Source organism: Moschus berezovskii, chromosome Y (genome assembly GCF_049115385.1).
Source record: "Moschus berezovskii isolate FMDL1 chromosome Y, NW_MosBer_1.0, whole genome shotgun sequence".
Classification (NCBI taxonomy): domain Eukaryota; kingdom Metazoa; phylum Chordata; class Mammalia; order Artiodactyla; family Moschidae; genus Moschus; species Moschus berezovskii.
Window position 1 is genome coordinate 47071493 of NC_142489.1, and position 144179 is coordinate 47215671.

Here is a 144179-nt window from a genome sequence, read left to right on the forward strand (position 1 = left end):
GGAGAGTTTGTGGGGTTTTCTTCCACTCTAGAATTTTAGAAGTGTTTCAGAAGTCCATGTGTTAGCAGTTTTCTGACTGGTTTGTAAAATTTCCATGTTAAGCCATCTGCCTTAATTTTATCAATTGGAAAATTTTTATCACAGTTTCAATATTAGTGCTTACCATTATTGGGTTAATATTCTCTGTTTCTTCTTCATTGAATTTCTGAGCATTTATCTATGGATTGAAGACCCTGAATTTTGCTGTAGTCTCTTACGATTCTTTGTTATTTCTGTGGTATCCGTTATAATGTCATCCTTTGTCATGTCAAATTTGATTGATTTAAGTGTTTGTCTCTTTTTTCTTGATAAGTCTGGACAATGATTTATCTATTTTGTCTATCCTCTCCAAGAGACCCCTTTTAAAGATATTGATTTTGGCTTTTTTTTTTTTTTTTCATCATGTATTTTCTTTAATTTCAGCTCTGATTTTTTTTATCGTTTTTGTCCCTTGTATTCACTTTGGGGAATTTTGTCTGCTTTTTCTTCTTTCTCTAAATGCTTTAGATTTAATATTATGCTAATTACTTGAGATGTGTAGTATTTACCAACTTCACTCTCTTACTGCTTTATCATGCTCCACAACGTTCAGATAATCATGCTTTTAATATTATTTTCTTCTAAATTTTTTTTTAATTTTCTCTCTGATTTCATCAGTGATCTCTTGGCCATGTAGAGGTGTATTTGTTAGCCTACATGGATTCGTGATTTTTACAGTCTCTGTCCCCATATCTGGTATGTAAAACATAGCATTGTAGGTTTTAAAAAAAAATGATACAATTACCATTACCTTAAAATTACTGAGGCTTGTTTTGAGAGTCAGTTTGTAATATATCCTGGAGATATTTCATTTTCGCTTTAGAAAAATACATATTTTTCTCTGTTTAGTTGAAATGTCCTATACGTATCATTTAACTTTGTCAGGTCTCTTTTGCCATTGAACGGTTGTGTTTCTTTTTAAACTTCAGTTTTTTAATTGGAGGATAATTGCTTCCTAAAGTTGTGTTGGCTTCAACAGTACAACAGTGTGTATTAGCCTATAGGAGACCAATGTCCATTTTTATTAATGTCCGTTGTTAATTATTTTTTGTTACTTATTCGTTTTTCTAGGCCCTTCAAAAATGTTTCTCATCTTTTCTCCATTCTATCTCAGGAATACTTTTCTCACCTTTACTATCGTTACTTCCAAGTATTTTGTAGGGAGCCTACCCGTTTTTTCTTTCATTGTGTTTTGAGCTTTTACCACATTCCTTTGCCCACAACATATTTATCTGTCTTCATATTTCCCTACTTTCTGTGTTAATGGTCATTCCTTCTCAGACTGCTGGGTTATAGTTATTGCTCCTCGTCTCCACTCCAAGTCGATAAAGTTGGCTGAGTGACTAGTTTGGACTTTGGAGTGGGAGAAACTGGAAACTATGTTCTTGAGTCTGCAGCTGAGATTTCTTTCACTAATGGTGGGACCATGTCTCTTCATGTCATTTGCATGTGTCTATGGGATTAGTGTTCATTGGAAGGACTGATGCTACAGCTGAAACTCCAATACTTTGGCTACCTCATGCGATGAGTTGACTCACTGGAAAAGACTCTGATGCTGGGAAAGGTTGGGGGCGGGAGGAGAAGGGGATGACCGAGAATGAGATGGCTGGATGGCATCACCGACTCTGTGGACATGAGTTTGTGTGAACTCCGAGAGTTGGTGATGGACAGGGAGGCCTGGCGTGCTGTGATTCATGGGGTCGCGGAGAGTCGGACACGACTGAGCGACTGAACGGAACTGTACTGATGGGATTAGTCTGACATTAGCCAGTTTTTCTGCTGATGATTTGGTTTGTGTTTCTGTCTTGCTTGTTGTGTGGTGTGAGGCATCAGCCCTGGGTTGCACAGGTCGTTGGTTGAAGTGCATCTTAGATCAAGAAGGAGGCCTTAATGGAAACTGTCACCAGTTAATATTCACTGTAGACAGGAATTCCCTGGTGTCCCATGATCTTGTTTTCCATGCTGACATCTGAGAAGATCAGGCCCATCTTATGCTCAGAGAAACACGATACCATAGGAAGAGATTGAGGAGATTTTAAAAAGTAACACAGGTAAATGGCAAAAAGAAAAAAATAAATAAATAAAAGGAGCACAAGCAATAAACACAACAGAGAAAACAATAGATTCATAAAGGGAACCAATCGAAAAAATCTCAAGCCAAAAAACAACACCAGAGCAGAATGTCAACTGAAGAATAAAGAAAGCAAATCTGACAAGATCAGATACAGCCCCCACAGAATAACAGAAAATCACAATTAATGTAGAAATGCATACCTTTTAAAAAGGAAGCGATGCAACAGCAACTAAAGGCATGGAAAATAGGTAGCCAAAGTAAAAGTTGAAACAGCTATACAAGAAATAAAAAATATGGTTGAAATAATCTTAAAAGGCCAAAGCAATGTGTAATAACAAAGAAGGCTACAACTGGGCAAAATAGTGCACCAACAACACAACAATGCAATGCATCAAAAGAATAATGCATATTTCCTCGTGTCTCATCTGTCAGTGTCCTAGTCCCCAAGATGAGTCAGAGGACAACTATACCTCTTTAGGAAGCTGTCCAATGATGGAGGAAACTGGACTCTGGATCTCTCTAACGACAGCTCATACTTAAAACTGCTATAATTCCTGTGCGTTCTTACAGCTGCCTGAGCCTGGTCATTTTCTTTTGCTTGAGCTCTTATCATCTTTTGATCTATTCTGTAGATACAGGGTCTATGTGATTAATAGTGTGTATTTAATCTGTGGCATGCTCAACCGGTTGGAAGATTTTCAGTCCTGTTCCTTAATGTCTCTGTCCCTGGGTCTAAGATGTAATTTTCATCTTTCCTTCACCTGTGGTCACCAAAGAAGTCTTCCCTGAGACACTTGTGGAGCGCTGGGGTCTGCCTTGTTGAGCACAGGAGTGGTACAGCTGCTTGGAATGCTGGAACCCTGGTGGTGCCAATTATGAATCGGAGTCAGCAGCCATGGGCATAAGAGATTTGGAATGAGTGGTACTTCTGGCTGGTCTTTCTCTATTGCCTTGCAGTCGGTGTTAACAGGTAGGAAGAGGAGGGGCTACAAAAGTGTCTCTACCTCCTGAGTGTGATCAGCAGTAAGGTCCTGCCTCTTTGGCAGTTTGGGAATACTCAAAATGCATTCCCTGCTACATATCTACTCGTACCTACTCCATTAGGCCATCTCCACATAGTCAAGAGAAGTCCTCTCCCAGGATGGCTCTCTAAATCCAGTGTTCCAGCTGCCAGACCCCATGCACACTGGTTGAGCTGCATTGTAGTTTGGGCTTATAGGGCCACGACACACATTGTCTGTGTGACTCTTGCTCTATACAATTTATATTTCATTAGCTGTTCCTCCTTGCTTCCTTTCAGCCCAAGTAATGTACACTTTAGTGAAACATCTTGCCTCGTTCTGGAAATCTCTTCCCTGCTTCTCCTTCTCCCACCCCAAGGCGCAGGTTTTGTCTTGCTTCCTCTTACCTTCCTTCTTCCATCTTATTTCCTTTCCACCCTGGTATGTCTGAAACCCACAAGGGACACTCTGGTGACTCGGGTCTTCTGCTAGTATTTATCGGATGCTCTGGGAGAACTGTTGTCAGTGTAGAAGTAGTATTTGTGATCCATTCTTTGAGAGAGTTGCATTTCACGTCCACCTAAATTTTTGTCTTCTTCGAACTTCAGTTTTTCCTGGCAAGCTCTATTTTTTTTTTTATCCTTGAAAGCAAAACATGAAACATTAGTTAACATGAATTACTCTGTTTGGTGGGAGTTTGCATACATACACACATAACTGGTACTACTTTGACTTCCAAATGCAATCAAGTGCATTTTATTGTTGTTACTGCTTTTCTTTCCCCCTTAGAAATTTCTCTTAATGAAGAATTTTCATCAGCATGAAGAAATTCAGAACTTTCCACTTAAAATATAATAGCATAATTGAGCTCAAAAAGTCAGCACTTGAATATAACTAGCTTTTTTTTTTTTTTTTTTAACATTCCTGACATTTTCCCACAGCACAGATGTCTAATTTTGGATCTCAAAGCTTAACTCCATTCAGTGGGTGTCAAAGGTCAGAGACTGCCCTGACCATAACTTAAATCTTGTAAAATAAGAAGGCAAACACAAGAAATTACCAGTTCCTACTTGAATACTTGCAAAAGAGAGAAAACCACAATAGCAACAATGACCAAAATATAAAATTAAAATACAAAACAAACAAAACAAAATGTGTAGTTAGTGATTTAATTATAAGAGGTACACATTAATTGATGTTTGGATCATAGAAAAAGAAAGGGGATACCATGCAATCATCTATATCTGCTTAATTGTCTCTGTTCATGACTAGGACACTGTGAATCACACACAAACCAAAACAAAGGAAAAATAATTGTGGAAAATTCCTAGCGATAAGAATACCAGTACTTCTTACCTGTCTGCTGGGAAATGTGCGTGCTAGTAAAAGTGCAACAGTTAGAACTGGACAGGGGACAATAAACTGGCTCAAAATCGGGAAAGGACTATGTCAAAGCTATGTATTGTTACCCTACTTATTTAACTTCTGTTTCTGAGAACATCATGAAAAATAAAATCCTAGATGAAGCTCAAGCTGGAAACAAAATTTATGTGGGAGATACGAATCACCTTAGTTATCCCAGTGACAACACACAAATGACAGAAGAACAATAGGAACCAAGGAGCCTCTTGATGAAGGTATTTTCTGTTTCAAGCATAGACATCTGAAAAGAGATAGTCCTACATAAAAGATGAAATTCTAAGTTTCACATATGAAAATCTAGATGCAGGTTTCAGTAGGTGAAATACAGAATTCTCTATTATTCACATATACAAATCGGGAGACAGTTTTTCCAATTTGAATCATGGAATTCTCTATATGTCACACATGAAAGTATGGACACAGAATTTTCTGCATAAAATCTGGAATTTTTCACGTTAGAGCTAGGAAAATGGATGCAGATTCTTTTAAAGGAGATATGAAAATGTCCATTTCACATATCAAAACATGGTCACAGGTTTTCTAACATGAAATATGAGATTATTTTCATATTTCTCATTTGAAAATCTTTGTGTTGTCTTTCCTTCATAAAATACTGAATACTGTCTATTTAATATGTGAAAAACTTGCACTAATTTTCCTACTGACATATAGAATTTGTCTACAGATTTTCATGCTTGAGCTATGAAATTGTCTGTATTTTCATCAAGAAATTTTGAATGAAGGTCTTCTGATAGGAGATTTGGAATTCTGTATATTTCATATTTGAAAATCTGGGGAGAAAGGTTCTCATATGAAATCTCAGTTATTCACGTATGAAAACATTTCCCAGATTTGTAAACTTAAAATAGAGGATTTTCAATGATTCAGAAATTAAGACCTGTGCTAAACAGTCAAACATTGAACAGCTATATTTCATGTATTTCCCTAATACCATAAAGAGTTCTCTGTATTTCTTAGATGAAAGCCTGGGTGAATATTTCCCTACATGAAACAGGGAATTAAAATATTTTACACATGTAAAATCAAAGCCCTTATGATTATACAGTGGAAGTTGTAAACAGAATCCGGGGATTATGTATGATCGAGTGCCTGAAGACTTATGGGTGGAGATTTGTGGCATTGTACAGGAAGCAGTGATCAAGACCATCCCCATGAAAAAGAAATGCAAAAAGCAAAGTGACGAGGCCTTACAAAGAGCTGAGAAGAGGAGGCAAGCTAAACGAAAAGGAGAAAAGGAAAACTATATACATTTGAATGCCGAGTCCCAAAGAATAGCAAAGAGAGATAAACCTTTCCTCGGTTATCAATGCCAATAGAGGAAATAAAGAGAATGGGAAAGACTTCAGATACCTCCTATAAATCAGAGATACCAAGGGAAAATTGCATTCAAAGAGGAGCACATTAAAGGACAGAAATGGTACAGATGTAACAGAAGCAGAAGCTATTTAGAAGAGGTGGCAAGAATACACAGATGAATGATACACAAAAGTTCTTCATGACCCAGTTAAGCACAATGCTGTGATCACTCACCTAGAGTCAGACATCATGGAATGTGAAGTCAAGTGGGATTTAGGAAGCATAACTATAAGCAAAGCTCGTGGAAATGATGGAATTCAGTTGAGCTATTGCAAATTCTAAAAGATAATACTAGGAATGTGCTGCCATCCATATGCTAGCAAATTTGGAAGACTCAATTGTGGCCAGAGTACTGGAAAAGGTCAGTTGTCATTCCAACTGCAAAAAAGGCAATCTAAAGAATGTTCATGCTACGGCTTAGTTGCACATATTTCACACGCTCGCAAAGTACTGCTCAAAATTCCCCAACCAGGCTTCAACAGAATGTGAACCATGAGCTTCCACATGTTCAAGCTGGATTTAAAAAGGACAGACGAGCCCGAAATCAAACTGCAAACACCTGTTGGGGAATGGAAAAAGCAAGAAAACACCAGGAAAGCATCTACTCCTATTTGACGATGCCAAAGACTTTGATTGGGTAGATCATAGCAAAATGGGAAATTCGACAAAAGATGGCACTACTAGACCATGTTATATGCCTCCTGAGTAAACTGTATGGAGGTCTAGAAGCAACAGTTAGAACAGGACATGGAAGAACAGAATGGTTAGGAGTTGGGAAAGGAGCACGTCAAAGCTGTATATTGTCACCCTCTTTATTGAACTTACATGTAGAGTTAATCATACAAAAGGCCACGCTGGATGCAACAGTGTTTGAAATCAAGGTTTCTGGAGAAATATCAATAACCTCAGATAAGCAGAAGACACGATTCACATGGCAGAACTTCAAAAGAACTAAAGAGTCTCTTGAGGAAAGTGAAAGAGAATGAAAAAGATGACTTAAAACACCACATCCAAAATGAGAATCATGGTATCTGGTCTCATTACTTCATGTCATAAAGATGGGGAAAGAATGGAAACAGTGAGAAACTTAATTGGGGGAGGGGGCTCCAAAATCACTGCAGATGGTGACTCTGGTCATGAAATCAAAATACATTCTCCTTAGAAGAAAAGTTATGACCAGGCTAGACAGCATATTATAAAGCAGACAAAGTTCGGTCTAGTCAAATCTACGTACAGAGTCAAGTAGAAGTGAGAATTCGACTAGAAAGAAAGTTGACGTCCAAAGAATCAATGCTATTGAAATGTGGTGTTGGAGAAAACTCTTGAGAGTACCTTTGACTGCAAGGAGATCAAAGCAGTCAATTCTAAGGGAAATCAGTCCTGAATATTGATTGGAATGACTGATTCTGAAACTGGAACTTGAATATATTGGCCACCTGATGTGAAGGACTGACTCACTGGAAAAGATCCTGATGTTGAGAAAGATTGAAAGCTGGAGGAGAGAGCGAAGACAGAAGATGAAATGCTCGGATGGAATCACTGACTCGATGGGCATGGGTTTGAGCAGGCTCTATGAGTTGCTGATGAACGGGGAAGCTTGGCAGGCTACAATCCATGGGGTCAGAAAAAGTTGGACAGGACTGAGTGACTTAACAGAATTTACCTTACTTACTTAGGTTCTCAGGGAAAGGAAAGTGGTAAAGAACACTCTTACCCATCAACTGATAATCCTCAAAGATTCCTAATGCTCCCTAAGTATTTTCACTGTTTCCTCAGAGATTCAGCTGGGATGAACATTCTATTAAATGGGTAAGATCTCCTAGGAAACAATGGAAGGGGCATAATTTAGAGAAAGTGATAGAAGAAAGTAAGAACATCAGGAAGGCAGCATGACCTGGTCAACAACATACAGAACTCTCCTTTAATCCTTCCCACTGATTTTCTTCTAAATCCCAAGGATAAGACCTGACCAATCCTGAGGACTGGTCGTTGCAAAGGGCAGTGACCAAGGCATTGCTGCCTATTGCTTTAGTGATGACACAAAGCAATCATATCATGGTAATCACACCTCCGTTAACCACGACAATAGGCGGCAGGAGCCTTTGGGGAGATTAGAGGATCACAAGGTCTCCCACGATGTGTTGGAACCACCTGGGCCTTTCCCACAGAGAGTTTTCCAGGTGTGTTGAAGTCCCTTTTTAAAAGTTCTCATCTATGGCCCCCAGTCTTACTGCCAGTCCTCTGGATTTGTGAGAACCCCAAAAGACCACGATTCTAGTTTGCAAAGTGCACAACTGATAAAAATAAATAAATAATACCAGTCCAAACTGAAGGGCCTACGGATAATCACATGTTCCTCTGCTCTAAAAAGGGCCATTAGAGCAGCAAAACCACAGCTCCAGGCAAGTACTTTGTTAACACCTGCAGCCCTTAAAGGCACATACCCCAGTTATTGACAAAGAGTATAGATTGTAAGTCCTCTACCAACTTGAGAAATTGGGCTAACAAGACCTCTGAACCTCCCGTCTTAGCCAAGCCTAAAGGAGAGATTGTGTGCACATCAGGCCAAGGTATGTTCAACTGGGAATATTTGGAGGGAACAGTACCAGGTATAGGAGACTATAGAGAAGGCTTGCACCCAAATGAAGTCATATAGAAATCCTTTTGTACAGTTTCACAGAGAAAATGTTCATCTCCCAGATGACCCAGTTGATAGGATTCAAGTCACTAATAACATTCAACGTAGCCACATGTCAGTGCAGATTCCCACTATGTAACTTCAGAAGCTTCTGTACTGGCCTGTCTGCAGCCTCTGGTTTCCATTCCTAAATTATGTTCATTCAATCAGCAGAGAGTTTGAAATACAGACAATGGGTAGTCACCCCTGGACGATGAAGAAGACTGTAAGAACAAAGAATCTTTCCTGGGCAAGGGACAAAAGACACTACTGGTTGGTGATAAGATGGGGAAAGTTGGAGAGGAGATTTAAGGGCAGATTTCAGAGTTAGCATCTGGCCTTTTGGGTGGTGGCAGCTGCACCAGACTTGGCTTCAGGCCTTGGGGAGATATTTCCAACGGTAATAAATTAATGTGGTCTCTGTCCTCAACGAGCTTTTATAATCTTAAAGCCTCAGCCTATGATACTATAGAAAGTACAATGCCATAGCTTAGAAATGCAGGAGATAGTAATTTAGGGGAGGTCCTGGGAGACTTGCAGGGGATGTGGTCTATCAGACATGTTCTAACACTTAGCATAATTAATAAGGCTCGAGCCAGGACTCAATTTTATGCATATAGACTGTTCTCTTATGCATATTTCAATTTTGAGATCATATACCCTCATATTAGGGATTTCACTTTCTTGGTGAGTACTTCTCGACTCATAAAAATGGAAGATAGCAATAGCTTGGAAGTCACATCTTTGTATTAGGACTTTTCTATCAATTTTCCAACTCTACCAATTGTGCTGGGTAACTTTCTGCCACTTCTAAACATGGCCAACTTTAGAGTACCTCCTCCTTCCGTACCTGAGGCACTGCAATAAGTGTAAAAACAGACAACCTACAAAAGAACATTTACAGCTCATGAGTATTTGCTAATTTTCTTTTCAGTTGAAGTGTCCATAGGTTTGAGTGGGATATAAAAGCCCCCATTATAATTGTGTTACTGTTAATTTCTCCTTTTCTACTTGATTTCATTTACCTTACATATTGAGGGTCTGCTAAATAGCACAATGGTCTAGTTATACCTAATTGCTATATATAGGCATTACACTCATTAGTAATGGATACACCTTTCCTCAAGTGCACATGGAACAGCCTCCTGGAAAGATCAAATACCAGTCCATAAACCAACCATTGCTAAATTCAAACAAAAAAAAAAAAAAAGAAAGAAAAGAAAAGTGAAAGAATTTCGAGCATCTATTCCAATCACAATGAAGTAACAATAGGTGTCAAACACAGAAGAAAAATTAAATAAATCTCCAAGCATATGGAGGTTAAATAACAGACATCTGAATAAGCAACAGATCACAGAAAAAATCAAAAAGGAAATCAAATTTAAATTCAATCAAAGGAAAATAAAAATATATGTACACCTGGGGGCAGATTCATGTTAAGGTATGGCAAAACCAATACAATAATGTAAACTAATTATCCTCCGTAAAATAAATAAAATTACAAAAAGAAAATTAAAACACGACAACCCAAAACTTTGGGTTTCAGTAACAAGCAATGTTAAGAAGGAGTTTCACAGCATACAAATCTGCCTCAAGGAAGAAGATGAACATCAAAGAAAGAGGCTACCTTTACATCTAAAGCAAACACAAAATGAAGAAAAGAACCCCCAAGTTAGTAGAATGAATAGAATCATAAAAATCAGAGCAGAAATAAGTGAAAAAGAAACAATAGTGACTATGGCAAAGATCAATAAAATGAAAATCTGGTTCTTTTAGAATATAAATCAAAGACAAAGCATTAGCCAGAGTGATCAAGGAAAAAATTAAAAAAAAAGAGGGGGTGCTGGGGTGGTGGAGAAAAATCCAAATAATAAAATTACAGATGAAAATAGAATAATCACAACAGAAAACACAGATATATCAAAGGTCATAAGAGATTATTGTGAGAAATTATATGTCACATAAATGGACAACGTTAAAGAAATGGAAAAAAAAAAATCTTAGAAAAGAATAACTGTCCATAAATGGACGAGCAAGTAGAAAATCTTATAGATGAAACAAAATCACGGAAATAAAACCTGTAATCAAGAATCTTTCAATGATCAAAAGACCAGGACCAGACGGTTTCACAGATGAATCCTACATTTTTTTTTTTTTTTTTGGAATTTACCAAAAAATGGTTTATGGAAGAACAAAGCCTTAACCAACTCAAACTCTTCCAGAAAATTGCAGAGGCTGATAAACTCCCCAACTCATTCTCCGAGGCCACCATCACCCTAATACCGAAACCAGACAAAGATGCAAAAAAGAAAGAAAACTACAGGCTAATGTTACTAAACATATTGGTAAACATAGGTGCAGAAATTTTCCTGCAACTTCTAGCAAACAGAATCCAAAAATATATCAAAAAGGTCATACATCATTACCTTCGAAGCACGTGGACATCATCCCAGGGATGCAAGGATTCCTTCATATTTGCAAATCAATCTGATACACCATATTAAACGGAAAGATTAAAAACAATATGATTATCTCAATAGATGCAGAGAAATTCTTTCACAAAAGTCAACACCTCCTTATGATAACTCTCCAGAAAGCAAGTGTTAAGAGGAACATATCTCAACACAATAAAAGCCATATATGAGAAACCCACGACAAACAGTATCTCCAATGGTGAAAAATTGAAAGGATTTCCTATAAAATCAGGAGCAAGCCAAGGGTGCTCACTCTCACCACAACAATTCAACATTGATTTGGAAGTCCTAGACACAACAGTCAGAGAAGAAAATGAAATAAAAAGTAATCCAGGTTGGTTAAAAAAAAAGTAACTCTCACTATTTGCAGACGACATGATCCTCTACATATAAAGCCCTAAAGACACCACAAGAATATTACTAGAGCTAATTAATGAATATCAAAATGTTGCAGGTTATAAATTATTACCCAGAAGCCCCTTGCATTGCTATACATGAACAATGAGAAAATAGAGAATAAATCCTGTTCAGCGTTGCAATGAAAAGAATAGCATACTTAGCGGTAAATTTACATAAAGAAACAAAAAGACTTATATGCATATATAGAAAACTATAAAACAATGATAAAAGAAAGATGAGACAGATAGAGAATTATACCAGGTTGATGGACTTGAAGAAATAATATAGTGAAAATGAGTACACAAACCGAAGCAATCTATAGGTTCAATGCAACTCTTATCAAGTAAGCAATAGTATTCTTCACAAAACTAGAACAAATATTTTCACAGTATTTACACTTTCAAAGTAAATATAGAAACACAGGGAAACCTCTAAAAGCAGAAGCAATCCTGAGAAAGAAGAATTAAATGGAGTAATCAACCTGCCTGACTTCAGACTATACTACAAAATTACAGTTATCAAGACAGTAGCACAAAGACAGAGATCTAGACCAATGGAACAAAATAGAAAGCCTAGACATAAGTCCACACATCCATGGGCATCTTAATTTTGACAAAGGAGGAAATAATATACAATGGAAAAATGATAATCTCTTTAACAAGTGGTGTTGAGGGAAAAATCATCAACAAATTCTAAAAGAATGAAACCATAACCCTTCCTAACAACATACGCAAAACTAAACTCAAAATGGATTAAAGATCTAAATATAAGACTAGAAACTATAAAACTCTTAGAGGAAAATGTAGGCAGGACACACTTTGACGTAAATCACAGCAAGATGCTCTCTGACCCACCTCCCAGAGAAACGGAAATAAAACTCAAGCAAACATATGTGACCTAATTGAAGTTAAAATCTTTTGTACAATGAAGGAACCTAAAAGAAATGTGAAAAGGCATCCTTTGAAAGGGAGAAAATAACAGTAAATGAAGCCAAGCTCCGGAGAAGTGTTGGAGATAAAGAAAGACCATGGAAAAGTACACCATTAGACGTCTGATTGACATAATAGTGTGGAAGAAGTTCTGATGAGAAATTGGCAATCCTTGTACATATCTTATTTGTTGTAGATATCAAGAAATCCATTTTTCTCCCACTGAGGTTTCATCAAGTCTCTCCCCTCATCACATACACTGCTTACAGGTGATGAACCAGCTTCCTCTGATATTTAAACCGCAAATTTCAACTTCTTCCTTACTTGACTGACAGGATTACTTATGATTTCGTTTGATATCCGCTTTTACTATCGTGATCAGTAGGAGACTATAAGCAATGTGGAAAGGCACCCTATGAAACAGAGGAAATAACAGGCAACGAAGTCACTGACAAATAATTAATCCTTACACTACAAAAGCAGCTCGTGAAGCTCAATGCCTAAATAACAAATGACTGAAAAAAGAAATGGGTCAATAAAGCAGAAATATATGGTTTTTTGGAACTATCTTGTTTTTTCCATGAAACAGGGGACATTGACAATTTGATCTCTGGTCCCTCTGCCTTTTCTAAAACCAGCTTGAACATCTGGGACTTCACTGTTCACGTATTGCTGAAGAGTGGCTTGGAGTATTTTGAGCATGATTTTACTAGAGTGTGAGATGAGTGCAACTGAGCGGTTGTTTGAGCATTCTTTGCCATTGCCTTTCTTTGGGACTGGAATGAAAACGGACCTTTGCCAGTCCTGTGGCCACTGCTGAGTTTTCCAAATTTGCTGGCATATTGAGGGCAGCACTGTCACAGCATCATTTTTCAGGATTTGCAACAGTTCAACTGGAATTTCATCACCTCCACTAGCTTTGTTCCTAGTGATGATTTCTAAGGCCCATTTGACTTCACAGTCCAAGACGTCTGGCTCTAGATGAGTGATCACACCATCATGATTATCTTGGTTGGGAAGATCTTTTTTTTGGACAGTTCTGTGTTCTTGCCACTTCTCCATTTCTCCTGCTTCTATTAAGCCCATAGCATTTCTGTCCTTTATCGAGACCATCTTTGCATGAAATGTTGCTTTGGTTTCTCTAATTTTCTTGAAGATATCTCTAGTCTTTTCTATTCTGTTGTTTTTCTCTATTTCTTTGCATTGGTCGCTGAGCAAGGCTTTCTTATCTCTCCTTGCTATTCTTTGGAACTCTGCATTCAGATGCTTATATGTTTCCTTTTCTCCTTTGCTCTTCACTTCTCCTCTTTTCACAGCTATTTGTAAGGCCTCACCAGACAGTGATTTAGCTTTTCTGCATTTCTTTTCAGTGGGGATGATCTTGATCCCTCTCTCCTGTACAATGTCACGAACTTCCGTCTATAGTTCGTCAGGCTCTCTATCAATCATATCTAGTCCCTAAAATCTATTTCTCACTTCTTCTGTATAATCATAAGGGATTTGACTTAGGTCATATCTGAATGGTCTAGTGGTTTTCCCTATTTTCTTCAATTTAAGTCTGAATTTGGCAATAAGGCATTCATGATGTGAGCCACAGTCAGCTCCTGGTCTTGTTTTTGCTAACTGTATAGAGCTTCTCCATCTTTTGCTGCAAAGAATATAATCAATCTGATTTCAGTGTTCACCATCTGGTGATGTCCACGTGTAGAGTCTTCTCTTATGTTGTTGAAAGAGGGTTTTTGCTATGACCAGTGAGTTCTCTTGGCAAAACTGCACAACAGACCATGCAGGAGTGATGCCGGCTGTGTGATGGACCACGCAGAAGCATGACCAAGAGGAACTACCCCTCGCCCGAGCTCTGGGTTGTGGCTGAGAGGAGCAACCCCATGTCCAAATGGTGGCGACTATGCAGGCGCAGGAGGGCCGAGATGAGCTATTCCATATTCAAGGTCAGGACGTGTGGTAGTTAAGAGATACACCTTGTCCAAGGTAAGGAGCAGTGGCTGTGCTTTGCTGGAGCAACCGTAAAGAGATACCCCACAACCAAGGTAAGAGAAACCCAAGTAAGATGGTAGGTATTGCGAGAGGGCATCAGCAGGCAGACACACTGAAAATATAATCACAGAAAACCTGTCGATCTGATCTCACAGATCACAGCCTTGTCTAACTCAGTGTGGTTCACTGCAGAAGGGAATGGCAAACCACTTCAGTATACTTGCCTTGAGAACCCCATGAACAGTATGAAAAGGCACAATGATAGGATACTGAATGAGGAATTCCCCAGGTTGGTAGGTGCCCAATATGCTACTGGAGATCAGTGGAGAAATAAATCCAGGAAGACTGAAGGGATGAAGCCAAAGCAAAAACAAAACCGTCTTGTGGATGTGACTAGTGATAGAAGCAAGATCCAGTGCTGTAAAGAGCAATATTGCTTAGATACCTGGAATGTTAGGTCCATGAATCATGACAAATTGGAAGTGGTCAAACAGGAGATGGCAAGTGTGAGCATCGACATTCTGGGAATCAGTGAACTCAAATGGACTGGAATGGTTAAATTTAACTCAAATGACCATTATATCTACTACTGTGGGTTAGGAATCCCTTAAAAGAAATGAAGTAGCTATCATGGTCAACAAAAGAGTCTGAAATGGAATACTTGGATGCAATCTCATAAACGACAGAATGATCTCTGTTTGTTTCCAAGGCAAACCATTCAATATTAAAGTAATCCAAGCCTATGCCCCAACAAGTAACACTGAAGAAGCCAAAGTTGAACGGTTCTATGAAGACCTATAAGACCTTTTACAACACCCAAAAAAAGATGTCCTTTTCATTAGAGGGGGCTGGAATGCAAAAGTAGGAAGTCAAGAAACACCTGGAGTAACAGGCAAATCTGTCATTCAGGTACACTTAAACTCCTTGCTTTATTATTTTCCTATTCAGAGTCTTGTTAATGTTCCTTTTGCCAGAGGTGTCCTTCCCTTCTTTCTGAATGTCTCCTACTGAAACCTCGTCATTATTTGAAGGCCTAGATCAGACTCATTTTAATCTTCAAAAGCTCCCAGAAACACCAAGAAGCTTCCACAAATATATCAGTATCTGTAGTCTGTACAAAGTCTATGCATTAATATGAATTCTTCATATTCAATATCATAATTTTTGACTCTATCTTCTCTTTAGACTAAGGTTTAAATAGTATAAATTGTGCTTTAGCACATCTATACATATAGCGTATAGATTCCTAACATAGTTAAACACAGACACTTTCTGATGAATAGCCATAGATAGGGCCTTGCCATTGGCTTCTCCACAAGCATGACAGATAACTTTAATGTGACCCCATAGATGGCAAACTACCAGGTAACTCCATCCCAGGGATTTTCCAGGCAAGAACACTGGAGTGGGTTACCACTTCCTTTTCCAATGTATGAAAGTGAAGAGCGAAATGAAACTCGCTCAGTCATGTCTACTCTTCGCGACCGCATGGCTTACAGACTACCAGGCACCTCTGTCGATGGGATTTTCCAGGCAAGAGTACTGCAGTGGGTTGTCATTGCCTTCTCCTACTGCTGATGAGAACAATACAATGGGAATATGGAAAATGATGATACTGATAATAGTAGCTTGCACAGAGTATCAGGTTGCTTGGTGTAGTACCTTGTCCAACCTTAGGGAAATGTGAGAATAAGAGTAACTTGAGAATGTACTACAATTTCATCAAGTGGAGAGTTCCTGAGGAAACCTCGTACTAATAACTTTCTGGACTTGAACAAACAACTTCCCTTATATGTGTATGTCTTCTAAATACTTAAGATATTTTCAGATTCAGTTCAGTTCAGTTCAGTTCAGTCGCTCAGTCGTGTCCGACGCTCCGCGACCCCATGAATCACAGCACGCCAGGCCTCCCTGTCCATCACCAACTCCCGGAGTACACTCAAACTCATGTCCACAGAGTCGGTGATGCCATCCAGCCATCTCATTCTCCGTCGTCCCCTTCTCCTCCCGCCCCCAACCTTTCCCAGCATCAGAGTCTTTTCCAGTGAGTCAACTCGTCTCATGAGGTGGCCAAAGTATTGGAGTTTTAGCAGCCGCCAAACTCTAAATTGTAACAATTTCTTCCTCAGATTATGTTGCGTAGAGTAGATAAAATGTAAACTGTTTGAGGTGGAACTATGGAATGAACGTCGGCCTGCAAAGCTCTGTCTTCTAATTTTTATTTTTCTCATAATCTTCATAATTAAACCATTTCCTTGGAACTGTTAACCTCTTTCATATTTAGGTATTTTCAATACCAACCACTTGGTTATTTTGCTTCTTAGCAGACTTTCTTCCCATATGTAGTGGTCCAAAGATCAGAGGTAGCCTCTATTTTGGGGGTACGGTAAGTAAAAAGACCAATTTTTAAAGAGAGATGAAGCGTGGCAAGCTGGGGAGACTGTGTCGAGACTATCTGTCTTTTACAGTGCCCCACTCAGGTGTCTTTCATTAGGTACCCTTCAAGTTCTACAAGCCCTGACCGCTAATCTCTTTAAAAAGTTCCCTAGTCTGAAAATAATTTCCTTTGGTCACATGAAAGCCTCCTCGTGTGAGAGGAGAAGATCCCATTTCCATGGGTAAAACTTAAACAGTGAGTGACTTGGGAAAAAATCGCTTAATTCAAAGTGAGAATAAATTTTGAAAAATTTATATACAAAGTGGTGCAATTTGTTCTACACTTAATATTAGATTCTGTATTCCTTCTGATATATCTTTGTTCCCTCTTTCCATTTCTCCTTGAAATCCTCAGTAATAAGTCACTTGAAGAGCAATTATGGACTCTGATTTAAGGGATACTGATGAAAACATTCCCACTACAGAAGAGCAAATACCATTCACCAAGAAAAGGAAAGTGAAAGATATTTTTACTCTAACCACAATTTCTCTAAAGTAGAAATGCCCCTGTCTGTTGTTATTTAGTACTCCTGATGTAGAATTCTGAATTTCGTTTTGTTTATTTGCTTTTATATGTTCTAATCCTTTTTTATTTGCAGTTTTCTTTTTTCTTTTTTTTACTTTAAAGTAGTGTATTGGTTTTGCCAGGTATTGACATGAATCTCCTATGGGTGTACATGTGTTCCCCATCCTTAAACTCCCTCCTACCTCCCTTCCCATCCCATTCCTCTGGGTTATCCCTGAGGGTTATACCAGCCCTGAGCATCCAGTATCATGCATCGAACATGGACTGGAAATTTCTTTCACATGTGATAATTTACATGTTTCAATGTCATTCTCCCATATCATCTCTCCCTCGTCCTCTCCCACAGTGTCCTAAGACTGTTCTTTACATCTCTGTGTCTTTTGCTGTCTCGCATACAGGGTTACCATTACCATTTTTCTAAAGTCCACAAATATGCATTAGTATATGATATTGGTGTTTTTCTTTCTGGCTTACTTCACTCTCTAAGTAAGGCTCTGGTTTCACCCACTCTTTAGAACTGATTTTAATGGCTGAGTAATATTCTACTACTGGAACAATAGACTGGTTCCAAATACGAAAAAGTACATCAAGGCTATATATTGTCAGCCTGCTTTTTTAAGTTCTTCAGAGTACTTCATGAGAAACACTGGTCGGAAAGCACAATCTTGGATCACGATTCCCGGTAGAAATATCAATAACCTCAGATATGCAGATGACATCACGCTTATGGCAGAAAGTGAAGAGGAACTAAAAAGCCTCTTGATGCAAGTGAAAGAGGAGAGTAAAAGCTGGCTTAAAGCTCAACATTCAAATAACTAAGATTATGGCATCTGGTCCCATCACTTCATGGGAAATAGATGGGGAAACAGTGGAAACACTGTCAGGCTTTATTTTTTTGGTTTCCAAAATCACTGTAGATGGTGATTGTAGCATGAAATTAAGACTTTTACTCCTTTAAAGGAAAGTGATGATCATCCTAGACAGCATATAAAAAAACAGAGACATTAATTTGACAAAAAAGGTCCGTCCATTCAAAGCTCTGGTTTTATCAATGGTCAGGTATAGATGTGAGAGTTGAACTTGAAGAAAGCTGAACACCAAAGAATTGATGCTTTTGAACTGTGTTGTTGGAGAAGATTTTTGAGAGTCTCTTGGATTGCAAGGAGATGCAACCAGTCCATCCTAAAGGAGATCAGTTCTGGGTGTTTATTGAAAGGACTGATGCTGAATCTGGGTCAATATTTTGGGTACGTCCTGTGAAGAATTGGCTCATTGCAAAACACCCTGATGCTAGGAGAGATTGTGGGTAGGAGGAGAAGGGGATGACAGAGGATGAGATGGATGGATGGCATCACCGACTCGATGGACATGAGTTTGTGTAAACTCTGGGAGTTGGTGATGGACAGGGATGCCTGGCGTGCTGAGACTCATGGGGTGCTAGAGTCGGACACTACTGAGTGACTGAACTGAACTGAAGTGAATATTCCAGTGTGTATATTCATCACAGCTTTCTTATCCATTCGTCTTCAACGAATGGACATCTAGGTTGCTTTCATATCCTGTCTATGATAAACAGTGATGCAATGGAGATTGGCGTACACCTGTCTCTTTCAATTCTGGTTTCCTCCGTGTGTATGCCAGGCAGTGCAATCTGGGTCACATGGCAGTCCAATTGCAGTTTTATTTTTTAAGGAATCTCCACACTGTTCTCCATAGTTGCTGTGCTAGCTTGCATTCCACCAACAGTGTAAGAGGCTTCCCTTTTCTCTGCAACCTCTCCAGAATTTATTGCTTGTAGACTTTTGGATAGAACTCAATTTGACTGGTATGGAATGGTACCTTATTGTGGTTTTGATTTGCATCTCTGATAATGAGCATCATCATATGTTTGTTAGCCATCTGTATGTCTTCTTTGGAGAAAAGTCATCTCAGTTCTTTGGCCCAATTTCTGATTGGGTCATTTATTTTTTTGGAATTGAGCTGCAGGAGTTGCTTGTATATGTTTCAGATTAATTTGTTTTCCATTGTTTCGTCTGCCATTTGCCTTGATCATCATTTAAAAATATGCTTTTCAAAGAAGCTGATGATATTTTTTGCTGATCTAGGGATGAATAGACAAAGTTGGCAGTTTTAACTTGCAAACAATATACTCCTTTCTTGGAGATAATTTTCTTTTCAAATCTAGAATTTATTAAGATTTATATGTTTAAGTTTTGTTTCTTATTTGTTTCATTATTTAGGCTGTATTTTTGAAACAGAGGCCTCTAATCCTGAACAGCGGTGAGTAAATCATAAACAGAAATAGTCATATGATTTGATTGTTTATTTCAACTGGAGAACATATCATATCAAAGAACATCAAACAGGTCAATATGGAATAGTCATCACATAAGAATGTACAAGACAAAGAAAAAAAAATCTTCATTAGTAATTTAAAAGAATGTCTCATATACATTAACAGCAAAGAAAAATCAAGGAAAATAGAAAATTGGCATATGCATACAGTGTGAGACCGAGATGAACAGAACAGAATGAAACATCAGTGTGTCAGGAAAATATCAGGATGCTGGTGGTTAGGAAAACACTGAAACATGTGGAGTTTAAAATCACACAAATGTTGGGCCATGTGGGTAGCAATAAAAACAGCAAAATGTGGCTGAATCTCAACATGATAAGGAGCCGATGTAACATAAGTAGTATCTAGATAGTGTGAGGTGGGATAGAAAATGAAGTAGTGAAAAAAAAAAAAAAAGCTACTCCTGTCAAGAACAGAAGGTGAACATTTGTTGTTATTCAGTCATTAAGTCAGCTCTGGCTCTTTGCCAACCCATGGACTTTAGCCTGCCAGGCTTCCCTTCACTATCTACCACAATTTGTTCAGATTTACGTCCATAGAATCAGTGATGCTATCTAACCATCCCATCACTGGCTACCCACTTCTCCTTTACCTTCAATCATTCCCAGCGTCAGGACACTATCTAATGGGTCAGCTCTTTGTATCATGTGGCCAAAGGAAGAAAAACAAAGAAAGAAACAAACCGAAAGATACCTAAGTATTCCAAGGAGAGGTGTTGAATCTGTTTAGGATATAGATTCAGAAAAAGCTTTTGACAAAATTTAACACCTAGTTATGATTAAACCTGTAGAGGAGGAGGGAATAAAGGGAATCTTCTTTAACATAATAAAGGCCATTTATGGATAAACTCACCACAAACAGTGTTCTCTATAGTAAAATTCTGAAACCATGACCCCTAATTCATGAATAAGAAAAAGATGCTTCCTATTCACCATGGTTACTCAACAAAGTCTTGGGACACCTAACTACTGCAATCAGAGAATAGGAAGAAGAATGAAAAAAAGTTTCAAATGAAAAGGAAAATAAGAGGTAAAACTGTCACTGTTTGCAGATGATATGATATTATGCACAGAGAATACTACCATACAACCAGATAATTACTAGCAGTACTCCATGAATTCAGGGAAGTGTCTGGCTATAAAATTAACACACAGCAATCTCTGGCATTCCTATAAACTGACATCAAAAACAAATTAAGAAAGGAATCCCAGTCACCACTGCAAGAAGAATAAAATTCCCCAAAGTAAACCTGGGAAAAGATTTGTGTGCTGAATTGAATAAGACATGGAGGAAATAAATCAAGGGTGACAAAATAAATGGATAAATATAACATTCTCTTTGACTTGGAGAATCAATACTGTGAAAATGGCTGTGCGACAAAAAGCAGTTTACATATTCAAAGCAATTGCTTTGAAATTGCCAATGACATTTTTCACAGAACTAGATAATTTTTTTACAACTTGTTGGGAAATGTAAAAGACCTTGAATAGCCATGCTATCATGAGAAAAATAAACAGAACTGGAGGAATCAGGTTTCCTGCTTTCAGTCTGTTATTCAAAGTTGTAGTCATCCACACAACATGAAACTTGCAAAAAAAAAAAAAGGAATACAGCCCAATGGAACAGATAGAAGACCCTGAAATAATCCCTTGTCCAAATGCTTACCTAATCTATGACAAAGCAGGCAACAATATACAATGGAGAGAATATATTATCCTTTATAGGTGCTGCTGGAAAATCTTGAGAGATAAAGATGAAAGTGCAATTAGGACGCTCCCTTTTGTTGTTTAGTGGGAAGTCATATCTAACTCCTTGTGATGTCATCGACTGCATCAAGCAAGCCTCAATATGCACCACAATCTCCCGGAGCTTGCCCAAGTTCATATCTATTGCATTGGCAGTGATGCCATCCAACACACTCATTCTTGTCACACCCTTCTCCTTCTACCTTCAGTACTTCTCATTATCAGGGTCTTTTCCAATGAGTTGGCTCTTTGCATTAGATAGACAAAGTATTAGAGCTTCAGCTTCACTAGCAGTTCATCCAATGGTTATTTTGGGCTGATTTCCTTGACGATTGACTAATTTGATCTCCTTGCTGTCCAAGGAACTCGCAAGAATCTTCTCCAATACCACAATTCAAAGGCATCAATTCTTCAGGATTCTACCACTTTTGTGGTCCTGCTCAATCAACTCTATGTGAATACCCCCAAAGACCATAGACTTGACTATACCAAAGTTTGTGAGTGAACTGGAATCTTTTCTTTTTCACACATGTCTCGATTTCTCACAGCTTTTCTGACAAGAAATATTTGTTTTCTAATTTGATGGCCAAAGTTACCATCTAGGGTGATTTTAGAGCCCAAAAAGATAAAATACGTCAATGACTTCCATTTTTCCCTTTCTATTTGCCATGGAGTGATAGGACCGGGTGCCATGATCTTAGTTTTCAGAATGTTTAACTTTAAGCCAACTTTTTCACTCTCCTCTTTCACTTTCATCAAGAGACTCTTTTATTTCTTCTTCACTTTCTGTCAAAAGGGTGGTGTCATGTACATATCTGAGGTTAGTGTAATATGTCCCAGCAATCTTGCTTCCATTTTGTGCTTCCTCTAGCCAAGCATTTCACATGATGTACTCTTCATATAAGTTAAATACGTAGGGTGACAACATACAGCCTTGATGTACCCCGTTTCCTATTTGGAAGCAGACTGTTGTTCATGTCCGTTCTAATATGTTGCTTCCTGACCCTCATACAGATTTCTCAAGGGGCAGATCAGGTGGCCTCGTATTCCCATTCCCTTTGGAATTTTCCATAGTTTATTGTGATCCACGCAGTCAGAAGCTTTGGTATAGTCAATAAAGAAGAAATAGATGTTTCTATGGAAGTCTCTTTCTTTTTTGATGAACAAGCAGATATTAGCAATTTGATCTCTGATTCCTGTACCTCTTCTAAAACCAGCTTGAACATCTAGAAGTTCATGGTTTACATATTGCTGAAGCTTGGCTAAGAGAATTTTAAACATTGCTTTACAAGCGTGTGAGATGGGTGCATTTGTGTGGTAGTTTCTGCATTCTTTGGCACTGCCTTTCTTTGGAATTGAAATGAATGTTGACCATTTGCATTCCTGTCGCCACTGCTGAGTTTCCAAATTTGCTGAGAGTGATCAACGAAATTTAGTACTTCTATGACTTCTAAAATTCAACAAATGGTGACCATTTCTACTCTTATTCTTCTGATGTGTCTGCCCCAGCTTGAACATCTGGAGTTCCTCAGTTCATGGAATGATGAAGAGAAGCTTAGTGGATTTTGAGCATAACTTTACCTGCTTGGAAGACAAGTGAAGTTGTGCAGTGTTTTTTTTTTTTTTTTTTATCATCCGTTAGTACTGTCTTTCTTGTGGACTGGGGTAAGAATTTCCTTTTTCTAGTTCTGTGACCACTACTAAGTTATCCACATTTGCTGACATATTAAATGTCACACTTTCATAGCATCAATATTTGGAATTTTATGCAGAACTGACAGAATTCCATCACCTACATTAGCTTTGTTGACAGCAGTGCTTTGTAAGGCCCACTTGACTTCACATTCAAGAATGGCTGGCTCTGTGGGATTCATCACAGTGTCCGGTTATCTGGGGCAGTAAGATCTTTTTGTCCTAAAATTCTTTGCATGCTTTCCATCTTGTCTTGATCTCTTTTCCTTCTTTTAGTCCTTTCAACTTTCTGTCCTTTACTGAGCCCACCGGTGGATGAAATGTTGCATTTATATATTCAGATTTTTTAAGAGATTTTTTAGTCTTTCCGCTTCTTTTGATTTCTTATATATCTTTGCATTGTGTACTTCAGGAGTGCTTTACATCTCCTTTCTCTTTTCTGGAAATCTAAACTTTGTTTGGGCACCTTTACCTTTTCCACTTGCTTTCTGCTGCTCTTCTTTCCTCCGCTATTTGTACATCCTCCTCCATGCTTTTCTTTTTCTTTGGCATTGTTTTGGCACTGTTTGCTGTACAATATTTTGGACCTCCTTCCCTAGTTTTTGAGGTGCTCTGTTTACTAGATATAAACCCTGGAATTTCTTTGCCACCTGAACATCATTTGATTTTCTAGTCCCTGGCTGGCCTAGTAGTTGTGCACCTGACCTTCTGAATTTGGCAGACTGTTACTGATGATCTGATCCATAGTGGGCTCCAGATTTTTTTTTCCCCTGACCTTATACACTTCTCCCTCTAATTATATAGTCAGGCTGATACCATTAGGAACCATTTGGTGATGTCCATGTGTAAGGCCATCTCTTGTGTGGTTGTCAAAGGATCTTTGCTTTGACCACTACATTCTCTTGACAGAGTTTGATTAGTCTTTGTTCTGCTTCATCTTTTATTCCAAGGCCAAACTTGCCTGCTATTCCAGGTATCTCTTGACTTTGCCCTTTTGCATTCCAATCCCTTATGATGATAAGGACATCTTTCACTTGCTATTAACTCAAAGAGGTGTTCTTGGTCTTCACAGAACTGATGAATCTGAACTTCTTCAGGATCAGTATTCAGGGCAGAGACTAGCATTACTGTTATTTTGAATGGTTTGCCTTGGAAATGAACTAAGGTCATTCCGTCATTTTTGAGGTTGCACCCAAGTAGTGCGTAGTGAAGTGACTCTAAAATTATAGCAGACTGGGGAAGTAGAATCATAGGACAAATTAGAACATTGTCTTAGAGTATAAAAACTTGATAATTGCTTAAAAAATACCCAACGTGGAATCTGGGGAGAATAGAAGAATTTCTATGTGAGGAAGAAGACTCAGGGTGTGAGAGTTTAGCAAGATGAAGACAAAGAGCTTATTTTTTATCCATTTCTGGAATTACTTTAAGAGTATCTCTTTAAGAAGCTTGTTATGGCATACAATAAACAAAGTCATTTGCATTGAAAATATGAAAGAATTTTTTGTTGAAGCGTCCGCTGTTGAGTTTTCTGAGAGTTGGAGTGGTTTCACTGACCAGAGTCAGTGGTATCTATTGACTCCAAGGAACCAAGAATAAATTACTTAAGGGAAGCAATTATCTGTCTTGAGTAGGTATCTTGTGTGAGTATTAGTGATTGTGGCAGCAGTGTGTGTGAGTCCCCAGGAGAAAGGAACAGTGAGCAGGTGAAATCAATTTACCACGGTGGGGGGGGGGGCAGGGGGCGGGCATTAGCCACAGCATAGGAATCTGTGAATGTGCATATATTTTTGAGAACCCATTTTGTTGTGGCATCCCTGAGGACTAGGTGAACAGATGCAATTTTAGCCAATTGGGTGAGACTGGGGTACTATTCTTAACGAGAGAAGCCTGAGGGCAGGAAGAATGGAGCAAACCTCCAGCGACATTGCATTGTTTCTAATGAGGGTGTTGCTACTCTTAAATGACACTAATACTTTTCATTCTAAAGTTGTTGGCCACAGATGGCTCCACAAAATGCAAGAAGAGTGGGTAGTGTGGATACTGGCATCACTGACTGAAAGGTCTCATTTAAGGGTCTGTGCATGGACGAAAATACATCCTGTGGAAATTTGGAAAGGCTTTTAAAATCAGATGAGTTTTGTGGTTCAGTCACCAAATAATGTCCTTGGGGTGATTCTTTGATACACCCATCGCCATAGATAGCAACATTATTTGGCATTGACTCTCTTTGGGATTGGAATGAAAACTAACTTTTTACAGTCCTGTGGATATGGCTGGGTTTTCCATATGTGCTGGCATACTGAATGTAGAACTTTCACAGCATCATCTTTCAGGATTTGAAATAGCTCAACTGGAATTCCATCGCATCCACTAGCTTTGATCATAGTGATGCTTACTGACACCCACTTGACTTCAATTTCCAAAATCTTTTTTGTACAGTTCTTCTGTGTATTCTTGCCACCTCTTCTTATTATCTTTTACTTCTGATGGGTCTCTACCATTTCTGTCTTTTATTTAGCCCATCTTTGCATGAAATATTTCCTTGGATTCTCTAATTTGCTTGAAGAGATCTCTAGTCTTTCCCATTCTAATATTTACCTCTCCTTTGCACTGATCGCTGAGGAAGGTTTTTTTATATCTCCCAGCAATTCTTTGCAACTCTGCATTCAAATGGGTATACATTTCCTTTTCACCTTTGCTTTTTACTTCCTGTCTTTTCACAACTATTTGTAAACGCTCCTCACATGCATTTAAATTTTTGAAATTTCTTTATCTTGGGGATGGTGTTGATCTCTGTCCTGTAAATGTCACGAACCTACATTCATAGTTCATCAGGCTCTCTGCCTTCCAGAACTAGTTTGTTAAATCTTGCCTTGGGTATCAGGATTCTACAAAGGATGGATTTGGTTTATTCTCCCACTGCACCTGGCCCCACAAGGTTAGGGTGACAAAATAAACTGGGATGTTTCCTCACCTGGAGGAGGAAATTAAAAATGCCATGGCTAGTAGAAGGAAAGAAATTATGAAAAATAGGAGAGAAGCAAATTCAAAAGAAACAAACGAGAACATAGCAGAAATCAACAAATATAAAAGCTGGTTTAATGAGACGAAAAATAAAATTGAAAAAAAAATATTATCCACAGTCATCAAGAAACAAAGGAGAAAAATCAATCAACAAAATTAGAAATGAAACTGGAGAAACTACAGCAAACAATACAGAAATACAAAGGATCATAAGAGACTACTATCAGTATCTATATGCCAATAAAATGTAAAACTGTGAAGAAATGAACAAACTCTTAGTGCAGTAAAACTTTCCAAACCTGAAGCAGGGGGAAATAGAAACACTTAACAGACATGTCACAAGCACGGAAATAGAAACTGTAGTCATAATTCTTCCAGCAAACAAAAGCCCAGAACCAGGTGGCTTCACAGCTGAATTCTTTAAAAAAAAAAAAAAATGACAAGAGCTAGCACTTATTTTTCATTGACTATGCCAAAGCCTTTGACTCTGTGGATCACAACAAACTGTGGAAAATTCTGAAAGAGATGGGAATACCAGACCACCTGACCTGCCTCTTGAGAAATCGGTATGCAGGTTAGGAAGCAACAGTTAGAACTGGACATGGAAAAACAGACTGGTTCCAAAGAGGAAAAGGAGTACGTCAAGGTTGTATATTGTCACCTTGCTTATTGACGTTATATGCAGAGTACATTCTGAGGAACTCTAACCTGGAAGAAGCACAAACTGGAATCAAGATTGCCGGGAGAAATATCAACAACCTCAGATATGCAGATGACACCACACTTATGGCAGAAAGTGAAGAGGAACACAAAAGCCTCTTGATGAAAGTGAAAGAGAAGAGTGAAAAAGTTGACTTGAACCTCAACATTCAGAAAACGAAGATCATGGCATCTGGTTCCATCACCTCATGGGAAACAGATGGGGAAACAGTGTCGGACTTCATTTTTTGGGCTCCAAAATCACTGCGGATGCTGATTGCGGCCTTAAAATTAAAAAAAATGTTTACTCCTTGGGAGCAAAGTTATGACGTACCTAGATAGCATATTAAAAAGCAGGGAGAGTACTTTGCCACCCAAGGTCTGTCTAGTCAAGGCTATGTTTTTTCCAGTGGTCATGTATGGATGTGAGAATTAGACTGTCAAGAAAGCTGATCGCTGAAGAACTGATGCTTTTGAACTGTGGTGTTGGAGAAGACTCTTGAGAGTCCCTTGGACTGTAAGGAGATCCAACTAGTCCATTCTAAAGGAGATCAGTCCTGGGTGTGCTTTGGAAGGACTGATGCTGAAGCTGAAACTCCACTACTTTGGCCACCTCATGCGAAGAGTTGACTCACTGGAAAATACTCTGATGCTGGGAGGGATTGGGGGCCAAGGAAATGGGGATGACAAAATATGAGATTGCTGAATGGCATCACCCACTTAATGGAGGTGAGTTTGAGTGAACTCAGAGAGTTGGTGATGGACAGGGAGGCCTGGCGTGCTCTGATTCATTGGATCACAGAGTCGAACACGACTGAGCGAATGAACTGAACTGAACTAAACACTTATTCTACTCAAATTCTTCAGGAAATTTGCAGAGTTAGTGAAATTTCCAAACTCATTCTATGAGGCCACTGTCACCCTGACCCCAAAACCAGACAAATATGCCACAAGAAAAGAAAACTACACTCCAATAACACTGATGGACATAGATGCAAAAATCCTTAACAAAATCCTAACAAACAGAATCCAACAGCACTTTAAAAAGATCATACATCATGACCAAGTGGGCTTTGTCTCAGGGGTCCAAGGATTCTTTAATATCTGCAAGTCAAACAACATAATACACCACGTTAACAAATTGAATGATAAAACGCATATGATTATCTCAATAGATATAGAGAAGGTCTTCGACAAAATTCAACATTCATTTATGACAAAAAAAAAAAAAAACTCCAGAAAGAAGGAATAGAAGGAACATACCTCAACATAATAAAAGTTATATATGACAAACAAACAGCAAAGATGATCCTCAATGGTGAAAAATTGAAAGCAGTCCCCCTAAAGTCAGGAAGAAGACAAGAATGTCCACTCTCACCGCTACTATTAAACACAGATTTAGAAGTTTTAACCAGGCAAGCAGAGAGGAAAAGGAAATAAATGGAATCTCTATTGGAAAAGAAGAATTAAAACTGTGAGTCTTGGTCGATATCATGATCCTCTACATAGAAAACACTAAAGACACCACCAGAATATGACTAGCGATGATAGTCCCCTGGACAGCAAGGAGATCCAACCATCCATTCTAAAGGAGATCAATCTTGGGTGTTCATTGGAAGGACTGATGCTAAAGCTGAAATTCCAATACTTTGGCCAACGCATGCGACAAGTTGACTCAAGGGAAAAGACTCTGATGCTGGGAAGAATTGGGAGCGGGAGGAGAAGGGAAGGACAGAGAATGAGATGGATGGATGGCATCACCGACTCGATGGATATAAGTGTGAGTGAACTCCGGGAGTTGGTGTTGGACAGGGAGGCCTGGAGTACTGTGATTCACGGGGACACAAAGAGTCAGACACGAGTGAGCGACTGAACTGAACTGAACTAAACTGAAGCAATAAATATAGTAAAGTTGCAGGAAGTAAAACTAACACACAGAAATTCCCTGCATACCTATTTACTAACATTAGAAAACAGAAAGACAAATTTAGGAAACATTCTCATTCACCATTGAAATAAAAAGAATAAAATACTTAGAAATAAATCTACCTAAAGAAACAAAAGACATATATATATATATATATATATATATATATATATATATATATATATATATATATATATATATATATATATATATATATATATAACTAAAACAAAACAAAACAAAAAAACACTGATGAAAGAAATCAAAAAGGACATAAATAGATGGAGAAATATACCATGTTTATGGATTGGAAGTACCAAAATAGTGAAAATGAGTATACTACCTAAAGCAATCTATAGTTTCAATGCAATCCCTATCAAGCTACCAAAGGTAATTTTCATAGAACTATAAACAAATAATGTCACAATTTGTATGGAAATACCAAAAACCTCGAATAACCAAGGCAATCTTGAGAAGGAAGAATGGACCTGGAGAAATGAACCTGCTTGACTTCAGGCTATACTACAAAGCTGTAATCATCAAGACATTATGGTACTGGCATAAAGATAAAATATAGATCATTGGAACAAATAGAAAGCCCAGGAATGAAGCCACACACCTATGGACAACTTCTCTTTGAAAAGGGAGGCAAGTATCTACAATGGAAAAAAAAAAAAAGTCTCTTAAACAAGTGGCGCTAGGAAATCGGGTCATCCAATTGTAAAATAATGACACCAGCAAAGAGGTAACACCTCATACTGGTCAGAATGGATGCTACCTTAAAGTCTACACAGAAGAAATTCTGGAGTGGTGTGGAGAAAGGAGAACCCTCTTACACTGTTGGTGGATCAGCAAACTAGTATAGGCACTATGGAGAACATTGTGGAGATTAGGTAAAAAATTGGGAACAGTACTGCCATATGACCTAGAGATCCCACTGCCTGACATACACACCAAGGAAACCAGAACTGAAAGAGACACGTGTACCCCAATGGTCATCACAGCACTGATTATAATTGCCAGGATATGGAAGCAACCTAGATGTCCACTGGCAGAAGAATGGATGAGAAATCTTTGGTACATATAGACAAAAGAATATTATTCAGTCATTAAAAAGATTTAATTTGAATCAGTTCTAATGAGGTAGATGAAACTGAAGCCTATTACAGAAACAGAAGTAAATCAGAACAAAAAACACCACTACGCTACACTAATGCATATAACGAAATTTCAAAATATGATATCAATGACACTATAGATGAGATGGCAATAGAGACACAAATGTATAGAACAGTCTTTAGGACTCTGTGGGAGAAGGTGAGAGTGGGTTTATTTGAGAGAATATCATTGAAACATGTATATGATCATATGTGAAACAGATCACCAGTCCGGGTTCGATACATAAGACAAGGTGCTCAGGGCTGGTGCACTGGGATGACCTGGAGGTTTGGGATGGGAGTGGGGTGGAAGGAATGTTCACATGAAGAACAATTGTAAACACATGGCTGATTCATGTCAATGTATGGAAAACCCACTCAATATTACAATTAGCCCCCAATTAAATAAATAAGTTTTTTAAAATGTACCAAAAAAAAAAAAAAAAAAAGCCTGTTGGTCTTCACCAGTGACCCAGTGGCTTAAGAACTTGCCTGTCAATGCAGGGGACATGGGTTTTATCCTTGGTCTGAGGAGACCACACATACTAGCAAAGTAGATAAAACTGTGTGCCCCCAAGTGCTGAACCTGAGAGCCCTAGAGCTTGTGCGTGGGAAGAGAAGACACTGTCATGAGAAGCAAGCTAATTGCAAAGAAGAGTAGTCCCCAATTGCTGCAAGTAGAGAAACTTTCTGCACAGCAATGAAGACTCAGTGCAGCCTTAAATAAATAAATAAATACTAAAAATTATGAATAAATGAAATCTAGATACAAAAATGTCTTCCATGTAATACGAAATTTTTGTATTTATTGATTGTCCAGGTGTTGATTTACCACTTGAAATATGGAATTCCTGTATTTCAAATATGAAAATCAAGGGAAATATTTTCAAACAAAATATAAATTGTCTATATTTCATATATAGGTATCTTGGTGTAGATTTTCCTATATGATTCTCTAAATTTCACATATGAAAATCTAGGTGTCAGTTCTATTTGAAAGTTGGAATTCTCTATAATTCACATTTGAAATGCAGAATGATTATATTTCCTACTGCTAATGTGGAATTCCCTAATTTTGTATGAAAATCTTGGTGTAGATTTTTGTAAATGAAGAATGCAAGTTTCTTTATTTCAATTCTGTATCATCAAAGCTACCAGGGAACTTTAATAGATTTAGGAAAACCTCCAAGATTTTATAAAATTAACACCAAAAAGGGACGTCCATTTCATCATAGCTAACTGTGACGTAAAAACAGGAAGTCAAGCGATACGTGGAGTAACAGGCAAGTTTGGACTTGGGGTACAAAGTGATGCAGAACAAAGGCTAAAGGCAGAATTTTGCAAATAGAAAGGTTAAAAATGAAAGCAGCGACAGACAGTGAATAGGCTCCAAAATGACTGGGGACAGATTACAGCCATGAAAATATAAGACTCTTGCTCCCAAGAAGAAAAGCTATGACAAACCTAAACACAATGTACTGAGAAGCAGAGACATCACTTTGTCAACAAAGGTTCATATAGGCAAAGCGAGGTTGTTTCCCAGTGGATATGTATGTTTGCCTCTCATGTGTGGCCCTACGCAGCATGTCTTAGTTTCACTGAGTTAGACAAGGTGGTGGTCCATGTGATGGATTTGTCAGCTTCCTATGATGGTGGTTTCAGTCTTTCTGCCCTCAAATGCCCTCTCTCTGCACATACCATCTTACTGGGGTTTCTTTTCCTTTGGACGGGGAGTATCTCTTCCCTGCTCCTACATAAAACACAACCTCTGCTCCTTACATTGGGTGTGGGATATCTCCTCTTGACTGCTGGCTGCTCCGGTGCCACACAGCCACAACTCGCTGCTCCAAATTTGGAAAACTTCGCAATGGCCAAGGAATGGAAAAGGTCAGTTTTCATTCCAATCGCAAAGAAAAGCAATGCCAAAGAATACTCAAATTACTAAACAAAAAGCTTCATCTCACGTGCTGATAAAATAATGCTCAAAATTCTCCAAGGCAGGCTTCAACAACATGTGAACCGTGAACTTCCAGATATTCAAGCTGGTTTTGGAAAAGGGCAAAGGAATCAGAGATCAAAGTGTAAACATCCGCTGGATCTCTGAAAATACAAGAGAGTTCCAGAAAACATCTATTTCTGCTTTATTGACTATGCCAAAGCCTTTGACTCTCTGGATCACAGTAAATTGTGGAAAATTCTTCAAGAGACGGTAATATCTCGATTCACCAAACATGAGTCTGTGCAAAGTGTTGGAGACATGGAAGGTCAGGGAACCCTGGAGTACTGCTGTCCACGGTGTTGCAGAGTTGGATATGACAGATCAACTGAAAAATAGCAACAACTCGGTTTCACATTTGTCAATAAGGAGGAGATTTTCGAACCTGAAATATGGAATTCTGTATATGCCTTTAGAAAAATTACATGCTTCTTTATGAATGATGGACGTCTCTCTATTTCTTTTATGAAAGTGTGGTTGGATATTTTACTTCTTAAACTATGAGGGATTCAATTACTCAGGCACCCAAATTTTAATGAAAATATGTTTACATATAATATGGATTATTTCCATTTCTAATGTGAAAGTCAGAGTATGCTTGTCCTTAGGTGATATATTTCACATATGATTATGAGCACACTGTCGAATTTTCTGTTTCTTGTGTTGAAGTTTGACAGCAGACAGTCCTTCAGGAAAGAGGAAATTCTCAGTTTCACATATGAAAATCTAGGGGCAGATTTTAAGACATGAATTATGAAAGTCTCTATAATTCATATTTGAAAATCTGGGGACCAAGTTTCCAACATGAGAATTATTGGTGTATCACATATGAAGATTTTGTTGAATGAAATATCCAATTTTTAATATTACGGTTATGAAATTCTGAATGCAGAGTTCTATTCAGGGAATATGAAAGTCTGTATTTCACGTCTTAAAGTACCGTCACTGATTTTCAACTTGAGTAGTGGAATTTTTTATATTTATCATTTGAAAATCTGTGTGCTAACATTCCTTCAAGAAATAGGGAATAGTGTGTGTTTAACATCAGGCATCTATTTCCCTACAATAAATATGGAATTTTATGTATCATATAGAAAAATCGCTTGAGCTATGAATTTCTTTTTATTTCAGCAAAGAGAATTTGAAGAAAGACCTTCTTCCGTGAAATATGGAATACTGTATATTTTGCATTTGAAAAACTTGGGACAAGAATCAAATATGGAATATGAATTCTCAGTTATTCACATAAGAAAATTTGTGTCAGATTTTCATACATAATTTTTGCAATATTCCATGATTCGTTTAGATCTGTGCCAAACAGGCAATGTACATGCGTCTATGTTTCCTGTAAGAAAATGTGGCCACATAATTCCCTGCTTAAATTTATTATTCTCTATATTAAATTTTGAAAGGCTGGGTGAAGATATCCCTACATGATATATGAAAAAAAATCTATATTTACTTTTGAAAATCTGGGTGCCAATATTTCTACAGGAAACAGGTAAATCACTAGAGTAAAATTTGGATTTCTAGGTTGTGATGTTCCCACATAAAATATAAGATCTGCATAGTTCACATATGGAAATCTGGATGCCATTTTTACCTCCGTGAAACATGGAGTTCACTTATAAATTTCTGAATGCAGATTTTACTACATGATGCTCTGAAATTCTGTAAATATGTCATTAGAAAATCTGTGTGTCCGTTTCCTACATTAAATATGAAATTCTCAGTATCTCCAAGACCTAAACCTGAGCACAGTTTTTGTTACATGAAATAAGTAATTGTTTTTATTTCCCTTTTAAAAATCTGGTTTTAGACTTTCCAGCATGATAGACAGAATATGTGGAACTCATGCATAAAATGTGGGTACTAGAAAATCTTACATAAATTATGGAATGCACGTTATTTCATGTATAAAAATCAAGGCACATATTTTCTTGCATGAAGTACGGTATTCTCAAGTGAAAGTTAAGGTTTAATAGAAAACAAAATTCTGTAAAACAATTATCCCTAAGTTAAAAATAAATAAACTAAGAAAACTGCCCAAAGCATGGTATTCTGTATTTTATATTTCATCATCTAGATGTAGATGTTTCTAACTGAAGTAGGGAATACTGTATAGCTCACATATTTAAATTTGTAAGCAGAGTCTCTGATATGAGGTAATGAATTCTCTATATTTGACGTATGAAAAACTGCTGAGGAATTTTGGACACGGAAAGGTGGGATTTTTGTTCTTTCACACGTGAAAACCAGGATACATACTGTCTTAGAAGCGATGAACTGTACTTATTTCAGATATGAACATTTAGTGTAGTAATTTTACAGGAAATTTGCATCTAGTTAAAGCTGTTGTTTATCCAGAAATTATGTATGGATGTATGGACTATAAAGAAAGCTGAGCAGGAAAATTAATGCTTTTGTACTGTGATGTTGGAGAAGTCTCTTGAGAGTCTCTTGGATGGCTAGGAGAAATCCAACCAGACTATCCTAAAGGATATCAGTCCTGAATATTCCTTGCAAGGACTGGGACTAAAGGTGAAACTCCAATACTTTGGCCAGCTGTTGTGAAGAACTGACTCATTGGAGAAGACCCTGATGCTGGGAAAGGTACAATGTGGGAGGAGGAGGGGCAACAGAATATAACTGGAGAGCATACCGAATCATTGGACATGAGTTTGAGTAAACTCAGTAAGTTAGTGAAGGATAAGGAGGACTGACATGCTGTAGTTTATGGGGATGCAAAGATTTGAGCATGACTGAGCCACAAAACTGAACTCAACTGAACATGGACCTGTCCATCTGAATAAGAACCAGTTTTCCCCTCAGTTAGTCTCTCCCATCAGGAAGCTTTCACAAGCCTCGTATCTTTATCTATCAGAGGGAAGACAGAATGAAAATCATAACCACAGAAAACTGACCAAACTGATTACCTGGTCCATAGCCTTGTCTAACTCAATGAAATTATGAGCCAGGCATATAAGGCCACCGAAGATGGATGGGTCATAATGAAGGGTTCTGACAAAATATGGTCCTTGGAGAAGCGAATGGAAAACCGCTTCAGTATTTCGGCCTTGAGAAACCTATGAGCAGGATGTAATCCAAAATATAGCATACAGAAAGAGGAACTCCCAAGGTGGGTCTTTTACAAATATGCTATGACAGATCAGTGGAGAGGAAACGAAAGAAAGTATGAAGGCAGGGAGCCAGAGTAAAAACAGAACCCAGTTGCAGATGACTGGTGATGAAATGAATTCTGATGCTGTAAAGAGTAATATTGCATAGGAACCTGGAAGGTTAGGTCCACAGCTTTGTGAAGACCTACAAGAACTTCTAGAACTGACACCCATAAAAGATATCCTTTACATCATAGGGGAATGGAATGCAAAAGTAGGAAATCTAGAGATACCTGGTGTAACAGGCAAATTTGACTTTGGAGGACAAAATATAGCCAGTCAAAAGAAACAGAGCTTTGCCAGGGGAACACAATGCTCACAGAAAGCACTCATTTCCAGCAACACAAGGCAAGACTCTATACATGGACATAACCGGATGGTCATAACTGAAACCAGATTGATTCTTTTCTTTGCAGTCAGCAAAAATAAGACTGGGATCTATTGTGGCTCAGATCATGAACTCCTTATTGCCAAATTCAGATTTAAATTTAAAATTGTAGGGAAACCACTATACTATTCAGGTAGGACCTAAATCATATCCCTTATGGTTAGACAGGGAAAATGACAAATAGATCCAAGGGATTAGATCTGATAGAGTTCCTGAATACCTACAGACAGAGGTTTGTGAAATTGTACAAAAGGCAGTGATCAAGACCATCCTCAAGAAAAAGAAATGCCAGAAGGCAAAATGGGTGTCTGGATATACTTTACAAATTGCTGAGAAACGAAGAGAAACTAAAACAAAGGAGAAAAGGACAGATATATTCGTGTGTGCAGAGTTCCAAAGAAGAGGAAGGAGAGATAAGAACGTCTACCTCAGTGAAAGATGCAAAGAAATAGAGGGGGAAATTGGAATGGAAAAGACGAGATCTCTTCAAGATAATTAAAGATACAAAAGGAACATTTCATGCCAAGATTGTCAAAATAAAGAACAGACATGGTATGGACCTAATAGAAGCAGAATATATCAAAAAGAGGTGTCAAGAATACACAGAAAAACTATACAAACAGGATCTTCAATACCCAGATAACCTCGATGGTGAGATTATTCACCTAGACTCAGACATCTTGGAATATGTAGTCAAGTAAGATTGTAGCCATGAAATTAAAAGACACTTACTCCTTGGAAGGAAGGTTATGACCAACCTTGACAGTATATTAAAAAGCAGAGACATTACTTTGTCAACAAAGGTCTGTCTAGTCAAAGCTATGGTTTTTCCCTTGGTTATGAATGGATGTGGGAGTTGGACTGTGAAGAAAGCTGATCGCCGAAGAATTGATGCTTTTGAACTGTGGTGCTGGAGAAGACTCTTGAGAGTCCCTTGGACTGCAAGGAGATCCAACCAGTCCATTCTAAGGGAGATCAATCCTGGGTGTTCATTGGAAGGACTGATGATACAGCTGAAACTGCAATACTTTGGCCACCTTATGGGACGAGTTGACTCACTCGAAAAGACTCTGATGCTAGGAAAGGTTGGGGGCTGGAGGAGAAGAGGACGACAGAGAATGAGATGGTTGGATGGCATTGCCGACTCTTTGAACATGAGTTTGAGTGAACTCCGGGAGTTGGTGATGGACACGGAGGCCTGGAGTGCTGTTATTCATGGGGTCGCAGAGAGTCAGACACGACTGAGCGACTGAAGTGAACTGAACTGAACTGAATCCTTATGAAGCATCATATGGAGAAAACTAGTAGAGCTGATGGAATTCCAGTTAACTTATTTCACAGGCTAAAAGATGATTCTGTGAAAGTGCTACTCTCAATATGCCGGCAAATTTGAAAAACTCAGCAATTGCCCCAAGACTGGAAAAGTTCAGTTTTCAGTCCAATCCCAAAGAATGTTCACATTACCACACATTTTCTCCCATGTCAAATGGTAGAAAAGTAATGCTCAAAATTCTCCCTTCCAGATTCAACAGTACATGAACAACGAACTTCCACATGTTCAAGCTGGATTTAGACAAGGGTAGGGAAAGAAATAGCAAATTGCCAACATCCATGGGAATCATCAGAAAAGCAAGAGATCTCCAAAAACAAGAAAAACCGGAACCTCTACTTCTGCTTCATTGTTATGCCAAAGCCTGTGACTGTGGGGATCACAACAAGTTGTTAACTAATAATGATAATAATAAAATGGTGGGAAAACCAGGCCACCTGACCTACCTCTTGAGAAATCTATATCCAGGAAAAGAAGCAACAGGATATGGAACGACAGGTTGCTTCCAAATCAGGAAAAGATTGTTCCAAGGCTGCATATTGTCACCCTGCTTAATTAACCTCTATACAGTGTAAAACTTGCAAAATGCCAATCTGGATGATTGACAAGCTTGAATTAATCCTGCTGGAAGAAATACAAATAAGCTCCATGAAGTAGATTCACTTCAGTTCAGTTCAGTCGCTCAGTCGTGTCCGACTCTCCGCGACCCCATGAATCACAGCACGCCAGGCCTCCCTGTCCATCACCAACTCCCGGAGTTCACTCAAACTCATGTACAGAGAGTCGGTGACGCCATCCAGCCATCTCATTCTCTGTCGTCCCCTTCTCCTCCATCACCAAACTTTCCCAGCATCAGAGTCTTTTCCAGTGAGTCAACTCTTCTCATGAGGTGGCCAAAGTATTGCAGTTTCAGCTTTAGCACCATTCCTTCCAATGACCACCAAGGATTGATCTCCTATAGAATGGACTTGTTGGATCTCCTTGAAGTAAAAGGGACTCTCAAGAATCTTCTCCAACACCACAGTTCAAAAGCATCAATTCTTCGGTGATCAGCTTTCTTCACAGTCCAACACTCACATCCATACATGACCACGGGAAAAACCATAGCCTTGTCTAGACAGATCTTAGTTGGCAAAGTAATGTCTCTGTTTTTTAATATACTGTCAAGGTTGGTCATAACTTTCCTTCCAAGGAGTAAGAGTCTTTTAATTTCATGGCTGCAATCAGCATCTGCAGTGATTTTGGAGCCCAAAACAATAAAGTCTGACATTGCTTCCACTGTTTTCCCATCTATTTCACATGAAGTGATGGGACCAGATGCCATGATCTTTTCTGAATGTTGAGCTTCAAGCTAACCTTTTCACTCTCTTCTTTCACTTTAATCAAGAGGCTTTTGAGTTCCTCTTCACTTTCTGCCATAAGGGTGGTGTCATCTGCATATCTCAGGTTATTGATATTTCTCCCAGCAATCTTGACTCCAGCTTGTGCTTCTTCCAGCCCAGCGTTCTTCATGATGTATTCTGCATATAAGTTAAATGAGCAGGGTGATAATATACAGCCTTGACGTACTCTTTTTCCTATTGGAACCAGTATGTTGTTCCATGTACAGGTCTGACTGTTGCTTCCTGACCTGCATACAAGTTTCTCAAGAGACAGGTCAGGTGGTCTGGTATTCCCATCTCTTTCAGAATTTTCCACAGTTTATTGTGATCCACACAGTCAAAGGCTTTGGCATAGTCAATGAAGCAGAAATAGATGTTTTTCTGGAACTCTCTTGCTTTCTCCATGATCCAACGGATGTTAGCAATCTGATCTCTGGTGCCTCTGGCTTTTCTAAAACCTGCTTGAACATCTGGGAGTTCACGGTTCACATATTGCTGAAGCCTGGCTTGGAGAATTTTGAGAATGATTGTACTAGCTTGTGAGATGAGTGCAATTGTACAGTCTTTTGAGCATTTTTTTGGCATTGCCTTTCTTTGTGATTGGAGTGAAGAGTGACCTTTTCCAGTCCTGTGGGCACTGCTGAGTTTTCCAAGTTTGTTGGCTTATTGAGTGCAGCACTTTCACAGCATCATCTTTCAAGATTTGAAATAGCTCAACTGGAATTCCATCACCTCCACTAGCTTTGTTCGTAGTGATGCTCTCTAAGGCCCACTTGACTTCACATTCTAGGCTGTCTGGCTCCAGGTGAGTGATCACGCCATCGTGTTTATCTTCATTGTGAAGATCTTTTTTGTACAGTTCTTCTGTGTATTCTTGCCACTTCCTCTTAATATCTTCTCCTTCTGTTAGGTCCATACCATTTCTGTCCTTTATCAAGTCCATTTTTGCATGAAACATTCCCTTGATACCTGTAATTTTCTTGAAAAGGTCTCTTGCTTTTCCTATTCTGTTGTTTTCCTCTTCCTCTCCTTTGCATTGATCACTGAGGAAGGCTTTCATATCTCTCCTTGCTATTCTTTGGAACTCTGCATTCAGATGCTTATACCTTTCCTTTGCTCCTTTGCTTTTCGCTTCTCTTCCTTTCACAGCTATTTGTGAGGCCTCCTCCGACAGGCATTTTGCTTTTTTTACATTTCTTTTCCATGGGGATGGTCCCTGTCTCCTGTACAATGTCAGGAACCTCCGTCCATAGTTCCTCAGGCACTCTATCTATCAGATCTAGTCCCTTAAATCTATTTCTCACGTCTACTGTATAATCATAAGGGATTTGATTTTGGTCATATCTGATTGGTCTAGAGCTTTTCCCTACTTTCTTCTATTTCTGTCTGAATTTGGAAATAAGGAGTTCATGATCTGAGCCACAGTCACCTCCTGGTCTTGTTTTTGCTAACTGTATAGAGTTAGCCATCTTTGGCTGCAAAGAATATAATCAATCTGATTTCGGTGTTGACCATCTGGTGATGTCCATGTGTAGAGTCTTCTCTTGTTTTGTTGGAAGAGGGTGTTTGCTAAGACCAGTGCGTTCTCTTGACAAAATCTATTAGCTTTTGCCCTGCTTCATTCTGTGCTCCAAAGCCAAATTTGCCTGTTACTCCAGGTGTTTCTTGACTTCCTACTTTTGCATTCCAATCCCCTATAATGAAAAGCACATCTTTTTGGGTTGTTAGTTCTAAAAGGTCTTGTAGGTCTTCATAGAACCATTCAACTTCGGCTTCTTCAGCGTTACTGGTTGGGGCATAGGCATGGATTACTGTAATATTGAATGGTTTGCCTTGGAAACGAACAGAAATCATTCTGTTGTTTTTAAGATTGCATTCAAGTACTGTGTTTCGGACTCTTTTGTTGACCATGATGGCTCCTCCATTTCTTCTAAGGGATTCCTGCCCACAGTAGTAGATTTAATGGTCATCTGAGTTAAAGTCACCCATTCCAGTCCATTTTAGTTCACTGATTCCTAGAATGTCTATGTTCATTCTTTCCATCTCCTGTTTGACCACTTCCAATATGCCTTGATTCATGGATCTAACATTCCAGGTTCCGATGCAATATTCCTCTTACAGCATCGGACCTTGCTTCTATCAGCGGTCACATCCACATCTTGGTATTGGCTTTGCTTTTGCTCCATCCCTTCATTCCTTCTAGAGTTACTTCTCCACTGATCTCCAGTAGCATACTGGGCACCTACTGACCTGGGGATTTCCTCATTCACTATATCCTATTATTTTGCCTTTTCATACTGTTCTTGGGATTCTCAAGGCAAGTATACTGAAGTGGTTTGCCATTCCCTTCTCCAGTGGACCACATTCGGCTATGGTCCGTGTGATCAGATTGACTAGTTTCTGTGATTATGATTTCAGTGTGTCTGCCCTCTGATGTCCCCTCGCAATACCTACCTGGTGGTGCATACTCAAAGATGCCGGCCCCGGAGCAACCGACCACGCAAAGAGACACGGCCCTGAGGATCTACCCCACGCCTGAGGCCAGGGTCGGCGGCTGAGAGGAACTAACCCACGTCCAATAGGCGGTGGCTGGGCGGGCGGAGGAGGGCCGAGAGGAGCTACTCCACGTTCAGGGTCAGGAGGAGCGGCCTTGAGGGGATACCCCTTGTCCAAGGTAAGGTGCAGCGGCTGCACTTTCTTGGAGCAGCAGAATGTGCGGAAATGGGAACCAGCTCCCCCGACAGGTCTCTTACACTGAAAACTTCTGGGAGGTGCCTTGCCGTTCAATTCCTGTCCCTACCGCCTCCTGCTTGGGCCTCCTCTCCTGGAGGGCGGCCGTGTCCCTGGAAGGCAGAGCCGGGGGAAGAGACAGAAGCAGCTAGAGGCCAGGTCTCCACCTGGCTCCCTTCCTGCTGCATCTTAAACGATGGCCACCAATACGAAGTGGGCTCACCAGGTGGAGAATCAAATGTGGCCAGGGACCAGTTTTGAAGGTGCAGCCAGAATAAGGTCACTAGCCTACTAGGGGCAGACACGGTGCGGAGGCGGGTTTCGGGGAGCACTCTGTCTTCAGGTCCTGTGGTCGCCGCTACTCGCCGGACCTTAGACGTGAGGCCACTCCTTAAGCATGGCCTTCCCTGGGCTGGGCGGGCGAAGGCGACCGGGATCCCCATGCTCTGGCCTTGGCCCGCCCTGGGCTTGGTGCTCGGGGCGCCTCACCACGGCGGCGACAGTAGCCTACCGGCCCTCGCGCTCACTAACCCCCCGCATGTGGGACCGAGCATGCCCCGCCCCGCGCACAGCCGGCAGCCGAAACCACCACCCCGCCGGGCCTTCTGGGAGCCGGGCCGCGTGCTTACACCACAAATAAGATGCATTTTTAATGTGTATAAAATGTAACTTTTAGGTTCACTTAGAATATATTTTATTTAATAAGTTGAAACTCTGTTGGCACACTGTTAAATGCAGAACCTCCTTTTTAAGAGAACTGCCATATTATATTGACGTTTCATATTGTTGGTCTCAGCTTTCACGTCTCCACAATATACCAAGTAGTGGATGCTGTCCAAAAGTACCCTGTGTGCCTAGACATCTGCATTGCTGCCAAGGGTGGGGACGATTCCAGAAGCCTGTCCCCCCGGCAGGCTTCTGAGCTTGTAATCATATTGAATGTATGGAGTGAAATGAAATCAAAATCGTATTTTTGTACAGTTTTGAATTTTCTACTTCGAACAGACCACCTCCCGGGCTCACAGAGAGCTTACAGAGTGCAAATCTGTCTTTACTTGGCTTGGTCATTGCAGTATTTTTGCACGTGTGGGGCCCAGTTTTTTTGTTCTGTAGTTTCAAATATATATGTAAACTGAACAATCTGTAAACTTTTTATAGAATAAATACTCAGCTGTGTAAACAGGCTGAATGAAACTAAGATTTTTTATCTCTTTCAAAAAAGAATAAGGGTGTGGCCCCATGGGGAGGGTGATATATAGGGTTGCTCAGGACCTCTTGAGCAGCACCTGGTGTACTGCAAGTATCACATTCATGACCTCAAACAGTGCGACAGCAAATGCAGAAGTAGGGCAATTTCAGCAGAAGTAACTAGACCTCCCCAAACCATGCCCATAAGCAGATCTCCAGATGCACAAGAGCAGCTTCTCAAGGCCGCCTCCAGAGCACTAGTTGTTGGCAAGGGGCATGAGGCCAAGAGTAACCTGCTGTTTGCTGCCAGCCTGATGTTCCGAAGATCCCCTCTCAGGGCCTGGACCCCAAAACAACATGGACCCTGCCTGGCAGGCATCAACATGGACCCGGCCCAGCAGTGCCCAAACGCCCCATCAAGAGCAGGAGTGGGGTGGACGGCTTCCAGGATTAAAGCCCTGAGAAGCCAGACACTGTGGAGCAGGGACGGGAGAACTCCCCGGCCCAGGAGGCATCGTTCCAGAATCTGGTCGGGGCCCTCCTGGGTCCAGGGGCTGAGCAGGCGCAAATGAGGCACCAGCCCCTGATACACCGGCTTGTGCCACAGGTGTCCGGCCCTTGAATTCGGGCATGACTATGGGGCTGACAGTGAACAGGAAAGGCAACTCCCTGTTCATGGACACGCTGATGGCCATCGGGACCACCACCCTGCAGACGTTTGTCAGGGGCGTAACAGCCGGCAAAAGGAAGTTCATCAATGACAGACGAGACCAGCCCTTTGACAAGAGACTGTGCTTCAGCGTGAAGCAGACTGAGAGCCCCTACAGGTACCAAGATATCGTGGTCTGGAAGCAGGACAGCTTCACCCACATCATGCTGTTCATATTGTCACCGTGCTTATGTAAATTGTATGTAATTATCACTTCAGTCGTTCAGTCGTGTCCTACTATTTGTGACCCCATGAACTGCAGAACGCCAGACCTGCTTGTCCGTTATCAACCCCTTGAGTATACCCAAACTCATGTCCATTGAATCGGTGATACTCTCCAACCACCTCATTCTCTGTCATCCCTTTCTCTTCCTACCCTCAATCTTTCACAGCGTGAGGATCTTTTCCATTGGGTCAGTTGTTTGCATTGGGTGGCCAATGTATTGGAGTTTCAACTTCAACATCAGTCATTCCAATGAACATCCAGGACTGATCTCCTTTAGGATTGGCTGGTTGGATATCCTTGCAGTCCAATGGACACTCAAGAGTCTCTCCAACACCACGGTTCAAAAGCATCAATGCTTGGCACTCAGTTTTCTTTATAGTCCGAATAACACATCCATACGTAACTACTGGAAAAACGATAGCTTGACTAAACAGAGTTTATTGGCAAATCAGGTCTCTGCTTTTTATTTATGCTGTCTAGGTTGATCATAGCTTTTTTTCCAAAGAGTAAGCATTTTTCATTTCATGGCTACAATCACCATCTGCAGTGATTTTGGAGCCTCCCCCTGGGGAAGGAGCCACTCTTTCCCCCACCTATTTGCCAGAAGTGATGGGACTGGAGGCCATAATCTGAGTTGATAAAAATTGAAATTTAAGCCAACGTTTTCATTCTCTTCATTATGTTAATCAAGAAACTCTTTAGTTGTTCTTCACTTTCTGTCATAATTGTGGTGTCACCTGCATATCTGGGTTGTTGATATTTCTCCCAGCAATCTTGATTCCAGTTTGTGCTTCCTTCAGCTTAGCGTTTCTCATGATGTACTCTGCATAAAAGTTCAATAAGGAGGGTGAAAGTACAGAATTGACATATTCATTTTCCTATTTGGAACCAAGATGTTGTTCCATGTCCAGTACTCTCTATTGATTCCTGACCTGCAAACAAGTTTCTCAAGGGACAAGTTAGGTGGTCTGGGTGTTCTGATCTCTTTCAGAATTTTCCATAATTTATTGAGATCCACATAGTCTAAGGTTTTTGCATAGGAAATAAAGAAGAAAGGAATGTTTTTCTGGAACTCTCTTGCTTTTTTGATGATCCAGCAGATGTTAGCTGTTCGATCTCTGGTTTCTCTGCCTTTTCTAAAACCACCTTGAACTTCTGGAAGTACACGGTTCACCCATTTTTGAATCCTGGCTTGGAGAATATTGAACATTATTTTCTAGCGTGTGAGATGAGTGGAATCGCGCGGTAGTTTGGAGCATTCTTTGGCATTTCTTTGGGATTGGAATGAAAGCTGATCATTTCCAATCCTGTGGTCACTGCTGAGTTTTCCTAGTTTGCTGACATGTGGAGTGCAACATTTTCACAGTATCATCTCTTAGGATTTGAAATACCTGAACTGAAATTCTGTCACTTCCACTGGCTTTGTTCATAGTGATATTTCCTAAAGCCCACTTGAATTCCCATTCCAGGATGTCTGGCCATAGGTTAGCGTAAGTGATCACATCATTGTGAATTTTGAGTGAATTCTGGGAGTTTGTGATGGACAGGGAGGCCTGGCGTGCTGTGATTCACGGGGTTGCGGAGAGTTGGACACGACTGAGCGACTGAACTGAACTGAAAGATCTTTTCTGAACAGTTCTAAGTCTTTGTTGAAGCTCTTCTTAATAGTTTCTGCTTGATTAGGTCCATACCATTTTGGTTCTTTATTGAGCCCTTCTTTGCATGTAATAGTCCCTTGGTATCTCAAATTTACTTAAAGGGGCTCTCATCTTTCTCATTCTATTTTTCCTATCTATTTCTTTACATTGATCACTCAGGAAGGCTTTCTTAACTCTCCTTGCTATTCTTTGCACCTCAGCAATCAAATGGATACATCTTTCCATTTCTCCTTTGCTTTTGGCTTCTCTTTTTTTTTTCACAGAACATTGTAAGGTTTACTCAGACAGCTGTTTTGCTTTTTTGCTTTTCATTTTCTTGGGGATGGTCTTGGTTCCTGTCTTCTGTAGAATATCACAAACCTCCATCCATAGTTCATATGTAGTGTACAACATGCTAAATGCCAGACTTTAAGAAGCACAGGCATGAATAAAGATTGCTGCAAGAAATATCAACAGCGTCAAATGAAATCACTCTTATGGAAAAAACTAAGTAGATATAAAGAACCTCTTGATGAAAATTAAAGAGGAGAGTGAAAATTATGAATTAATATTCAACATTCAGAAAACTAAGATCATGACATATGGTCCCATCCCTGTTTAAAATATGGGTGGAGAAACAATGGAAATACTGATAGACTTTATTTTGGGGGGCTCCAAAATAATTGAAGATTGTGACTGCAGCCATAAAACTAAAAGCGCTTGGTACTTGGATTAATAGCTATGAACTACCTAGACAGCCTATTGAAAAGCAGAGATATTGCTTTTCCAGCGAAGGTCCACCTGGTCAAAGTGATGGTTTCTCCTGCAGTAATGTACGGATGTGAAATTTAGACTGTAAAGACAGCTGAGCATGGAAGAATTGATGCCTTTAAAATGAGGTATTGGTGAAGACCCTTGAGAGTGTCTTGGACTGCAAGGAGGCTAAAGGAAATCAGTCCTGAATATACATTGGAAGCACCGATGCTGAAGCACAAACTCCAATAATCCGGACCCCGATGCAAAGAACTGACTCATTGGAAAAGACCCTGATCCTGGGAAACATTGAAGGCAATAAGGGAAGAGAATGACAGAAGATGAGGTGGTTAGATGGCGTCACCGACTTGATGGACATGAGTTTGAGTAATCTCTGGGAGTTGGTGATTGACAGGGAAACAAGACAAGCTGCAGTTCATGAGGTCGCAAAAGTTGAACATGACTAAGTGACTGGACTGAATTGAACTTAAATGGAGAATTACCTACATTTTTACGTGCAAATATGGTGATTCTTGTTTTACTCCATGATATACTGCATTTTTTTTCTTCATTTTAAGAAAATCTGGAAGCTATTTTTTTTTCTTTTTGATTGTTTTGTTTTTAATGTGAAATGTAGACTAGTCTACACCTCATACATGAATCTGTGTGGTGGTTCTCTACTATTAAGTGTGAAGTTCTGGAAATTTCACACATGAAAATCTTAGCACTGCTTTTTGAAGACATGAAAAACCAGTATGAAATTGGAACCATTTCTACTGCACAAGTGAAAATATGGGCACCACTGTTTCTTCATGAAATAGAGAGTTAGTTGTATTTCTGAAAACATATGCCAAAAGAAAGAATGGATTCCATGAAGTGGGAAATGGCTTGTATTTACGGTATCAAAACATGGGGGGGAAGACTCCGTCATGGAATTTGGACTTCTGTACACTTCATATTTGAGTTCAGAATGGATATTTTCCTATAAGAAATAAGGAAATCTCTATATTTCATATGAAGCACTGGTTCTTCAGTTGCAGAAACTCCTATGTGCCCTGTTTGCCTATGTTTCAATGTACCTTGTACATTTGTGTGTGTCTAGCCACGTAGGCTTGTTTCCTGTGTTTGTGTGTTTTCCTGTGTGGATGTGCATCCAATCACAGCTGGCACAGAGGTGAAAATCACAGACCACGTGATATGGACAAGCGGAAAGAGGCACCAGGCATCCACAGACTGGGAGAGATTGGTCCATGCATCTCTGAGGTGGTCCTTCCTGCTCAAGACAGGACTGAGGAAAAGATGACCAGTTACAACTCAGTACTGTGCGTTCACAAATCTGGGTTTACATCAAGAGACATGAAGAATTTCATAGTTTCTCCTGTGGTCATGTGTGTTTGTAGCAGGAAGTGGATGTGGAACACTTGAAGAGTCATCCAGTATAACTCCAGTGGTGTTGGGCTTTGAAAACATAGCCTGTGGACTCTTCAGTCTGGGGGAAGTGGGCTGGCCTGTGGAAATGGTGGACACGGCTATAATTGGAAATAAGAGTATGAAGAGGTGAAGGTCCTTCAGAAAAGAGTAGAAACTGAAAGAAGGAGAAACAGAAAGAAAACCTACTGCACTGCAAAAAATTTCCAAATTAGAGGAAGGCCCTGGGAGAGTGCTGCCTCGGATCAGCCAATCACGTAGCACACTCTCTCTTTATGAGTGATCAACAATAGCATCATGTGAGACGAATGACATGAAAAGGTAAAATCCTTAATTGTGAAACCACACACATCCAAGAAAACACAGGGTGACTTTGGCCCTGTCCAGGTACTTCCTGCCTGTCTGAAAGCTCAGAAAGGTGAAGAAAGTGCAGATGTGGGATGGAGGCATTTCCCCCTTTGGTATTGTGTGCCCATGAGGGAGGGAAGATGGGAAAGTAGAACAGTGTGAAACCAATTTTCCCTGTGAGAAGTCCAAAATTACAGTTTGTTTCTGAAGGACCTTTGACAGGAGAATGTTGGGTCCCACAAAACAACAACAACAACAACAGATGTCCAAGGGCAAAGGAAAACTAACAAGAATGTAGGAGCAGTGAATTTGCATTTAGAATCAATAAATACCAGCGATGCCCCAAGTGTTCAATAAAATATTTTGTGCACCTATACCCAGAGACAACACAGAGACAGATTCAGAACTGCATTTGAGTGATTGAGTGTCTCCTGAAAAGACATGGGTCAGCAATGCCCTGTCCGGGAACAGAGGCTCTGGCTGCTACAGACCTGGTCATGCAGTTTGTGACATAAACTCTCTCAGAGGAGGTCACCTTACAAGCTAACATAAAGCCGCCTAACACACAATGCACAAGTTGAAGGATGATTATTCCAAAGAAAGTTTTGTACATTTAAGGAAGTTCTAGGACTCCTACAGTTTTCTCAACCTGGGGATCTGTCAAAGGGACTGAGAACCCCAGGGAATTTGACTTCGGAGGCCAGTGGGATTTGAATATACAACTTCCACAGGAGTGAAACAGACTGTTGGAGGGCGCAGACAAAACCTTGCATGCACGAAGAGTCAAGAATAAGGAGCAGTGTCCCCAAAAGAGACTGAGTGAGACTTGCTTGTGAGTGTCCAGGAGTCTCCAGCAGAGTGTGGGATGCAGAGTAGTCACGGGAACTGAATACAAGAGTGCTTGCTCAAATCCTTTTGAAGGAGGTCCCAAGTACTTTCGTTTCCCATATGATAGTTTGGGCTCAGTTCAAACAACGAGACCTGAAAGCAGCCACACCCATCAAAAGAAAATTGGATTAAAGATTCACTGAATATGGCCCCACATATCAGAGCAGGACCGAGGCTCACTCAGTCTGTTTCTCCCATCAGGATGTTTTCACTAGCCTCTTATCTTTATCCATCAGAGGGCAGAGAGAATGAAAAGCACAATCACAGAAAGCTAACCAAACTGTTCAAATGGATCACAGCCTTGTCTACCTCAATGAAACTATGAAATATGCCAGGTAGAGCCACCCAGGATGGATTGGACCTTGTGGAGAATTCTGGCAAAATGTGGTCAACTGGAGAAGGGAATGGAAAACCACTTAAGTATCCTTGCTTAGAAAACTCAATGAACGATATGAAAAGCCAAAAAGATAGGACACTGAAAGATGAAATCTCCAGGTTGGTAGGTGTCCTATCTACTTTTGGAACTCAGTGAGGAAGTAACTCCAGAGAAAATAAAGAGATGGAGCCATAGGAGAAACAACACCGAGTTGTGGATGTGGGTGGTGATAAAAGTAAAGTTTGATGCTCTACAGAATGATATTTCGTAGGAAGCTACAAAGTTAGGTCCATGATAATGGTAAAATTTAAGTGGTCAAACAGGAGATGACAAGTGTGAAGATCAAAGTTTCAGCAATCCATTTGTTCATGAATGGAATGGACAAATTTAATTCAAATGACCATTTTATCTTCTAAAGTGGGCAAGAATCCCTAGAGAAGAAATGGAAGAAGCTACCCTCATCAATAAAAAGAGTGGGAATTGCAGTACATGATTGCAATATAAAAATGAAATATCTCTGCTTATTTTCAAGGCTAACCATTCAGTAGTACTGTAATCCAAGTCTATGTCATGACCAGGAATGCTAAAGTGGAAGTTGAGCTGAAGGTCAGGGTGAAGCTGAGGTTGAGTAGGTCTGTGATTACCAGTAGGACATTCTAGGACTTACACCCACAAAATAAGATGGTATTTTCAACATATAGGACTGGAATGGAAAAGTAGGAAATTAAGAACTACCTAAAGTAAGAGACATGTTTGGCCTTCGGGTACAAAATAAACCAGGGCAAAACCTGACAGTTTTGCCAAGACAAGTTACTGTCATTGGATACACCCTTTTCCAACAACACGAGACATGACTCCTCATATTTACATCATCAGATGAACAATACCGAAATCAAACTGATAATATACTATGAAGTTGAGGATAGTGAATCTCTTTCAGTTCAGTTCAGTTCTGTTCAGTAGCTGAGTCGTGCCCAACTCTTTGCCACCCCATGAACCGAAGCACAAGAGGCCTCCCTGTCAATCACCAACTCCTAGAGTTACTCAAACTCATATCCATTGCGTGGGTGATGCCATCCAACCATCTCATCCTCTATCATCCCCTTCTCCTCCTACCCTCAATCCCTCCCAGCATCAGGATATTGTCTGTCGAGTCAACTCTTCGCATGAGATGGCCAAAATATTAGAGTTTCAGCTTTAGCATCAATCCTTTCAAAGATCACAAACCATTGATCTCCCTTAGAATCATTCCTTTAGGACTGGTTGGATTTCCTCCCAGTCCAAGGGACTTTCCAGAGTCTTCTCCAAAACCACAGTTCAAAAGCATCAATTTTTTGGCACTCAACATTCTTCACAATCTAACTGTCATCCACACATGACCACTGGAAAAACAATAGCCTTGACTAGATGGACCTTTGTTGGCAAAGTGATGTCTTTGCTATTTAATATAATATCTAGGCTAGTCATCACTTTCTTTCTTAGGAGTAAATGTCTTTTACTTTCATGCCCATAATCACCATCTTCAGTGATTTTGGAGCCCGCCAAAGTAAATCGTGACACTGTTTCCACTGTTTCCCCATCCAGATCTATGAAGTGATGGGTCCAGATGCCATGATCTTAGTTCTCTGAAAGTTGAACTTTAAGCCAACTTTTTCACTCTCCTCTTTCACTTTCACCAAGAGGCTTTTCAGTTCCTCTTCACCCTCTGCCATTTGGGAGTTGTCATCTGTATACCTCAGGTTATTGATATTTATCCCAGCAATCTTGATTCCAGCTTCTTCTTCCAGCCCAGCGTTTCTCATTATGTACTCTGAATATAAGCTAAATAAGCAGGGTGAAAATATACAGCTCTGACACACTCCTTTCCTTATTTGGAACCAGTCTGTTGTTCCATGTCCAGTTCTACCTGTTGATTCCTGACCTGTATATAGGTTTCTCAAGGGGTAGGTCAGGTGGTCTGCAATTCCCATCTCTTTCAGAATTTTCCACAATTTATTGTGATCCACACATTCAAAGGCTTTGGCATAGTCAATAATACAGAAATAGTTTTGTTTTCTGGAATGCTTTTGCTTTTTTGATGATTGAGCGGATGTTGGCAATGTGAACTCTGGTTCCTCTGTCTTTTCTAAAAGAAGCTTGAACATATGGAAGTTCACAATTCACGTATTGCTGAAGTCTATACAGTCAGTCAATACAATACTGGGAATTGACTGTGCCTCAGATCAGCAACACACGTTGGAAAAAATCATTCTTATATTGAAGAAAGTAGGGAAAACCCCTTGATCATTCAAGTATAATCTAAATAATATATCTTTTGATTGTAATTGCAAATGCAAATTGATTCAAGGAATTAGATCTGAGAGAGAAGTTTGTGCAGAAGTTTGTGACATTGTACAAAATGAAGAAATGAAGAATATCCCCAGAAGAAAGAAATGCAAAAGAAAAATGGTTACCTGAAGAAGCCTTAAAAGCAGCTGAGGAAAAGGAAACAAAAAAAGAGAGAGAGAGAGAGAACTGAAAGGAAAACAAGAACAGGAAATTTACACCCACCTAAATGCAGAGTTTTGAAGAATAGTTATGGTTTATAAGAAAATCTTTCTCATTGATCTATGCCAAGAAATAGAGGAAAACAATAGAATAAGAAAGTCTAGAGATCTCCTCAAGAAAATTAAATATAGCAGGGGAACATTTTATGCAATAAAGGGCACAATAAAGGACACACATATTAGGGAAGAAAGAAAAGCAGAAATATAAGAAAAGGTGGCAAAAATACACAGAAGAACTACACAAAGAAAATGTTCAATGCTGAAAAGCACAATGGTATCATCACTCACCTAGACCCAGGTATCCTATAATGCATAGTCAAGAAGGCTTTAGGAAACATTAGTGAGAACAAATCTGGTGGAGGTGATGGCTATCCAGTAGAGATATTTCAAATCCTAAAATATAATGCTGTGAAAGTACTGCACTCAATATGAAGGCAAATTTGGAGAACTCAGCAGTGGCCACAGGACTGAAAATGATCACTTTTCATCGCATTCCCAGAGAAAGACAATGTCAGAATTTTTGAATTAACACACAATTGCAGTCGTTTCACATAAAGCAAAAAGAAATGCACGGAATTCTCCAAGGAAGTTTTCAACAGTATGTAAAAGAAGAACTTCTAGAGGTTCAAGCTGCATTTACAAAAGGCAGAAGAACCAGAGATCAAATTTTCCGTTCCCACTGTATGCTCAAAAAAGCAAGCAATTTCCAGAAAAATAACCCCTGTTTTATTGACTATGTCAAAACATGGCTTGTTGAACACAAAAAGTGTGGAAAATTCTTCAAGAGATGGGAATATCATACCACCTGGCCTGCCTCCTGAGAAACTTCTATGAAGATAATGAAACAACCGTTATCATGGAAGGGGAACAATAGACTGGTTCCAAAGCTGGGGAAAGTAGCCACTCAAGGCTGTATATTGTCACCCTGTTTAGTTTTGTAGACTGCGTCATGTGAAATGCCAAGCTGCATGAAGAACAAGTTAGGATCCAGTTTGCCAGGGGAAATAGCAACAAACACAGATATATGACGACACCACCATTACGACAGAAAGTGAAGAGAAACTAAGCAATCTCTTAATGAAAGTGAAATTGGAGAGTGAAAATTTTGGTTTGACCCTGCACATTCAATGACTGAAGTTCATGGCATCTAGTCCCAATTCTTCACGGCAAAGAGATGGGGAAACAGTGGAAACCATGACAGGCTTTCCTATCTTGGACTTCAAAATCACTGTAGATGGTGACTGCGGCCATAAAAGCTATGACATAAATAGACAGCATATTAAAAAGCGGAGATATTACTTTGCTGAAAAAGGTCCATCTAGTCAAAGCTATGGGTTTCCCAGCAGTCAGGTATAGATGTGAGATTTGTATCTTAAAGCTGAGTACCAAAGAATTGATACTTTGATCGATCCTATTGGAAAAGACGATTGAGATTTGCACTGCATGTAGAAGAAACAAGTGAATCCTAAGAGAAATTGGTAATGAGTATTCGGACAGATGCTGAAGCTGAAACTTCAGTATTTTGGCCAGTTGATGTGAAGAACAGACACTGTAAAACACTCTGATACTTGGAAAGACTGATGACAGAATGAGAATTGGACGACAAAAAATGAGAAGGTTGGATGACATCACCATTTTTCAAAGAATAGCAAGAGAGAAATTGCATCACCACTTGATGGAGATGTATTTGAGCAAGCTCTGGGGGCTATAGATAAACAGGTAAGCCTGGCATGCTTCAGTTGATGGGGTCACAAAGTGTAGGATGAATGAGGGACAGAAATAAGTTGAACTGAATGGTGGTGGGCTGTTTGCAACAAGGGATCCTAGGACAGTGGAAGACTTTGATGCCCATGAAAGCAGTTCAGAGCTTTCAGGTTTTCAGGCTTAGGGAGAAGGGAATAGCAGTCGTCACAAAGATGTTCCACTTCTTGGACAAAAAGTCTGACATAAATTCCTTTCTTTCTCTGGGATCTCATCCTTGGCTGTGGGTGGCAGAGAGGGAAAATGTCTCTCTGCACTTGAGGGATGGTTCTGAAAGTCTCACTGGAGGACAATCTCTGATTTTGTTACGGTAATCCTGAGTGAAATGTGCACCATGAGACTCACAAGGAGACTGGAATTTAAGCGGACATCTGGTTGTCCCCCAGCCAAAACTTTAGCTGAATTCATGATTCATGAACTCCATAAGCTAAAAGCCTGGCAGGGATCCTGTGCTATAGGAAGATCTACCACAGCCTCATGAGGGCAACAGAAAGAAAGCCTTGGCATTTAGCAAGTTAGGGAGGCCTGGTTTGGAATCATGCCCTCTTGGGAGAGGAATGCCACTTTCTGCACAATGAATCCATGAGTTGTGGGCCCAGGGCAGGCAGGCACTCCAGGGTGTGATCTGGGTGGGGATTCTGTGTATGTGTGGGTAGAAGTAAATTATGGTGTTGCCAAAAATGGAAGCCACCTGACCTTTTGGGCTTCACGTTCAGTGACTTGTTTCAGCAGAGGTCCTTTGGATCCATATGCACCTTCTTCATGATATTGCTTCAGACACAGTCCTGTCACATTCTCTTTGGCCTTTTGAAAGATCTGACTTGGCCTTTCCCTTCTACCGGGAGATAACCATAGGGGGAGGGGGAGTGAAAATATCTCCAAACAGGCTCTTTCACAATTAGCAGGCACAGGGGCACTTCTCTCAGAAATCTTGGGCCTGAGTGGGTACTGGGCCTGCCATAAGTGCATGACATTGACAAACAATGATTTTGAGAGACCTTGCTGAGATGGGGTTCTTAAAGTCAGTGCAGTCCGAAGCCCCAAGTTATTCTGGTGTGGTTGCTGGAAGGAAAGTGCATGGAATGGAATCATATCAGTGTGACTGGCTCTGTGAACCAGTCAATACGATGGAGGAATACAGAATAGCACCACTCATTCAGCTGTTCACCATGAGCACTTCCAGCCCACCCAACTCTGAGCAGGTCAGTCCTCCTCATGACATGTCCCAACATTTTGTAACCTTCCAGAATAAACAGTATAGGTAGAAGAGGACACTAACTTGATTCACAAGTAAATGGAAGAAAACCACCAGAGAAAATGAGAGGTCCTTACCCAAGTCCATTATCCTGGACAAGTAAAGGTGTAGTTCTGCATCTGTGAAAATTTCCTTTTAGTGTTGGGTGTATCTGTGTCAGTATCTGCACTCACTGGCCCAAAACTGAATGCGAACTGCCAGAACTGGCCTGGCTGGCAGTTTGAAGGCAGGGAATCAAGCCCAAGGATGTCAGAGTGGAGGCAAGAGAGCACTCAGGGCCATTGAGGGAGATGCAAAGCAGCCAAGAAACAGAATGGCCCAGATTACAAAGCAAAGAGATGGGGTATGCAGAGCCCCTACAAAAAGCTTTCTGTCTTTCTCAAATGCAGCAGTACTCTTTCAGCCACAGGACCAGGCACATCTTTCTTTTATGTAAGGTTTGGGACTCTGATGGCTCTGTAGCATAAGCTGATGTTGCCTGTTGAGTAGAATTGCCCAAGAAAGGCAATGCCAAAGAAGCTCAGACTACCACTCGGTTACACTCAACTGACAAATGAGTAAAGTAATGTTGAAAATTCTCCAACCAGACTTCAGCAATACATGAATCATGGACTTCCAGATGTTCAAGCTGGCTTTAGAAAAGGCAGAGGGACTAGAGATCAGATTACCAACATCCTCTGCCTCATCAAAAAAGCAAGAGAGTTCCAGAAAAACATCTATTTCTGCTTTATTGACTATGCCAAAGCCTTTGAGTGTGTGGATCACAATAAATTGTGGAAAATTCTGAACGAGGTGAGAATACCAGACCACCTGACCTACCTCCTGAATATCTGCCTGCAGATCAGGAAGCATCAGTGAAAACTGGACATGGAACAACAGACTGGTTCCAAGTAGGAAAAGGCTGTATATTGTCACCCTGTTCATTTAACTTATATGCGGAATACATCATGAGAAACAGTGGGCTGGATGAAGCACAAGCTGGAGAAAAGATTACCGAGAGAAATATCAATAGTCTCAGATGTGAAGATCATACCACGCTTATTGCTGAAAGTGAAAAAGAACTAAAGAGCCTCTTGATGAAAATGAAAGAGGAGAGTGAAAATTCTGGCCTAAAGTTTATCATTCAGAAAACGAAGATTATGGCCTCTTGTCCCATCACTTCATGACAAATAAATGGGGAAAGAAGCGAAAAAGCAGCTGCCTTTAATTGTTTGGGTTCCAAAATCACTGTAGATGGGGACTGCAGCCATGAAATTAAAAGATATTTCTTCCTTTGAAGAAAACATGACCAATGTAGACAGCATAGTAAAAAGCAGAGACATTACTTTGTCAACAAAGGTCCATTTAATGAAGGCTGTGGTTTCTCCACTAGTCAGGTATGATTATGAGATTTGTAATATAAAGAAAGCTGAGCACTGAAACATTGATGCTTTCCAACTGTGGTGTTGAAGAAAACCCTTTAGAATCTCTTGGACTTCAAGGAGATCCAACCAGTCCATCCTAAAAGAGAGCAGTCCGAAGTATTCTTTGTAAAGACTGATGTTGAAACTCCAGTAATTTGGCCACCTTATGCAAAGAACTGACTCACTGGAGAAGACACTGATGCTGGGAAAGATTGAAGGCAGGAGGAGAATGGGATGGGAGAGGATGAGATGATTTGATGGCATCACAGACTCAATGGAGATCAGTTTGAGCCCACTCCTGTAGTTGATGCTATACAGGGAGGTATGGCACACTGAAGGCCATCGGCTCATGAATAGTAGGACACGACTGAGGGCCTGGACTGAACTGAACCTGCAGAATTTGCCAGTTTCCAACATCACTCAAATCTTCACAAAATTTTTAAACATCAGTGCTTTGCAGTGAATGGCTTAGGATGATCCTTCTGCTGCTCCCATCCCCACAGGGTTGAGGTGATAGGGTTAGCTGGCACTTGTTCTCATGTGGAAGCAGGAAGAAAACAGAACCACTTTGAAAGAGCCTCTGAACAGTAAATGAGCTGACTTCAATGCCCCTGCACTGATGAGTCATGTCCCATAGTGCGATGCTGACCTTGATATCCCTTAATTAGAGATTCTTCATCTGTAATTCTCTTTAGAGAGAATTCCATCTCTAAATATGGAATTCTCTCTACGTCGCATATTGGCATAGGGCAAAATGTTTCTAAGTGAAGCACAGAACTCAGTGTTTCAAATACAAATGTATGCATGTAAATTCCCTGTATGAAATATGGAATACTCTATATTGCATATGTGAATTTCTCAACCCTCAACCCTCAATTTCCAGAATGAAAATGGCAATCTCACTTGGTCTTAGCCAAAAGGGTGAACAGTTCCGTTTTCAAGTGTTTGTGAATCCATTCGATGAGGGATAACACATTTGTTTACGAAACCTTGGAAGGAATGGCTGATGCAATATGCAGTGGGAGAGTGCATTTCCATCTCCTTTTATAAGCTGCATGTTACAGCTGTGAATCTTCCCCTCTCTGCATTGCCTACAGCTGTGCACTAATTAAGGCACCACACAGAAAGGTAGATTTCATGCTGTCTCCTGTATAGTGCCTAAAGTCATAGGAATGACGTTACCAAGAGTGTTCCCAAAGTTTAGAGCACATTAAACAAGACTAATGAATCTAATGATAGGAATCACACACACACACACACACACACAATGATTTCCTAATTAAGTAACAAATCTTACTGGTTGTAGTTCAGACAAAACCCTCCCAAATCAGGCAGCATATGTTACTGCAAATTAACATCTGGATAACTAATATACTTTTACACCTGTTCATTATGCTAATTACTGAATACTGTGAATGTCACCAGAACATTATGCTTAACAACGTGTGTAGCTAACATTGTATATCTTCAATTGGATCTCAATACCTAGTCATTTAATAGATACTTAAGGAAGAGCAAATAAAGTTGGCTTGGAAGATTTAGGGAGGGTTTCCCTCATTTGAAATAATCATTTAAATATCAGAATTGAAGTATAGTTCTTACTTCATCCCTGTACTTGACAAACGTTGTGCTGGGAGCCCTCTGGCTAAACTTTAACCTCTGTGAATACCTTACTCAATCTCTAGTTAATCCCTTTACCCGCAAATCAGCTCAGACTTTGTAAGTAGGTACTGATCAAGTACCTACAGGCCATTGCATACACCCGGAGGATCTCCTGTTCTATAAAATTTTCTAGTTCATGTCACAAATCAGTAAGTCCAGCAAGAAACCCCGAGAGCTAAGTGTGTCAAACAGGACCACTGGGAAAACATCACTGTAGGAATTACAAGGCTAAAACCCAGTGCTGCTAGGCGAATAGGGCATTTTTTAAATTGAGAATAGAGTTTGGACATTCATCATATCCAGTCTTTTCTTTCTTTTTTTTTTTTAAGGATTTCAGACTTCCTTTTTGAGGCAATGGGATACCAGAGATTTCAGGGAGGGATGAGTTAGGCTGGACTCATTTTCATTGAGGTATGACTGATGTAGCAATGTTACTATTCGATGTTTGCATGCATTGCAAATGACCTCCACAGTAAGTCCAGTGTCCACCCATCACCACACACAGTTACAAACATGTTCTTTTCTTGACATGAGACCATTGAAGATCCACTCTCCTAGCTACTTCCAAATATGCAGGCAGCAGGGTGGGCTCCCAGATGCTGGGGGTGGGGAGCTTAGGGGCAGAAGATTCCAGAAGGGAGGCTGGGGTCCAGGACCCGGCACAGCGGTCAACAGATGCTTTGACTCGAGGGGCCGTGGCTGGACCAGGGGGTCCCAGACAGAATGGGTGGTGGCGGCAGAGTCCGAGAGGCTGGCGGACACTCCCGGGGGAGGAAGGGGAGGCCATCACAGCCTCCATCCACTCCAAGCACGGAAGACCTTCTGTCTGACTCCTCACGTCCTCAGAGGGGAAGGATGGGGTTCAGGCTCGAGGAGACCCACCCCTTGGGAGCATGTAAGCGGTCAACCACCTGCCAGAGGCTGGAGGGGCTGCTTGAGGTATGTGTTCTCCAACCGTCCCCATCCATGGGATTCTCCAGGCAGGAATACTGGAGTGGGTTGCCACGCCCTCCTCCCCAGTCTTTTCTTTCTTAATGTGGTCCATTTCAGACTGGTACAAGTACTGCATGCAATTCAGTTTAATGCAGAAGGCAATTAGTTATATTGAACAAGAGGGAACACACCAAGAGATGTGGAAACAGGTCCTCAACTTGACAATGTAGGCTTTTTCAGTCTGGGTTTTAAGTATACTGAGCATGTCTAGAAGAAGGTCAGCATTCTAGATCCCACCAAGGACTTATTCAAATGACAGAAACTGGAAAACTCTCTTATAATAATTTAAAAGAAACTTTCAAAAGATAGTTCTTTCTTCTAAAAAAGAAACTTCTAATCCCCTAGATATTTATACATAATTGACCAATAATTGGCTCCAATTTAGCACATCTCTTGCCTGACTCCAAAACCTGCTTTAGTCTTTTAGTCAAAAAATGGCAACTCAGTTCCAATTGTTAAAAAAAAAAAAAAAAAAAAAAAAGCACAGTCATCATTGACTTTCTTCCTTCACAGGCCACATTTCAGTCTTTGGCAAATCTAGCATTTGAACACTTCTCATCATCTTCACTTATACTGAAGGGTTTCAAGCCTTCATTACTGCTAACCTTTTTTATTTATTGTTTTTCCGTCATTAAATCATGTCTGACTCATTGTGACCCCATGGACTGCAGTACACCAGGCTTCCCTGTCCATCACCAACTCCCAGAGCTTACTCAAAATCATGTCCATCCAATCGGTGATACCATCCCACCTTCTCACCCTCTGTCATCCCCTTCTCCTCCTGCCTTCCATCTTTCCCAGTATCGGGACCTTTTCCAATGAGTTGGCTCTTTGCTTCAGGTGGTCAAAGTATTGGAGCTTCAGATTCAGCATCAGTCCTTCCAGTGAAATTTCTGGACTGATTTCCTTTAGGATTGGCTGGTTTGATCTCCTTGCAGTCCAAGGAACTCTCAAGCGTCTACTCTACCAGCTGAGTTAGAAAGCTTCAGTTCTGTCACTGTATCCTGTCAATACATTTTATTCCACCATTTAGTACCCTTCAATGATTCTCTGTATCATTTTGAGTAAAAATAAAAGTCTTTGCAGTAAAAAAAAAAAAAAATAAGAAGAAGAAGAAAAGAAAAAAATAATGAAAATCTCTTTTCTTCATGTGAAAATCTGTACGCATATTTTTTACATGAAAATGGGAAATTAATGTATTTCACCCATACATAACTGGATGTTAAATTTCCTACATGACATCTGGAATTTTGTGTATTTCACTTAGTAAATGCTGGCCATCGATTTTAGTACACAAAATAAGGATTTTGATTGTTTCACATATGTAAATCGGGGCACTGATTTTCTTCCTTTGAGTATGGAATTCTCTGTATTTCACACATTAAAACCCTATCGCAGATGGAATCCATGAAAAAATGAATTTCCTATATTTTATTTAGCAAAAAATGGGCCAAAATTTTCAATTGTCTCTATTTCACAAATGAAAATCTCGCTCTGATTTTCCTACATGAAATATGGATTTCTGTATTTTCTGTATTTGAAACTCTAGGCATGGTGCTTTTTTTCATGAAGTATTAAATCATTTTGTTTCACATCACCTCTACAGGTGCCAAATTTCCTAGTTTAAATAATGAATTACTTATTTAACATAGGCAAATCAATGTCTATATTCCTATTTGAAATATCAATTCTCTACAATTTACATATGAATATTTGCTGAAGATTTTTTTCCTACATTACATATAGAATTTTCTACACTTCACATATGAAAATCAGGATAGTTGTTTTTCCTACAAGGAATGAGGAGTTCCTTTTCTTAAGCAAGAACATAGGGGTGCAGATTTTGCTGCATGAAAAATGGAAATCTCTGCTTTTCAATTCTTTACCATCTATGCTAACTGGGAACTTGAATGGTTTTAGGAAGACTTGTAAGCTCTTTCTAAAATTAAAGCTGAGAAAAGATGTCCATTTCATCTTAGGGTTCTGGAATGCAAAAACAGAGAATCAAAGGATACCTGGTGCAATGGGCACGTTTGACCTTGGTGTATGAAATGAGGTGGGACAAAGACTAGCAATGTTTTGGCAAATAGAAAGGGTAAAATTGAAAATAGTGACAGACAGGTTTCTTTAGCTCCAAAATCTCTGGGGACAGTGATCACATCCCTGAGAATAAAAGACCCCTTCTCCTGGGAAGAAAATCTATGATAAGCCTAGACATAGACACAATGTACTGAAAAGCGGAGATATCTCTTTAGCAATAAAGGTCCCTTTAGTCAGGGCTATGGTTTTAGCAGAAGACATGTACGGATGTGCTAGCTTCACTATAAAGAAGGCTGAGTTACAAAGCATTGAGGCTTTGCAGCTGAGTGCTAAAGATGGCTCTTGAGAGACCCTTGTCTAGCAAGGAGTTCAACCCCACCAATCCTAAAGGAAAGTAACCCTAAACATCCATTGGAAAGACTGATGTTGAAACTGAAATTCCAATACTTTGGCTACCCTGGTGTGAAGAAAAAATACATGGGAAAAGATTGAGGTTCTGCCTTGCCACTGAAAAGAAAAAAATATATTATCAGCTCTGATATGGGTAGATGGTGGACAGGAGGAGATTGGGGCCACAGGGGGTGAGATCGTTGGACAGCATCACTTAAGTCTATGAACATGTCTTTCACCAAAGTGTTGGAGACAGTAAAGTATAGGGAGGTCGGGAGTGCTGCCATTCACGGTGTTGCAAAGTGTTGGACGTGACTGAGTGACAGAATATCACCAACAACTGTATTTCACATATATCAATGGGAATGAGATTGTCGAACTTGAAACATGGAGATCCTTTTTTGTCCATAGAAAAAGTAGATATTCCTGCATGAAATATGGAATTTTCTCTACTTCATAAATGGATGTCTTGGTACAGAACTTTCCTTGTAAACTATGACAGTTTAAATATTTCATGCACCAAAATCTGAATTAAAATATCTTTTATTTTTGGTAATTTATTTTTTATTGGAGGCAAATTATTTTACAATACTTTGTTGGTTGGTTTTGCCATACATTGACATGAATTCGCCCAAGGTTTACATAAGTTCCCCCTCCTGAACCCCTCTCCCACCTCCCTCCTCCCTTTATCCTCCCTCTGGGTCATCCCCGCATGCCAGCTCCGAGCATGCTATAACATGCATTGACCCTGAACTAGTGATTCGTTTGACATATGACAACATACGTGTTTCAATGCCATTCTCCCAAAAAATCCCACCCTCACCGTCTCCCACAGAGTCCCAAAGACTGTTCTATACATCTGTGTCTCTTTTGCTGTCTTGTATATAGGGTTATCATTTGCATCTTTCTAAATTCCATATATGTGTGTTAGTATACTGTATTGGTGTTTTTCTTTCCGGCTTACTTCACTCTGTATAATAGGCTCCAGTTTCATCCACCTCATTAGAACTGATTCAGATGTATTCTTTTTAATGGCTGAATAATACTCCATTGTGTATATGTACCAAAGCTTTCTTATCCATTCATCTGCAGATGGACATCTAGGTTGCTTCCATGTCCTCGCTATTATAAACAGTGCTGCAATGAACATTGGAGTACATGTGTCTCTTTCAATTCTGGTTTCCTCGGTGTGTATGCCCAGGAGTGCGATTGCTGGATTATATGGCAGTTCTATTTCCAGGTTTTTGAGGAACCTCCACACTGTTCTCCATAGTGGCTGTACTAGTTTGCATTCCCACCAACAGTGTAAGAGGATTCCTTTCTCTCCACATCCTCTCCAGCTTTTATTGCATATAGACTTTTGGATAGCAGCCATTCTGACTGGTGTGAAATGGTATCTCATTGTGGTTTTGATTTGCATCTCTCTGATTATGAGGGATGTTGAGGGTTTTTTCATGTGGTTGTTAGCCATCTTTATGTCTTCTTTGGAGAAATGTCTGTTTAGTTCTTTGGCCCATTTTTTGATTGGGTCATTTATTCTTCTGGGATTGAGCTTCAGAAGCTGCTTGTATATTTTGGAGATTAATCCTTTATCGGTTGCTTCATTTGCAATTATTTTCTGCCATTCTGAAGGCTGTCTTTTCACCTTACTTATAGTTTCCTTTGCTGTGCAGAAGCTTTTGATTTTAAATAGGTCCCATTTATTTATTTTTGCTTTTATTTCCAATATTCTGGGAGGTGGGTCTTGGAGGATCCTGCTGTGATTTATGTCGGAGAGTGTTTTGCCTACGTTCTCCTCTAGGAGTTTTATAGTTTCTGGTCTTACATTTAGCTCTCTAACCTATTTTGAGTTTATTTTTGTGTATGGTGTTAGGAAGTGTTCTAGTTTCATTCTTTTACAAGTGGCTGACCAGTTTTCCTAGCACCACTTGTTAAAGAGACTGTCTTTTCTCCATTTTATATTCTTGCCTCCTTTGTCAAAAATGCGGTGTCCATAGGTGCGTGGATTTATCTCTGGGCTTTCTATTTTCTTCCATTGATCTATATTTCTGTCTTTATGCCAGTATCATACTGTCTTGATGACTGTGGCTTTGTAGTAGAGCCTGAAGTCTGGCAGGTTAATTCTCTCAGTTCCATTTTTCTTCCTCAAGATTGCTTTGGCTATTCGAGGTTTGTTGTATTTCCATACAAATTGTGAGATTATTTTTTCTAGTTCTGTGAAAAATATTGTTGGTAGTTTGATAGGGATTGCATTGAATGTATAAATTACTTTGGGTAGTATACACATTTTTACAATATTTATTCTTCCAATCCATGAACATGGTATATTTCTCCATCTATTAGTGTCCTCTTTGATTGCTTTCATTAGTGTTTTATAGTTTTCTATGTACAAGTCTTTTGTTTCCTTAGGTAGATATATTCCTAAGTATTTAATTCTTTTCGTTGCAACAGTGAATGGAATAGTTTCCTTAATTTCTCTTTCTATTCTCTCATTATTAGTGTATAGGAATGCAAGGGATTTCTGTGTGTTGATTTTATATCCTGCAACGTTACTCTAATCATTGATTAGCTCTAGTAGTTTTCTGGTAGAGTCTCTAGGGTTTTCTGTGTAGAGGACAATGTCATCATCGAACAGTGAAAGTTTTACTTCTTCTTTTACAATTTGTTTTCTTTTATGTCTTTTTCTGCTCTGATTGCTGTGGCCAAAACTTCCAGAACTATGTTGAATAGTAGTGGTGAGACTGGACACCCTTGTCTTGTTCCTGACTTTAGGGGAAATGTTTTCAGTTTTTCACCATTGAGGATAATGTTTGCTGTGGGTTTGTTATATATTGCTTTTATTATGTTGAGGTATGTCCCTTCAATTCCCACTTTCTGGAGGGTTTTTATCATAAATGGATGTTAAATTTTGTCGAAGGCTTTCTATGCATCTATTGAGATAATCTTATGATTTTTATTTTGCAGTTTGTTAATGTGGTATATTACGTTGATTGATTTTCGGATATTGAAGAATCCTTGCATTCCTGGGATAAAGCCCACTTGGTCATGATGTATGATCTTCTTAATATGTTGTTGGATTCTGATTGCTAGAATTTTGTTAAGGATTTTTGCATCTATGTTCATCAGTGATATTGGCCTGTAGTTTTCTTTTTTTGTGGGGTCTTTACCAGGTTTTGGGATTAGGGTGATGGTGGCCTCATAGAATGCATTTGGAAGTTTCCCTTCCTCAGCAATTTTCTGGAAGAGTTTGAGTAGAATAAGTGTTAGCTCTTCTCTAAATTTTTGGTAGAATTCGGCTGTGAAGCCGTCTGGACCTGAGCTTTTGTTTGCTGGAAGACTCCTGATTACAGCCTCTAGTTCCATGCTTGTGATGGGTCTGTTCAGATTTTCTATTTCTTCCTGGTTCAGTTTTGGAAAGTTGTACTTTTCTAGGAATTTGTCCATTTCTTCCAGGTTATTCATTTTATTGCCATATAATTGCTGATAGTATTCTCTAATAATCCTTTGTATCTCTGTGTTGTCAGTTGTGATCTCTCCATTTTCATTTCTAATTTTATTGATTTGGTTCTTCTCCCTTTGTTTCTTGATGAGTGTGGCTAGTGGTTTGTCAATTTTATTTACCTTCTCAAAGAACCAGCTTTTGGCTTTGTTGATTTTTGCTATGGTCTCTTTTGTTTCTTTTGCATTTATATCTGCCCTAATTTTTACAATTTCTTTCCTTCTACTGACTCTGGGGTTCTTCATTTCTTCCTTTTTCTAGTTGCTTTAGATGTAGAGTTAGGTTATTTAGTCAACTTTTTTCTTGTTTCTTGATGTGTGCCTGTATTGCTGTGAACTTCCCCCTTAGCACTGCTTTTACAGTGTCCCAGAGGTTTTGGGTTGTTGTGTTTTCATTTTCATTCATTTCTATGCATATTTTGATTTCTTCTATGATTTGTTCAATATTCAGCAGCGTGTTGTTCAGCCTCCATATGTTGGAATTTTTAATAGTTTCCCCCCCGTAATTGAGATCTAATCTTACTGCATTGTGGTCAGAAAAGATGCATGGAATGATTTCAACTTTTTTCAATTTATCAAGGCTAGATTTATGGCCCAGAATGTGATCTATCCTGGAAAAGTTTCCGTGTGCGCTTGAGAAAAAGTTGAAATTCATTGTTTTCGGGTGAAATGTCCTATAGATATCTATTAGGTCTAACTGGTCTATTGTATCATTTAAAGTTTGTGTTTCCTTGTTAATTTTCTGTTTAGTTGATCTATCCATAGATGTAAGTGGGGTATTAAAATCTCCCACTATTGCATTGTTGTTAATTTCCCCTTTCATACTTGTTAGTAATTAATTGTCTTACATATTGCGGTGCTCCTATGTTTGGTGCATAAATATTTATAATTGTTATATCTTCATCTTGGATTGATCCTTTGATCATTATGTAGTTTCCTTCTTTGTCTCTTTCAACAGCCTTTGTTTTAAAGTCTATTTTACCTGATATGAGTATTGCTACTCCTGCTTTCTTTTGGTCTCTATTTGCATGGAGTATCTTTTTCCTGCCCTTCACTTTCAGTCTGTATGTGTCCCTCGTTTTGAGGTGGGTCTCTTGCAGACAACATATATGGGGGTTTTGTTTTTGTATCCATTCAGCCAGCCTTTGTCTTTTGGTTGGGGCATTCAACCCATTTACGTTTAAGGTAATTATTGATAGTACAATCCCGTAGCCATTTTCTTTATTGCTTTGGATTCGAGTTTATACACCCTTTCTGTGTTTCCTTTTTCTAAAGGAAAAGATCCTTTAGAATTTGTTGGAGAGCTGGTTTGGTGATGCTGAATTCTCTCAGCTTTTGCTTGTCTGTAAAGCTTTTGATTTCTCCTTCATATTTGAATGAGATCCTTGCTGGGTACAGTAGTCTGGGCTGTAGGTTATTTTCTTTCATCACTTTAAGTATGTCTTGCCATTCCCTCCTGGCCTGAAGAGTTTCTGTTGAAAGATCGGCTGTTATCCTTATGGGAATCCCCTTGTGTGTTATTTGCTGTTTTTCCCTTTGCTGCTTTTAATATTTGTTCTTTGTGTTTGATATTTGTTAATTTGATTAATATGTGTCTTGGAGTATTTCGCCTTGGGTTTATCCTGTTGGGGATTCTCTGGGTTTCTTGGACTTGGGTGATTATTTCTTTTATCTATTTTAGGGAATTTTTCAACAATTATCTCCTCAAGTATTCTTTCATGGTCTTTCTTTTTGTCTTCTTCTTCTGGGATTCCTAAGATTCGAATGTTGGAGCATTTAACATTTTCCCAGAGGTCTCTAATATTGTTCTCATTTCTTTTAATTTGCTTTTCTTTTTTCCTCTCTGTTTCATTTATTTCTACAATTCTATCTTCTAGCTCGCTTATCCTGTCTTCTGCCTCTGTTATTCTACTGTTTGTTCCCTCCAGAGTGTTTCTGATCTCATCTATTGCATTATTCATTGTATATTGACTCTTTTTTATTTCCTCTAAGTCCTCATTAAACCTTTCTTGCATCTTCTCAATCCTTTTCTCCAGGTTATGTATCTGTAACTCCATTTTGCTTTCAAGATTTTGAATCATTTTCACCACCAAAATCAGAAATTCTTTATTAGGTAGATTCCCTATATGTTCCTCTTTTGTTTGTGTTGGTGGGCATTTATCTTATTCCTTTACTTGCTGGGTATTTCTCTGCCTCTTCATCTTGCTTATAATGCTATGTGTGGCCTTTCCCTCTTCTGGCCGTTTGTGGAGTTCTCTTTATTATGTAGTTTCCTCGCTGTGTGTGGGGTTTGACAGGTGACTTGTAAAGATTCCTTGGTTATGGAAGCTTGTGTCAGTGTTCTGGTGGGTGGAGCTGGATTTGTTCTCTCTGGAGTGCAATAAAGTGTCCAGTAATGAGTTATGAGTTGTCAGTGGGTTTGGAGTGACTTTGGGCAGCCTGTATATTGAAGCTCAGGGCTAGTTTTCTGAGTTACTGGAGAATTTGCATGGTATGTCTTGTTCTGGAAGTTGTTGATCTTGGGTGGTGCTTGGTTTTAGTGTAGGTATGGAGACGTTTGATGAGCTCCTATCGATTGATGTTCCCTGGAGTCAGGAGTTCTCTGGTGTTCTCAGGATTCGGGCTTAAGCCTCTTGCCTCTGGTTTTTGGTCTTATTCTTGGAGTACTCTCTAGACGTCTCTATCTGTCATTTCAAGGTGGTTCCCTCTGTTTTAGCTTCTGTTTGCTGGTCTCTTCAGTGTCTAATTTACGCCCTGATACTAGGGAGCGGGTGGACACTTTTGAAGGCTCAGTTGTTCAGTCCTGTTCTGGGATGGGAGGATCACTGCAGACGAATATCTCTGGCATCTGTGGGGAGTGCTTGCAGCGTCTTGGCCACACTGGGTTTGCCCCCGCTCACAGCACGTATGCTGTCCCAGTCTACACTGCACAGGCTCTAGGTTGTTCTGGCAGGAACTGTCGGAGGCTGGCGCCGGGTTCTATGCATTCCCAGGTCTGAGCGGCTCAAGTTCAGGTTCTCAGGTACTCCACAAAGCGCAGACTTGTTTGGGCCTGCGTTTTGTGACTTCCCTGGCCCGAGAAGCTCAGGGGCCAGGTGTTTGGCGAGCGCGGTCTCTGCGACTTATCGCCTCCCCTGTCCCCGCCACTCTTTTCTGGGTGTACAACCGGCGCAACTTCTCAGGGGATATCGACTGGCCCGAACCCAAGACGTCCTGATTAGCAACAAGCCTGTCTGCAGTTTGTATCAGATGCCTTTCTGGGGCCGCGGTTGCCCGCTCAGTCTCTGGCTGCGCTCCCTGCCTGTCTCGCCTGGGGATGGGGGATGGGCCAGCCGCAACCGGCTCACTCTTCTCAGTCCTTTATTCTGTGAGCGGGGCTGGCCGAGTCTTAGGTTAGAGCTTTCCACCTTTTCATGGGGAAGCTATCCCACAGTCTGCTTTGCTCTCCCCAGTTCTCAAATTGTTCTCGCGGCATTCAAGCCCAGTGCTCTCTCTAAGCAGTTCAGCCAGCTCCTCCCTGCCCAGCCCCCGCTTGCTAATGGCGTATGCAGGCGTCTGTGCTGCTTCTCCGCTGGGGGTTACCATTTGGCGGGTAATCTGTGGGTTTTAAAAAAATCTTAAAAGAAAAAAGAGGGTTATGTATCCCTCTGAGCTTCTAAGGCTCGCCACAGATTAGCCAGTGAGAGTGTTTCCTGGTGTTTGGAAACTTCTCTCTTTTTAAAGCTTCCCTTCCCGGGATGAAGCTCCATCCTTACTTCTTTTGTCTCGCTTTTTATCTTTTATGTTTTTTTCTACCTCCTTTCGAAGACAATGGGCTGCTTTTCTGGGTGCCTGACGTCCTCTGCCAACATTCAGAAGTTGTTTTGTGGACTTTACTCCACGTTCAAATGTTCTTTTGATGAATTTGTGGGGGAGAGAGTGGCCTCGCTGTCCTATTCCTATGCCATCTTGTTCCTTCTCTCTGAATTAAAATATCTTGACATGGAATATGGCCTTGAAAAATGACATGATATATTTTACATTTCAAATATGAAAATCTAGGGATACATCTTCATATGTGAAATAACATGTGATTATGGATACATTACTGAATTTTCTGTTTCATAAATTGAAATCACACCAGATAGTCCTACATTAAAGATAAAATTCTCAGTTTCACATCAGAACCACTACCTGCAGTTTTTAAGACATGAAGTATGAAACTCTCTATAATTCACATATGAAAATCTGGGGACAGATTTTTCAATTAAATGTAGGGAATGTTCTGTATATCATATGAAATTATAGACATAGAGTTTTCTGCATGATATAGGAAAATCTTGCTGTAATTTTCAGATTTCTCATTTGAAAATCTGTGTGCTGCTTTCCTTCATGAAATACAGATTGCTGTGCATTTCATATTTGAAAAATGGCATCGATTTTGCTACAAAAAAATGGAATCTTCTATTTCATATGAGACAATGTGATTTTCATGTTTGAGCAATAAAATTCTCTATATTTCACCAAAAGAATCTTCTGACAAGATATATGGAATCTGGTATATTTCACACTTTAAAATCTGAGGACAGATTTGCTCATATGAATTTCAACTGCTACTGCTACTGCTAAGTCACTTCAGTCGTGTCCTACTCTGTGTGACCTCATAGATCGAAGCCCACCAGGCTCCCCTATCCTTGGGATTCTCTAGGAAAGAACACTGGAGTGGGTTGCCATTTCCTTCTCCAATGTGTGAAAGTGAAAATTGAAAGTGAAGTCACTCAGTTGTGTCCGCCCCCTAGCAACCCCATGGACTGCAGCCCACCAGGCTCCTCCATCCATGGGATTTTCGAGGCAAGAGTACTGGAGTGGCTTGCCATTGCTATTATTCACACTGGAAAACTCATGTCAGATATTTCACACATAAAATATGGAATTGTCCATGATTCAGAAGAGCTGACTCATTTGAAAAGAACCTGATGTTGGGAAAGATTGAAGGCAGGAGAAGGGGATGACAGAGAATGAGATGGTTATATGGCTTCATGGCTTAAATGGATATAAGTTTGTTTAAACTCTGAGAGTTGGTGATGGACAGGGAGGCCTGGCGTACTGTGGTCCTTGGGGTCACTAAAAGTCAGAAACGACTGAGCACCTGAACTGAACTGATGATTCAGAATTTAAGATCTTGGATGAGCAGACAAAGAATCGACTTATTTCTTGTCTGACTGTCTGATACCTGATTTCCCTATTTAAATATATAATTCTATGTATTTCACTGATGAAAGTCCACGTGAAGTTTTCCCAAATTGAAATACGGAATAAACTCTATGTGTCACATGAAAGTCTGGGTGCAAATATTTCAACGGGGAAATGTATACATCTCTATACTAACATGTGAATTTCTAGATTTTGGATTCCCCACATGACCTATGGAAATCTGTACATTTCACGTGTAAAAATTTCATGAATTATGGAACCTCAGCAATTAATTCATGAAAATATGGGTGCAGATAGTCTCATGTGAATTTTGGAATCCTCTAAATTTCACATATAAAACCAAGTAACTTATTTTCTGACATGAAATATGGTAGTCTTTAAATTTTTTATTTCACCATTTAGATGTAGCTATTTCTAGCTGATACATGGAATTCTCTGTATATCAATATTTAGATATGCTAGCAGATATACTTCCATGCAATATGGAATTCTCTATATTTCACATATAAAAATGATGAGGACATTTTGACATGAAATAAGGATTTTTGTTCATTTCACATGAAAAACCAGGGTGCAGATTTTTTGGCAAGACATATGATCTGTATATAGCTCAGATGTTGGTAATTTTATCCTGGTTCCTCTGCCTTTTCCCAAACCATCTTGAAAAAACAGAGGAACGAGAGATCAAATTGCCAACATCTGCTTGATCATTGGAAGAGCAAGAGCGTTCCAGAAAGACATCTATTTCTGCTTTATTGACTATGCCAGAGCCTTTCACTGTGTGGATCACAGTTTATTCTGTGGAAAATTCTGAAAGAAATGTAAATACTAGACCACCTGACCTGTTTTTCAGAAACCTATATGCAGTTCAGGAAGCAACAGTTAGAAGTGGACATGGAACAACAGAGTAGTTCCAAATAGAAAATAGAGTATTTCAAGGTTATAAATTGTCACCCTGCTTATAAAACTTACATGCAGAGTACATCATGAGAAACGCTGAGCAGGAAGAAGCAAAAGCTGGATTCAAATTGCCAGAAATATCAATAACCTGAGGTTTTCTGATGACACCACCCTTATGGCAGAGAGTGAAGAGGAACTAAAAAGCCTTTTGATGAAAGTGAAAGAGGAGAGTGAAATAGTTATCTTAAGATTAACATTCAGAGAATTAAGATTATGGCTTCTGGTCCCATCACTTCATGGGAAATAGATGGGGAAACAGGGGAAACAGTGTCAGATTTTTTTGGTGGGGCTCTAAAATCACGACAGATGGTGACTGCAGCCATGAATTAAAAGAATCTTACTGCTTGGAGGGAGATTTATGACCAACCTAGATAGCATATTAAAAAGCAGAGACATGACATTGCTAACAGAGGTCCGTCTATCCAAGGCTATGATTTTTCCAGTGGTCACGAATGGATGAGAGATTTGGACTGTGAAAAAAGCTGAGTGTTGAAGAATTGATGCTTTTGAACTGTGGTTTTAGAGAATACTCTTGAGAGTCCCTTCGACTGCAAGGAGATCCAACCAGTCCATCCTAAAGTAGATCAGTCCTGGGTATTCATTGGAAGGACTAATGTTGAAGCTGAAACTCCAATATGTTGCCACTTCATGGGAAGAGTTGACTCATTGGAAAAGACCCTGCTGCTGGCAGGGATTGAGGCCAGGAGGAGAAGGGGCTGACAGAGGATGAGATGGCTGGACAGCATCACTGACTCAATCAACAAGAGTTTGTGTAAACTCCGGGAGCTGGTGATTCACAGGAAGGCCTGGCATGTTTCACGGGGTCACAAAGAGTTGTACATGACTGAGTGACTGATCTGAACTGAACTGATAGTTGATTTGCAAAGGAGACCTTTGAACTGGATGCCTTAATAAAATTCAGATTTTCTTTTGCCTACAGCCATCATGGGAATGTATTTCAACATATCAATATGACCAGTTAAATATTTCGTAAAGCTGAAATTCCTGTGAATGAAGAACTATTGCTCTTAAAAGTAAATCATAAAGGAGATTTAAAAGAGCACACAGATTGCCATTCATCCATAACCGATAGGTAAAAGACATTGTGTGATAAATACAATGGACATCTCAAAGAAGCAATGCAATAGAATTAAATAAAACAAATTAAAAACAATAGAATATATAAAATGCATAAATACATAGCATGGGTCAACCAGACAGAGTTGATTGTTGATGGTTCTGTCCCACCTCTTTTATGGTAACTTTTCTTTTGGGGAAATTTTTTCTATCTTTAGACGTGCACATATATAGCAAAATATAACATACACTCACTTTAATTTTTATTGATGTTTTCTTAATAAATGTGTTATGAATTTAAATATAGCTTTCTGAGGTTTGCATTGCATTTGACATTAAGGTGTACACATTTTTAGTTCTACCTTTGACTTCCAAGAAAATGTGAGATTCATTAAAAAATATTGATGTTTAAGAAAGTTTCAGTTCAGTTCAGTCGCTCAGTCGTGTCCGACTCTCCGCGACCCCATAAATTCCAGCACGCCAGGCCTCCCTGTCTATCACCAACTTCCGGAGTACACTCAAACTCATGACCGCAGAGTCGGTGATGCCATCCAGCCATCTCATTCTCCGTCGTCCCCTTCTCCTCCCGCCCCCAACCTTTCCCAGCATCAGGGTCTTTTATAGTGAGTCAACTCGTCGCATGAGGTGGCCAAAGTATTGCAGTTTCAGCTTCAGCATCAGTCCTTCCAATGAACACCCAGGACTGATCTCCTTTAGAATGGACTGGTTGGATCTCCTTGCAGTATAAGGGACTCTCAAGAGTCTTCTCCAACACCACAGTTCAAAAGCATCGATTCTTTGGCGATCAGCTTTCTTCACAGTCCAACTCTCAATACTGAATTTTTTTTTTGGAATATACTTGCTTTACATTATTTTGTTAGTTTCTCCCCTAAAGCAATATTAGGGAATGCTGCAGTCCTTCAAGTCGTAAACAACTAAACAAGATAGTGATTAAACAGCAACCACATATCCATCTCCATGTTTTTGACTTCTTTCTAAATCTGGTCACCCCAGTGCATTAAATAGACTTCCCTGTGCTGTACATATAGATCAAAAGTATATATGTTTCTGTTGATATCTCCCAGTTGCTAACACCACCAGGTATTTCATCCTTGGTAAGTGTATATTTCTTCTCCATTGCTGTGTCCCTATCTATGCTTCTCATAGAGAATCATCTATTCCAGTTTTACTTAGAGCCCAAATGTTTGTGTTAATATATGATATTTCGTTTCCTCTTTTGACTTAGCTTCACTGTATCTGAAACTGTTCCTGTCCTTCTACATGTATGCAACTTACCTGATTTCATTCCATCTTAAGACTCTGGTATGTATGTACCAACTCATTTTATCCATTCCTCTTTAGATGGATATTTCTGTTGCTGCCATGGCCTGCTATTGCAAATATTGTTGCCATCAATATTGAAGTTGTGCATCTTTTGGAATTATGATTTTCCTCATGAAAATTATTGACAATTATTGGAATTTCTTGATCACATTGTAGCTTTATTCTTATTTCTAAAGGAACCCCGTTCTATTCTCCATTTTAATCGATCAATGTGCATTTCTAGCTACAGAACAGGATTGTTCTGTTTACTCCACACCATCTCCACAAATGTCTACAGCATTTGTTTTGTTCGGAATTTTATATATATATAAGTATTCAGAAAAATGTGAGTTGATACCCCAATTGAAGATTTTATTTCCATTTCTCTCACAGTTAGTAATGCTGAGCATATTTTCCAATATTACTGGACATCTGTATGTCTTCTTAGGAGAAATGTCTATTTTATCATCTATTCATTTGTTCCAATTGGGTTGTTTGTTTTGCTATTATTGAGCACATTAGATGCTTCCATATTTTGGAGATTCTTCCGTTGTCATTATCTTCAGTTGCAAATGTTTTTCCCATAATGAGACTTCATTTTTGTCTTGCTTATTGGTTGGTTGTGCGAAATATTTAAGTTTAATTAGGTCTCTTTATTTAATTTTGGTGTTTTGTTTTTTTTTAATTTCCCAAGGAGGTAGGTAAAAAATAAAAGTTGTTGCTGCATTTCATGTCACAATGTATTCTACCTATTCTTTCCTCAAATATTATTGATTTACAGTTTCTGGCCTTATATGTAGGTCTTTAATCCGTCTTGAATTTGTATTTTCTATACTGCTAAGGAGTGACTGAACTGAACTGAACTGAACTAAAAGCAGTGACTAAATGTGATCCACTGGAGGAGTGAATGGCTAACCACCCCATTATACTTGCTATGGGACTTCCATGAACTATATAAAAAGGCAGCAAAGTATGACTCCAAAAGATGAGTCTCCCAGGATGGTAGGTGCCAAATATACTGCTTGGGAGGAGCAGAGGGTAATAACTAATATTTCCAGAAATCAATAAGTGGTTTCCCCAAAGTGGAAATAAGCCTCATTGTTTATGTGTCTGGAGATGAAAGTAAATGAAATGCTCAAAAGAAAAGTACGGCAGGGCAACCTGGAATGTTAGATCCATGAACAATTTAAATTGAATGGGGTATAATAAGAGATGGCAACAGCCAACACATTGGAAAAGACCCTGATTCTGGGAAAGATCGAAGGCAACAGGAGAAGGGGAAAACAAGGATGAGATGATTGGATGGCATCATCTATACAATGGATATGAACTCGGACAAACTCCAAGAGGTGGTGAAGGACAGGAAGGACTGGCATGCTGCAATTCATGGCATCCCGAAAGTCAGACACAACTCGGCCACAGAAAAACCAGGTGCTGTTCTAATTGTATTCTTTTACTTTTAGCTGTCAAGATTTTCCAGCTTAACTTGTCAAATAGAGTTTCTTCTTTCCACTGCATATTGTTGTCTCCTTTGTCATAGATCAGGTGATCATTTGGGCAAGAGATTATCTTAGGGTTTACTATCTGTTCCACAGCTTTAATCCAAATATTGTGCCAATTGCATGCCATGTTTAAAACTATAGATTTTTATAGACTGAAGTGAGGAAACCTGAGTCCTGCAGCTCAGTTTTTCTATCTTCAGTTTGACTCGTTAATCAGTCTCTGTGTTTCCATCAAGTTGTAAAGTTTTTCTTGTTGTTGTTGTTCTATTTCTGTGGAAAATGTCATTGGTAATTTAATCGTGAAGACATTGCATCTGTAAACTCTTCTTTATAGTGTAGCCATTTTCACATATTGATTTTTATAGTCCAAAGAATAGTATATCTCTCATTCCATTTGTGTCATCTCTGATTTGTCTCATCCATACCTTATTCTTTTCGGGCTACGAGTCTTTTCTCTGGTTAGGTCGGCTGATTCCCAAGGATTTTATTTTTCTTGTTACAATGGTGAATCAGATTGTTTCCTTAATTTTTGGTTTTGGTTTTCTCTGGTCATTTATAGTCATACAGGAGATTTCTTCCTGTATATTTCTTTCCCCGACAACTTCCGTAAAGTCATTGTCTATTAATTTTCTGGTGCAATCTTAGGAGTCTCTGAAACAGTAACTTCTGTCAGCAAACAGTGCCGGTTTTACCTCTTGATTTTCAGTTTGCTGGTAATTTTTTTTCCTTCACTGATTGCTGTAGCTAGGAGTCCCAAGATTAGTTGAAAAACAGTGATGAGAGTGGCAAATTTTGTCTTTTTCACAATCTTAGGCAACATGCTTTCAGGTTCCACCTCTGAGAAACATCGTAGTGCTGGGTTTATTCATACATGGTCTTTATTAAGTTGAAAATGATCCTTTCTGTTCCCACATCCTGTACAGCTTTTTTCATAAATGGTCCTTAATTTTGTCAAAAGTGTTTTCTGTATCTGTATTTTAGATGTATTCAAGACCTCTCCTTGGAAACGTTTATTATCTTTCATTGGTTTTTTCTCCTCTGGCCACCTCATGCAAAGTGTTGTCTCATTAGAGAATGCTCTGATACCGGGAAAATTTGAAGGTAAAAAGAGAAGTGGGTAGCAGATGATGAGAGGGTTAGATAGCATCATAAACCCTATGACATGACTCTGAACAAATTCTGGGAGATAGGGAATGTAAGACTGATGGGACACAGTCCATGGGGTGACAAAGGGATGGGCATGAATAACTGACTGAACAACAATACCAAAACATTCTTTCCTGTTATTTACAGTAGTAGTTATTAGTGACTACTTCATTTTCTCTCCCACCGTACCCTATCTATATCTCAGTTGCACTAATTTCACCACATACCATGCAAAGATTCAGCCATATTTGCTGTCATTATTGTCCCCCAAATAGTCCAAAATTTATGTGATTTCTCAACTACACATGATCCAGTGGTCTCCTAGCCATTCTCCAGCATCTATTTATGTTCCTCAGAAACTCTCTACCTTGCTATAGCAGATAAAATTGTCACTCACTAGCTAAGTCATACGCTAGAAAGCAAGTTCTTGAAAATAAATACCCTTTCAGGATTCTGTATTCTAACTTTGTCTCAGTCTTCACATTGTTCGTTTGTCCCATTTCTTCAATAACACTGAAGTTTCAGGCTGTGTTCTATTCTTCTCAGTCTGTCTGTGCAGAGATGGTTCTTCTGTCTTATCTGATTTTCCTTTTATGATTAATGTCTGTGAGATCTTATTTTAAATTCCTCTGAAACTTTTTTTCACTTTACAGTTCATTTTGAGATTTTAAATTTAGATTAACCTGATTGACGAGCTTTGATAGACTGTCCTCTCCATAAGGAATAAATTATGACAACCCACATCTATTTTAGCTTGTGATTTACTCGCCTGTATTCAGGCATAAAGGATTGTATATGAATAATCCAATCTGAATGGGTGTGCAAATTGGTCACTGAGTCATGCCCAACTCTGCAACCTCATGGACTGCAGCCCATCAGGCTCATCTATCCATGCACTTTTCCAGGCAAAGATACTGGAGTGGGTTGCATTTCCTTCTCCTGGAAAACATGAAGAGTGGAACTAATAAGAAATCAAAATTTTAACTGATAAAATTTAATAAATTCTGAACTTGAAGAGTTAATTCCCTCCAAAGAAAAAAAAGTATATTGATTGCAAGCTAAAATCACCAACTTTTGTTGTCTGTCCCAAAATCAGGTAAAGAAAAAATCATCAGCTTCTCTGAAAAGCACATTTTACAATTATTAATATGACTAAGGAATATATATATATATATATAAAAGAAATCTCAGAGATCTATATCATAGATAGTAAATAGAGGCAAATAATGGCATTCCACTTCAAGACAAATTGAGGCTAGAATATGAATCTTTCTCACTTTCTTTTTCTTGGTGAATGTTATTTGGCATTCCTAGTGGTAAATTTTCTTCAAGATCCCTTAAATCCAGGTCCATAGTTGTTTTTCCAGTGAATTATTGATGAAGATTTTCAGGAGAACGGAATGAGGGAAGCAAGATACAGCAGAGTGAATCTAAATCCAATCTCAGTTGGAGGCAAAATGGCACTGGGTGTAGAATTTCTACATCAAATGTGTCAGTTCAGTTCATGTCAGTTCAGTCGCTCAGTCATGTCTGACACTTTGCGACCGCATGAATCACAGCACCCAGGCCTCCCGGTCCATCACCAACTCATGTGTAAATATGTATATTTTACAAATGAGCATACAAGTGCAGGTTTTCATTTTCATATTTGGAATTCTCGATTTACCAAATATGAAAAACCTGAATGAATGTTTTCTGACAACACATGAAACTTTGCATATTTGGACAAAGAAAGGCTGGTGATTTTTTATCTGAAATACGAACTGTGAATTTCACATGTAGCATTATAGGTTCAGTGTTGAGACCTGAAATAGAGTTTTGTGTGTGTGTTTTTCTTAAATAGGAGAACATGTGGATACATTCTCAAACATGTAATTAGAAAATCTGAATGTTTATAAACAGGACTGGACAAAGATATTCATACATATTTTATGGAGCTTTGATATTTTGTGTATGAAAATATAACTTCATATTTTCAAGCATGAAGTGTGACATTCCTATATTTTTAATTTGGTAATCTGAGTGCAGAGAGCATATTATTCTAACAAATTATGGAATAAACACTATTTCACATTTGAAAAGTTCAACACAACATTTAATTATATAAGTTTGGAATTTTCTGTGCATGATATATGAACAACGGAGCTGCAATTTTAACATAGAATATTGATTTCTCTACATTTCAAATATGAATAACTGGGTATCAGATTTTCTCCCTGAAATATGGAATACTGTATCTTTCAAATATGAAATTGTGAAGATATCTTATCTTACATGAAATATGCAGACTTTTCAACGTGACACATGAAAAGCTGCACGCTGATTTTCCTACATGAAATATGGAAATCTCTGTATTTAGCGTAAGAAAACCTGGACACAAATACCTTTCATTTCAGTTAGGTTCAGTCGCTCAGCTGTGTCCGACTCTTTGCAACCCCATGAACCACAGCACGCCAGGCCTCCCTGTCCATCACCAACTCCCGGAGTTTACTCAAACTCATGTCCATCGAGTCGGTAATGCCATCCAGCCATCTCATTCTCTGTCGCCCCCGTCTACTCCTACCCTCAATCCCTCCTAGCATCAGACTCTTTTCCAGTGAATCAACGTGTTGCATGAGGTGGCCAAAGTATAAAATAGATAGACTTCTCTATGCTTTGCATGAGAAAATCTGGGGACACATTCTCTACTGAAACATGACATTTTCTACATTCAAAATATAAAATTCTGGGCATAGTGTTTTTGTTGAACAAGAAATATAACATCCTTGTTTATAACTAACATGTGAGAATCTGGGCACACCTTATCCTACATGAAAAATAGAATACTCTTTCACATTTAAAACATGGGTGGGATTTTCTTTTCCTCCGTGACCTATAACATTCTCTGTATTTCACATATGAAAATTTACGCCAAAAAAAAAAATTGGTGAAATTTGGAAATGTTTATATTTCCCAGGCAAAACTCTAAAATCAGTCATCCTAAATGCAACTCTGTGTATAGCTTGACATTTTTCTGTATTTTTACATACAAAATTTTATGTTGATATTCACATAAGAAAAGCAACTATCTGGTTCTCCTGTATGATGAACATTGTGTAAAAATGTTCCGTCATGAAATGTAGCATTTTGTACATTCCACATTAAAAAAAAAAAAAAATCTTGGTGATGATTTGGAATTTCTACCGTGAAAGGTAGAATCCTTATATTTCACACTTGGAAACCTGGGAGTGACTAGCGGTCTCTGGATAATGGAATTTTCTATGTTCATGTGTGTTAATCTAAGTTCAATAATTCCTATATGAAATATGATATTCTCTCTGTACACATATGAAAATCCTAGTGCAGAATATCATGAAATATGGTTTTCTCTGCATATGACAAATGGCAATGTAATCACAGATTTTCTTAGGTGAAATTGGGAATCACCTGCATTTCATATTGAAAATGGAGTCTCATAATTTCCATAATGAAGTATGGAATACTCTGTATTTCACATATGAACATCCGCTCGAGGATATTCCGACATGTGATGTGTATTTTTCTATATTTCATATATCAAATCTGAGCAATAATTTTCTAACGAGAAATATGGATTTTTCATTATTACATATGTGAAAATATAACTATCTGGAATACACTACATTTCTTTTTTATTTATTTTTATTTTATTTATTTATTTTTTTTTTTTTTACGTTATATTATTGTATTGGTTTTGCCATACTTTGACTTGAATCTGCCCCTGGTATGCATGTGTTCCCCATCTTGAACTCTCCTCCCACATCCCTCCCCATCTCATTTCTCTGGTTCATCTCAGTGCACCAGCCCCGAGCATCCTGTTTCATGCATCGAACCTGGCCTGGCGATTCGTTTCACATATGATAATATACATGTTTCAATGTCATTCTCCCAAATCATCCCACCCTCGCCTTCTCCCACAGAGTCCAAAAGACTGTTCTATACATCTGTGTCTCTTTTGCTGTCTCCTATACAGGGTTACCACTATAATCTTTCTGAATGCCATATATATGTATTAGTATACTGTAATGATGTTTTTCATTCTGGCTTACTTCACTCTTTATAATAGGATCCAGTTTCATCCACCTCATTAGAACTCATTCAAATGCATTCTTTTTAATGTTTGAGTAATACTTCATAGTGCATATGTACCACAGCTTTCTTATCCATTTATCTGCAGATGGACATCCAGGTTGCCTCCATGTCCTGACTTTTATACACAGTGTTGCGATCAACATTGGAGTTCATTTCAGTTCAGTTCAGTTCAGTTCAGTTGCTCAGTCGTGTCTGACTCTCCGCGACCCCATGAATCACAGCACTCCAGGCCTCCCTGTCCATCACCAACTCCCGGAGTACACTCAAACTCATGTCCACAGAGTCGGTGATGCCATCCAGCCATCTCATTCTCGGTCGTTCCCTTCTCCTCCTGCCCCCAACCTTTCCGAGCATCAGAGTCTTTTCCAGTGAGTCAACTCGTCGCATGAGGTGGCCAAAGTATTGCAGTTTCAGCTTCAGCATCAGTCCCTCCAAAGAACATCCAGTATTGATCTCCTCTAGAATGGACTGGTTGGATCTCCTTACAGTATAAGGGACTCTCAAGAGTCTTCTCCAACTCCACAGCTCAAAAGCATCGATTCTTCGGCGATCAGCTTTCTTCACAGTCCAACTCTCACATCCATACATGACAACGGGAAAAACCATTGCCTTGACTAGACGGACCTTGGTTGGCAAAGTAATGTCTCTGCTTTTTAAAATACTATCAAGGATGGTCATAACTTTCCTTCCAAGGAGCAAGCGTCTTTTAATTTCATGGCTGCAATCAGCATCTGTAGTGATTTTGGAGCCCCCCAAAAATAAAGTCTGACACTATTTCCACTGTTTTTCCATCTATTTCCCATGAAGTGATGGGACCAGATGCCATGATCTTTGTTTTCTGAATGTTGAGCTTCAAGCCAACCTTTTCACTCTCCTCTTTCACTTTCATCAAGAGGCTTTTGAGTTCCTCTTCACTTTCTGCCATAAGGGTAGTGTCATCTGCATATCTGAGGTTATTGATATTTCTCCCAGCAATCTTGATTCCAGCCTGTGCTTCTTCCAGCCCAGCGTTCCTCATTATGTACTCTGCATATAAGTTAAATAAACAAGGTGACAATATACAACCTTGACGTACACCTTTTCCTATTTAGAACCAGTCTGGAAAACTCAGCAGTGGCCACAGGACAGGAAGAGGTCAGTCTTCATTTCAATCCCAACAAAAGGCAATGCCAAAGAATGCTCAAACTACCGCACAATTGCACTCATCTCACACGCTAGTAAAGTCATGCTCAAAATTCTCCAAGCCAGGCTTCAGCAGTATGTAAACCGTGAACTCCCAGATGTTCAAGCAGGTTTTAGAAAAGGCAGAGGCACCAAAGATCAAATTGCCAACACCTGCTGGATCATGAAGAAAGCAAGAGAGTTCCAGAAAAACATCTATTTCTGCTTCATTGACTATGCCAAAGCCTTTGACTGTGTGGATCACAATAAACTGTGGAACATTCTGAAGGAGATGGGAATCCCAGCCCACCTGACCTGCCTCCTGAGAAACCTGTATGCAGGTCAGGAAGCAACAGTTAGAACTGGACATGGAACAACATTGGAGTACATCTGTATATTTCAATTCTGGTTTCCTCGGTGTGAATGCCCAGGAGTGCAATTGCTGGGTCGTATGGAAGTTCTATTTCCAGTTTTTTAAGTAATCTCCACACTGTTCTCCATAGTGGTTGCACTACTTTGCATTCCCACCAACAGTGTAAGAGGGTTGCCTTTTCTCCACACCCTCTGCAGCATTTTTTGCTTGTAGACCCTTGGATAGCAGCCATTCTGACTGGAGTGAAATGGTACCTCACTGTGGTTTTGATTTGCATTTCTCTGATTATGAGTGATGTTCAGCATTTTTTCATATGTTTGTTATCCATCTGTATGTCTTATTTGGAGAATTGTCTCTTTAGTTCTTTGGCTCATGTTTTGATTAGGCCATTTACTTTTCTGGAATTGAGCTCAGGAGTTGTTTGCATATGTTTCAGATTAATTGTCAGTTGCTTCATTTGCTATTATTTTCTCCCATTCTGAAGGTGTCTTTTCACCTTGCTTATAGTTTCCTTTGCTGTGCAGAAGCTACTAATTTTCATTACGTCCTATTTGTTTATTTTTGCTTTTATTTCCAATATTCTGGGAGGTGGGTCATGGAGGATCCTGATGTGACTTATGTCGTAGTGTGTTTTGCCTATGTTCTCCTCTAGGAGTTTTATAGTTTCTGGTCTTACATTTAGATCTTTAATCCATTTTGAGTTTATTTTTGTGTATGGTGTTAGGGAGTCGTCTAGTTTCATTCTTTTACAAGTGATTGACCAGTTTTCCCAGTACCACTTGTTAAGTAGATTATCTTTTCTCCATTGAATATTCTTGCCTCCTTTGTCAAAGATAAGGTGTTCCTAGGTGCATAGATTTATCTTTGGGCTTTCCATTTTGTTCCATTGATCTATATTTCTGTCTTTATGCCAGTACCATACTGTCTTGATGACTGTGGCTTTGTAGGAGAGCCTGAAGTCCGGCAGGTTGATTACCCGAGTTCCATTCTTCTTTCTCAAGATTGCTTTGGCTATTCAATGTTTTTTGTATTTCCATACAAATAGTGAAATTATTTGTTCTAGCTCTGTGAAAAATACTGTTGGTAGCTTGATATGGATTACATTGAACCTATAAATTACTTTGGGTAATATATTCATTTTCACAATATTTATTCTTCCAATCCATGAACAGGGTATATTTCTCCATCTATTAGTGTCCTCTCTGATTTCTATCACCAGGGTTTTTTAGTTTTCTATATATAGGGATTTTTTATTTCTTTCCGTTCCGTTCCGTTCAGTCGCTCAGTCGTGTCCGACTCTTTGCGACCCCGTGGACTGTAGCCTACCAGGCTTCTCTGTCCATGGGATTCTCCAGGCAAGAATACTGGAGTGGGTTACCATTTCCTTTAGGTAAATATATTCCTAAGTATTTTATTTTTTCTGTTCCAGTGGTGAATGGAATTATTTCCTTATTTTCTCTATTTTCTCATTATTAGTGTATAGAAATGCAAGAGATTTCTGTGTGTTGATTTTATATCCTGCAACTTTACTGTATTCATTAATTAGCTGTAGTAATTTTCTGGTAGATTCTTAAGAGTTTTCTGTGTAGAGGATCAGGTCATCTTCAAACACTGAGTTTTACGTCTTGGGGATTTGATCATAAATGGATGCTGAATTTTGTCAAAGGCTTTCTCTGCATCTATTGAGATAATTATATGGTTTTTATTTTTCATTTTGTTAATGTGGTGTATTACATTGTTTGACTTGCGGATATTGAAGAATCTTTGCGTTTCAAATATGCAAAGTTTCATGTGTTGTCAGGAAACATTCATTCAGATTTTCATACATGATGTATCAAGAATTCTGTATATGAAGATGAAAATCTGCACTAGGAATTTCATATGTAAAATATACACAATTACATATTTGACGTAGAAAATTCTGCACCCAGTGCAATTTCGCCTCCATTTGAGATTAGATTTAGTTTCACTCTGCTGTATCTTGCTTAGCTCATCTCGTTTCTCCTGAAAATCCTCACCAAGAATTCACTTGAAAAACAAGTATGGACCATGATTTAAGGGACCTTGATGAAAAGTTACCACTGGGAATGCCAAATAACATTCACCAAGAAAAAGAAAGTGAGAAAGATTCATATTCTATCCTCAATTTCTCTTGAAGAGAAATGCCATTATTTGCTATTTCTTTTTACTTTTCTTTATATATTCTTAGCCATATTAAAAATGGAAAAATATGCTTTTCAGATAAGCTAATGATTTTTATTTAACCTGATTGTGGGATAGACAACAAAAGTTGGTGACTTTAACTTGCAATCAAGATACTCTTTTCTGTTCGGGTGAATTCTTTCTGCAAATTCAGAATTTATAAGCTGAAAAATTATATTGAATAGTTCCAGTATTCTTGCTGCCCTGGAGAAGGAAATGGCAATCAACTCCAATATTTTTGCCTGGAAATGTCCATGGGCAGACGAGTTTGTTGGGCTGCAGTCCATGAGTTTGCAGAGTTGGGCATGATTCAGTGACTAAGATGCACATCAATTCAAGTTGTATTATTAAAATACAATCCTTTACACCTGAATAGAGGCGAGTAGAATCACAGCAAAAATAGATGCGGGTTGTCATAATTTATTCCTTTTGGAGAGGACAGTCTATTAAAGCTCATCGAAAAGGTCAATCTAAAGTTAAAATCACAAAATGCTTTGTAAAGTGAAAAAGAACTTCCTGAGGAATTTAAACTAAGATCTCACAGATATTAATTAAAAAGAAAAATCAAGGAAAAGAGAAGAACAGTGTTTGCACAGACACTGAGACTGAGAAAAACAGAACACAGACTAAAACTTCAGTGTGACTGAAGAAATGGGACAAACAAACAATGTGAAGACTGAGACAAAGTTAGAATACAGAATCCTGAAAGGGTATTTATTCTCAAGAACTTACTTTCTAGCGCATGACTTAGTTAGTGAGTGACAATTTTCTCTGGCTATAGCAAGATAGAGAGTTTCTGAGGAACATAAATGGATGCTGGAGAATGGTTAGGAGACCACTGGATCATGTGTAGTTGAGAAATCACATAAATTTTGGACAATTTGGGGGACAATAATGACAGCAAATATGGCTGAATCTTTGCATGGTATGTGGTGAAATTAGTGCAACTGAGATATAGATAGGGTACGGTGGGAGAGAAAATGAAGTAGTCATGAATAACTACTACTGTCAATAACAGGGAAGAATGTTTTGATATTGTTGTCCAGTCAGTTATTCATGCCCCTCCCTTTGTCACCCCATGGACTGTGTCCATCAGTCTTACATTCCCTATCTCCCAGAATTTGTTCAGATTCATGTCCATAGAGTTGGTGATGCTATGTAACCCTCTCATCTTCTGCTACCCACTTCTCTTTTTACTTCAAATTTTCCCAGTTTCAGAGCATTCTCTAATGAGACAACTCTTTGCATCAGGTGGCCAGAGGAGAAAAGAACACTGAAAGATAACAAAACTTTCCAAAGAGAACTCTTGAACACATCTAAAATATAGATGCAGAAAGCACCTTTGACACAATTAAACACATATTTATGTAAAAGGCTGAACAGGAAGTGGGGACAGAGATGATCATCTTCAAATTAATAAAGGCCATGTATGGATAAACCCAACACTAAACTGCTTCTCCTAGGTGAAAACTGAAAGCATGTTGCCTACGGTCATGAAAAAGACAAAGTTTGCCACTCTCACCACTGTTATTCAGCATAATCTTGGGACTCCTAGCTACAGCAATCAGTGAAGGAGAAGAAGAAAAAAAAATTACCAGCAAACTGAAAAAGAAGAGGTAAAGCAGTCACTTTTTTTTTTACATTAGTTATTGTGTCAGAGAATCCTAAGATGGCAACAGAAGATTAATAACAATGATTTTAGGGAAGTTGTTGGATAAAAAATAAACAGGAAGAAATCTCCTTCATTCCTATAAATAACAAAAGAAAACCAAAAACAAAAAATTAAGGAAATAATCTGATTCACCATTGTAACAGAAAAAATAAAATACTTGGGAATAACCCTGCCTAAACAGAAAAAGGAGTATTGTGCCGGAAAGAATAAGGTATGGATGAGCCAAATAAAAGATGTCACATCCTTTGGAGAGGGTGCAGAGAAAAGGGAGCCCTCTTACACTGTTGCTGGAAATGCAAACTAGTACAGTCACTATGGAGAACAGGGTGGAGAATCCTTTAAAAAACTGGAAAAATAGTGCTGCCGTACGACAGAGCAATCCCATTGCTGGGGATACACCGAGGAAACCAGAATTGAGAAAGAGATGTCTACTCCAATGTTCATTGCAGCACTACTTACAACCGCCAGGACTTGGAAGCAACCGAGATAGCCATTGGTAGATGAATGGATAAGAAAGCTTTGGTACATATACACAATGGAATATTACTCAGCTATTAAAAAGAATGCATTTGAACCAGTTCAAATGAGGTGTATGAAACTGGAGCCTATTATGCAGAGTAAACTAAGTCAGAGGGAAAAACACCAATACAGAATATTAACTCATATAGAATTTAGAAAATTGGTAACAATGGCCCTGTATTTGAGACTGCACAAGATTCAGTTCAGTTCCGTCCAGTTCAGTTGCTCAGGCGTGTCCGACTCTCCGCCACCCCATGAATCACAGCACCCCAGGCCTCCCTATCCATCACCAACTCCCGGAGTTCACTCAAACTCATGTCCACAGAGTCGGTGATGCCATCCAGCCATCTCTTTCTCTGTCGTCCCCTTCTCCTCCCGCCCCCAACCTTTCCTAGCATCAGAGTCTTTTCCAGTGAGTCAACTCGTCGCATGAGGTGGCCAAAGTATTGCAGTTTCAGCTTTAGCATCACACAGATGTAAAAACAGGCTTTTTGGCTCGGTGGGAGCAGGCGAGGGTGGGATGATTTGAGAGAATAGCATTGAAATGTGTATGTACCGTACATGAAATAGATCACCAGTCCAGGTTTGATGCATGAGACAGGGTGCTCAGGTCTGGTGTACTGAAATGACCCTGAGGGATGGGATGGAGAGGGAAGTTGGAGGGGGTTCAGAATGGGAAACACATGTACACCCATGGTTGATTCATGTCAATGTATGGCTAAAACACTACAATATTTTAAGGTAATCAGCCTCCAAATAAAATAGGTAAATTAATATTTTTAAAAAGGGGACAGAAATGGAATGAGAGCTATACTGTACTTTGGATTGTAAAAATCAATATGTAAAAATGAGCACAATACAAAAGGAGTTTAAAAATTCAGTGTCATCCCTAATAAATTACCAATGACATTTTTCACAGAATAGAACCAAAAAAAAAAAAAATCTTTACAACTTGATGGAAACACAAAGATTTTGAATAACCATGCAAACTTGAGAAAGAAAAACTGAGTTTCAGGCTCCTCACTTCAGTCTATACAAAAAAAACATATAGTTTTGAACATAGCGTGCAATTAGCACAATATTGGGATAGAAGCCAATGGAAAATATAGAAAACCCTAAACTAATCTCTTGCCCAAATGATCACCTAATCTTTGACAAAGAAGGCAACAATATGCAATGGAAAGAAGATAATATATTTGACAAGGTAAGCTGGAAAATCCGGACAGCTTAAAGTATTAGAATACAGTTAGAAAACGACCTGGTTATTATTCTGTGGCTGAGTCGTGTCTGAATTTTTGGGATGCCATGAACTGCAACATGACAGTCCTTCCTGTCCCTCACCACCTCTTGGAGTTTTCCCGAGTTCATACCCATTGCATAGGTGATGCCATCCAATCATCTCATCCCTGTTTTCCCCTTCTCCTGCTGCTTTCAATCTTTTCCAGAATCAGGATATATTCCAATGAGTTAGCTGTTGCCATCTCCTGTTATACGTCATTCAATTTAAATTGTTCATGCATCTAACATTCTAGGTTACCTTGCAATACTGTTCTTTACAGCCTTCTGTTTTAATTTCATTGTTAGACATATAAAATGAGGTTTATTTCCACTTTATGGCAACCACTTACTGCTTTCTGTAAAAGTTAGTTATTAACCTCCGCTCCTCCCAAATAGCATATTAGGCACGTACCCAAAAAAGAAGTCCTTTTCATAATAGTGGACTGGAATGCAAAAGTAGGAAGTCAAGCAACACCTAGAGTAACAGCAAATTTGGCCTTGGAGCACGAAATGAAGCAGGGCAAAGTCTAATAGAGTATTGCCAAGAGAACGCACTGGTCATCTCAAACACCCTCTTCCAACAACTCAAGAGAAGACTATAAACATGGACATCACCAGATGTTCAACACCGAAATCAGATTGATTATATTCTTTGCAGCGAAAGATGGAGAAGCTCTATACAGTTAGCAAAAACAAGACCAGGAGCTGACTGTGACTCAGATTATGAACTCCTTTAAGTCTGAACTGACAAATTCAGGCTTAAATTGAAGAAAGTAGGGCACACCACTAGACTATTCAGATAGGACCTAAATCAAGTCCCTTATAATTATACAGACAAAGTGAGAAATAGATTTAAGGGACTAGATCTGATTGATAGAGAGCATGAGGAACTATGGACGGAGGTTTGTGACACTGTACAGGAGACGGATCAAGATCATCCCCATGAAAAAGAAATGTAAAATAGCAAAATGGCTGTCAGAGGAGGGCTTACAAATAGCTGTGAAAAGAAGAGAAGTGAAAAGCAAAGGAGAAAAGGAAAGATATAAGCATCTGAATGCAGAGTTCCAAAGAATAGCAAGGAAAGATATGAAAGCCTTCCTCAGTGATGAATGCAAAGAAGAGGAAGAGGAAAACAACAGAATAGGAAAAGCAAGAGACCTTTTCAAGAAAATTAGAGATATCAAGGGAAAGTTTCATGCAAAAATGGGCTTGATAAAGGACAGAAATGGTATGGACCTAAGAGAAGCAGAAGATATTAAGAGGAGGTGGCAAGAATACACAGAAGAACTGTACAAAAAAGATCTTCACAATGAAGATAAACACGATGGCGTGATCACTCACCTGGAGCCAGACATCTTAGAATGTGAAGTCAAGCGGGCCTTAGAGAGCATCACTACCAACAAAGCTAGTGGAGGTGATGGAATTCCAATTGAGTTATTTCAAATCCTGAAAGATGATGCTGTGAAAGTGCTGCACTCAATATGCGAGCAAATTTAGAAAATTCAGCTGTGGACACAGGACTGGAAAAGGTCAGTTTTCATTCCAATCTCAAAGAAAGAGAATGCCAAAGAATGCTCAAACCACAGCACAATTGCACTCATCTCACACACTAGTAAAGTCATTCTCAAGATTCTCCAAGTCAGTCTTCAGTAATATGTGAACTGTGAACTTCCAGATGTTTAAGCAGGTTTTAGAAAAGGCAGAGAAACCAGAGATCAAATTGCCAACTTCCGCTGGATCATGGCGAACGAAAGAGAGTTCCAGAAAAAAATCTATTTCTGCTTCATTGACTATGCCAAAGCCTTTGACTGTGTGAATCACAATAAACTGTGTAACATTCTGAAAGAGATTGTTATATGAGACCACCTGATCTGCCTCTTGAGAAACCTGTATGCAGGTCAGGAAGCAACAGTTAGAACTGGACATGGAAAAACAGACTGGTTCCAAATAGGAAAAAGGAGTACATCAATGTTGTATATTGTCACCCTGCTTATTTAACTTATATGCAGAGTACATCATGAGGAACGCTGTGCTGGAATCAAGATTGCCAGGCAAAATATCAATAACCTCAGATATGCAGATACCACCCTTATGCCAGAAAGTGAAGAGGAAATCAAAAGCCTCTTGATGAAAGTGAAATGAGAGTGAAACATTTGGCTTGAAGCTCAACATTCAGAAAACGAAAATCATGGCATCTGGTCCCATCACTTCAAGGGAAGCAGATGGGGAAACAGTGCAAACGATGTCAGACTTTATTTTTTGTTTTCCAAAATCACTGCAGATGCTGATTGCAGCCAGGAAATTAAAAGACGCTTACTCTTTGGAAGGACAGTTATGACCAACCTCGATAGCATATTAAAAAGCAGAGTCATTAGTTTGCTAACAAAGGTCCGTCTAGTCAAGGCTATGGTTTATCCCGTGGTCATGTATGGATGTGAGAGTTGGACTCTGAAGAAAGCTGTTCACGGAAGAATTGATGCTTTTGAACAGTGGTGCTGGAGAAGACTCTTGAGAGTCACTTGGACTGCAAGGAGATCCAACCAGTCCATTCTAAAGGAGATCAATCCTGGGTGTTCATTGGAAGGACTGATGCTAAAGCTGAAACTCCAATATTTTGGCCACCTCATGCGAAGAGTTGACTCACTGGAAAAGACTCTGATGCTGGGAGGGATTGGGGGTGGGAGGAGAAGTGGACGACAAAGAATGAGATGGCTGGATGGCATCACCGACTCAATGGACATGAGTTTGAGTGAAGTTTGGAGTTGGTGATGAACAGGGAGGCCAGGCGTGCTGTGATTCATGGGGTCGCAAAGAGTCGGACACAACTGGGTAAATCAACTGAACTGAACCATCCTGATAGACTAATTTTTTGGTGTCACACATTGTTGTTTTTATGCAGTTCATAGAGGTCCCGTAGCAAGTATAATGGGGTGATTTGCATTCCCTCCTCCAGTGGATCACATTTAGTCTCTCCTTAGCACCATAAGATAGGACAAATTCCAGATAGTTTAAAGATCTACATAAAAGGCCAGAAACTGTAAATCAATAATATTTGAGGAAAGCATAGGTAAGATACATTGTGACATGAAATGCAGCAACATTTTTTTTTTTTTGACCTACCTCCTTGGGTAATGAAAATAAAACCAAAAATATATAAAGAGATACAACTAAAATTAGACATTTTGCACAGGAAACAAATAAGCAAGACAGAAATGAAGTCTTATTATGGGAAAAACATTTTCAACTGAAGATAATGACAACAGAAGAGTCTCCAACATATGGGAGCAGCTCATGTGGCTTAATAACAGCAAAATGAACAACCCAATTGGAACAAATGAACAGATGATGAAATAGACATTTCTGATAAAAGACATAAAGATGTCCAATAACATTTGTAAAGATCAGCATCACTAACTGTGAGAGAAAGGGAAATAAAGTCTTCGATGGTTGTATCAACACAAATTTGTCTGAATAACCATTATCAAAGAAAAAAATCCACACAAAAAATGCTGGAGAGGGTGCTGAGTAAGCAGAACAATCCTGTACTGTTGTTAGGAAAGCACATTGATAGATTAAAATGGAGAAGAATATAGGGGATCTTTTAAAAACAAGAATGAAGCTATCATATGATCAAGAAATTCCAATAATTGTCATTAATTTTCATGAGGAAAATCATAATTCCAAATGATGCATAACTTCAATATTGGTGGCAGCAATATTTGCAGTATCAGGTCATGGAAGCAACAGAAATATCCATTCATCTAGAGAGGAATGGATAAAATGGGTTGGTACATACATCCCCGAGTCTAAAGATGGAATGAAATCAGGTAAATTGTATAGATATAGAAGGGCAGAGACAGTGTCAGATACAATGAAGCTAAGTCAAAAGAGGAAAATAAATATCACATATTAACACAAATATGTGGGATCTAGGTAAAACCGTAATAGATGATTCTTTATGAGAAGCATATAGGGACACGGTAATGGAGAAGAAATATACGGTTATCAAGGATGAAATGCCTGGTGGTGGTAGGAATTAGGAGATTACAACAGACACAGATATACTTCTGATCTATACGTGGAGCACAGTTTCGTAGTGTTCAGTCGCTCAGTCATGTCTGACTCCTTGCGACCCCATGAATCACAACACGCCAGGTCTCCCTGTCCATCATCAACACCTGGAGTTCATTCAAACTCATGTCCATCGAGTCGGTGATGCCATCCAGCCATCTCATTCTCTATCTTTCCCGTCTCCTCCCACCCTCAATTCCTCCCAGCATCAGAATATTTTCCAGTGAGTCAACTCGTCGCATAAGGTGGCCAAAGTATTGCAGTTTCAGGTTTAGCATCAGTCCTTCCAATGACCACCAAGGATTGATCTCCTTTAGAATGGACTGGTTGGATCTCCTTGCAATACCAGGGACTCTCAAGAGTCTTCCCCAGCACCACGGTCTTTTCAAATGAGTCAGCTTTTCACATCTGATGGCCAAAGTACTACAGTTTCAGTCCTTAAAATGCACAACCAGGACAGATCTCCTTTAGAATGAACTGGTTGAATTTCCTGGAAGTGCAAGGGACTCTCAATAATCTCCAACACCACAATTCAAAAGCATCGATTTTTCTGCACTCAGGTTTCTTTATTGTCCAACTCTCAGATCCATGCATGACTACTGGAAAAAACATAGCCTTGACTAGGCATACCATGGTTGGCAAAGTAATTCTCTGCTTTTTAAAATTCTGTCTAGATTGGTTATAACTTTCCTTCGAAGAAGTAAGCGTCTTTTAATTTCATGGCTGCAATCACCTTCTTCAGTGATTTTGGAACCTAGAAAACTAAAGTCAGCTTCTGTTTCCACTGTTTCCCCATCTATTTGCCATGAAGTGATGGGACCAGTTTCTGAATGTTGTGCTTTAAGCCAACTCTCCTCTTTCACGTTCATTAAGAGGTTATTAATTCTTCTTCACTTTCTGTCATAAGGGTGGTATCATCTGCATATCTGAGGTTATTGATATTTCTCCCTGCAATCTTGATTCCATCTTGTGTTTCCTACAGCCCAGTGTTTCTTATGATGTAGTTTACATATAAGTTAAATAGGCAGGGTGACAATATACAGCTTTGATTTACTTCTTTTCCTATTTGCAACCAATCTGATGTTCCATGTCCAGTTCTATATATTGCTTCCTGACCTTCAGACAAGTTTCTCCATATGCAGGTCAGGTGGTCTGGTATTCCCATATTTTAAAGAATTTTCCACGTTTCATTGTGATCCACAATTCAAAGGCTTTGGCATAGTCAATAAAGCAGAAAAAGATGATTTCCTGGAATTCTCTTGCTCTTCCAAAAACCGAGTGGATGTTGGCCATTTGATCTCTAGTTCCTCTGCCTTTTCTAATTCCACCTTGAACATCTGGAAGTTCACAGTTCCCATGTTTCTGATGCCTGGCTGTAGTGTGTTAGATGAGTGCAATTTTGTTGTAGTTCAGCATTTTTTGCAATTGCCTTTCTTTGAGATTGGAGTGAAATCTGACCTTTTCCAGCCCTGTGTCCACTGCTGAGTTTTGAAAGTTTGCCGGCATATTGCGTGCATCAATTTCACAGCATCATTTTTCAGGATTTGAAATAGTTCAAATGGAATTCCATCATCTCCAGTATCTTTGTTTTAATGATGCTTCGTAAGGCCCACTTGACTTGACTTTCCAGGATATCTGGCTTTAGGTGAGTAATAGCACCATCGTGATTATCTGGGTCATGAAGTGTTTATTTATTTATTTATTTATGTTACAGTCTTTCTGTGTATTCTTGCCACCTCTTCTTAATATCTTCTGCTTCTGTTAGGGCCCTACCATTTCTGTCTTTTCTTGATACCATCTTTGCATAAAGTATTCCCTAGTTATCTCTAGTTTCTTGAAGGGATCTCTAGTCTTTCCTATTCTATTGTTTTCTACTATTTCTTTTCACTGATCACTGTGGAAGTATTTTCTCTCCTTGTTTTTATTTGGAAGTCTGCATTCAAAAGGGTCTATCTTTCCTTTTTCCATTTGCTTTTTGCTTCCTGTCTTTTCACAGCCAGTTGTAAGGCCTACATATAGAGCCATTTTGCTTTTTTTTAATTTCCTTTTCTTGTAAATGGTCTTGAATTCTGTCTCGAATACACTGTCATAAAACTCTGTCCATAGATCATTGGACAATATTTGTGTCAGATCTAGTCCCTTAAACCTGTTTCTCATTTCCACTGTATAGTCATAAGGGATTTGATTTAGGTCATACCAGAATGTTCTTGTGGTTTTCTCCACTTTCTTCTATTTCAGACTGAAATTGGCAATAAGGAGTTCATGATATGAGCAAAGTCAGCTCCCAGTCTTGTTTCTCTGACTGTATAGTACTTCTGCATCTTTGGCTGCAAGTAATACAAAAGCTTCTTGATGAAAGTGAAAGAGGAGAGTGAAAAGGTTGTCTTGAAGCTCAACATTCAGAAAACAAAGATCATGGCATCTGGTCCCATCACTTCATGGGAAATAGGAAAACAGTGGAAACAGTGTCAGAATTTATTTTTTTATGCTCCAAAATCACTGAGGATGCTGAATGCAGCAAGGAAACTAAAAGACACTTAATCCTTGGAAGGAAAGTTAGATATCAAACTAGATAGCACTTTAAAAAGCTGAGACATTACTTTGCCAACCAAAGTCTGTCTAGTCAACGCTATGGTTTTTCCAGTGGTCATGTATGGATGTGGGAGTTGGACTGTGAAGAAAGCTGATCGCCGAAAAATTGATGTTTTTGAAATGTGGTGCTGGAGAAGACTCTTGAGAGTCCCTTGTATTGCAAGGAGATCCAACCAGTCCATTCTAAAGGAGATCAATCCTGGGTGCTTATTGGAAGGACTGATGCTAAAGCTGAAACTGCAATACTTTCGCCACCTCATGCGACCCATTGACTCACTGGAAAAGACTCTGACGCTGGGAAGGATTGGGGGCGGGAGGAGACAGGGACGACAGAGAATGAGATGGCTGGATGGCATCACCGACACGGTGGACATGAGTTTGTGTGAACTTCGGGAGTTGGTGACGGACAGTGAGGCTTGGCATGCTGTGGTTCATGTGGTCGCAAAGAGTCAGACACGACTGTGAGACTGAACTGAACTCAACTGAATACAAGCAATCTGATTTCGGCGTCAAACAACTGGTGATGTCAAGTATACAACTATACAAAACAATTCTACAACTTGATAAAACCGCCATATCACCTCACCCATCAAGTACCCAGTTTAGAAAGTCCTAGCTGACCTAGATAAGAAACATTTTGAAGGACCATACTCCTTTCTCCCCTCACTTTAATTCTTGTTATTATGTTAATTTTCCTTTTTATTCTTTGAATTCAGTGACAGAATGGAAAACATCATAACCTGTGGTACTCCACATCAGGACAAAGAAAATGCAGAACTCCAGGGCCATGTTATTTCTTTTCTCTCAAGATTGCTTATGCTTATAGATATGTTGTGATATTCTCTAGGATCTGAGAGTAAGAGTTTGGTTTTGAAGTGTTTGTTACTGTTTGATAATAAAGTATGTCTCAAAATCATAATAAAAATGACAAGGAATGCCCCACTGTCTCTGTTGCGGAAATGTTGTGAAAACTTAAAGCAAGAAGTAGAGGAAAAGATAAAGCCTCAGGATTGAAGCCAATAGTACCTCAGTAAATGGGCTAGGAATGATGCAAAACAATGGATAATCAAGAAGACTGCATGGTTGTCCTTGAAATAAGCCCAGGAGGATATCCTTTACATGAAATTGGCCAAGTACTTAGTTTTCTCAGGTGGTAATAATGACAAAGAAGCGAGCATGCTGCTGGAAGACTATTGTCACTACTATGTGTGACAGTAGGGCAATAACAAGTCAATGTGTTCCACGGAGTAGCAATCTGAGAGCCTTATCGTTTAATGAGTTGGATAGTTATAATGATCTAAAAAAAAAAAAAATTGGGGGTGGGAGAAGACGGGGACAATAGAGAATGAGATGGCTGGATGTCATCACCGAATCGATGGACATGAGTTTGAGTGAACTCCAGGAGTTGGTGATGGACAGGGAGTCCTGGCATGCTGTGATTCATGGGGTCTCAAAGAGTCGGACATGACTGAGCGACTGAACTGAACTGAACTGAAATGGCCTATTAGTGTGTGTGTGTATGTGTATGTGTGAGTGTGTGTGTGTGATGTCTCTCCACACTTCAAGGCAAAGGATTTTTAAGGAGGGTGGATTGGGTCCCAAGGCTAACATTACTGCCTAAGGAAAGGCTGTCAGTTCTGTTTAGTTCAGTTCAGTTTGTCAGTGGTCTGACTTTTTGTGACACCATGAACTGCAGCACACCAGGCCTCCGTGTCCATCAGGTTACTCAAACTCATGTCCATTGAGTCGGTGAAGCCATCCAACAACTTCATTCTGTGTACCCTTATCTCCTGCCTTAAGTCATTCTCAGTATCAAAGTCTTTTCAAATGAGTTAGCTCTTCACATCAGATGGTCAAAGTATTTGACTTTAGCTTCAGTATTCGTCCTTCAATGCACAGTCAGGACTGATGTCCGTTAGGATGGACAGGTTGGATCTCCTTGAATCCAAGGGACTCCCAAGCGTCCTCACCAACACCACAGTTCAAAAGCATCAATACTTCTGCACTCAGCTTTCTTTATAGTCCAACTCTCACATCTATACATGACTACCAAAATAACCATAGCTTTGACTAGATGGACCTTTGTTGGCAAAGTATTATCTCTGCTTTTAAAGATGCTGTCTAGGTTAGTCATAACTTTCCTCCCAAGGAGTGTTTTTATTTCTTGGCTGTACATGTCTATAATACCCAGGACATGGAAGCAACCTAGATGCCCATCAGCAGATGAATGGATAAGAGACCTGTAGTACATATATACAATGGAGTATCACTCAGCCATTTAAAAGAATATATTTGAACAAATTCTAATGAGGTGGATGAAACTGGAGCCTATTATAGTAAGTCAGAATGAAAACCACCAATACAGTATAATGATGCATATTACAGAATTTAGAAAGATGGTACCAATGACCCTATATGCAAGACAGCAAAAGAGACACGGATGTATAGAACAGTCTTTTGGACTCTGGGAGAAGGTGAGGGTGGGCTGATTTGAGAGAATAACATTGAAACGTGTATATTATCATATTTGGAAGAGATCAACAGTCCAGGTGTGATGCATGAGACAGGGTGCTTAGGGTTCCTGTACTGGGATGAACTTGAGGGGTCAATGGGAAAGGAGGTGAAGGGGTTTCAGCATTAGGAACACATGTACACCCATGGTTGATTCATGAAAATAGAGGTCAAAAACCATATACATAATTAGCCTCCAGATAAAATTTAAAAAATTAAATAAATATATTGATAGATTCATGGCTGCAGTCACCATCTGTAGTGAATTTAGAGCCCCCCAAAATAAAGTCATCTACTTTCTCCACTGTTTCCACATCTATTTGCATGAAGATATAGAATCGTATGCCATGATCTTAGTTTTCTGAATGTTTAGCTTTAAGCCAGCGTTTTCACTCTTCTTTATCATTTTCATCAAGAGAATTTTAGATCTTATTCACTTTCTGCCATAAAGGTGCTGTCATCTGCATCTCTGAGGTTATCAATATTTCTCTCAGCAATCTTGATTCCAGTTAGTTCTTCATCCAGTCCAGCATTTCTCTTCATGTACTCTGTATATAAGTTAAATAATCACGGTGACAATACAGCGTTGACACGCCCCTTTTCCTACTTTGAACCAGTCTGTTGTTCCATGTCCGGTTCTAACAATTGGTTCCTGAACAGCATACAGATTTCTCAAAAGGCAAGTAGGGGGCCTGGTATTTCCATCTCTGGAACAGTTGACCACAGTTTATTGTGATATACACAAAGGCTGTGGCAGAGTTAATAAAGCTGAAATATGATTATGTTTGTTTATCTTTCTGAAATTACTTTCTGTTTCAATGACCCAGAAGATGTTGACAATTTCATCTCTGGTTCCTCTGCCTTTTAATAAAACCAGCTTGAGCATCTGGAAGTTCACAGTTCATGTATTGTTGAAGTCTGGCTTGGAGATTTTTGAGCATTATTTTATTAGCTGGTGAGATGAATGCCATTGTGTGGTAATTTGAACATTCTTTGGAATTGCTTTTCTTTGGAATTGGAATTACAACTGACATTTTCCAGTCCTATGGCCACTGCTGAATTTTCCAAATTTGCTTTTACATTGAGTGCAACACTTTCACAGCATCATCTTTTAAGATTTGGAACAGCTCAAGTGAAATTCCATCATACCCATTAGCTTGGTACCTAATGAGACTTCCTAAGGCACACTTGAATTCACATTCTAGGATATCAGTGTCTAGGTGAGTGATCACACCATCGTGATTATCTGAATCATGAAGATCACTTTGGTACAGATTTTCCTCAGTGTTCTTGCCACCTCGTCTTAATATCGCTGTCATGGTATAAGCTGTAAATATGAGGAAATATATATTCTCATGTAAGGAAATTAGAGATTTCTACTGGTAAAAACAAAGTCCATGAGTAGTGCCAAGACTTAAACAGGACAAGTGAAATACCATTGTGTTAGGAATACAATGTCTCCATGCAAAGAAAAAGGCAATAGAGGCATTCTGTGTGTTTCTCCTTTTTATCCAGACTTCAAGGCCCTAACCAGCCCACACCAGGTATGATTTCTCTGTACACCCCTCCTACAAAGTCAAGTGGTAGAGATGCCCAGGCAGACTAGAATTCTTTGTTGATAAAATTGAAATAGTACATTTAGGAGAAGCCTAAACTCATATTTTGGACAAACTGCAGGAGATAGTATGGGAAAGGGAAATGTAGCATGCTGCAGTACCTAGGGTGGCAAACGGTTATGACAAGGACATTACTTGGATGCTGAGACAAAACAAATACCTGATAGTAAAAGCCGTTGAAAAATTCAGCCTGCCGTGTTTTCCCCCATGCTTAGACCCTGGAGAGCCTTTAAGTTCCCATACCTAGGAAGAAAGGATAACTTACTTCAACCTTTTCTTGGGCTTCATGGAGTCATTTGGGGCCAATGAATTCAGAATGACATGTACCAGTGTCATTTGAAAGTAGCAGCACCATCACGATAAACAATACAATCTTCCTGGAGGTTTGTTGTATTCTACCTTGACTCTGGCATCTCTGTAGTAAAAGGCAGTACGACCCAATTGGCTAAGCGTGTTCACGGTAAGAAGCTCTTACTCCTTAAGAAGGTGACAAAAAGAAGTCTTGCAAATATATGCTCATTGACAGATTCCGAGGTTGTTTCTGATGATCACCCTTTTAGGATCACTTCATCTGCCCACTGCTCCCTTCTGTTGAGCCTTCCAACTCTAACGCCATAATCATTGACCTTTACACGATTCCTCTTCAGGAAACATAAACACATTCCTTACAAATTTATCCTCGTTTTCCTGCAATTAATAGATTTTAATGATTCTGATCAGTGAAAGCTCTTTACTTCTCAGAATACTCAACAGTGGTCTCTTTAACAAATATTCTTTGGCGATTTCAACCCAACGCAGCTAGATTACATGAGTATTATAAAAGCCTTCTCATAGAGACACTATTTAAAGTGCTACCAGCCAAGGAGTCTACAAAATAGGGAAAAAAGCTCCATGCCCTCCCCTGGCTGAAATCTTACACACTGAGTCTTCATCCTCATATGCAAATTATTATCCTAGCCTCAAAATTCATGTTGGTTCTCTTTGGCAGTTCTCAATTTTGCACTCTAAGATAGTGTTCTTTCTATTTTCTCCTACGAATCATTTCACTATCTACATCCACCTGCTCACCAAATCATGGAATGACAGTCCAATATAATTGCTTCATGATTCCATTTGATAAGGGAAATGCATAGAACAACTGGCCAAAAGCTTACCATTTTAGTGCAAGATCATCATTTCGAAACCCTGAAAAACAATGAGGCATGATAATGGAACAACTTCTACAATTCAGCTCTCCCTTAATATAATACTTAGAAATGCTGGATAGAACAGCCAAATTATTGGGGAAATAGAAGCTGATGGACTAGGAGAAGGCCCAATCAGCACCATTAAAACTGCCTCTACATTTAGAGCCACTGATTGAAAAGTAAGAAGACACGGCTAATTTTATAGCCGAAAGACACTATACAACCAATGCTGTATAAACATGTGCATAGAGTCAGGAAACAAGGGACTATAAGCAGTCAGGTTGGTACTTGAACCCCAAGAAAAGACACATATAAGGAGATGGATATGATGGGCTTGGAGAATCATCGCAGCATGACACATTCAGAGTGTATAATGGGTCCCAATGCCTGGGATCTGACATCAGGAAGATGAGTCCACTCAGCTGGTGAAAGCTTGGAATGAAGCTGGTTTGTAATGAACAGTAAGGCTCAAAGAAACTTGAATTCCACTAGTGAAGAACATGTACACATCTATTTGTTTCTGAAACAAGGCAGAAGAATTGGAGTCAATCTGCTCAGAATGATGGCCAGTTCCCAGGACCATCACTATGTGTATCTCATACCCCAAACAACATTCAACACATACTCTAGTTCTTCTTGCTCTATAGGTGCTCCCATCTGGGGTTAATTTTCCATTCCTGGAGATGGAAACAGTAACCCACCAGTATTCTTGCCTGGAGAATCCAATGGACGGAGAAGCCTGGTAGGCTACAGTCCACGGGGTCGCAGAGAGTCAGATACGACTGAGTGACGGAACGGAACGGAACGGAGACAGGGAAGAGAATGAACTCAGGACAAAGAGAATCAGTTCAGACTCAGCCCTCAAGAGTTCCGCTCCCGAAACCTGGGAGAAAAATCCCAACTTCAAGTCGTATTATTGGACACTGAGAAGAATAGCCCCATAATACCTGTCAGTGGAACTACGCCCACTATCTCCAACCCCGTGTCCTACCTATGTGAACACTGCCAGAACACACTGGGGTGTCACAGGACGCCCACTCTTGTCATGTCCAGCCCTCAAACCAAAGTCACAGGGCAAATGTATATTACACAGACTGGCCATATGTAAAGCCACCAGGCTTTACCATAAGAGTCATTGTTTCAATTAACGTTTTTCACAAGGAGAAAGGTAAATTGAGAAGTCTTGCTGTTTGATTCCAATGGAAAAAAAAGAGGAAGAAATACAAAAAAAGGAATACATCACACATGAAATAGAGAAATCATTTAACAGATACAGTTTGAAGCCTGAGTAACAAGAATGCAAAATCAGATAGAGAAAAATGCAGATGGACAAAGTAAACATTTTAACAAGAAATGAGAAAAAATACGGAAAAAAAGCGCTCATGAAGAATACAGTAATGAAATAGAAAACACATTAGAAGGAAATAATAGAGAAAAAGTGACACAGAAGAATGCGTTTGTGCCCTGGAAGATTCTATAGTGAAAAACACCGAAGCAGAATTGCAAATAGATGAGCAAATTTACAAATAAAGACCAGTTTAAATAATCTATTTGACAATATAAAAATAGCAGCATTGCGATATTTGGGGTCTCAGAAAAAAAATAGAAAGCAGTTGATATGATATAGATAAAATTATGGCTGATCAGTTCCAAAACCTGAAGAAAGAAAGAAACTTAGTAATCTAGAGAGATAAAGAACAGAGAGTTTCAGAAAGTTGCATGGAGACTGAAATGAAGACATATCAAAGTTAAATGGAAAGTTGAAAAGAAAGTGAAATGGAAAAAGGGAAAAGAAAGTACACAAGAGAAATCCACAAGGTTATCCGCTGACTCACGATTTCTGAAGTGTGGTTGCAGTGGGCCTTCTTCGGATTGGCAATTGATGTTGGATTTGTTGGCTACTCATGGAAGACTTTGGGGCCTGACAAGGCCCATGCTGACCATGCTCGTATTGCCAGAAGTCCATTGGTGAAGATCTGTGGTTTGATCCTTTGCAGTACTACCTCAAGGTAACTGAGAGAATCACGGGTTGTGAGGGGGTCAGGAGGTGAGACCTGAAGTATGGAGGCCAGGACACTCTCCTTTCCCAAATGGGAAAACTCAGGCTCGCGCAGGCCGACTGCAGAGCCTGGATTCAGGTCATGCAGGTAGCAGCTGGCAGGCTGAGACTTGAGACTTGGAGACTTAATGTGTACAAGCCTCGCTCAAAGGAGCTGTGGTTACACCTTGAGAGTCCTTGGTGACTGTGATGGAGGCAAGGCACCTTTGTTGGAATCATCCTCCCCTGAGTCCTGCCACCACCAGACATCCTGCTGCTCAATCAGTTTGAAATCACCTGAGCTCTTCACTCCCAACCCTCATTCTAGGAAGCCCTGTCAGTTGGTAGGGGTTTCTCTCTGGTGTCCCACTGCATTTTTGTGTTGACTTTGGCATATTCTGTAAATTTGCATATTCACTGCTTAACCTTCCTCCACCGCCACACAGGCAATGCTGGAAGTGGCTTCAGGCTAGTTGGAGATACTACTGAGCAGATGTTGGAAGAAATGGACAGGTATCTCAAAAGGCAAGCCATTGTGCCTGCTGATGTTATCTCCCACATTGCAGGACACAGCATCTTCAGCTCCTGAAATGTGAGTGTTCCCTGTTTACTTTTGTGTCCCTGTGTTTTGCATATGTGTGTAGATGTATTACATGTGTTTGTGTCAACTGTATTTGTGCCTGCTTATCTGTGTGAGTATGTCCAGCCCACTAAAGACACATAGATGAAGACCAAGGATGTGAGGTGTGAAGCAACAAGAAAAGGAGATATCCACAGACTTGCGGAGAATGGTCAATGTATCTCTGTGGTACCAAAGTCCCAGAGAGGAATGAGGAAATGATGGTCATTGATAACTGGAAGATGGCTCCTCAAATCTGGAATTACCTAAGAGACATAAACATGCTCAACATCTCTGCACTGTCGTGGGGTGTGTTTCTACTTGGAAATGGGATTGGAGAGTTTGAAGAGTCACCCAGAGTAAATCAAGTATGGTGGGGCTTTGAATCCATTGCTTGTGGACCCATCAGTCTTTGAGACATGTACTGGCCTGTGGAAATGGAGGTCATGGTAGTAGGACCTACGATTTAGAAGAGGCCAAGTTTCTTTGAAAATGTGTAGAGTCTGGGAGAAGGAAGCCCAGATGGTGAACCAGCTGAAATGGAGAAATTTTCCACAAATGTAAGAAACATACAGGGGAACATCCTGGCTGGTGTGTTGCCTAGCATCAGCCAGGACACTCCCTCCTATAGTGTGGTACACACTGGGACTTTGTGAGAGAAATGATCTCCTAAAATATTTGCGTAGTTAACATCGGAAGCTTGATTATGCCCCAATGGACTGATTTTTCTTTCCTCTTGATGAACGAAGGTGCCAGAAATCAGTTTTACACTGTCTACATTACTTACCTACCGTTCATGTATAAAATATGAAATATATATTATTTTCTTTGATTTAATTAATTTGTTTTAATCTTTAATTTAATGATTTAATTAATCTGTTTTAATCTTTACAATTTTGTAGGGTTTTTCTGCCTTACATTGATATGAATCAGCCTGCGGTGTATATATCCCACAACACATGAATCCATTTCCACCTCAATCCTCACCCATTGTTCTGCACAATTTAAGAAAAGCAGTGTTGAATGTCCTGCTTAATGTGTTGAGTTTGCACTGATCCTCTATTCGACATATGGTAATAAACATATTTCAATGTGGTTCCCTCATATTGTCCCACCCTCGCCTACTCCCTCATAGTCTAAAAACTGTTTTACCTCTGTCTCTTTTTTTGCGAAAGACTCGTAGTTTCTGCATTCCAAATTCCACTAGTTCAGTTGCTAAGTCATGTTGGACTCTTTGCAACCCCATGAACCGCAGCACACCAGGCCTCCCTGTCCATCACCAACTCCCGGAGTTTACCCAAACTCATGTCCATTGAGTCGGTGATGCCAACCAGCCATCTCACCCTCTGTCGTCCCCTTCTCCTCCTGTCCTCCATCTACTCATATCAGAGTCAATAATTATTATTATTTCTTTAGCGACAAGGCATAAACTCAATCTTTTCCCATGTATTATTTCTTCACACCAGGGTAGCCAAAGTATTGGAATTTCAGTTTCAACATCCGTCTTTACAATGTATATTTAGGGTTAGTTTCCTTTAAGATTGATGGGGTTGATCTCTTTGCTGGACAAGGGTCTCTCAAGACCCATCTTTCGCACCCAGTTGCAAAGCCTCAATTCTTTGGCACTCAACCTTCTTTATAGTGAATCTAGCACATACGTACATGTCTACGGGTAAAACCATAGCTCTGACTATAAGGACCTTTGTTGCCAAGGAGATGTCTCTGCTTTTCAGTACATTATGTCTAGGCTTATCATAGCTTTTCTTTCCAGGAGCAGGGATTTTTCTTTTCATGGATGTGATCACTGTCCCCAGAGATTTTGGAGCCGAAGAAAACTGTCTGTATCTATTTTCATTTTTACCCTTTCTATTTGCCAAAACATTGCTATTCTTTGTCCTGCCTCATTTCATACACCAACGCCAACCATCCCCATTGCACCAGGTATCTCTTTACTCTGTTTTTATGTTCCAGAACCCAGAGGCACCAGAGATCAAATTGCCAACATCCGCTGGATCATGGAGAAAGCAAGAGAGTTTCAGAAAAACATCTATTTCTGCTTCATTGACTATGCCAAAGCCTTTGACTGTGTGGATCACAATAAACTGTGGAACATTCTGAAGGAGATGGGAATCCCAGACCACCTGACCTGCCTCTTGAGAAACCTGTATGCAGGTCAGGAAGCAACAGTTAGAACCGGTCATGGAACAACAGACTGGTTCCAAATAGGAAAAGGTGTACGTCAAGGTTGTATATTGTCACCTTGCTTATTTAACTTATATGCAGAGTACATCATGAGGAACGCTGGGCTGGAAGAAGCACAAGCTGGAATCAAGATTGCTGGGAGAAATATCAATAACCTCAGATATGCAGATGACACTACCCTTATGGCAGAAAGTGAAGAGGAACTCAAAAGCCTCTTGATGAAAGTGAAAGGGGAGAGTGAAAAGGTTGGCTTGAAGCTCAACATTCAGAAAACAAAGATCATGGCATCTGGTCCCATCACTTCATGGGAAATAGATGGAAAAACAATGGAAACAGTGTCAGACTTTGTTTTTTTGGGCTCCAAAATCACTGCAGATGCTGATTGCAGCCATGAAATTAAAAGACGCTTGCTCCTTGGAAGGAAAGTTATGACCAACCTTGATAGTATATTAAAAAGCAGAGACATTACTTTGCCAACCAAGGTCCGTCTAGTCAAGGCAATGGTTTTTCCTGTTGTCATGTATGGATGTGAGAGTTGGACTGTGAAGAAAGCTGATCGCCGAAGAATCGATGCTTTTGAACTGTGGTGTTGGAGAAGACTCTTGAGAGTCCCTTATACTGCAAGGAGATCCAACCAGTCCATTCTAAAGGAGATCAATCCTGGATGTTCATTGGAGGGACTGATGCTAAAGCTGAAACTGCAATACTTTGGCCACCTCATGCGACGAGTTGACTCACTGGAAAAGACTCTGATGCTGGGAAAGGTTGGGGGCGGGAGGAGAAGGGGACGACCGAGAATGAGATGGCTGGATGGCATCACCGACTCTGTGAACATGAGTTTGAGTGTACTCCGGGAGTTGGTGATGGACAGGGAGGCCTGGCGTGCTTTGATTCATGGGGTCGCGGAGAGTCGGACACGACTGAGCGACTGAACTGAACTGAACTGAACTGATGTTCCAGAACCCTAGAATTAAATGGACATCTTTTATCGGTGTTATTTCTAGAACGACTTGCAGGTCTTCCTAAAACCATTAAAGTTCCCTGGTAACATAGAAGGTGAAGAATTGAAAATCGGAGACTTCCATTTTTCATGTAGGAAATTCTGCACCCAGGGGTTCATGTTCAAGAAAGAGAACTCCTTATTCCTTGTAGGAAAAATAACTTTCCTGATTTTCAACTGTGAAGTGTAGAAAATTCTATATGTAATGTAGGAAAAAAATCTTCATCAAATATTCATATGTAAATTGTAGAGAATTGATATTTCAAATAGGAATATAGGCATTGATTTCCCTATGTGAAATAAGAAACTCCATATTTCAAGTAGTAAAGGTGGCAAATGTACAGGTGATGTGAAACAAAAAGACATTTTTTCACTCTCTTCACTTTCCTTAAGAGGCTTTCAGATTTTCCTCATTTTCTGTCATAAGTGTGGTTTCATCTGCATCTTTGCAGTTATTGATATTTTCCATGCAGTCTTGATTCCAGCTTCTAGTTCATACAACACATATTTCTCATGATGTGTTCTGCATGTAGTTAAATAAGTAGGGTGACAACATAGCCTTGATCTACTTCCATGCCTTTTTCTAACTGTTGTTTTCTGAAATGCATACAGGTTTCTCAAGAGACAAGTCAGGTGGTCTGATATTCCCATCTCTTGAAGAATTTTCCACAGTTTATTGTGATCCAGAGAGTCAAAGGCTTTGGCATAGTCAATAAAGCAGAAATAGATGATTTCTGGAACTCTCTTGTTTTTTCAGAGATCCAGCAGATGTCTGCAATTTGATCTCTGATTCCTCTGCCTTTCCCAAAACCAGCTTGAACATCTGGAAGTTGATGGTTCACATATTGTTAAACCCTGCCGTGGAGAATTTTGAGCATTACTTTATTAGCACATGAGTTGAAGGCAATTGTATAATAGTTTGGGTATTCTTCGGCATTGCGTCTCTTTGGGATTGGAATGAAAACTGACCTTTTCCAATCCTTGGCCATCGCTGAATTTTTCAAAATGGCTGTAGCAGTGAGCTGTGGCTGTGTGGCATTTAAGCAGCCAGCTGTCAGGAGGAGATATCCCACATCCAACAAAAGGAGCAGAGGCTGTTCTTTGCTGTAGGAGCAGTGAAGAGCTACTCCACAACCAAAGTAAGAGAAACCCCAGTAGATGGTAGATGCTGAGAGAGGGCATTCGAGGGCAGAAAGATAGAAACCACCATCACAGAAACCTAATCAATCCATCACATGGACCACTGCCTTGTGTAACTCAGTTAAACAAAGACATGCTGTGTAGGGCTACACATGAGAGGCATCCATACATATCCACTGGGAAAAAACCTGCTTTGCCTATATGAACCTTTGTCTATAAAGTGATATCTCTGCTTCTAAGAATATTGTGTCTAGGTTTGTCATAGCTTTTCCTCTTGGGAGTAAGAGTCTTTTATGTTCATGGTTGTAATCACGGTCCCCAGTGATTTTGGAGCTCATGAACACTGTCACTGTTTCCATTTTTAACCTTTCTCTGCAAAACTCTACCTTTACCCTTTGTTCTGCATCACTTTGTACCCCAAATCTAAACTTCTCTGTTTAGATATAGCTTGACTTCCTGTTTTTACATCACAGTCAGCCATGGTGAAAGGACATCTATTTTTGGTGTTTATTTTATAAATTCTTGGAGGTTTTCCTAAATCTATTAAAGTTCCCTGTTGACTTTGATGGTAAAGAATTGAAACACAGAAACTTGCATTCTTCATCTACAAAATCTACACACAGATATTCATACAAAATTAGGGAATTCCACGTTCACAGTAGCAAACATAACCATCCTGAATTTCAATTGTGAATCATAGAGAATTCCAACTTTCAAACAGAATTGACACCTAGATTTTCATATGTGAAATTTAGAGAATCATATAGGAAAATCTACACTAAGATACTTATATATGAAATATAGACAATTTATATTTTGTTTAGAAATATTTCCCTTGGTTTCCATATTTGAAATACAGAAATTCCATATTTCAAGTAGTAAATCAACATCTGGATATTCAGTGAAATAAAAAAAATTTCATATTACATGGAAGAAGTTTGTGTATCTACAGGTCATTTATTCATAATTTTTAGTAATTATTTATTTATTTACGGCTGCACTGAGTTTTCATTGCTGTGCACAAAGTTTCTCTAGTTGCAGTAATTTGGGTTAATCTTCATTGCAAAGAGCTAGCTTCTCATGGCAATGCCTTCTCTTTCGGAGCACGAGCTCTAGGGCTCTCAGGTTCAGTAGTTGGGGGCACACAGGCTTATCTACTTTGGTAGTATGTGAGATCTCCTCAGACAAAGATTCAAACCCATGTCCCCTGCATTGACAGACAAATTCTTAAGCCACTGGATCCCTGAAGAAGTCCAACAGGCTTTTTTTTTTTTTTTTTTTAGTACATTAAAAAAATATTTATTTAATTGGGGGCTAATTATGATATTAAAGTGAGTTTTCCATACATTGACATGAATCAGCCATGTGTTTACATTTGTTCTTCATGTGAACATACCTTCCACCTCACTCCCATCCCAAACCACCAGGTCATCCCAGTGCACCAGCCCTGAACACCTTGTCTCATGTATCGAACACGAACTGGTGATCATTTTCACATATGATCATATACATGTTTCAATGCTGTCCTTTCAAATCAACCCACTCTCGCCTTCTCCCACAGAATCCTAAAGACTGTTCTATACATTTGTGTCTCTATTGCCATCTCGCCTATAGTGTCATTGATACCATATTTTGAAATTCCATTATATGCATTAGTGTACCGTAGTGGTGTTTTTTGTTCTGACTTACTTCTGTCTGTGTAATAGACTTCAGTTTCATCCACCTCATTAGAACTTATTCAAATTAAATCTTTTTAATGACTTAGTAATATTCCTTTGTGTATATTTACCAAAGATTTCTTATCCATTCCTCTGCCAGTGGACATCTATGTTGCTTCCATGCCCTGGCTATTATAAACAGTACTGTGATGACCATTGGGGTCACGTGTCTCTTTCAATTCTGTTTTCATTGGTGTGTATGTCAGGTACTGATACCGCTAGACCATATGGCAGTACTGCTTCCAATTTTTTAACTAATCTCCCCAATGTTCTCCATAGTGTCTGTACTAGTTTGCAGTCCCACCAACAGTGTAAGAGGGTCCTCCTTTCTCCACTCCAGTACAGAATTTATTTGTGTATATTTTTTGGTAGTATACATTCTGACCGTCCTGAGATGGTTCCTCATTGCTGGTGTCATTCTTTCATACGTGGATGACCAGTTTACCTAGCGCCACTTGTTTCAGAGACTTTTCTCCAGTGTATATACTTGCCTCCCTTGTCAAAGAGAAGTTGTCCTTTCAATTATCTATACTTTATCTTTGTGCCAGTATCATACAGTCATGATGATTACAGCTTTGTTGTGTAGCCTGAAGTCAAGCAGGTTCATTCCTCAAGGTCCATTCGTCCTTCTCAAGATTGCTTTGGTTATTATAGGTTTTTGGTATTTCCATACAAATTGTGACATTATTTGTTAATATTTCTGTGAAAAATACCGTCGGTAGATTGGTAGGGATTGCATTCAACCTGTAGATTACTTTAGGTGGTATAATAATTTTCATTATTTTGACACTTCTAAACCATAAACATGGTATATTCCTAACATCTATTTATTTCCTCATTGATTTCTTTCAGCAGTGTTTTTTTAGTTTTCTATATATAGGACTTTGGTTTCTTTAGAAACCAAAAGATTTATTCCTAAGAATTTTATTATTTTCATTTCAATGGTGAATGGGAATGTTTCCTTTATTTATCTTTCTGTTTTCTAATTGTTAGTGTATAGGTATGCAGGGAATTTCTGGGTGTTACTGTCCTGAAACTTTACTATGTTTATTACTTAGCTCTAGCCATTTTCTGGTGGAGTCTTTAGGGTTTTCTAAGTAGAAGATCAAGATATCGTCAAAGAGTGAGATTTTTTTATTCTTCTTTTTCAATAGGGATTCTTTGATTTCTTTTTCCTCTCTGACTGCTGTTGCTAAAATTTCCAATTCTGTGTTTAATAGTAGTGATGAGAGAGGGCATTGTTGTCTTGTTCCTGACTTTAGGGGGAATGCTTTCAGTTTTTCACCATTGAGGATCATCTTTACTGTGGGTTTGTCATACGTAACTTTTATTAAGTTGAGGTATATTCCTTATATTCCTTCTTTCTGGAAGGTTGTTTTTTTTCTTTTTTTTGGGGGGGTGTCATAAATGAATGGTGAATTTTGTCAAAGACCTCACTGCCTCTTTAGATAATCATATGGTTTTTATCATTTAATTTGTTAACATGTTGTATTAAATTGACTTGCAGATATTAAAGAATCCTTGGATCCCTGAGATAAAGCCCACTTGGTAATGAAGTATGATCCTTTTAAAATGGTTTTGGATTCTGTTTGTTAGGATTTTTTTAAGGATTTTTGCATCTATGTCTATCAGTGTTAGTGGCCTGTAGTTTTCTTTTCCTAAGGCATCTTTGGTTTCGGTGTTAGGTGGCCTCATAGAATGAGTTTGGAAATCTCCCTTACTCTGCAAATTTCTGGAAGAATTTGAGTAGAATAAGTGTCCAGTTCAGTTCAGTTCAGTCGCTCAGCCATGTCTGACTCTGTGCTCCCATGAAACACAGCACGCCAGGCCTCCCTGTTCATCACTAACACCCGGAGTTCACTGAAACTCATTTCCATTGAGTTGGTGATGCCATCCAGCCATCTCATTCTCTGTCATCCCCTTCTTCTCCTGCCCACAATCCCTCCCAGCATCAGAGTCTTTTCCAGGGAGTGAACTGTTCGCATGAGGTGGCCAAAGTATTGGAGTTTAAGCTTTATCATCAGTCCTTCCAATGAACACCCAGAACTGATCTCCTTTAGAATAGACTGGTTGACTCTCCTTGAAGTCCAAGGGACACTCAAGAGTCTTCTCGAACACCACAGATCAAGAGCATCAATTCTTCGGCGATCAGCTTTCTTCACAGTCCTACTCTCACATCCGTATATGCCCACTGGAAAAACCATAGCCTTGACTAGACGGACCTTGGTTGGCAAAGTAATGTCTCTGCTTTTTAACATGCTATCTATGTGCTGCTGCTGCTGCTGCAAAGTCACTTCAGTCGTGTCCGACTCTGTGTGACCCCATAGACGGAAGCCCACCAGGCTCCCCCGTCCCTGGGATTCTCCAGGCAAGAACACTGGAGTGGGTTGCCATTTCCTCACTTCAAAAATGATAGAAGCCAAAATAATTCTCAAACTTGTAATGTAGTATATAGAAATGAACGTAAGGGAATAATAAGGAATAGATAAAAAGTTTCATTAATAAAAACATGAATAAAATAAAAAAAATCTAACAATTTCTCTAGAGTTACTGTGAGCTTAGTGGTGTCAGATCAGTGTCAGGTGGTCCCTTTTTCCAACCCTTGGACTGCAAGGAGGTCCAACCAGTCCATCTTAAAGGAGATCAGTCCTGGGTGTTCATTGGAAAAACTGATGCTAAAGCTGAAATTCCAATAGTTTGGCCACATCATGCTAAGAGTTGACTCAATGGAAAAGGATCTGATGCTTAGAGAGATTGGGGGCAGGAGGAGGAGGGAATGACAGAGGATGAGATACCTGGATGGAATCACTGACTCAGTGGACCTGAGTGTGAGTAAATCCCTGTAGTTGGTGATGGACAGGGAGGCTTGGCATGCTGTGATTCATTGGGTCACATAGAGTCGGATACTACTAACCAACTGGACTGAAGGACAAACTAAGTGACTTGTTATCAAAAGCTATTGTTGTCCTGAATTGCACATTTTCTGCATTAACTTCAGATTTTCAATTTATTGCACCTGTCAATTCTGGGCTAGTTCACCCTTCTTGCTAATTTTTTACTTCCTCATTTGTAATTTTCTTCCCTGACAAGTTTACACGTGACTAGTTTGCACCATAACACTAGAGGTCAGCAGGTCCTTATATGACCTCACTTGCTCAGTGGTGCAATGGTGAGGGTAGGACATTGAAAATAAATACTGATGCGATATATGGGTCGGGGTGCTTAAGGTAGACGGACCACAGTGGGCCTGCCACTGCAGTAGGTGACATGGACTTTCTCGGTTCACACTGCTCAGGGTCCTGAGTGATCCGTGAGGGCACTGCCCAAAATGGGCTTTGTGTTTCATGCCCTTCCCATGTCTACGCCACTCAGGCTCTCAGGTGCTCTGCAAGGGAACTGAACATGATCGGTTATATGCTTTGTTTCCTTCCCAGATCCAAATTGCTCAGGCAACTCTGTGGCAGGTAAGGTAATGTCTAAGTTAGGCCATACATCTTATGTACCTATCAGGTCCCAGCCACTTGGTTTGTTGTAGGGTAAGGGAGTAAGAGAAGTCAAGGTTCAGGAAAAGAATGAGACTGGCACTTTTCAGGAACAGATCACCTTTAATTTGGCAAGAAAGAGCAGCAGTCATATTAATGAGCTGCTGCACAAACCCAATAAAGTAGTATGCATATATATAGGCAAATATGTGGAAAGTCACTCTCTTAAGGAAATCTGTTCTTCTCCAAGGTTGTTTGGAGTAGTTATCGCTTAAATGTCTGGGTCAAGGAATTTTGGAGATCAGGCATAGGCTGGACCTGCTGGAAGCTGGGTGTAATCTGCCTTAATGTCCATTTTTTTTCTTCAGGTGAGGGAGTTCTTTGCTTTTCATAGAATGGTGGGGATGACCTGGAGGGGAGTTTTAACTCCAGGCTGTTTTCAGCCATGTAAATTTCCTTCATTGTTGGCTTTTCCAGAAGGACAAGGACAGGAGTATCTGAGATGTTTCTCCACTGGTAATTACCGTTAGGTACATTTGCTTTTGTTTTTATTTCCCTTGATTATGTTGCTCTAAGCGATCCCAGAGTTCTCCACTGTCACTGTCCTGAGAGGGTTTACAATTGCCTGCAAGCTCTCCTCATTTAAAACTTCCTCTCCAAGACCAACCTCAGCCCCTATTTACTTTGTCTGTCTTTGTGTCTCTTTTATTTTTCCCTACCTCCTTTGGAAAAAAAACATTTTGACTTCTGAGTAATAGACCAGTCAACAGTGTTCCCAGTTTGTTTTCTGAAAGTTCTTCCATGTGCAGTCGATGCTTAGATGATTTGCTGGGGAGAGAGTGGTCTTGTCCTCCTATTGTTCTGATATTTTGGAACCAACTGTCATCCTGCAAGACCCATTTTTTTAACTGAAATGCTCTTGTTCTTCAGCGACTAAGCCATATTTGACTCTTCGTATCCCCTTGGACTCTAGTACATCAGTCCTCTCTGCCCCTCACTGTGTCCCATAGTTTCCCTTGAGATAATGTCCTATGAATCGCTGATGAAATCCAAAGGTCTCATCCTCTCTCACCCACTGATCCTCCTGCTTTCAACATTTTCTAAAGATCAGGGTCTTTCCTAATGAGTCAACTCTTTGCCTCAGGTGGACGAAGCTTTGGGGCTTTATTTTCAGCATCAGCCCTTAAAATGAGTCTTCAAAGTTGATTTTATCTACAATTCATTTTTTTGGTATTCCTGCAGTTCAAAAGAATCTCACAAGTCTTCCCCAGCAGAGCAGTTCACAATCAGTAATCCCTTGGTGTTCTCACATCTGTACATACTTTTGGAAAGAACAGAGATATGACTCTATGGGCCTCTGTGGGCCAAGTCATGTTCTAGTTTTTAGAGGCACTTTCTAGCATCGCTTGATTAGCATGTGAGATGAGAGCAATTATGGTGTAGTTTGAGCAATCTTTGACATTACGTTTCTTAGGGATTGGAATGAAAACTGAACTTTTCCAGTCCTGTGGCCACCACTGAGTTTTTCAGATTTGCTGACATATCGAGTGTAGCACTTTCACTGCATCATCTTCCAGGATTTGAAATAGCTCACCTGGAATTCCATCACCTACACTAAGTTTGTTCTTAGTGATGCTTAATAAGGCCCACTTGTTTTCACATTTCAGGATGTCTGGCTCTAGATGAGTGATCACACCTTCGTGATTTTCTGGGTCCTGAAGATCTTTTATGTACAGTCTTTCCCATTCTATTGCTTTCCTCTGTTTCTTTGCATTGATCACTGAGGAAGTCTTTCTTATTTCTCCTTGCTACTCTTTGGAACTCTACATTCAAATGGGTATCAATTTTCTTTTCTCCTTTGCTTTTCACTTCCCTTCTTTCCGCAGCTATTTGTAAGGCCTCCTCAGACAGCCAATTTGCTTTTTTGATTTCGTTTTCTGGGGGATGATCTTGATTCCTGTCCCCTGTACAATGTCATGAACCTCCATCCATAGTTTATCAGGCACACTCTCTCTCAGATCTAGTCCCTTAAAACTATTTCTCACTTCCACTGTATAGACATAAGGGATTTGACTTATGTTATACATGAATGGTATAGTGGTTTTCTCCACTTGCTTCAATTTCAGTCTGAATTTTGCAAAAAGGAGTTCATGATCTGTTCCACAGTCAGCTCCTGGTCTTGTTTTTGCTGGCTGTATAGAGATTCTCCATCTTTGACTGAAAGAATAAAATCAATCTGTTTTCAGTGTTGAGCATTTGGTGATGTCTTCTCTCTGTCATTTTTTGGCCAGATTAATAAAAATGGCTTAAATTTCTTTTGTCCCCCCAAAAAAAAATTTGGAAAAATTTCAAATACTAATGGTATTTAAATGACATTTACCATAGACTTATAGCATATTTTACTTGAGGATCATAATTTCTACGACTATGTAAGTTTTTAAAACTAATGGAAGGGGATTATTTGATACTATTTACATTTTATGAATAAAGGAATCCATTTTTCTTCATTTTTCTGATCTTCTTGGTTGAAAGAGTTACGAAATATTTTTTCCCACTTTGGTTTTAGTTTCAGTTCTTTTTTTTTTTTTAATATATATATAGTTCTATTTTTATTTTATTTATTGTTTTTTTCATTTTATTTATTTATTTTTCTTGGAGGCAAATTACTTTACATTAATATATTGGGTGGTTTTGCCATACATTGACACGAATCTGCCCTTGGTGTACATGTGTTCCCCCTGTTGAACCCCCAGCCCAACTTCCTCTTCCCCATGTCCTCCCTCCAGGTCATCCATGTGCACCAGCAATTCATATCTCTGTTCTTTCCAAAACTATGTGTCATTCGTCGAACCTGGACAGGTGATTTATTTCACATATGATAATGTACATGCTACAATGCCATTCTCTCAAATCATCCCACCTTCACCCTCTCCCACAGAGTCCCAAAGACTGTTCTACACACTTATGTCTCTTTTGATGTCTCGTGGGAAATAGATGGAAAAACAGTGGAAACAGTGTCAGACTTTATTTTTGGGGGCTTCAAAATCACTGGAGATGCTGATTGCAGCCATGAAATTTAAAGACGCTTACTCCTTGGAAGGAAAGTTATGACCAACCTCGATAGTATATTAAAAAGCAGAGACATTACTTTGCCAACAAGGTCCATCTAGTCAAGGCTATGGTTTTTCCTGTGGTCATGTATGGATGTGAGAGTTGGACTGTGAAGAAAGCTGATCACGGAAGAATTGATGCTTTTGAACTGTGGTGTTGGAGACGACTCATGAGAGTCCCTTGTACTGCAAGGAGATCCCACCAGTTCATTCTAAAGGAGATCAATCCTGGGTGTTCATTGGAATGACTGATGCTAAATCTGAAACTGCAATACGTTGGACACCTCATGCGATGAGTTGACTCACTGGAAAAGACTCTGATGCTGGGAAAGTTTGGGGGCGGGAGGAGAAGGGGACGACAGAGAATGAGATGGCTGGATGGCATCAAAGACTCTGTGGACATGAGTTTGAGTGAACTCCGGGAGTTGATGATAGATAGGAAGGCCTGGTGTGCTGTGATTCATGGGGTCGCAGAGAGTCGGACACGACTGAGCAACTGAATTGAACAGAACTGATACAGGATTAAGGCTACCATTATTCTAAATTCCATATATATGCATTAGTATGCTGTATTGATGTTTTTCTTTCAGGCTGACTTCACTATGTATAATAGGCTCCAGTTTCATCCACCTAATTGGAGCTGACTCAAATGCATTTTTTTGATGGCTGAAAAATACTCCATTTTGTATATATACCAGAGCTTTCTTATCCATCCATCTGCAGATGGACATCTAGGTTGCTTCCATGTCCTCGCTATTATAAACAGTGCTGCAATGAATTTTGGAGTACATGTCTTTCTTTCAATTCTGGTTTCCTCAGTGTGTATGCCCAGGAGTGCGATTGCTGGATCATTTTTTGAGGTATCACCACACTGTTCTCCATAGTAACTGTACTAGCTTGCTTTCCCACCAACAGTGTAAGAGGGTTCCATTTTCTCCACACCCTCTCCAGCATTTATTGCATGTAGACTTTTGGATAGCAGCCATTCTGACTGGTGTGAAATGGTATCTCATTTTGGCTGTGATTTGCATTTCTCTGATTATGAGGGATGTTGAGCATTTTTTCATGTGTTTGTTAGCCATCTTTATGTCTTCTTTGGAGAAATGTCTGTTTAGTTCTTTGACCCGTTTTTTGATTGGGTCATTTTTTTTTTTCTGGAATTGAGCTGCAGGAGCTGCTTGTATATTTTGGAGATTAATTCTTTGTCAGTTGTTTCATTTGCTATTAATTTCTCCTATTCTGAAGACTATCTTTTCACCTTGCTTATAGTTTCCTTTGTGGTGCAGAAAGTTTTTATTTAAATTAGGTCCCTTTTCTTTTTTTACTTTTTCTTGTATTTCCAGTATTCTGGGAGGTGGGTCATGGAGGATCCTGATGTGATTTATGTCGGAGAGTGTTTTGTCTATGTTCTCCTCTAGGAGTTTTACACTTTCTGGTCTTACATTTAGATCTCTAATCCATTTTGAGTTTATTTTTGTGTGTGGTGTTAGGAAGTGATCTACTTTCATTTTTTACAAGTGGCTGACTAATTTTCCGAGCACCGCTTGTTGAAGAGATTGTCTTTTCTCCATTTTATATTCTTACCTCCTTTGTCAAAGATAAGGTGTCCATAGGTGCGTGAATTTATTTCTGTGCTTTCTATTTTGTTCCATTGATCTATATTTCTGTCTTTATGACAGTACCATACTGTCTTGATGACTGTGGCTTTTTAGTAGAGCCTGAAGTCTGGCAGGTTAATTCCCCCAGTTCCATTCTTCTTCCTCAAGATTGCTTTGGCTATTCAAGGTTTTCTGTATTTCCAAAAAATTATGAGATTATTTGTTCTAGATTTGGGAAAAATATCGTTGGTAGCTTGAAAGATATTGCATTGAATGTATAAATTACTTTGGGTAGTATACTCATTTTTACTATATTTATTCTTCCAATTCACAAAAACGATATATTTCTCCATTTATTAGTGTCCTCTTTGATTACTTTCACTATTATTTTATAGTTTTTTATGTACAAGTCTTTTGTTCCTTAGGTAGACATATTGCTGAGTATTTAATTATTTTCATTGCAACAGTGAATGGAATAGTTTCCTTAATTTCTCTTTCTATTTTCTCATTAATAGTGTATAGGAATGCAAAGGAATTTTGTCTTGATTTTATATCCTGCAACTTTACTGTATTCATTGGTTAGCTCTAGTAGTTTTCTGGTAGAGTCTTTAGGGTTTTTTGTGTAGAGAATCATGTCATCAGAGAATACTGAAAGTTTTACTTCTTCTTTTCCAAGTTGTATTCATTTTATGTCTTTTTCTGCTCTGATTGCTGTGGCCAAAACTTCCAGAACTATGTTGAATAGTAGTGGTGAGACTGGACACCCTTGTCTTGTTCCTGACTTTAGGGGAAATGCTTTCAGTTTTTCACCATTGAGGATAATGTTTGCTGTGGGTTTGTTATATATCGCTTTTATTATGTTGAGCTATGTCCCTTCCATTCCCACTTTCTGGAGGGTTTTTATCATATGGATGTTGAATTTTCTCTAAGGCTTTCTCTGCATCTATTGAGATAATCATATGATTTTTATTTTTCAGTTTGTTAACATGGTGTATTACATTGATTGATTTGTGGATATTGAAGAATCCTTGCATTCCTGGGATAAAGCCCACTTTGTCATAATGTATGATCTACTTAATTTGTTGTTGGATTCTGATTGCGAGAATTCTGTTAAGGATTTTTGCTTCCATGTTCATCAGTGATATTGGCCTGCAGTTTTCTTTTTTTGTGGGATCTTTACCAGGTTTTGGGATTAGGGTGATGGTGGCCTCATAGAATGCATTTGGAAGTTTCCCTTCCTCAGAAATTTTCTGAAAGAGTTTCAGTAGAATAGGCGTTAGCTCTTCAATAAATTTTTGGTAGAATTTAACTATGAAGCCTTCTGAACCTGGGCTTCTGTCTGCTGGAATATTTCTAATCGCAGCCTCTAAATCCGTGCTTGTGATGGGCCTGTTAAGATTTTCTATTTCTTCCTGGTTCAGTTTTGGAAGGTTTTACTATTCTAAGAATTTGTCCATTTATTCCAAGTTATTCATTTCATTGCCATAGAATTGCTGATAGTATTCTCTAATATTCCTTTGTATTTCTGTGTTGTCGGTTGTGATCTCTCCATTGTCATTTCTAATTTTATTGATTGGGTCATTCTCCCTTTGTTTCTTGAAGAGTCTGGCTAGTGTTTTGTCAATTTATTTACCTTCTCGAAGAACCAGCTTTTGGCTTTGTTGATTTTTGCTATGGTCTGTTTTGTTTCTTTTGCATTTATATCTGCCCTAATTGTTATGATTTCTTTCTTTCTACTAACCCTGGGGTTCCTCATTTCTTCCTTTTCTAGTTTCTTTAGATGTAGAGTTAGGTTATTTAGTTGACTTTTTTCTTGTTTCTTGACGTGTGCCTGTATTACTATGAACTTTCCCCTTAACACTGCTTTTACAGTGTCCCAGAGGTTTAGGGTTGCTGTGTTTACATTTTCATTCATTTCTATGCATATTTTGATTTCTCTTTTGATTTCGTCTATGATTTGTTCATTATTCAGCAGCGTGTTGTTCAGCCTCCATATGTTGGCATTTTTAACAGTTTTTCTCCCGTAATTGAGATCTAATCTTACTGCATTGTGGTCAAAAAAGATACTTGGAATGATTTCAATTTTCTTGAATGTACCAAGGCTATATTTATGGCCCAGGATGTGATCTATCCTGGAAAAGGTTCTGTGTGCCCTTGAGAAAAAGTTGAAATTCATTGTTTTGGGGTGAAATGTCCTACAGAGATCTATTAGGACTAACTTGTCTATTGTATCATTTAAAGTTTGTGTTTCCTTGTTAATTTTCTGTTTAGTTGACTTATCCATAGGTGTGATTGGCCATTAAAGTCTCCCAATATTACTGTGCTATTGTTAATTTCCCCTTTCATACTTGTTAGTAATTTTCTTACATATTGTGCTGCTCCTATGTTGGGTGCATAAATATTTATAATTGTTATATCTTCATCTTGGATTGATCCTTTGATCATTATGTACTTTCCTTCTTTGTCTCTTTTCATAGTCTTTGTTTTAAAGTCTCTTTTATCTGATATGAGTACTGCTACTCCTGCTTTCTTTTGGTCTCTATTTGCGTCGAATGTCTTTTTCCAGCCCTTCACTTTCAGTCTGTATGTGTCCCTAGTTTGAAGTGGGTCTCTTGTAGAGAACATATACGGGGGTCTTGTTTTTGTGTCCATTCAGCCAGCCTTTGTCTTTTGGTTGGGACATTCAACCCATTTACGTTTAAGGTGATTATTGATAAGTATGATCCCATTGTCTTTTTCTTTATTGTTTTCGGTTTGAGTTTATATACCCTTTCTGTGTTTCCTGTCTAGAGAAGATCGTTTAATATTTGTTGGAGAGCTGGTTTGGTGATGCTGAAATCTCTCAGCTTTTGCTTGTCTGTAAAGTTTTTGATTTCTCCTTCATATTTGAATGAGATCCTTGCTGGGTATAGTCATCTGGGCTGTAGGTTACTTTCTTTCATCACTTTAATATGTCCTGCCATTAGCTCCTGGCCTGAAGAGTTTCCATTGAATGATCAGCTGTTATCCCTGTGGGGATCCCTTTGTGTGTTATTTGTTGTTTTTCCCTTGCGGCTTTTAATATTTTTTCTTTGTGTTTGATCTTTGTTAATTTGATTAATATGTGACTTGGGTTATTTCGCCTTGGGTTTATCCTGTTAGGAACTCTCTGTGTTTCTTGGAATTGGGTGATTATTTCCTTCTCCATTTTAGTGAAATTTTCAACTATTATTTCCTCAAGTATTCTCTCATGGTCTTTCATTTTGTCTTCTTCTTCAGGGACTCGTATGATTCCAATGTTGGGGCGTTTAACATTGTCCCAGAAGTCTCTAATATTGTCCTCATTTCTTTTAATTTGTTTTTCTTTTTCCATCTCTGTTTCATTTATTTGTACAATTCTATCTTCTAGCTCACTTATCCTGTCTTCTATCTCCGTTATTCTACTGCTTGTTCCCTCGAAAGTGTTTCTGATCTCATCTATTGCATTGTTCATTGTATATTGACTCTATTTTCCCCTCTAATTCCTTATTAAACATTTCTTGCATCTTCTCAATCCTTTTCTCCACTTTATTTATCTGTAACTCCTTTTTGCTTTCCACATTTTGAATCATTTTCACAATTAAATTTTGAAATTCTTTATCAGGTAGGTTCCCTATGTCTTCCCCTTTTGTTTGTGTTGGTGGGCATTTATCCTGTTCCTTTACTTGCTGGGTGTTTCTCTGCCTCTTCATCTTGCTTATATTACTGTGCTTGGGGTGGCCTTTCCGTCCTCTGGCAGTTTGTGGAGTTCTCTTTATTATGTAGTTACCTCGTTCTGTGTGGGGTTGGATGGGTGAATTATCAAGGTTCCCTGGTTTGGGAATCTTGTGTCAGTGTCCTAGTGGGTGGAGCTGGATTTCTCTCTGGATTGCAATGGAGAGTCCAGTAATGAGTTTGAGATGTCAGTGGTTTGGGGTGGCTTTGGGCAGCCTGTATGTTGAAGCTCAGGGCTATTTTCCTGTGTTGCTGGAGAATTTGGGTGGTATTTATTTCACTGAACCTTGTTGACCCTTCGGATGTGCCTGGTTTCAGTTTATGTATGGAGGCATTTGATGGGCACCTATCAATTAATGTTCCCTGGAACAGGAGGTCTCTGGTGTTCTCAGGATTTGGCCTTAAGCCTCTGCCTCTGGTTTTCAGTCTTATTCTTGCAGTAGGCTCAAGACTTCTCCCTCTGTTACCTCCAAGGCAGTTCCTTCTGTTGTAAAATCTCTTGTGTTTGCTGGTCACTTCAGTGTCTAATTCCCATCCTGACACCAGGGGGTGGTGTTGGACACCGGCTCACCTGTTCGGTCCTGCCTTGGGGAGGGAGGAACGCTGCTAAGAAATATCACTGGCATCTGTGGGGAGTGCTCACAGTGTCTCGACTACTGTGGGAATGCGCCTGCTCGCAGCGTGTGTGTTTTTCCTGTTTATGCTGCTCAGGCTCTAGGTGGTCTGCCAGGTGCTCTCCCTGGCCGGCGCTGGGTTGCATGCACTTCCCAGGTCTGAGCGACTCAGGTTCAGGTCCGCGAGTACTCCACAAAAGCACAGACTTGGCTGGGCCTGTGTTTTGTGCCTTCCCCGGGCTGAGCAGCTCAGGTGACCAGGGGTTTGGCAAGCGTGGTCGCTGTGGCTTATCGCCTCCCCCATCCCTGCTGCTTGGTTTTCTGTGTGTACCACCAGAGCACTTTCTCAGGCAAATATAGACTGGCCCAAATCCAAGAAGTCTAGGTTAGCAAGGAAGCCTGACTGCAGCTTGGTATGGGAAGCCACTCTGGGGTCGCAGCTTCCCCTTCTAGCGCTGGTTGCCCTCCATGCCTGTCCCGGTGGGAGCTTGGGGATGGGCCGCCCACAGCCGGATTACTTTGCTCAGTCCTTTGTTCTGTGAGCAGGACTGGAAGAGTCTTAGGATGGGGCTTTTCGCTGCACAGTCTGCTTTGGTCCTGTTAGAGCGGTCAGCTTGCCCTCGGGGTGTTCAGCCCCTGTCGTCTCTCTAAGCATTGCCGTCTCCCCTCCCTGCCCAGCCCCCACCTGCTAGTGGTGGGTGCGCGCATCTGCACCACTTCTCCACTGAGAGTTTCCTCTGGGCACTTAGTCTGTGGGCTTTAATTATTTATGTCTCTTTTCTCCCAGTTATGTGGCCCTCTGAGGTTCCAAGCCTATCCACAGAGTTGCCTGTTTTTCCAGGTGTTTGGAAACTTCTCTCTCTTTTTTTTTTTTTTTTTAAGCCTCCCTTCCCGGGATGGAGCTCCCTTCCTCCCACTTTTGTATCTCTTTATCTTTTATGCTGTTTCCTACCTCTTTTCGAAGTCTATGGGCTGCTTTTCTGGGTGCCTGATGTCCTCTCCCGGGATTCAGAAGTTGTTTCAAGGGATTTACTCAGTGTTCAAATGTTCTTTTGCTGGTTTTGTGGGGGAGAAAGTGGTCACCCTGTCTTATTCCTCCACCATTTTCTCATGCTTCCCTTAGTTTCAGTTCGATCATAATCATATTTTGAACGAGGTTATCCTCACATTTAGTAACAATCAAAAGAAGAGTTGATCATAAAAAATGTCTCTACAGTATCTTTATTATTCCTAGATAAGAAGAAGAAGCATATTAAAGCAATGGGTAATATTGGTGATCATAACTCTGACTTCAGTTCTGAAATTAGAGGAGCAAATGTATTTTCAGACTGCAGGAGTTTAATTGTGCCATTCATACTAAAGTGTTCTACCATTCAGATAGTTGCTCATGCACGTGCCCTAACTTGATATTATTTCTCTTCTCCATCATCAATATCAGTTAGACCACAAGAAAATATTGTGTTACATCAACCTGCTATTTCTCTTATTGATTTTTTAATGGAAGGGTAATTGTTTTAAAGCCTTTGACTGTGTGGATCACAATAAACTGTGGAAAATTCTGAAAGAGAGGGGAATACCAGACCCCTGCGCTGCCTCTTGAGAAACCTCTATGCAGGTCAGGAAGCAACAATCAGAACTGTACATGGAACAAGAGACTGGTTCCAAATAGGAAAAGGAGTACATCAAGGCTGTATATTGTCAACTTGTTTATTTAGCTTATATGCAGAGTACATCATGAGGAATGCTGGGCTGGAGGAAGCAAAAGTTGGAATCAAGATTTCTGGGAGAAAATCAATAACCTCAGATATGCAGATGCCACCATCCTTACAGCAGAAAGAGAAGAAGAATTCAAACGACTCTTGGTGAAAGTGAAAGAGGAGAGAGAAAAGGTTGGCTTGAAGCTAAACCTTCAGAAAACAAAGATTAAGGCCTCTGATCCCATCATTTCCTGAGAAACAGACGGAAAAATAGCGGAAACTGTGTCAGACTTTATTTTTTGGGCTCCAAAATCACTGCAGATGCTGATTGCAGCCATGAAATTAAAAGACGCTTACTCCATGGAAGGAAAGTTATGACCAACCTCGATAGTATATTAAAAAGCAGAGACATTACTTTGTCAACCAATGTCCGTCAAGTAAAGGCTACGGTTTTTGCCGTGGTCATGTATGGATGTGAGACTTGGACTGTGAAGAAAGCTGATCGCCGAAGAATTGATGTTTTTGAACTGTGGTGCTGGAGAAGATTCTTGAGATTCCCTTGGACTGCAAGGAGATCCATCCAGTCCATTCTAAAGGAGATCAATTCTGAGTGTTCATTGGAAGGACTGATGCTGAAGCTGAAACTCCAATATTTTCGCCAACTCATGCGACGAGTTGACTCACTGGAAAAGACTCTGATGCTGGGAAAGTTTGAGGGCAGAGGAGAAGGGGACAACAGAGAATGAGATGGCTGGATGACATCACCGACTCTCTGGACATGAGTTTGAGTAAACCCTGGAGTTGGTGATGGACAGGGAGGCCTGGCGTGCTGTGATTCATGGGGGCACGGAGAGTCGGACACGACTGAGCAACCGAACTTAACGGAACTGAACTGAATTATTTTACCGAATTTTGCTGTATTCAGTCAGAACTCAAAATAAATCAGGCATAGATATACCTATATCCCCTCCCTTTCGGAACACCCTCATATCTCCCTCTCCATCTCACAATCTAAGTTGAGCATTTTCACTGGGTGTCACTTAGCAGCTGCTCTAAATCAAATGGCTGAAATGTCTACTTGACATACTTTGGCAGCTATGTCTGCTTCTATTTTGTAGTACCACATCGAAACTCCATTATGCAAAGGTGATTTTGGACTAAGGGTGCAAGCTTCTACCTTTCCAGGTGTGTAGGGTAATGTGCCAGCCCATGATAAATCGTTTCCTAAACTACAACAGGCAGGCCATTCATATTTCCCTGAATTTTGCAAGAATTCCGTGTGACTCTAGAGGGGTGCTGAACTCATATTTTGATCCTCCTGAACTATGTGAATTTTGCAAGAATTCCATGTGTCTCCAGAGGGGTGCTAAACTCATATTTTGACCCTCCTGACCTATGTGAACTGAGCATGAACCCAGGAAGATATGGTTCGCAACTGGCAGCCTGCTCAGAGCTTGGTGGCAGATGTGGTCTCTGGGGCTGATATAACAGCAGCCTTGTGCCCTCTGCCTTGGTCTGATGCAAACATTCCTCTCTGCCTCCGTGGAGGACAGGGCCATAAATGGAAGCCTGTTTGCACATCTTTGATATTTTGTAAAAGACTCTTGAGAGTCAATTGAACTGCAAGGAGGTCCAACCAGTTCATTCTAAAGGAGATTAGTCCTCGGTGTTCATTGGAAGGACTGATGCTAAAGCTGAAACTTCAATACTTTGGCCACCTCATGCGAAGTGTTGACTCACTGGAAGACTCTGATGCTGGAAGGGACTGGGGGCAGAAGGAGAAGGGGATGACAAAGAATTAAATGGCTGGATTGCATCACCGACTCGATGGACATGAGTTTGAGTGAAGTCCTAGAGTTGGCGATGGACAGGGAGGTCTGGTGTGCTGTGATTCATGGGGTCTCAAAAAGTCAGACACGACTGAGCCAGTGAACTGAAATGAACTGAACTGAATGTGCAACCTTTGGTTCTGTGAGTGTCTGTATTCCCTATATTGTCACAGAGAATTATCTCAAGAAAGGACTTTTTAGCATTTTTGTCTCTGGTGTTCCCATGGATTAGGTTGCTTCGTCACCTTAGACCTGTCAGATCATCCTCAGACCATTAAAACTGGGGCCTTATCATAAGGCAAGTGATACAGTCCGGGCATCCCCCCTAGGTCCACCTCAATGATGGTTGACAGGTGTATCTGATTTTTTTCTCTGCTGGAAATTACAGTTAGGCACATTTGCTTTTGTTTCTCTTTCCCGTGGTTTTGTTGCTCTAAGCGATCCCAGAGTTCTCCACTGTCACTGTCCTGAGAGGGTTCACAATTGTCTGCAAGCTTCTCCTCATTTACAACTTCCTCTCCAAAACCAGCCTCAGCCTCTAAATACTTTGTCTCTCTTTGTGTCTCTTTTATTTTTTCCTACCTCCATTTCAAAGGAAAACATGTTTGACTTCTGGGTATCTTGGGCCATTCAACAGTCTTCACAATTTTTTGTCTGGAAGTTCTTCCATGTGCAGTCGATGCTTAGAAGAATTTGTTAGGGAGGGAGTGGTCTTCTCCTCCCATTCCTCTGATATTTTGGGACCAACTGCCATCCGGCAAGACCCAAATTATTAACTGAAATGCTATTTTTCTTCAGCCACTAAGACATGTTTGACTCTTTGTATCCCTTTGGACTCTAGCACAAGAGGCCTCTCTGTCCCTCACTCTCTCCCATAGTTTCCTCGAGATCATGTCCTTTGAATCACTGATGCTCTCCAGATGTCTCATCCTCTCTCACCTACTGATCCCCCTGCTTTCAACACTTTCTATAGATCACGGTCTTTTCTAATGTGTCAGCTCTTTGCCTCAATTGGACAAAGCTTTCGGGCTTTATTTTCAGCATCAGTCCTTCCAATGAGTCTTCAAAGTTGATTTTTTTACAATTCATTTGTTTGGTACTCCTGCAGTTCAAAAGAATCTCACAAGTCTTCCCCAGGAGAGCAGTTCACAGTCAATAATCCCTTGGTGTTCTCATATCTGTACATAACTTTGGAAAGACCAGAGATATGACTCTACGGGCCTCTATAGGTCACTCACGATTTAGTTTTTAAAGACAGTTTCTAGCAACGCATGATTAGCTTGTGAGATGAGAGCAATTATGCTGTACTTTGAGCATTCTTTGGTATTGCCTTTCTTTGTGATTGGAATGAAGACTGACTTTTCCAGTCCGGTGGCCACTGATGAGTTTTCCAAATTTGCTGGCATATTGAGTGCAGCACTTTCACAGCATCATCTTCCAGGATTTGAAATAGCTCAACTGGAATTCCATCACCTTCTCTAGTTTTGTTCAAAGTGATGCTTCCTAAGGCCCACTTGTCTTCACATTCCAGGATGTCTTGCTCTACGTGAATGATCACACCATCTTGATTTTCTGGGTCCTGAAGATCTTCTATCTACAGTTTTTCTGTGTATTCTTGCCACCTCTTCTTAATATCTTCTGCTTCTCTTTGGTTCCTAAAATTTGTGTCCTTTATTGAGCTCACCGCTGCATGAAATGCTGCCTCAGTATTTCTAATTATCCTGCAGATATGTCTAGTCTTTCCCATTCTATTGCTTTCCTCCATTTGTTTGCATTGATCACTGAGGAAGTCTTTCTTATTTCTCCTTGCTATTCATTGGAACTCTACATTCAAATGGGTATAAATTTCCTTTTCTCCTGTTCTTTACACTTCCCTTCTTTCACAGCCATTTGTAAGGCCTCCTCAGACAGCCATTTTGCTTTTTTGCATTTCTTTTTCTTGGGGATGATCTTGATTCCTGTCTCCTGTACAATGTCATGAACATCCACCCACAATTTATCAGGCACCCTCTCTGTCAGATCTAGTCCCTTAAAACTATTTCTCACTTCCACTGTATAGTCATAAGTGAATGGACTTAGGTCATACATGAATGGTATAGGGGTTCTCCCCAATTCCTTCTATTTCAGTCTGAATTTGCAACAAGGAGTTCATGATCTGTGCCACAGTCAGCTCCTGGTCTTGTTTTTGCTGTCTGTATAGAGATTCTCCATCTTTGACTGAAAGAATAAAATCAATCTGATTTCAGTGTTGAGCATTTGGTGATGTCTTCTCTCTGGCATTTGTTTGTCCAGATTAATAAAAATGGCTTAAATTATATTTTGACCAAAAAATAATTGGGAAAATTTCAAATCCTAAAGGTATTTAAATGATATTTACCTTAGACTTATAATATATTTTACTTGAGGATCATTATTTCTACGACTATGTAAGTTTTTAAAACTACTAACGGAAGAGGATTATTTGATACTGTTCATGTTTTATGATTAAGGGAATCCATTTTTCTTTGTTTTTCTGATCTATCTTGATTGAAAGAGTTACGAAATGTTTTTCCCCCTTTGGTTTTAGTTTCAGTTCTATCATAACCATATTTTGAACAAGGTTATCCTCACATTTAGTAAGAATCAAAAGAAGAGTTGATCAGAAAAATGTCTCTATAGTATCTTTATTAATCCGAGATAAGAAGAAGAAGCATGTTAAAGCAACGGGTAATATGGATGGTCATAACTCTGACTTCAATCCTGGAACTAGAGAAGTGAACGTATTTTCAGCCTGCAGAAGTTTAAGTGTGCCATTCATACTATAGTGTTCTGCCATCCAGATAGTTGCTGATACAAGTGCCCTAACTTGAATTTATTTCTCTTCTCCATCATCAATATCAGTTAGACCCCAGGAGCATATTGTGAAACATCACCCTGCTGTTTCTCTTATTTTGTTTTTTTTTTTTTAATGGAAGGGTAATTGTTTTACCGAATTTTTCTGTATTCTGTCAGAATTCAAAATAAATCAGGAACAGATATACATATATCCCCTCCCTTTCAGAACACCCTCCCATCTCCCTCTCCATCCCACAATCTAGGTGGAGCACTGTTTACAGGGTTTCACCTAGCAGCTCTTCTAAACCAATGGCTGCAGTGTATATTTGACATACTGTGGCAGCTATGTCTACTTCTATTTTGCAGTACCACATTTTATCTCCATTATGCAACTGTGATTTTGGACTGAGGGTGGAATCTTCTACCTTTCCAGCTGTGTATGGTCATGTGGCAGCCCATGACAAATGCCAGGAGCCAGCGAGGGAAATCCTACCCGTGGTAAAGGTCAATTGTGGAAGAGGCCTGATGGGCAAACGCTAATCAGGACTCGAGGAACCCCCTGGACTTACCCGAGCATCTACCCCAAAGAAAACCGGAGTCTGACTGCCTTACTATCTTACACCTCTTACCAAGTCCTCTAATAGTGACAGAGGCTTCCCCCAACCACCTTTCTCTGAAAACATTAATTCAGAGCTGTAGTTTAAAAGTTCTCCTCAGCCTAATAGGAGTGTTCCAATCCAAGCCCCTCTGAAAGCTTTCTAACTTGCATGACAATTTTGTCCGGGCTCTTACAACGATGAATGTGACTGTTTACAGCCTCCCAGCCACGCAAGGACAAAAAGCCTAATATTCTAAAATACAGGAATTTGTTGAAGAAGTTAAATCATTAGAATAGTACTAAAAAAGATTTCATTGTTGAATCAATGCTTGCTGCAAACTTTCCATATTTTCTCTCTATTGTATCCTTGGAAATATATTAATCACATATAGAGAAAATAAGTAGTAACTTTTGATTTAACCACATCAGATCTTAAGATAATAAATTCCTTTCTTGTAGCTCACTACACCCTTGCCTTATAGGAATGTAACTTTGTCATACGTCTTTGGTGAATAGCACCTGACTTTAGGAAAATCACCTTAAAAGAATATAAGACTTTTTCTAGCTAACTAACCTTTGTTAGGAGAGAGGGCATAAACTGTTAGCAGGCCTCCTGGCCAGAAGATGATGTAAACCACCTAAAACTTTTGTATATCACGAGACCTATGAAAATAAGCCCTGATCCTGGTAAAGGTCAAGACTGCTGACCCCGCGTGATTTTGGCGTGACTCTGTACCTCCCGTTCTCTATTTCTCATGTGCACAACTTAGGGTATAAAAGCAGCACTGGAAAATAAAGTTTTGGGCCTTGCTCACTGAAGCTTGGTCTCCCCATGTCGTTCTTTTTCCATCCTTTTCTCTATTCTCCTTTTTCTGGTTGAGATCCTTGGAGCGCTGGGCCCTCTACGTTTACTTATCTGCCTGGGCTTCTAATACCCACTTGAGGGGCTGCCCTGGTGGGGTGTGTCCAGTGATTCCAAAGGGCGTCTGCAGCCTACGTAAACAGAGCAAACCCCTTGCTGGGGTTTTGTTGGTTTCCTGCGTAAACCAAGGAATCATCAGCCTCTCTCTCTCTCTCTCACTCTGATGCCGACGCCATTCATCCTGAGGATACCCTGGTCCATATCGAGGCTGGTCCCTGATAGATAAATCTTTTCCTAAACTACAACAGGCAGGTCATTCATGTTTCCCAGTAATGGAGATCTCTGATACATTGTTGCCTCTCTTTCTAGGTCAAAACATCAACCATATTCATTATTTAAAAATCATTCTAATACAACTGGTGTACCAAATAGGTGTCAGATTATGCATGACACTGAAGACTAAAATTAACGTTAGGATATGTCGACAAATTCCTACAATTCTCTTATTTGAAGAATAAAGTTATATGCTCATTTTCATAGTGTCAATTTCACTTTGAAATAATTAAGAGTAAATGAGCATTTCAGTTCCTGGATATTTTGCTCTGCTTTAATATAAAATTTTCTGTTCAAGGAAACATTCAGTATGCATCATAGTTATATTACACCTAATGAATTGTTTGAAAAAATAGAAAATGTAAACAATGTAAAAGACAAAATGTAAATAAATTGACTTGTGAAATCATCCAGGCAGAACTGACTGGGTGTCTAATTTAGGATGGTATGGGGGAAGGATCAGAAACAAATCAAATTTAGAAACAACAAATGAGCATATATATATGAACGCTTTCTCAGTTTTATTATATTATACCAGTCATTGCAAGAAAGCTAAGAGGTTAGGCAGAAGGTTTTCTTCATTAAAAAAAAAATGTGTTTCACTTAAAAATGTAGATTTAGACTACTCGATAATCATGATCACTATCATACCATGATGGGATGCCAATGATAACATGACATAGTCAAATTGCACCACAGTCAGCAAAAGATAGGCATTTTACAAGTTGTATTAAAAAGGGTCATTCTTGCTCTGCTCTCCTTATGTCATGCCTTTATTTCCTCCCACCAACACACCACCTTATATTTCCTCATGTATATTTTGATGTTGCTTTGCTATTCCTACAAAGATAGACTTAAATCCTTGTGGTGATGCAGCATCTCAGCAAGGTAATCAGTTTTTGGAAGACAAGGCATTTCTTTCCCTTACTAGCTTCATTATCTATCTGTTTCACAGAATTTCTAGAGCTACAATCAGGCAGCATATATTCAGTCATAATAAGCCACATTTCACAACTTTTCCTAAACACTTACTTGGGAATGGAAAGACCTTCTCTTCCTTCCTACCAAGTTAACCACAGATGTCCAATTCTTCTGTGTTGTATCTGTACCCAAGTTGCCTTATATATCTTTCACATCAGCTAAGACATAGTGCTTGCCAAATGAAGTATTTTAAGTATTTCCTGAATTAGCAATAAAAGGTGCTAAATAAATTAGCAGTCAAAAGCTATATACATTACTCAACAACATCCCATAGCCTCCAACATTACCATTATTCAGTTCAGTTAAGGTTGAATTCAGTCTCTCAGTCATGTCAAACTCTTTGAAACCCCCTGAATCACAGCATGCCAGGTTTCCGTGTCCTTCACCAACTCCCGGAGTTCAAACAAACCCACCTCCATCGAGTCGGTGATGACATCCGGGCCTCTCATTCTCTGCCGTCCCCTTCTCCTCCTGCCCCCAATCCCTCCCAGCATCAGAGTCTTTTCCAGTGAGTCAGCTCTTCATATTAGGTGGCCAAAGTATTGGAGCTTCAGCTTCAGCATCAGTCTTTCTTATGAACATCCAGGACTGATCTCCTTTAGCATGGACTGGTTGGGTCTCCTTGTAGTCCAAGGGACTCTCAAGATTTTCTCCAACACCACAGTACAAAAGCATCAATTCTTCGGCTATCAGCTTTCTTCACAGTCCAAGTCTCACATCCATACATGATCCCGTGAAAAAAAATAGCCCTGGCTAGACGGACCTTTGTTGGCAAAATAATGTCTCTGCTCTTTTATATGCTATCAAGGTTGGTCACAAATTTCCTTCCAAGGAGTGATCTTCCTTTAATTTCTTGCTGCAATCAACTTCCGCAGTGATTTGGAGCCCCCAAAATAAAGTCTGACACTATTTCCACTCTTTCCCCATCTATTTCAAATGCTGTGATGGGACCAGATGCCATGATCTTAGTTTTCTGAATGTGGAGCTTCAAACCAACATTTTCACTCTCCGCTTTCACTATCATCAAGAGGCTTTTGAGTTCCTCTTCACTTTCTGGCATAAGGGTGATATCATCTTCATATCTGAGGTTATTGACATTTCTCCCAGCAATCTTGATTCCAGCCTTTCCCTTCTTCCAGCCCACTGTTCCTCATGATGTATTCTGCATAGAAATTAAATAGGCAGGGTGACAATATACAAGTTTGACACACTCCTTTTCCTATTTGGAACCAGTCTGCTGTACCGTGTCCAGTTCTAACAGTTGCTTCCTGACCTGCATACAGGTTTCTCAAGAGGTTTCTCAAGAGGTCTGGTATTCCCATCTGTTTCAGAATTTTCCACAGTTTGTTGTGATCCCCACAGTAAAAGGATTTTGCATAGTCAATGAAGCAGAAATAGATGTTTTTTCTCGAACTCTCTTAGTTTTCCCATGATCCAGAGGATGTTGGCAATTTGATCTCTGGTTTCTCTGCCTTTTCTGAAGCCAGCTTGAACATCTCGAAGTTCATTGTTCACGTATTGCTGAGGCCTGGCTGGGAGAATTTTGAACGTGAATTTACTAGTGTGTGAGATGAATGCAACTGTGAGGTCGTTTGAATATTCTTTGGCATTGCCTTTCTTTGGGAATGGAATGAAGACTGACCTTTTCCACTCCTGTGGCCACTGCTGAGTTTTCCAAATTTGCTGGCATATTGAGTGCAGCACTTTCACAGTATCATCTTTCAGGATTTGAAGTAGCTCAACTGGAATTCCATCACCTCCACTAGCTTTGTTCGTAGTGATGCTTTCTAAGGCCCACTTGACTTCACATTCCAAGGTGTCTGGCTCTTGGTCAGTGATTACACCATCCTGACTATCTTGGTCGTGAAAATCTTTTTTGTACAGTTCTTTTGCATATTCTTGCCACCTGTTCTTACTATCTTCTGCTTTTCTTAGGTCCATAATATATCTGTCCATTATCGAGCCCATCTTTGCATTAAACGTTCCTTTGGTATCTCAAATTTTCTTGAGGAGATCTCTTATCTTTCCTATTCTGTTGTTTTCCTCTATTTCTTTGCATTGATCACTTAGGAAGGCTTTCTTATTTCTCCTAGCTCTTCTTTGGAAGTCTGCATTCAGATTCTTATATCTTTCCCTTACTCCTTTGCATTTTGCTTTTCTTCTTTTCACAGCTATTTGTAAGGCCTCCTCAGACCGCCATTTTGTTTTTTTTTTTTTTTTTGCATTTCTTTTCCATGAGCATGGTCTTGGTCCCTGTCTCCTGTACAATGTCAAGAACCTCCGTCCAGAGTTAATCAGGCACTCTATCTACCATATCTAGTCCCTTAAATCTATTTCTCACTTCCACTGTATAAACATAAAGGATTTGGTTTAGGTCATATGTGAATGGTCTAGTAGTTTTCCCTACTTTGTTCCTTTTAAGTCTGAATTTGGTAACAAGGAGTTCATGATCTGAGCCACAGGCAGATCCCGGTCTTATTTTTGCTAACGGTATAGAATTGCTCCATCTTTGTCTGAAAAGAATATTTTCAATCCGATTTTGGTGTTGACCATCTGGTGATGTCTATGTGTAGAGTCTTCTCTTGTGTTGTCGAAAAAGGGTGTTTGCTATGACCAGTGCGTTCTCTTGGCAAATCTCTATTAGCCTTTGCCCTGCTTCATTCCCTGCTCCAAGGCCAAGTTTGCCTATTACTCCATGTGTTTCTTGACTTCCTACTTTTTACATTCCAGTCTTCTATTATGAAAAGGGCATTTTTTTTGTTTGTTTTTTTGAGTATTAGTTCTAAATGTTCCTGTAAGTCTTCATAGAACCGTTCAACTTCGGCTTTTTCAGCATTACCGGTTGGTGCATAGCCTTGAATTACTGTAATATTGAATGGTTTTTCTTGGAAACGAACAGAAGTCATTCTGTCGTTTTTAAGATTGCATCCAAGTACTGCATTTCGGAATCTTTTATTGACCATGATGACTCCCCCCTTTCTTCTAAGGTATTCCTGCCCAGAGTAGCAGATATAATCATCTGAGTCATCTGAGTTAAATTCATCCATTCCAGTCCATTTTAGTTCACTGTTTCCTAGAATGTCTACATTCACTCTTGCCATCTCATTTGACCACTTCCAGTTTGCCTTGATTCACGGACCTCACATTCCAGGTTCCTATGCAATATTGCTCTTTGCAGTATCGGACCTTGCTTCTATCACCAGTAACATCCACAACTGGATACTGTTTTGGCTTTGGCTCCATCCCTTCCCTCTTTCTGCAGTTTTTTATCCACTGATCAACAGGAGCATACTGGGCACCTACCACCCTGGGAAATTCCTCATTCAGTATCCTATTACTTTGTCTTTTCATACTGTTCATGGGGTTCTCAAGTGGTTGGCCATTCCCTTCTCCAGTGGACCGCATTCTGTCATACCTCTCCACCATGTCCTGCCTGTCTTGGGTGGCCCCACATGGCATGGCTTAGTTTCTTTGAGTTAGACAAGGGTAACCATCTTTGACATTTATATTTAACTGAGAATTAATAAGGTGGTGTGTCTTCATTTTAATGCAATGTCTAGGTTTGTCAAAGCTTTTACATCCAAAAGCAAGTGACAGTTAATTTGATGACTGCAATCACTATTCTTAGTAATTTTCGAGCCAAAGATAATGAAGCCTTTCACTGTTTCCACATACTTCAGTTTAGTTCAGAACAGTCTCAGTCGTGTCCTACTGTTTGCTACCCCATGAATTACAGCATGTCTGGCCTCCCTGTCCATCACCAACTCCTGGGGTTCACTCAACCTCATGTCCGTCGAATCGGTGATGCCATCCAGCCATCTCATCGTCGGCCATCCCTTTCTCCTCCTGCCCCCAATTCTCCCAGTATCAGAGTTTTTTTTTTTTTTTTTCCAATGAATCAACTTTTCGCATCACGTGGCCAAAGTATTGGAGTTGGAGCCTCAGTTTCAGTCCTTCCAATGAGCACCCAGGACTGATCTCCTGTAGAACGGATTGGTTGAATCTCCTTGCAGTGAGTCTCAATAATTTCCTCCAACACCACCGTTCAAAAGCATCAATTCTGCACTCAACCTTCTTCACAGTTCAACTCTCACATCCATATTGACCACTGCAAAATACACAGCCTTTACTAGACCGACCTTGGTTGGCAAAGTTATGTCTCTGGTTTTTAATATGCTATCTAAGTTGGTCTTAACTTTTCTTCCAAGGAGTAAGTATCTTTTAATTTCATGGCTTCAATCAGCATCTGCAGTGATTTTGGAACCTAAAAAATAAAGTCTCGCATGGTTTCCTCTGTTTCTCCATCTATTTCTCATGAAGTGATGGGACCAGATGCCATGATCTTAGCTTTCTGAATGTTGAGCTTTAGTCCAAGTTTTTCACTCTCCTCTTCCACTTTCATCAAGAAGTTTTTTTATTCCTCTTCACTTTCTGGCCTAAAGGTGCTGCCATCTGCATATTTGAGGTTATTGATATTTCTCCCAGCAACCTTGATTCCCGCTTGTGCTTCTTCCAGCCCGGGTTTCTCATCATGTACTCTGCATATAAGTTAAATAAGCAGCATGAGAATATACAGCCTTGACATACTCCTTTTCCTATTTGGAACCAGTCTGTTTTTCCATGTCCAGCACTAACTGTTGCTTCCTTACCTACATATAGTTTTCGCAAGAGACAGGTCAGTTCTTCTGGTATTCCCATCTCTTCCAAAAGTTTCCAAAGTTTATTGTGATCTACACAGTCAACGGATTTGCATAGTCAATAAAGCAGAGAGATGTTTTTCTGGAACTCTCTTGTTTTCTCCATGATCCATCGGATGTTGGCAATTTAATCTCTCTTTCCTCTGCCTTTTCTGATACCCAATTGGAAATCTGGAAGTTCATATGTTTACCCCTTCTATTTGCAGAGTAGTGATGGGACCAGATGCCTTTTTCTTTGTTTTTATGAATGTTGAGTCGTCAGTATGATTTTGCACTCTTCTCATTCACCCTCATCAAAAGACTCTTTATTTTTTCTTCACTTTCTATTTGTTTCAGTGTTGCCATCTATATAATCTGAGGCTGTTTATGTTTCTCCCAGTCCTTAATGTAAGCTTGAGATTTACTCATCTAGTATTTTAATCGTATACTCTAATGTAGATTCACATAAGCTGAGTGACAATACAGAAATTTGTCACTTTCTTTTCCCTGTTTTGAATATTCAGTTTTTTCATATCTGGTCCCAATTATTTCGGATTGACTCATTTTAAGGGTGCTTTCAAAGTTTACTTCCTCAAGAATCTTCCAAGTACCCCACTCTTTTTTTTTTTTTTTTTTGGTGTTCTCCATCTAGACACCTAAGTTTCTCATTGTGGGACATTTATCACTGCCCCAATCAGAGCTTTACCTGATTAACTTGTTGTTTTTGTTGCACACCTCACTCTGCTTCAGTTATTTCCTCCTTTCTGCCTCCACCTAATTAGTTCTTTCTCTGTCTCAGTTATTCTACTGTTGGTTCCTTACAGGGTGTTGTAAATCTCAGTAATTGCATTGATTTTTACTGCTTGACTCCTGTTCATTTCTTCTAGATCCATGGTAAACATGTTTATTTCTCCTCATTCTGGTCCCCAGTGTACCCTGGAGTAGGAAGTCTCTGGTATTCTCAGGATTTGGCCTTAAGCCTCTGCCTCTGGTTTTCAGTCTTATTCTTGCAGTAGGCTTAAGACTTCTCCCTCTATTACCTCCAAGGCAGTTCCTTCTATTGTAAAATCTCTTCTGTTTGCTGCTCTCTTCAGTGTCTAATTCCCATCCTGACACCAGGGGGCGGTGGTGGATACCAGCTCACCTATTAGGTCCTGCCATGGGAGGGAGGAACGCGGCTAACAAATATCACTGACATCTGTGGGCAGTGCTCGCAGTGTCTCTACTGCTGTGGGAATGCTCCCGCTCGCAGCGTGTGTGTTTTTCCTGTTTGTGCTGCTCAGGCTCTGGGTTGCTCTGCCAGGTGCTGTCCGTGGCCAGCGCTGGGTTGCATGCACTTCCCAGGTCTGAGCAACTCAGGTTCAGGTCTTCGAGTACTCCACAAAAGCGCAGACTTGGCTTGCCCTGTATTTTGTGCCTTCCCCAGTCTGAGCAGCTCAGGTGACCAGGAGTTTGGCAAGCGTGGTCGCTGTGGCTTATCGCCTCCCCCTCCCTGCTGCTTGGTTTTCTGGGTGTACAAGAGGAGCACTTTCTCAGGGGGATATTGACCCGCCCGAACCCAAGAAGTCTAGGTTAGCAAGGAAGCCTGACTGCAGCTTGGTATGGGATTCCTCTCTGGGGCTGCAGCTGCCCCTTTTGGCTCTGGCTGCCCTCCGTGCCTGTCCTGGCGGTAACTGGGGGATGGGCCACCCACAGCCGGCTTGCTCTGCTTAGTCCTTTTTTCTGTGAGCGGGACTGGCAGAATCTTAGGTTGGGGCTTTTCGCTGCACAGTCTGCTTTGCTCCCATTAGAGTGTTCAGCTTGCCCTCGGGGCGTTCAGGCCCTGTCCTTTCTCTCAGCACTGACATCTCGCCTCCCTGTCCGGCCCCCACCTGCTAGTGGTGGGTGCGGGCGTCTGCACCACTTCTCCACTGAGAGTTTCCTCTGGGCACTTAGTCTGTGGACTTTATTTATGTCTCTTTTCTCCTAGTTATGTGGCCCTCTGAGGTTCCAAGCCTATCCACAGAGTCACCTATGTTTCCAGGTGTTTGGAAACTTCCCTTTTTTTTTTATTTTTTTTTATTTTTTAAGCCTCCCTTCCCGGGACGGAGCTCCCTTCCTCCCTCTTTCGTATCTCTTTATCTTTTATGCTCTTTCCTACCTCGTTTCAAAGTCTATGGGCCGCTTTTCTGGGTGCCTGATGTCCTCTGCCAGTATTCAGAAGTCGTTTTATGGGATTTACTCAGCGTTCAAATGTTCTTTTGATGATTTTGTGGGGGAGAAGATGGTCACCCTATCCTATTCCTTTGCCATCTTCTCATGCGCCCCTTAGTTTCAGTTCTCTCATAACCATATTTTGAACTAGGTTAACCTCACATTTAGTAAGAATCAAAAGAAGAGTTGATCATAAAATTGTCTCTACAATATCTTCATTATTCCGAGATAAGAAGAAGCATGATAAAGCAATGTGTAATATGGGGGATCATAACTCTGACTTCCATTCTGAAACTAGAGGAGCGAATGTATTTTCAGCCTGCAGAAGTTTAACTGTGCCATTCATACTAAAGTGTTCTACCATTCAGATTCTTGTTTAAACAAGTGCCCTAACTTGAAATTATTTCTCTTCTCTATCATCAGTATCAGTTAGATCACAGGAAAATATTGTGACACATCAACCTGCTATTTCTCTTATTGATTTTTTAATGGAAGGGTAATTACTTTAAAGCCTTTGACTTTGTGGATCACAATAAACTGGAAAATTCTGAAAGAGATGGGAATACCAGACCCCTGACCTGCCTCTTGAGAAACTTGTATGCCGGTCAGGAAACAACAGTCAGAACTGTACATGGAACAGTAGACTGGTTCCAAAAAGGAAAAGGAGTACGTCAAGGCTGTATATTGTCATCTTGCTTATTTAAATTATATGCAGAGTACATCGTGAGGAACGATGAGATAGAAGAAGCACAAGCTGGAATCCAGATTTCAGGGAGAAATAACAATAACCTCAGATATGAAGATGACATCACCCTTATGTCAGAAAATGAAGAGGAACTCAAATGATTCTTGGTGAAAGTGAAAGAGGAGAGTGAAAAAGTTGACTTGAAGCTGAATATTCAGAAAACAAAGATTATGGCATCTGGTCCCATCACTTCATGGGAAATAGATGGAATAACAGTGGAAACAGTGTCAGACTTAGTTTTTTACGTTCCAAAATCACTGCAGATGCTGATTGCAGCCATGCAATTAAAAGACGCTTACTCCTTGGAAGGAAAGTTATGACCAACCTCGATAGTATATTAAAAAGCAGAGACATTACTTTGCCAACCAAGGTCCGTCTAGTCAAGGCTATGGTTTTTCCCATGGTCATGTATGGATGTGAGAGTTGGACTCTGAAGAAAGCTGATCACCGAAGAATTTATGCTTTTGAACTGTGGTGCTGGAGAAGACTCTTGAGAATCCCTTGGACTGCAAGGAGATCCAACCAGTCCATTCTAAAGGAGATCAATACTGGGTGTTAATTGGAAGGACTGATGCTGAAGCTGAAACTCCAATACTTTGGCCAACTCATGCAACGAGTTGACTCACTAGAAAAGACTCTGATGCTGGGAAAGTTTGAATGAGGGAGGAGAAGGGGACGACAGAGAATGAGAAAGCTCGATGGCATCACCAATTCTGTGGACCTGAGTTAGAGTGAACTCCGTGTGTTGGTGATGGACTGGGAGGCCTGGCGTGCTGTGATTCATGGGGTTGCAGAGTCGGACATGACTGAGAGACTGAACTGAAGGGAACTGAACTGAATTGTTTTATCGAATTTTGCTGTATTCTCTCAGAACTCAAAATAAATCAGGCATAAATATACCTATATGCCCTCCCTTTCGGAACACCCTCATATCTCCCTCTCCATATCACAATCCAAGTTGAGCATTTTTCACTGGGTGTCACTTAGTAGCTGCTCTAAATCAAACGGCTGCAATGTCTACTCGACATACTTTGGCAGCTATGTCTACTTATGTTTTGCAGTACCACATCGTAACTCCATTATGCAATTGTGATTTTGGACTGAGGGTGGAAACTTCTACCTTTCCAGGTGTGTAGGGTAATGTGCCTGTCCATGACAAACCTTTTCCTAAACTACAACAGGCAGGCCATTCAAATTTCCCTGAATTTTGCAAGAAATCCGTGTGTCTCCATAGGGGTACTGAACTCATATTTTGACCCTCTTGACCTATGTGAACTGAGCATGAACTCAGGAAGATATGGTTAGCAAATGGCAGCCTGCTCAGAGCTTGGTGGCAGATGTGGTCTCTGGAGTTGATATAACAGCAGCCTCCTGCATTCTGCCTCTGTCTGATGCAAACATTCCTCTCTGCCTCCGTGGAGGACAGGGCCATAAATGGAAGCCTGTTTGCACATCTTTGATATTTTGTAAAAGACTCTTGAGAGTTATTTGGACTGTAAGGAGATCCAACCAGTTCATTCTAAAGGAGATCAATCCTCAGTGTTCATTGGAAGGACTGATGCTAAAGCTGAAACTTCAATACTTTGGCCACCTCATGCGAAGTGTTGACTCACTGGAAGACTCTGAAGCTGGGAGTTACTGGGGACAGAATGAGAAGGGGTCAACAAAGAATTAAATGACTGGATGGCATCACCGACTCGATGGACATCAGTATGAGTGAAGTCCGGGAGTTGGCGATGGACAGGGAGGTCTGGCGTGCTGTGAATCATGGGGTCGCAAAGAGTCGGACACGACTGAACCACTGAACTGAACTGAACTGAACTGAACTGAACTGAACTGAACTGAATGTTCAATCTTTGGTTCTGTGAGTGTCTGTATTCCCTATATGGCCATAGAGAATTATCTCAAGAAAAGACTTTTTGGCATTTTTGTCTCTGGTGTTCCCATGGATTAAGTTGCTACTTCCTGAGACATGTCAGATCATCCTCAGACCATTAAAACTGGGTCCTTATCATAGGGCAGGTGATACAGTCCGGGCATCCCTCCTCGGTCCACCTCAATGATGGTGGACAGGTGCATCTGATTTTTTTCTCTGCTGGAAATTACAGTTAGGCACATTTGCTTTTGTTTCTCTTTCCCTTGGTTATGTTGCTCTAAGCGATCCCAGAGTTCTCCACTGTCACTGTCCTGAGAGGGTTTACAATTGTCTGCAAGCTTCTCCTTATTTACAACTTCCTGTCCAAAACCAGCCTCAGCCCCTAAATACTTTTTTTCTTTTTGTGTCTCTTTTATTTTTTCCTACCTCCATTTCAAAGGAAAACATGTTTGACTTCTGGGTATCTTGGGCCATTCAACAGTCTTCACAATTTTTTGTCTGGAAGTTCTTCCATGTGCAGTCGATGCTTAGATGAATTTGTTTGGGAGGGAGTGGTCTTGTCCTCCTATTCCTCTGATATTTTGCGACCAACTGCCATCCGGCAAGACCCATCTTATTAACTGAAATGCTATTGTTCTTCAGCCACTAAGCTATGTTTGACCCTTTGTATCCCTTTGGACTCTAGCACAAGAGGCCTCTCTGTCCCTCACTCTCTCCCATAGTTTCCCCAAGATAATGTCCTTTGAATCGCTGATGCTCTCCAGATGTCTCATCCTCTCTCACCTACTGATCCCCTTGCTTTCAACACTTTCTATAGATCACGGTCTTTTCTAATGAGTCAGCTCTTTGCCTCAATAGGACAAAGCTTTGAGGCTTTATTTTCAGCATCAGTCCTTCCAATGAGTCTTCAAAGTTGATTTTTTTACAATTCATTTGTTTGGTACTCCTGCAGTTCAAAAGAATCTCACAAGTCTTCCCCAGGAGAGCAGTTCACATTCAGTAATCCCTTGGTGTTCTCATATCTGTACATACCTTTGGAAAGACCAGAGATATGACTCTACGGGCCTCTGTAGGCCACTCATGATTTAGTTTTTAAAGACAGTTTCTAGCAACGCATGATTAGCTTGTGAGATGAGAGCAATTATGCTGTACTTTGAGCATTCTTTGGTATTGCCTTTCTTTGGGATTGGAATGAAGACTGACTTTTCCAGTCCGGTGGCCACTGATGAGTTTTCCAAATTTGCTGGCATATTGAGTGCAGCACTTTCACAGCATCATCTTCCAGGATTTGAAATAGCTAAACTGGAATTCCATCACCTACTCTAGTTTTGTTCATAGTGATGCTTCCTAAGGCCCACTTGTCTTCACATTCCAGGATGTCTGGCTCTACGTGAATGATCACACCATCTTGATTTTCTGGGTCCTGAAGATCTTCTATCTACAGTTTTTCTGTGTATTCTTACCACCTCTTCTTAATATCTTCTGTTTCTCTTTGGTTCCTAACATTTGTGTCCTTTATTGAGCCCACCGCTGCATGAAATGCTGCCTCAGTATTTCTAATTATCCTGCAGATATGTCTAGTCTTTCCCATTCTATTGCTTTCCTCCATTTGTTTGCATTGATCACTGAGGAAGTCTTTCTTGTTTCTCCTTGCTATTCATTGGAACTCTACATTCAAATGGGTATAAATTTCCTTTTCTCCTGTTCTTTACACTTCCCTTCTTTCACAGCCATTTGTAAGGCCTCCTCAGACAGCCATTTTGCTTTTTTGCATTTCTTTTTCTTGGGGATGATCTTGATTCCTGTCTCCTGTACAATGTCATGAACATCCACCCACAATTTATCAGGCACCCTCTTTGTCAGATCTAGTCCTTTAAAACTATTTCTCACTTCCACTGTATAGTCATAAGTGAATTGACTTAGGTCATACATGAATGGTATTGGGGTTCTCCCCAATTCCTTCTATTTCAGTCTGAATTTGCAACAAGGAGTTCATGATCTGTGCCACAGTCAGCTCCTGGTCTTGTTTTTGCTGTCTGTATAGAGATTCTCCATCTTTGACTGAAAGAATAAAATCAATCTGATTTCAGTGTTGAGCATTTGGTGATGTCTTCTCTCTGGCATTTGTTTGTCCAGATTAATAAAAATGGCTTAAATTATATTTTGACCAAAAAATAATTGGGAAAATTTCAAATCCTAAAGGTATTTAAATGATATTTACCTTAGACTTATAATATATTTTACTTGAGGATCATTATTTCTACGACTATGAAAGTTTTAAAAACTACTAATGGAAGATGATTATTTGATACTATTTACATTTTATGATTAAAGGAATCCATTTTTCTTTGCTTTACTGATCTATGTTGGTTGAAAGAGTTAAATATTTTTCCCCATTTGGTTTTAGTTTCAGTTCTATCATAACCATATTTTGAACAAGGTTATCCTCACATTTAGTAAGAATCAAAAGAAGAGTTGATCAGGAAAATGTCTCTACAGTACCTTCATTAATCCGAGATAAAAAGAAGAAGCATATTAAAGCAACGGGTAATGTGGATGGTCATAATTCTGACTTCAATCCTGGAACTAGAGAATTGAATGCATTTTCAACCTGCAGAAGTTTAAGTGTGCCATTCATACTATAGCGTTCTGCCATCCAAATTGTTGCTGATACAAGTGCCCTAACTTGAAATTATTTCTCTTCTCCATCATCAATATCAGTTAGACCACAGGAGCATACTGTGATACATCACCCTGCTGTTTCTCTTATTTTTTTTTTTTTTAAATGGAAGGGTAATTGTTTTACCGAATTTTTCTGTATTCTGTCAGAATTTAAAATAAATCAGGCATAGAAATATGTATATATGTATATGTATATATATATATATATATGTATATCCTCCTTTTCGGAACACCCTCCCATCTCCCCCTCCATCCCACAATCTAGGTGGAGCACTGTTTACGGGGTTTCACCTAGCAGCTAATATACCCAAAATGGCTGCAGTGTCTATTTGACATACTGTGGCAGCTATGTCTACTTCTGTTTTGCCGTACCATATTGTATCTCCATTATGCAACAGTGATTTTGGACTGAGGGTGGAAACTTCTACTTTTCCAGATGTGTACGTTCATGTGGCAGTCCATGACAAACCTTCCCCTAAAATAAAACACGCAGCCCATTCATGTTTCCCAGTACCGGAGATCTCTGATACATTGTTGCCTCTCTTTCTAGGTCAATACATCAATCGTCTTCATTATTTAAAAATCATTCTAATACAACTGGTGTACCAAATAGGTGTCAGATTATGCACGATACTGAAGATTAAATTAATGTTGGGAGATGTCAACAAATTCCTACAATTCTCTTATTTGAAGAATAAACTTATATGCTCATTTTCATAGTGTCAATTTCACTTTGAAATAATTAAGAGTAAATGAGCATTTCAGTCCCTGGATATTTTGTTCTACTTTAATATAAAATTTTCTGTTCAAGGAAACATTCAGTGCGCATCATAGGTACATTGCACCTAATGAATTGTTTGAAGAAATAGAAAATGTAAACAATGTGAAAAGGCAAAATGTAAATAAATTGACTTGTGAAATCATCCAGGCAGAAATGACTGGGTGTCTAAGATAGGATGGTAAGGGGGAAGGATCAGATACAAATCAAATTTAGAAACAACAAAAGAGCATATATATTTTAATGCTTTCTCAGTTTTATTATATTATAGCAGTCATTGAAAAGAAAGCTAAGAGGTTAGGCAGAAGGTTTACTGCATTAAAAAAATAAAATGTGTTTCACTTGAAAATATAGATGTAGCCTACTCGATAATCATGATCACTAACATACCATGATGGGATGCCAATGATAACATGACATAGCCAAGGATTGCACCACAGTCAGCAAAAGATAGGCATTTTACAAGTTGTATTAAAAAGGGTCATTCTTGCTCTGCTCTCCTTATGTCATGCCTTTATTTCCTCCCACAAACACACCACCCTATATTTCCTCATGTATATTTTGATGTTGCTTTGCTGTTCCTACAAAGATAGACTTAAATCCTTGAGATGAATGCAGCATCTCAGCAAGGTAATCAGTTCTTGGAAGACATGACATTACTTTCCATTACAAGCTTCATTATCTATCTGTTTCACAGAAATTCTAGAGCTACAGTCAGGCAACATATTTTCAGTCATAATAAGCCACATTTCACAACTTTTCCTAAACACTTACTTGGGAATGGAAAGAACCTGTCTTCTTTCCTACCAAGTTAACCACAGATGTCCAATTCTTCTATGTGTTGTATCTGTACCCAAGTTGCCTTGTGTATCTTTCACATCAGGTAAGACATCAGTTCAGTTCAGTTCAGTTCAGTCGCTCAGTTTCCTGCCCGACTCTCCGCGACCCCATGAATCACAGCACTCCAGGCCTCCCTGTCCATCACCAAATCCCGGAGTTCACTCAAACTCATGCCCACAGAGTCGGTGATGCATCCAGCCATCTCACTCTCAGTCGTCCCCTTCTCCTCCCACCCGAACCTTTCCCAGCATCAGAGTCTTTTCCAGTGAGTCAACTCATCGCATGAGGTGTCCAAAGTATTGCAGCTTCAGCTTTAGCATCAGTCCTTCCAATGAACACCCAGGATTGATCTCCTTTAGAATGGACTGGTTGCATCTCCTGGCGGTACAGGGGACTCTCAAGAGTCTTCTCCAACACCACAGTTCAAAAGCATCAATTCTTCAGTGATCAGCTTTCTTCACAGTCCAACTCTCACATCCATACATGACCACGGAAAAAACCATAACCTTGACTAGACGGACCTTGGTTGGCAAAGTAATGTCTCTGCTTTTCAATATATTATCAAGGTTGGTCATAACTTTCCTTGCAAGGAGTAAGCGTCTTTTAATTGCATGGCTGCAATCAGCATCTGCAGTGATTTTGGAGCCCCAGAAAATAAAGTCTGACACTGTTTCCACTGTTTTTCCATCTATTTCCCATGAAGTGATGACATGGTGCTTGCCAAATGAAGTATTTAAAGTATTTCCTGAACTAGCAATAAAAGTGCTAAATAAATTAGCAGTCAAAAGCTATATACATTACTCAACAACATCCCACAGCCTCCAACATTACCATCATTCAGTTCAGTTCACGTTGAGTTCAGTCCCTCAGTCGTTTCAAACTCTTTGAAACCCCTGAGTCACACCTTGCCAGGCTTCCGTGTCCTTTACCAACTCCCGGAGTTCAATCAAACCCACCGCCATCGAGGCAATGATGACATCCAGCCCTCTCATTCTCTGCCGTCCCCTTCTCCTCCTGCCCCCAATCCCTCCCAGCATCAGAGTCTTTTCCAGTGAGTCAGCTCTTCATATTAGGTGGCCAAAGTATTGGAGCTTCAGCTTCAGCATCAGTCTTTCTTATGAACATCCAGGACTGATCTCCTTTAAAATGGACTGATTGGATCTCCTTGCATTCCAAGGGACTCAAGATCTTCTCCAACACCACAGTTCAAAAGCATTAATTCTTCAGCTATCAGCTTTCTTCACAATCGAAGTCTCATATCCATACATGATCCCGTGAAAAAGTATAGCCCTGGCTAGACGGACCTTTGTTGGCAAAGTAATGTCTCTGCTCTTTTATATGCTATCTAGGTTGGTCAGAAATGTCCTTCCAAGGAGTGATCTTCTTTTAATTTCATGGCGGCAATCAGCATCCACAGTGATTTTGGAGCCCA